Source organism: Arachis hypogaea, chromosome 9, assembly GCF_003086295.3.
Source record: "Arachis hypogaea cultivar Tifrunner chromosome 9, arahy.Tifrunner.gnm2.J5K5, whole genome shotgun sequence".
NCBI lineage: Eukaryota > Viridiplantae > Streptophyta > Magnoliopsida > Fabales > Fabaceae > Arachis > Arachis hypogaea.
Genome location: NC_092044.1, coordinates 4977708 through 5119590, shown reverse-complemented (window position 1 = coordinate 5119590; position 141883 = coordinate 4977708). Strand labels below are relative to the sequence as shown.

Genomic DNA, 141883 nt, shown 5'->3' with positions numbered 1-141883 from the left:
AGGAGGCATACCTTCACTAAAATTACCTGTGGTAGTTGTACTTTGGCCTTCCAGTTGTTTTTTTTCTCCTCACATTTCTATCTTGAGGATAAAACTTTAATGTGACATTTCTCCGTGAACAAGAATTTGATGTTTAAGTATTAACTGGAAAGAAGAGACAAAACTATGCAAGGTTTACTACAGATTTGATTCTTGGCTGAATGAGTTACAACTGTCTTTTCCTTATTTATTCATGTATATACATTGTGGTTCAGTCATATTTATAGAAGTAAATAAGAAGCGAAATGTTTAGAATCAAACTCCTATTTGAAGTTGCATATGCATTTTGGCTCAAGTTGCTGGACATGGTGGATAGACCTTATGCTTTTTTTTATTACCTTACAAGTCACTAGAGACATATTTCAGTTTAATCATCCAAGCAGAATTTAGTCATTTGCGCATAGAAGAACTCTTAACAAAGAAAGTGGAAGAAGAAAAAGAAAGAGAGTTGATTTGATTTGAGTAGTGTTTTAGTATGTTCCTTGATACTTTATAGGAAAAAACAGACGGGACAGTAGCTACAATCTTAATATTTGTTCTAACCTTGAAAATTATTTGTCTCAGAACTTCTGGTGTGGCTATTGATAACACATGGCTTCTAAAATATGTAGGTAACCAGCAATGAGACCAGTCTGATGGCTCGATGTCGTAGAGTGTATGCCCATGCGCATGATTATCACATCAATTCTATTTCAAATAACAGGTGATTTAGGTTTTGTTCGTATGTTTCGTTATTATATTTCTCCTCATGCGGTCTTGTTTTAAAGATGCCATTCCTTCTGATCTATTGTTTAATTTTGTTATTATTGCCTTTTGTACCCCCGAAATCTGATGAAATTTGGATGATGGTATTTTTTTTTTCTTCTCTAGTGACGGTGAAACTTTCATATCGGCTGATGATTTGCGAATAAACCTTTGGAACCTGGAAATTAGCAATCAAAGTTTCAATATTGTTGATGTAAAGCCTGCAAATATGGAGGATCTGACTGGTAAGCTTTCACTGCTATATCTTTATGCCATTGTGAAATTATTTGTGGTGGTAACTTGGTATGCTTTACCTAGTTAAAGGAGTAATAACTTGAGTTGTAGTTATTTGATAAGTGTTCATTTTGTGTGTGCAAACTTATCTAGTCTAGATCACGGAGATGAACAGCAGTAAGATTAGGGGTTCAAGGTAGAAAATAGGTGAACGAAAGGTTCTGGTAAGGAGGTTCGATGGCTGTGAATGCTGTCAACAATGCTTGTGAGAGATATTGGCATTTTGGATTTGATGAGTTATAGGTTATTCTATTGATGGGGTGATTCTTTTGTTGTTGCCTGTCAATGAAATATGATTTTGGCAATTATTACGTCTAGGAGTCTCTGGAAGGAACAAAGATGGTATGCTAGAGGTGAGATGCCAGAGGGTCTCTTGCTGGCTGAGGTGTTAGCCTTAAATGAGGTAACCATCTCAGATCCTTAGGCATACCTCCCAGGTTCAGTCAAGAGATGGCTTTATTTAACTTGCTCATTATATTGCTAAAGCAGAAATAACTAGTCAGAATGTTTAAACAGTTGTTCATCTTTTGAGTTGAGCTTCGTCAATTGAACGTTACTTTTGTTTTCTAATTTTTAATGTCTTGGTAGCTTGGTATGCTATTTATGGTCTTACCTGTGCATTGACCCTGGCTATCAATGCTGCAGAGGTTATAACGTCGGCAGAATTTCACCCCACTCATTGCAACACACTGGCATATAGTAGTTCAAAAGGTTCAATTCGTCTTGTTGACTTGCGGCAGTCAGCGCTCTGTGATTCTCACACCAAAATGTGAGCACCTCTGTTGGCTATGTTCTTGTTTATGTTATTGTTTGCGGTGTTTTAAGAAATGTTGAACTGATTGTCAAAATTAGTGGAAGGGTTTCTTTCTTTATCGTCTTAGGACAATTCAAATTTTTTCCTGTGAACAGAAAGCATTTCTCTGCAGCCTATAATATGTATAATGTAACTTATTATGCCTCGTAGACTCAGACAAACGTCTTGCTTTCGCAGATTTGAGGAGCACGAGGCCCCTGGCTCCAGATCATTTTTCACAGAGATTATAGCTTCTATCTCAGACATAAAATTTGCAAAGGATGGAAGATATATACTTAGTCGTGATTACATGACCCTAAAGGTTTTAATGCTCTATGATCCCCAAATCCCTGCTTATATGATTAAAATGTCTGTCTATGTTACATAGCCGGTCCCAAGTCCGGATAAAGTGAAGGGTTATGTTAGGCCTTCCACAATCAACGTAAAACTATATCGAATCTTCATGACGTGGATCAATATGATATTGTTGTATTGAATTTGATTCCATATGAAAATGGACATTTGGTCTTTGTGGTATTTCTTCCTTTGGGTGCAAGAGACCCCTCATCCAATTGGGTTTATCGAAAATTTGGTATTTAATGGAATCCGATGGTGGTGGTTGTTGAATTCCATGAGCCAAAACCCTTCTATGTAAATTGTTGTTTGTGCCTCTTTACCTTGCACTATCATCTCACCTTTGCATCTTTGCATGTTTTGTCAGTTATGGGACATCAACATGGATTCTGGTCCAGTTGCTACATTCCAGGTTCATGAGTATTTAAGACCAAAGGTTAGACTCCTCTATTTATACAAGTGATCAATCGTTAACACTTTTGGATGGTCATAATCGTTTTTTCCTTCTTCTCTTACCAGCTTTGTGATTTATATGAAAACGATTCAATTTTTGACAAGTTTGAGTGTTGTCTGAGTGGTGATGGATTGCGTGTTTCAACGGGTTCCTACAGGTTTGGGATCCAGACACAACTATCTACTTGTTATGTTATAATTTAAACTGAGCCTTACTAATTTGGTACTCTTGATACCAGTAATTTATTCCGTGTGTTTGGTTGTGCCCCCGGTAGTGCTGAGGCTACAACTTTGGAAGCCAGTAAAAATCCAATGAGGTAAATTTATCAGGAAAGTTCCAACACCAAACATGGTTAGTTTACGCCTTGTAGAATTTATATAATTTTTTTTTATATCCTCAGACGGCAAGTTCCAACCCCTTCAAGGCCTTCCAGATCACTGGGAACTAGTATAACACGAGTTGTAAGACGCGGTCAGTTTGATACTTAATCAAGATCTCTTATTTTTTCTGTTTACAATTAATATTTTATCTTGCTCTTATTGTAGTATATAGACTGAAATATTTGGTAATCTTGAACAGGAGCTGATGGAGTTGATGCAAATGGCAATTCTTTTGATTTCACAACAAAGTTGCTACACTTAGCGTGGCACCCAACTGAAAATTCAATTGCTTGTGCTGCTGCAAATAGCTTATACATGTACTATGCTTAAGATAAAAGATTGGAGGACATGTCCGCATGATTAACATGTTTTTAGGTTGCTGTGAAGAAGGCTTCTTATCCCCTTCTATAACCAACCATTTGGAGGCTACATTAACTCTCACACTTCGAGTGCCCTTTATAAATCTTTTGCAGGAGCTTTTAGGAAAAAGGATCCAGAAGTCGTCGTTTCGAAATTCCTGGGTAGGCAGACCTTATTTTGTTTCTGGACAGGCAGCATTTCTCTTTTCTCCCCCCACCCTCATTTTCGCCTTCCAACGCCGATATTCTTTCCTCCCCTTTTTCTGTATCTTCTAAAAGAGAAGGTTCAGTTGAATGCTTCAAATTGTGTTTGGCTTGCAAATGAAGAAGAAAATTTGTGATTGTAGCTCTCCTACAACAGATACTAAAGGATGTTCAATATCTGTCACTAGGATAAAAAAGTTAAAAATGTAGTTGTATTTTTTCCTCCCTTTTTTCTCTTTTGGCTCAGATGTCTTGTGGGGTGGAGCAGTAGAAACCTGCAGTGCATCATTTTTTCATTGATTATTTTTGTGTTGGAATTTAATTTGACAATGCTTCATAGTCTAATTTTTGCTGCACACGGTCAATTTTGTGTAAAATGTCAAAGTGATAGTTTCATGTCGCAATGTTGTAGGATAAACTGGATTGTCGCTTGCAAACCTGACATCTTAGTTGTAATTCACTGAATCTTTATCTTTTTTTTTTTCACCGGCTTTGGTTGAATTTTGTTTTACCTCGCAACATTTATTAAATTTGATGCAACTTACACAGATTTTAGTTGTATCTTTGCTTGGCAAATAGATGGATGAACCTGTGATGTTATCAATCTCGAGAAGTAAGATTCTTGAACAATTATAAATTTAAGTCTTGACTCTTACACTCTTACTTAGCTTTACTGGAAAAAAAAATTGCATTTTGACTACCGAGTTACAGAATCTATCTTCTAATCCATAAATACGTAAACATAAACATACAATTACAGATGACTGAGATGAGCATGTCGGTACGACCGGATGTTAATGAGAGGTGGAAATTAATAGTTAACGTTCGTTGATAAATGAGTTAAAAAGATTATTTTTAATGTATTTTATGAAGCTATTAATCTTTTTGTTATTAATCTATACATTTTTCTTTGAACTAAAATTCAAAATTTATATTTTCAATCTTAGAAATATTAATTTTTAAAACCAATTTGATAGTTTCGAAAGGTTGGATCCATTCAATTAAAAAAAAAGCCAAAATATTAATTAATTTTACTATAAAAAGGGGGGGGGGGGTTGTATTATATCTAGTGAAATTGGTTGTTGGGATAAATTTAATTAGTTTTTACAGTAACCTCAAATCTGTACTCAAAACATCACACTCGCTCGAACAGAAATAATTAATAATGCAAGCTAATCAATCAAGTTTTCCTTTTCCCGGGGTTGAATTTTTTTCTTTCTCCCCGACTTGATAATTCATCATTACAAAATTTATTCTTATTTGAATTCAAGTTTTGGTGCATATTATGGCGAAAAGAGAAAATGGGGAAGAGACGAAAATTCATATTTATATATAATTGGATAACTTTTTAAGAAATATGTCATTTTATTTTTATTAATCTTTTACAATAGATTATACAAATTATTTTTCATTTTCTTTACACAAACACTTCTTAGTCATAAAATTATCCTCAAGTTTTTACTATTGGAATTGGAAGCAATATATATGTTTTTGAATAAAGTTCTATACTCATACCATATTACTTTTACTTGGTTTTTTGAAATATGACTCGTGATGTATTTTTTACTCTTTTGTGGTCCGAATATATAAATATTAGTGAGTTAATTTGATTTGTCATTCATATAGCTTCTTTATTTTTTTTTCTTGATTAGACATAATCACTATTGAATTCATTTGTTGTGAATCTTAGTTCATATAATAGGTTAGATTGATACCTCTAGAGATAGGAGATCAAATGGGAACATGGATGCAATGCAAATAATTGTCAAACTTTGAATGATATAAATCAACAATAACATTGTGCAAATATTTTCATTTGAAAAATATTACTAGTGAATGGCGATGTAATATTTGGTAGTTGTTACCTCCATTTTATATTGTAAGCTAAAAGGTTCACAAATTTAACTTACGAGAAGAGTCCAAGAGATTTGGTAGACAACTAATTGTTTCCTTAACTCACAAGAAGAGTCCACTACTCATCTCACCTAGGAATGGTAATATGGCGGGTAGAGGTAGATTTTTGGGATAATCGATCGATTCCGCTCCACTTTCTAATAACTCGCATGACTGCATGAGGAATGACAAATGGATCTAAACTCACCAGTCGTGTAACCTGCCCAAAAAAGTCAGCTGGACTGAAAAATTTAGACCACCATACATTAAAAGCCTGTCAACCCGCACCGCTTAAATCATGGGTTTTGGCGGAGCGGCTTTTCCGCTGGACTCGGAGTTTTTTTGAAAGTGTTTAATTTAGTGTTTTGGATTATATTTTACATTTCATTCATTACGTTCTAAATTTGTAGATATTTAATATGTCTTTAAAAATTATAAATTTATTAAAATAGTTGTAAAATTATATATATTATTTAATACTTAATAATAAAAAAAAAGAGATTTGGCGGATTTGGCCCGCCAATCCGCTGTTAGATGGGGAGGAGTGAGGTTTCAGGACCGCTTCATTAAGAAAGGTGGGACAGGCCAGCTCGTCAAAGGCAGGCTTTTGGCGGGGCGAGCTTCCCCGCTTGTCACCCTACTCACATCGAACCCGTCCCGCTTCTATCTGCGAGTAGTAAAAAGTTAAACCCTTACCCGCCTTGCCCCTACCGGTCCCTGTAATTTTTAAAATCCAACAAATAAAATTAATTGTAAAATTTATATAACCATAATTACATACATAACATAAATTAACATAAATTAAAGTAAAAATTTAAATATGATACAATATTATTATATATATATATAGAGAGATTTAACCAAAACCCGACCCGTCTAAGAATCTGCCCCGTCCCGTTGAAAACCTCTCTTGCACTAATTATCCACCCCGAACGAGTAGGGGTGGGGTGGATACCCACGGGTTCGGGTAGTGTTAGTTGCTACCCCTAATATCACCTCTCTCACTCACTGCATGCTCACCACAGGTCGTCACTCATCATTCTCCATGTCGGCTCTTCTATTTCGTCCCCGTGTCGTCAGTGTTTGCTCACTTCTATTTCTTCCATGCCTGTGCCTCCTCTGTCAGTGTTGTCCTGACCGTCTTGACTCTGCCGTGCTTACTACAATGTCGCGGTCCTGCCCTTCCAAATCCTCTCATTGCTGGCCATCTCCTCCCCTCAACTCCACTCACCGGATGCAGTGTCTCCCTCTTTCAACTCATCTTGTCATCGCCACCACCTCCCCTCCAAATTCTCTCACCGCGATGCCGTCTAATCTTTCAACGTCTCCACCACTCTTTATGCCAAATCATCTTTTTCTTCTTCTTATTCTTATCTTAGATTTTTTATGATTCTTTTTATTAGTTTTGAATGTTTTGTTCTTCTAAGTTTTGGTGTTTTTTTTTTAGGTTTTTGAATATTTTTGAATAATTTTATATTTTTTTTAGTTTTTGGAAGTTATTTTTTCAATAATTTTAGATGTCTTTGTTTTGTTAGGTTTTAGATTATAAATAATTTTACATATTTTTTTTGTTAGAGGTTTTAGATGTTTCTTGTTATTACGTTTCGAATGTTTCTTTTTATTAGGTTTTGAAAATTTTTTAAAAATGATTTTAGATATTTCTTTTCATTTAGTTTTATATATATTTTTAGATTTTAATTTTTTTTCATTTAATTTAGATGTTTTCTCATGATAATTTGAATTTATGTTCACACTAAAGAGAACATTAAAAAAAAAGAGAATTGACAAACGGTGGTAGGTGGCACGGATAATTCTGAGCGAGGGACAGTGGTGGGCGACATGGATGGCTTTTGAGTAAGGGAAGGTGGGGTGTGATTAGTGAGAGAAGGAAAAAGATTTTGTGGTTGATTTGTGAAAGTATAATTAGGATTAATCTTGAGTTATCTTAGGAAAAAGATTTTGTGGGTGATTTGTGAAAATAAAATTAGGGTTAATCTTGAGTTAAGATAACTTTTTTTTGTTACTAAATATAATTGATTACACTCTAAATTGGTTGCATAAAAAAATTTTCTTTAATTTCTCCTCGAGTTATAATAAAAATAGGGTAAAATACTGTTTTGGTTTCTAAAGTTTGAGGTTTATTAACATATATATAAAGAATGTAAAGAATCTGTTATAAAAAAAAACAGATTCTATCTAATAAGATTAGTTGAGCAATTCTCAAATTAATTCAAATAATATTTTCAAATAATTCTGTTATGAGGAGTAGGGTTAGTTAGATTAGTAGTGAAAGCTTCTGTGTATATATATATATTCCTACTAGTGTACAAACAATGAAATGAAAAATAACATTTTCTAATTCCTTCTGCATAAGTTTCATTCTTCTGCTTAGAAATTCTTTTTCTTTCTTATTCTTACATGGTATCAGAGCAAGTAAGCCTATGTATAATACCTTCTTGGGCTAAAAAAATCTGTAAAAGTCTTAGACAAATACTCTCTAACATTATCAGTTTGTAGAGCTTTTATAGAATGTCCAAGTTACTTTTTCATTTGAGCTTTATATAGTTTAAACACACTGAAAACTTGTGATTTATTGGTTAAAAAATATATAGTAGTGTACCTTGAGTAAGTGTTAATAAAAGATGCATAATATCTAACACCTGTGTGAGCAGTAATTGGAGCTGGTCCCCAAATATCAGACACAACTAAAGATAAGGGAGAATCATATATAGTAGTAAATAGAGAGTAAGAAAGTCTGTGAGATTTAGCCAAACAACATGAATCACACATAACAGTATCAAATTCATTATTATTAATAGGTAGTGAACAACTTGCTACAATGAATTTTACAATTTGTATTGTTGGGTGACCAAATCTCTTGTGATACATATCTAGAGATAAAGTCTTAGCTATAAGAACATGAGAATTAAACTGACTACAATCTGTTTTTATTTTTGGAATATAAACTTTTTAAAATCTATATATGCCATTAGCTGCTGTTCCTTGGAGAAGCACCTCCTTGGTAGCCTGAGATTTCACAAAACACACATCAGGCCAAAAAGAGAAATAAACTTGATTATCTCTTGTAAATTTTGATACGCTAACAAGATTATGAGCAATTGAAGGGGCATGTAATAAATCATAAAGATAGTATCTCTTTTCAGTTGGTTTATGATGTAAAAAAAATTTTCCAACATGCTGAATCTTCATACCTGAACCATTATCTATATACACCTAATCTTGACCATGGTATTCTTGTGATTGCTGTAAGTTAGACTGATCTGGAATACAGTAATGAGAAGCTCCAGAATCAGCATACCATGAAAGGTCAGCCATAGTAGTTGGTGTAACTAGCAATGCTCTGTGGTTATGAAAGGAGGGAGGTGGAGGTAGGCATTGTGCATGAATGATGAACCTGAATTTTGTTGGGCATGCTGGAATTGTTGATCAAATCGAAAATAACAGTAACTGACAACATGTCCCAGCTTGCCACAAATTTGGCATTGTGGACGATTAGGATTGTTCCATGCACCCCTGCCTCCACGCTGCGATCTTTCTCCACGACCTCTTCTACCATAAGTTCCTCTACTAAGCATGTTTGTTGTGTGTCTTTCAAAGCTAGGATCAGAATTATTTTGATTAACAGGTTGTGACTGAGTAAAATTTACCTACACCATAAAGGAATCCGGTTTTTTGAATCTCTTGACAATGTCTTCTTGAGCCATCAAGAGAGCTTCAAGATCAGGAATGGAGTAGGGTAGATGTTTTGCTGTAACATAGGTGAGAAAAGATTGATAATCTTCATTTAAACCATCTAGAATGATATTGGTGTATTCTGCCTCAATTAAAGGAGCTCCAACAGTAGCAAGAGAATCAACCACTTTTTTTATTTCAAGAAGATAATCTGATATTGATCCCACCTTTTTTATTGACTTCAATTGCAATTGGAGTTGTCTAATGCGAACCTTGGTTTGGGATGCAAAATGTGTATGAAGGCGGCTCCAAAATTCATGAGCAAAGTAACAATCAAGAACTCCATGGATGAAAATAACCATGAAGCATCATTGTACTCATCAAGTCTCCATTCTCTATATGCTTTTGATTCTTTTTGAGCTTGTGCATTTGCTGGTGAGGCATAGCAAATTGGAATCTTCATTTTGTCTAAGTGATCTTCAAATTCTTGACCTAAAATTGTAAGAATTGCAGAGTGACGCCAAGTGAAAAAATTGTCATTGTTCAATTTTTTGGGTAAAAGAATGGATAGTGGTTTTGCAATTATTGTCGTAGATGTAAAAGATGCTTGAGGAATGAAACTAGAAGGTAGTAGGTTGTTGATGATTTCTGGGTCCATGGATCTTTATCGCTCTATGATACCATGTAAGAATAAGAAAAAAAATTTTCTAAGCGGAAGAATGAAACTTATGCAGAAGAAATTAGAAAGTGTTATTTTTCATTTCATTGTTTGTACACTAGAATAGGAGTATATATATATACACAGAAACTTTCACTACTAATCTAACTAACCCTACTCCTCATAACAGAATTATTTGAAAACATTATTTGAATTAATTTGAGAATTGCTCAACTAATCTTATTAGATAGAATCTGTTTTTTTCAAGGTTCTGAAAACTGAACCGGTCATCAAACCGCTTTAGTTACTGGTTCACTGGTTTACTGGTTCAACCGGTCCAACCGCAGTTCAACCGGAAAAACCGTTCCATGATAAAATAATAAGTAAATTATAAATAAACATAATAAAATATCTTTCAAATTTAAAACCTTATACAAATTATCACCAACTAAATGTAATTAATCATCAAAATATGCAAAATATGCAAAATAATTGCAGTGCACAAGTTAAAGATAGACAATATTACCTTAATGTAATTGAGTCAAAAAGTAAAACAAAACAAGCTCTTTTAATTCTTTTATGCTTGTAGGCTTTAATATAATCATTAATATAATCATTACCATGCAGAGAAACTTTCCTGAAGGAATTTATGGCAACCAAAATAGGTCCTGTTTTTGTCTGAATTGTACAAGATATGATTAACAAGGTTGTCTGAATTGTACAAGATATGATTTACAAGGTTAAATATTGAAGTTAGTTAATCAGACCAAACAAGAATATTTCCCAGTTGTCTCACTGAGTCCAGCCAAATGGAAAAAATATCACTGTGTACTATTGTAATTTTAGATCATATCTTACTTTCTCATCAGGCAGTGAAACAACAGACTCAATTCCAGAAGATGTTGTTATCTTCACCAGCTCCTAATTCCCATTTGAAAGTTGAAGCCAACACTGAACCTTTTGAAATAACGAACTTCAGAAGTAAGGGAAAGAAATAGAAAATTCTAAACTATCCATGTCTTACTAATAATGAGAACAGAAAAACTCAATCTCTTAAACTCAATAATTACATCAGTTATCCAATTAAATAATTGGATCACAGTTATCATAAACTGATTTCAAAGCCTAGAAGCAGAGTGAAATTAAAAACATGAAGCATATAATAAATCAAAAGATCACCAATTGCAATTTTTTTAAAAAGAACAGAAGTTAAGAACAATGAAAAATGAAGAAAGATTAACATTTTTCAACCCAATTTTAACACAGCTCATCACAATGATTAACAACAACAAAAAGCACTGAAGGAACAGTGAATCAGTAACATGGGCAGTGCAAATTTAAAATTTAAAAGTTATCAATTTAAAATCTATCATCAAATACAATCAGTGAGCAAAGCCAATTCAACCAAGCACCGACTGAGCATTCTGTTATGATTTTATGACTGGGAAGCAACAAATTCAGCAACAAATTCAAGTTACAGCAACAAAATTAACAAATCTTAGTAAAGTCCAGGTTTACAGCAACATTTAGATCAGCAACAAGGCAAATTTATTGATTAGCAATTTTTTCAGCAACATGCAAATATACAGGGAGAAGGGAAATCTGGAGAAGAGAGAACAGGGAAGAGATGGTGCAGGGACTCACCAACGGTCGACGGCGAGTCAGCGACCCCCAGACGGAAGGCGACGACGCAAGAGACAACCCCACGAGTTGCTTCTGCCGCCGGCGACGAGACAGGCGAACCATGAGATGCCAGTGACTGAGACGAGACTCGAGTGACACTGGGAGGCAGAATCAAGCAAAGACAACCACGGACGACGAGCAACAACCAACTCGCACAGCTCGAGCACTCACTGGCGGAGGGAGGTGCAAGCAGCCGAGCACAGAGGAGAGAGGCGAGATGCGAGCACACGACGCGGAGGATCCGGCGAGAGGCCCGAGAGTGCGCGACGGAGCGTGATGGCGTTCCCTATGTCTCTCTGAACCTTGATGAGAATGGTGGAGCTGAAGTGCTGAACTATGAAAGTGAAATGAAAGTGCGAAGGGCGAAGGGATGGGATTAGGGATTCAGACATTTAGGGTTCACAAAACACAAAACGGCAGCGTTTTGCTGCACAGCTAAAAAACCGGCCGGGTTCCGGTTCGGTTCGACCGACCGGTAACCGGCCGGTTCGTCGGTTCAATGCCAGTTTTCAGATTTAACGATTTTTCTTATTGTTCGAACCGCTTTAGTGTCCGGTCACGGTTCGACCGGTTCGAACCGGTTTTCAGAACATTTTTTTTCTTCTTTTTATAACAGATTCTTTACATTCTTTATATATGTTAATAAGGTGAATTCTATTTTGGTCCTATTATTTTAGATGTCTTATTTTTATTCCAAAATATTTAAAATAACGTCAATGTTATTCTACCGTTAAATTTTTCACTAATAATTAACAGAATTGATAAACTGTTAATAATATTTTTGCTAAAGCTATGTTTGCTCTGTTAGGCACCAAACAACAAAATATAGAAATAAAAAAATTAGATATTTGTATAATGGAAATATCTGAATAACTTTTTTTTAGAATTACAATTTCTCTTTATCACAAGAATACTACCATAACACTCTCTCTTGACACGAGGAGAATACAACTCTTTCTAACCTCTCAAAGAAATAAAGCTCTCCATATAACTCAATGTTACTATTGTTCTTGTTGGATGACTTGATTGAAATGAATTAAAAAAAAAACTCAATTTATAGGTGAATTTTTTTAATATGAACCATCCGTCAATTAGAGGTATATAATTCTTTTCTTTTTCAACCATTAAAATTTTAAGGTTATAAACTAGGATTGTTTATTACTTTTTATTTTATTTATTTATTTATTTATTTATTTATTTTCTAAAATTAACTTTACTAATTTTCACATGCTCAATTCCTTTTTTCTACCTTCATCTTCTTAATAAGTCTAAGGGTCCATTTGAAAAGCTTCAAAAGTAATTTTTTTGAGTTTTTGATTTATAAAAAGTAGTAGTATTAATGTCAAGTACAATTTTTAAAATTAAATTGCGGCTTTCTAAGAAGTTATTTAGGAGCTTATAAAGAAGTTAAAAGAAATGACTTCTCTCATAATACTACTACTTTTTATCATATTTTTATAAAATAAGCACTTTTAGAACTAAAAATCTAAGCACAAAATAACTTATTTATAAGCTACTTTTAATATAGTTATTTATTATTTAAACTATTTTTTCAAAAAGAGCTTAATTAAGTTGTTTACCATACTGAGCCTAAATTCCATTTTCTTATTCTCTTCTTCTTCTTTTTACATTATTAATTTTTTAAGAGGAGTTTGAGAAAGAAAAAGAAAAGAGTACAAAAATAAAATTTGGGCTTGTTGAGAGGGTGAAGGACTGAAGGTGGAAGAGAAAGGTTGAACAAATATAATTTTAATAAAAGTATTATTAATAATATATCAATTTCGTTAAATATTAAAAAAAATTTGACAATAAAATAATATTAGTGTCATTTAAATGTTTTGGAATAAAAATAAAACAAATTAAATGTTAGAGAGTAAAATAAAATTCACCAAAGATTAGAACCAAATCGATACCATACACATAAAAATAATATATAATAGATGATCGTGTACATCATCTGCTGGATTTAGAAAGGTATTTAGTAATGAATATACTAATATGCAATATGTTATTTGAAGAAAAATAAAAATAAAATAACATGGTACAATAAAGTAGCCAAAAAATAGGGACAAAAGATTTTAATTCCAACTCTATGCTTAGGTAGGGCCTTCAACTTAATAATTCATCATTTCAAAATCTATTCTTAGGTGGATTCAAGTTTTTACTATGGGAAGCAAGTAAGCAACAATATATATGATTTTGAATAAAGTTTTATACTCATACGGTCAAACCATATTATTTTTACTTCGTTTTTTGAAATATGACTCGTGGTGTATTTTTTTCCTCTTAAAAGTTTTGCAGTCCGACTATATAAAAGAGAATATTCACATGATAATATTTTTATATAAAGATAACATTATGAATTTTTAGATAATTAATTAAATATATTAATTTATCTAATAATTTATAATATTATTTTTATGTAAAAATATCTTTATGGAAATATCCACCTAATATATAAAAAAAGTAAAAAATTATACCTGAGTTAATTTGAGGGTAAAAAACCTTAATAAACCAAGTCAAGAATCATGTAACGTAAATATGCCAACGCGAAAATTGTTTCAGCAATAAGCCAAATCATATTTTTATATAATTCGAACCATGCTGGTTCGAATTCTATTTCTACATATGCATACACGTAATTCGAACCAGCTTGGTTCGAATTACACACAAACACACGCACACACATAATTCGAACCAGTTTGGTTCGAATTACACACAGTAATTCATGGTATAATTCGAATTATGCTGTTAAAAAATTAATAATTTATTTAAAAAAATTTATTAAAAAAATAATAATTTAAAAATTAAAAAAATATATATTTTTATTTCATACGTTAAAAAAAGCTAACAAAATATTTAATTACGAGACTTCTTTAAAATATTAATGAGCTATCAATTCGAATTCCATATAATACTTTTCTGTCCATTTTTAATAGTTCATGAATATTTTTTAATAAATTTTTTTAAATTATAGTACAAAAAATATTTTATCATATGCAAAACAATTTAAAAAAATGGCTTAAAAAAAGTTAGGAGTACTATAAAAATTTGTAATGTTATAATAACTTAGGTAAATACATGCATGTACTCAAATTTTAAATAAAATACTCTAACTCAAATTTTAAAAAATATTCATGAACTATCAAGAATGGGCAGAAGAGTATTGTATAGAGTATTTTATTTAAAATTTGAGTACATGCATGTATTTACCTAAATTATTATAACATTACAAATTTTTATAGTACTCCTAACATTTTTTAAGCCATTTTTTTTAAATTGTTTTGCATATGATAAAATATTTTTTGTACTATAATTTAAAAAAATTTATTAAAAAAATTTATTAAAAAATATTCATGAACTATTAAAAATGGACAGAAAAGTATTGTATGGAATTCGAATTGATAGTTCATTAATATTTTAAAAAAGTCTCGTAATTAAATATTTTGTTAGCTTTTTTTAACGTATGAAATAAAAATATATATTTTTTAATTTTTAAATTATTAATTTTTTTAATAAATTTTTTTAAATAAATTATTAATTTTTTAACAGCATAATTCGAATTATACCATGAATTACTGTGTGTAATTCGAACCAAGCTGGTTCGAATTATGTGTGTGCGTGTGTTTGTGTGTAATTCGAACCAAGCTGGTTCGAATTATATAAAAATATGATTTGGCTTGTTGCTGGAACGATTTTCGCTTTGGCGTATTTACGTTACATGATTCTTGACTTGGCTTATTAAAGTTTTTTACCCTTAATTTGAGTTGTCATTCATATAGCTTTTTTTTTTCTTCCTCCATGATATAATTGTACTGTAACATCTCCTGTTTAAGAGTTAGAATTATAATTCCGGCACAGAAAGATGCCACCTACCTCCACTGTCAAATGTTCTGGCGATCAATCTCGCATGAACAGCATCGAACATTGGCACTGTTGCTTCTTCTCCTCCAACCTCTACGTACCATCCACACATGCTAATACTATTTACATACAGGAACTCTTCTTCCCCAACACAAATTATGCTCGAGTGCTTTGTTTCGTCTTCATAGCTTCTTTCTTTTTCTTGGATCTTCTAGCTATTAATTCCTGAGAAAACTTTGCCAAATCTCTTGTTCCATGCTTAAAGCTTTCATATATAGTTAAAACTTACTCCTCATTTAATAATATAATACAGAAATTGATTCATATAATAGGAATAAAAATACAAAAAATCTTAAGTGAAAGCGTATCTAATACTCCAACTCTCACTAAAGTAAACGTTCATATTCCACGCTATTTTTTTGGCGTTTTTTTTGTTGTTTCTGTATTTTTTATTCATCATCGTTCTTTTATTGTTACTACAGTCATCGTTCTTTTATTGTTACTACAGTTATTATGTTTTTTTTCTTCTTCCTTTTTCTGATGATATTTTAAAAGAAAGAAAAAAAAGATAAATCAAATCAAAAAATGAGGAAGAGGATAAAAAAGTAGTGTTAAAGATGACAATAACAAAAAAAAAAAGCACGAGTATATAAGTAAAAAGAAAAAAAAACACATTAGAAAAAAATGAAGAAAAAGCGTACACACAATAAATGATACATGATATAAAAAGTGGTTATAATTTAATTTTAAAAAAATTACCATATATTTTTAGATCATTTTAAAATGACAAAATTACTAATTATATAATCAAGGTGGTTTTATTAATTTAAAAGAAGAAATTTGTATTTGGTTTTAATAGATCCAAATACATTATTTAGTATTCATTTTAAGGTTAAATTATTTTGTCAGCTTTTATAATTTTACTAAGTTTGTAGTTAAGTATTTATAGTTTAAAAATTTTTAATTGATTTCTTACACTATTTTAAATCTATCTTGTAATTAGGTCTTTTCTGTGACAAATTTAATAAAATTAAAATTCAATCGATCTGACCTAATTATATTAAATTTTATACCCGACGAATAATCATATCAAATGAAATTTTACTGATTATACCCCACCTTAATTGGTTTGGATATCAAATTTAAGATTTCACAAACTCAAACTGACCTGATTACCTTACATATTAAAAAATAAAAATATATTTATATATTTTTTTCTTAATTCTAATCTCACTTCAACTATCATTCACCTATTTTATTTTTTTTCATTATAGATGTTTTTTTTCTTTACTTTCTCTTTTTTTTTTTGTAGAAATTTAATTCTAATTCACTAATTAAGAGTGTTTATAGGTATAGGTAACCTGATTATCGTCCAAAATCAATCCAATATATTATATTGGTTTTAGACTCAAAGAATAATCGAGTCAGATCACCCTAAACTTTTGTCAAATTTTTTGTCAATCCGATTATATTCATATCAAATACTTAAATACTTTTGTAATTGTTTTTAAATACCAAAATACCTTCTATCAAAGTTAATGACTGATTTATATAGATGAACAACTAGTTAAATAACAAATGATATATTATAATTAGTAATAAAATTTAATGTTTAGAATAATTTTACTGGATTAAACTCTTAACTTAATAGCTCCTTGCATTAATGTCAAATTAACAAACTTCATTTCAAATTATTTATTATTGAAAAAAAATTAAAATTATTAACTTCTTCTAATTATTTGATATTTCATAATATGCTAAATTAGTAAAGAGCACCTCAGATTAAAATTAATATGATGAATAAACAAAATAAAAAAAGTTAGCAATATATTGACAAAAAAATGTAATTATTTATGCAACCAAATTTATTTATTATAATTTATCAAGTTAATCAAAATATAATTTTAGTTATTATTGCTAACGTTATTACAGGCATGCTGTTGGATAGCTTTTTATTTTACATTTTAGATATTCATATATTAAAATTAAATTATTAAGTAAAGTTAAAAAAATCAAAATAAAGTGTGTACAATTATACAAATATAAATTTTATGTTAATGCATAAATTATTAAAAATAAATGCGCTATATATATAAAGCTTAATTTGTGTTACACAGAACATAAAATACGGAAATAAATTAATTTTCTTAATATGTTTTAATTGCTTAATTTATATAATAATAAAATTTATTAAATTTTTAATAATAATTATAATTGTCATTTATTGAAAATATAAATTAAAAATTATAATTAATATATTTATAGTTTAAAAAATTAATTTTTTTAGTAAATATTAATTGTTTAATAACCCTATCAATGCATATATATGTTTAATCTAATTAATATAAGATTAAAATAAATTTTTAATAGTTTTAAAAATCCAAATAATAAAAGAGTATTGTAACACCCACTTTACATTCTTGTGCGAAAGCTTAATACCTAGCTTCAACGGAATATTCAATTCAGAGGTACCATTTCTTAGTGAAAAATCATGATTGTCTCGGATAGAGGTTAATTAACGAGAAAACTAAAAACTGGAGAGAAAAAAACAACGAAAAATATTCTGCTTATACGATTGTTATAACTTATAAGCATTAGTTTAAATATTTTGTTCATATTCTATTATAAATAATAAATCAGGTCTAAATTAAGTTCAAAGATCTAATTTTAAAAATTAATTTTTATTGTCTATTTGACTTTCATAAAAAAGTTGAGATCAACGCCAATAGATAATTAGCACTTATTTAAGTAAATAAATGTTTCTGTAAATCTCTCACTTATTTCTAAAAGAGAAATCTTAATAATTTTAAGATAAAAGGATAGTTATTCATTATTCTACAGTGATTATTAGTTGATCACCTGTAAATATATGGACACCCATCAAATATACTTAAGTCTAATATTTTCTAAACTTACTTATTCTTTTACTGACTAAGGTATCAGAATGTCTTTACAGGTACTATTCTTTCCTTTAAATACATAATTTGGACGGCGATTCTCCCAACATAGTACCAATTGGTGACCACCTTCCATTTAAACTTAAACCTTTTCTCAAGTTTCAATCCACCCATTTCAGATAAAATTCGAAACATATTTGTAATTTAGTCTAAATATTTTTAAAATAAACATTAATTTTTCTGTTATTTTATGCACTTTTTAATTTATATATAATTATGCTTTGTATTATAAAAGAAGGATGTCAATTTGTTATTTTCTTAGATATGGTGTTCACAACATATTTAATGATCTGATTTTAGTGTATATATATATTTTGTTTATTTTTTATATTTTTGAGAATTTTAACTCATACTAACTTTAACCGCCTTATATGAATACAAATATACAATTATACATATCATTCTATTAAATCTATGATATGCATAAAAAATCTAGGATAGTGTAGAAAAATACAGAAAGTGCGAGTTAATCGAATTAGTACTCTTAGCTTGAAGGCACTATAACTAACCAATAATGTAAGCAAGTTTGTCTCCCTCAACCCCAAACCAAGGAAAATACTTCATTAGTGGCCATCATTTTGTTCCTTTTGTTTTTGGGGTAGTTATGTACACTCCATAATATGAATAACATAATATTATATAACTTTATTATATTATATAGTATAATTGCAGCAATTACTAGACAGTGAGGTGGTGATGATGCAATTGAAATGGGTGGTGATGATGAAGGTTGTGACCACATTAGAGGTGGGCAATCCTGAGTGGCTGAGTGAGGAGTGAGAAACACACACTTCAAATTGAAACAGCCCACGTGGCACTGATTCACCATCATTATCAAGTGACTGGTCCTAAGGGGTGGGACCCACCATAATACTAATCCTTCAGTGTTCCGCACGAGCACTGTATGTGCCCCTTCCCTTCCTCATTATTCCAATATCAAATCATAGCCATTGGAATTGGATTCACCATCTCAAATTATTTCTGATGATAAAATGGTGGGTCCACCCTAACCGAACCCCACTATTTCATTCCCACTACTCATTGCTAAAAATTTACAAACATTTTTATATTTTTTTTACGGAATAATATGAAAATGAGAATAATTATATTAATATTAGTTATTTTTATTTTTAAATAATTTTTAACCATTAGAAATAAAAAATTGTGGTTATAAAGATTAATGATTAGAATGGTTCCTAAAAAAATTATATATGAATTAATTTATTCCTTAAAAAATTTAATATTGATTCTTGAAAAATATCAATTTAAGTTGGTTTGTATCTTAATTTTTATATGACACCTTAAAAATATGACACGTGATAAATTTTTTCAATTTATTTTATATGTCAGTAATTGTCTGTGATACGTCAACATAAAATGAACGAAAATATCGATTTAATTCATATATATTCAAATCAACATTTAGAAAGTAATTAAAATTTATATATTTAATATTTTAAAAACCAAATCAATTTATGATGTTTTAAAAATAATTAATTCACTTTTGTATCACACATAGAAAGAAACATTATACACAAATTAAAATAATAATTATAATATATATTTTAGATATACATGCTACAACGTACTAGTAAGTTTTGAAAGTAATTATTAGTTTGAATTTAATTTTGAGGTATTGTCAGTATAAAGTAGTTTTATACTTCTAATTTTATCATATATTATCACATCAATAAAAATAACTATTTTTTACATTAATCACATGAATGATCATTTAAAAAATAATTGTATAAATGTGTAAAATAATTTACATTACATTAAAATTAAACTCTATTATTTTTTCAACAAACTAATATTTTAATATCAAAGTGATTATTTGTTCTCGAGTATGTAATTCATCACTCACTAACATCATGTTATTATCAAAAAGAAGCACGAGAAAATGCCTAGATACATTGACACCAAATTTTTACATAAAAAGCATGAGTAAAAAACATTACTACCAAGGCACCAATGAAAGGCACCCAGCTAGATATTTTGAACATCATAGGAACAGAGAACATGAGCCCATGAAAGCTTAGTGTATGTAGAGATGTCAATGGAGGGCACCAAGTGCAAATGATCTCTTCAGTGGGGTTCAGCCACGTGTTGCGGGTGACACTGGCCGTGCTTCCAGGGTTTTAGGGTGACGGTAACTCAACGCAACCAATATGCGAATATTGGAAATGCAACAAACATTTTTTCAATTCAACACTAGCTTCTGTATGCGAATATTGGAAATGCAACAAACATTTTTTCAATTCAACACTAGCTTCTGTATGCGAATATTGGAAATGCAACAAACATTTTTTCAATTCAACACTAGCTTCTACAAGCTTCAACGGCTTTCGATCTTAACTATCAATTTAGCCATGAAAATTTTAATTGTTAATCAATTTAATCCTTAAATTTAATAACTGCTATTACTTAATTAATCTCCCTTTTAAGTTTGACCACTTTTACATCATGGATGAAATATACTTAAACCTTGAAAAACACAGAATGAATGTCGGTCCTTATAAAAAATATTTTGACGATCAAGTTAATATAAGTAAATTTTGTATTTATTTTATAATTCTAAAAACATATATTTTCCTTGTTTCTAAAATTCTTTAATAGATGTATTCATAATTCTTTTAAATAGTCGGTTACTATTTGAGCACATAATAGTAATTGATAGTTGTCATTTGTGGTTGGTAGGTTACTAGTTTAACAAAGACAATCCATGAGCTTCACAAACTAATTCTTAAACAATGCTTTTTCTTATATATTTATTTATTTGACACTTTTATTACTTCTAGTTTCATTCTTAAATTAATTTGTGATTTGAAAATTGCTTTAAAAAATGTAATATATAGACATGCTGGTTATGACTTTGTTTATTAGCATGGGGATGTTTGTTGTTTTTTAATTGACCCTTTAATACTCTCCAAGAAATTATAGATACTCTTATGTCAATACTTTTCTTTTATCAATGCAATTTTAGAGATAATAGTGGGTGCAAGAGTGCAACCTTGATAACCATCTATTGATTATTCCTCATTCTCTCAAATACTCAATTGATTATTGAAAGTAAAAGAGTCAAAATTGTAATAAATGTAATATGAAGTGTAAGAATGAGCAACTTACAGACTAGACAGATTTAATTCTAAAAGGCATAAATGTTTTAACATGCCAATACTATATCCAATTATTTATTGTTGATTCATTTTAAGAATTAGCGAAGATGCAATTTCCTAGTGTACTCCTAGTGTACTCTTATTTTTTTGATTCAAGTTTTTTAGTTAATAATTAATTAATATTTTAAAATTTTTTATTAATTTTTGAGTATCTAATTATTTTGTTAAATAATTATTACTTAAAAAAATTTCATTCTCTAATATTTTTTCCTAGTTTATAAGGATAATAATATATAAAGAATTCAATTTTGAAAGGATTTAAAAAAAAATTCAACAATTGGCCAATAAAATAAAGAATACAATCAATATATAAGAGTATTTTGAGTTGTTTGAAAAAAATGTAAAAACAATATTAAATAAAAAAAATTAATTCCATATTCTAAACTGTTATGACTAAAATTAAATGTTTTATGATGTATTTGTCAACGAAAAAAATTAAAAACATTGATTTGTGATAATTTTAAATTTTTAACAAATATTTTAAAATTACTTATTAAAAAGTGAAAAAAAAAATATGAGTAATCAATAAACCAAAAAATAATGGACCAATCTTTTCAAGTGAACAGTAATGTAAGAGAGAAAAAATTATGTTGTCGGATATATTAAAATTAGTTATCAGTATAAAATATATGTTAAAATATAAATATATATAAAAAATAAATTAAATTATATATATATTTATATATAAATATATTATTAAAGATTTTAGAGATTGATTTTAGTGCACAATAAAATAAAAAAATATAAGAAGATAATGAAAAGACAATAAAAATACTAAATGATGTGAACAATAAATATATCAGATATTCAATTCAATAGATATATAAATAATTATATTATTATTTTTAATTAAATAATTATTTTTTTAATTTGATTTATTCATACACAATTAATAATAATTGAATATTTAATTCATTAAGTATGTGAATAATTATCTTAATATTAAAATTTAAAAATAAATTAAAAATTTTTTTATTTTACTTAATCAAATTTTAAAATTCATTATTCAATTATTTACAAAATTAATAAAACGGCAGCAAAATGTGTTTTCTATTTGAAGTCTGAGCTTGTCATCACTCTCACGCGGATAAAAACTCAAGAGCTTCCTCTTCAATTCCATCTCCATCAACATTTTCAGACCAATCTCCTCTTCTCTACTCTTTCTCCCCATTCCACTTCCAATTCTCACTACCATATTCATACACTTTCAAAACCAATCATTCTTCTATTTAGCACTTTCTCCCATCAACATATATATCTAGCTTTTTCTCCTTTGGAATTTTCCTTCTAGATAGGAAACTTCTAATGTATTTTGCTCTTTTCTGCTGAAAACGCCATTTCAGTGCCTCAAAAACAGAAAGTGAAAGAAACAAAGAAAGAAAGAAAGAAAGAATTCCACCTTTTTGTCCTCTTTGTAACTTCTCCTCCTTAGTGGTTACTACTTTTTGCCGTTTCACATCTTCAAAAGCTAAATTAACAAACAACCCCATTTTTCTCAACACCTCAATTTCCTAGATCTTTGCATACTTATTATCCCTTCACTTCATAGCTTCTTTCTCATTTCCCTTAAAAGGTTACAACTTTGTTTCCAAATTAGTCCAAACCAAATTTCATTTTCAACACAAAACAAAGAAAAAGGTGTTGCTTTTAAAGCATTATAGATTGAGTTCATATTTCTCTTCCCAAAAGGCCTCACCCTCCAAAGTTTCCAGCTTTGTGCTCAATCAATCCAATCCCAAAACCCCATTTCATTTTCCAACAAAATCATCACACAAAAATACAACTTTTTGGAACATTCCCAATTATGCAAGATCCAACAACAGTATTCCAAATCCAACAAGCCTTGTTGAAACAACCACACTTCCCAGAACAAGAACAACAACTAAAGTGTCCAAGGTGTGAATCCACAAACACCAAGTTCTGTTACTACAACAACTACAACCTCTCTCAGCCACGCCATTACTGCAAGAATTGCAGAAGGTATTGGACCAAAGGTGGCGCCTTGAGGAACATACCCGTTGGTGGTGGAACCAGAAAGACCCACAAACGTTCTTCTTCATCTTCTTCATCTTCCACTTCAAATTCATCCATCAAACGCCCTTCATCATCATCATCATCACAACAAGCCAATTCTATTACTACTAATAGTAATAATAGCGTTATTTGTTCCGGGTCTGATTCGACCCGGACTTGCACCGACCCGGTTGGTCAAGATCAGAGGGTGTTGAACATTGGTGGTAGCTTTAGTTCACTATTGGGAACAGATGGACCTTTTGGGGGGATTTTAGAGGGTGTAAATTCAAATGGGTCAGAGCTGAAAATTGGTGAATTTGGTGGTGGGATTGGGAATGTGGGTTCTGGATTGGTCGCGAATCCGAATTCAGGTCGAAACCCGGGTTTGGATATTCAGAATAATGGTGATTCAAGCTATTGGAATAATGGTGGTGGTCATGGTTGGTCTGATCTTGCAATATACACACCTGGGTCAAGCTTTCAGTAGAAGCAGAATTGAAAGAGAGAAAGAAGATATAAAAAAAAGTTTGAGCCTTATATGGCTTAATCAGGGTTTCTTGGTTGTGTTTGATTAGTGTTATATAATTTTAATACAGATACTATGGTTATTTTTTAAAAGGGTTATATTATATGGTTTTGGTCAAGATTATGGTTATGGTTGGTTGGCATCATGCTGTGGAGGATCATAATTCAGGAGGTTACTAAAGTAGCATCCTCTAGGTAATGGTCTTTTTCTTTTCTTTTCTTTTCTTTTTTACTTTTGTTTTATTTTGGCATGGTTGTGATTTGTGATGCTAAAATATATGAATTGTGGAAAGTGAAAAGGAAATGGTATAGAGCAGTAATTAATTTTTTCTTCATCTTCTTTTGAGCGGGATTTTTAGTCTTGGAGGGGATGTTAATGTTATTGGATCAAATGTTTGTCATTTCATGTATTTAATTATTTGGTATATGTTTTTGGCATAGCTTTTGAAGCATCCTAGTCAGTGATTGTTCATTATTTAGATATTTGAGGGAATGTGAGGGAAATCGGAAAAATCCAAAAATACACTGTTTTGATGTTATGTCTTGTTTTGTATCTTATCAATGGAGCTTGAAAACACATGGTTCAAACTTCAATGTTCAAAGTTCAAACATACCCCTTGCCTGTTGTTTCTTTTATTTTATGTATTCTTTAGTATAACTCCACGTCAGCTAGATTAGTGTTTGTTTTGAGATATTGAAACGGAATGACTAAAATTTAGTGTTATCTTCGTTCGCTTGAGATTGGAACTATAATTTTAATTTTAGTCTCTTCAATACTTCTAAAAAATAAAGACGCAAGAGATTAAAATTTTTGGAGACGAAAAATAAAATTTTATTAAAATTTGTTTCCTAAAATACCCTCAATCAAAACTTGCAAATCTAACTCTATCTTTTTGGTGAAAATTAGTTAGGACTTTCTTCTTTGTGCTTCTTCTGCTAGAAAATTAGTTAGGACTTTTTTCTTTGTGCTTCTTCTGCACACTCACTCTCCTCAAGTCGTAACCTCATCGTCGATGCTGGGAGCATTTTGTCATCATCATCGGAGTCGTTAGTCAGTGTAATTTATGTCTTCTTCTCTTTTTCCTCTCTTCTTCTTTATTTCGGTGTAGAATACTAAAATATTTTAAATTAAACCGAATACTAAAACATAATTCAGTCATATACATTTTATACTAAACATAATACAAAAATTTAATTCAGTTTTTGTCTTTTAAACTCTCAATCTCAATCTCTCTTTTTAATGTAGCCTTAGGCGCATATTAAGTCTTATTAAGGTAATACATTGAAATCTTAAACTTTTTAATTTTTTAATAATAATTTTTCTCATTAGATACTATAAAAAGTGTTCTAGGCAAACCTATATTTATTTGTTTATTTACACAATGGCTTTGCCAATATTCACTCGATTCAAATGAATGCACCAAATTCTAGATCATAATGTGCTCCCATAACCAAATCCAAGTTGAATTGAAAGTTATGTGATCAAGGTGTGTATGTTATTTAATGGATGTGTGATCAGCTTAATTTTCAAGTGGACACTTCATGGTCCACATTCCATGTTATGGACCACTATATCCATTAAGTTACCATTTCATTTACAATTCGGCACATGTGTGGGGTTTATTTCATTTTAAATATAACATGTAGCTTGGTGTTAAACTAACCTGTGGGTACCTCTTTTTTTTTTTTTTCCCCTTCTTTGTCATTAAGTATTTGTACTTATCCATTTCGAAATAATTGATGTATTTATATTGACACTTAGTATGATATTTAATTAGTTAAAGTCCAATAAAAATGATATTTAGTTATGTAAGTGTGTAATTTAGCAAGTGCTTCAGAACATAAATATAGATACTGAAATAATGATAATTTATCGCAATATGAATATTTTCTCTTCTATAAAGGAATACTTGTAGTTCGAAAAGATGAAAAGAAAATAAATAAAGGCGTATTTATGCCTAAAATTTTTAAGATTTTTTATGGAGGATTTGTACAATGTATATAATAGACTATTTATTTAGTCCAATATGAGTTAAAAAATAAACATTCAGGATAAAATACTACTAATTTCTCAAACACACTACATCCATACTATCCAGAATAACTATCCGAATACCAGGGATAATAAACATCTGATATATCCTACTGAATCGAATATCGCTATACCCCATTATATACATTGTACAGATACTCTCTTTTTATATTTCTACTTCAATTAGCAAGATATAACTTTTTTTAACATGGGTTAATTTTTAATTTTAATGTTTTTACTTTATTTACCAAAATCTAGTTTTGATTATCTAGTTTTAATTTTCTCTTCTGATTTCTGATTATCAAAGTGTCGTATAAGTACAATACTCAGACAAAATTGTCTTAAATTGGCCCCACACAGAAAAATAAAGGTGTAATTTTGGAACCAAATATGTGGAGATAACATAAGGCACTATTTAAATGTCAATGGTTCACTTATCTACCCGCCCCAACAATGAATGTCAAATTGGTACCATGCTTATATGAATTTCAAATTTCCCATATTTCAAAGACAAATGGCATTTAAGCCATTGACTAGGATTTCCATTTGTTGCCAACCAAAGATGACTGAGACAGAAGATATGACTTTGTTTCCTTTCCTCTATTCAATGTTGTCCATATCAACTATAAGATAAGTTAGGTACCTGAGGTGGTGATTCAAAAGGGATGATTTTTTGCTTACACTCTCTCATAGTCATATCCATGTTTGGCCAATCACAGATGTTTGGATTTCAAGATTTGGGTCTTGATATTAAAACTTAAAAGAATAGTTACTCTGTTGAGTTAGTTTTGATGGAGACTTCATATGATTAAAGACAACTTCAATAGTGATTTTGGGTTTAGTAGCTTGTATAGACTAAAATTCTTGCCGCCAATGGCAATAATCAATTGGTAAATGGTAAACTTCTATAGAAAAAAGAATATAGATTGTTAACACTGAAAACAATGAAACCTTTTCAAAGTGATCAACTGGTAAATGCGGAGAGCAATTTTGAATTGTACTTGAATTATGTTAAAAGTGAACACACCAAACATTATCAATTAGTTCTCACTGCTATCAGGATAAGAAAACTTTGTACTTTTAGACCATTCAGTACTTCAACAATTACATTACATCAAAAGTATAAAGTTCAAGTAAGAAGGAAAGAAAATGACCCATGAAAGTAAAATATCAAGCATTGCATGAAACAAAAACACCATTTTTAATTGCTCTCCGAGCAAATTAAGGATATTTTTCATGTGTTTAATCAAGCTTCTTGGCTTAGGTCCAATGTCAGTTCTAAAACACATGTCTGTGAGTTGATCACAACAAAATTACAATTCTAAACTGAAACAAAGATTTTTGGACGAATTCCCTCAAGTCCAAAAGTTCCTTATAATCCATGCTTAGTGCAACATTAACTTCCAGTTGACTAGAACAACTCAGGAAAGACACAACACGGCTGATGGCACCACCATATAATCCACATGATATTAAATTTGGAGCATCAATGCTGACCTTCTTCAAGTTGCAACCATTTGAAAATTCCAAGACCTTGAGTTGAGCACTTGAAATATTAATACTCTCAGAAATAGAACAATTTTTCAAATTTCAATGTCTCAAAGAAAGGATATTTAGAAAACATTTCAAGAAACCACTGGTCTGAAATAACATTACTATTCCAAGACCATAAGTACAACAGCCTCATCAAAATCCAGCTTGTAAGGCACATCTCTGTTATTAGGAATATAACACAAGCTCTCAAGATTCGGAGCATCAATATAAACCGCCTGTATTCCTTCAACATCAACTCCTTTAAGCTTTTCTAGACCACACATACTTAGTTTTAATTTTGGGCAAACCAGAGATTTGATCCATTTTCTCAGTTACATGTATATCCCTAAAATCAAGTAGAAAATCAGCAACATATACTACAGAGAGGCCATGTGAATCCCCAGCTGCAAAAAAATCACACAAGTTGCAATATTAAAGAAAATTGTTCACCAGAAAAGTGAGTTTGATGCATTATAGTGGCTGGTGTCATAAAAAGATCAACCCCTAAATTGTATATTTCTACCCTTATATGTACACACATCACACAAAGCTAAGCGTCTTAAATTAAGAATAAACCTATACATTTCTTCATCAGGACACAATTTCAAGAATTCCAATGACAACATCTATACCTATCTCACACCATTTCTTTCATGAAACTAGACAATATCACAGTGTAGTTATAAATTATAATGTACTATTCAAAAAGCGAAGCTATTGTGAATTCCGATCAAGTCTTCTTTTTTTCCGGTAAATAAACAACTTATATTAGGGACCAATAATTTTTAATGATTTTGACTATTATTTGGTCAGCTCAAATATTAAATTATCTTTAACAAATATATTTTATTGTTTTATGTGTATAAATTTTAATAATTGTGAGTACAAATTTTATTATTTCATGTGTATAAATTCTAGTAAACATAGATGTAAATTATGTATTTGTGTGTAACCTCTTATAAATATGGATGAAAAATCCTGGCATTGCAACGCTGATTAAAAAAAAAAATTAGAGTATTCTCAAATATCAAATATTAATCAAAGAATTTAAATTCTCTAAAGTGAAGAAGTTGGTAAAATGAAAAGTTAATCATTATTGATTTTGTAACTTCCATAAAATGTGTATCCATTATCTTAATTTAAGAGTGATTAACTTCTCACTTTACCATTTTACCACTTTACTAATCTTCTCATTTTAGAGAATTTTAATCCCTAATCAAAACATAAAACTATTATAATCCATTATTTTGACACCATCATATGAACAACCTTATGCAATATAGTAGCGGCCCCAAACAACAAAATCATAACTCCTATTATTGTTAGTACCAAATATGAGTTGTCTCCACGTGACCTCAAGGTCACGGGTTCAAGCCGTGGAAACAGCCACTGATATAATTATCAGGTTAGGCTGCGTACATTACAACCTTGGTTGCGGCCCTTTCCCGGACCCTGCGTTAAACGCGGGACGCTTGTGCACCGGGTTGCCTATTATTGTTAGTACCAAATATGACATTTCAAACTCACTTTACCAAATAAGTAATGTCTATCAGTTGATAATAGAAAGATCACAGTTCTAACATAAAACCAACTCTTTCATGAGAATAACATGTTGGCAATGCATCTAACATGGTATCAAAGTCAGCGTTCTCATCAATCTTGAACGTACAAAGAACCTTGACACTCTTCAAGGCATGCCACCAACATTTTGAATTACTTGAACTGCAGTGGCACTCTTCCTCGCTGCCCATCAGCATCTCATACAAAAACTGTTGTTTTTTGCAAAATAACAAACGGAGTTAGAAAGAACATATTGATGAAAAAGTATAAACACAAATGCAGTCACTGCTGGGATTGAAGTACTGTTGTAAATGCAAGACTCAGAAAATTATTGGAAGATAATTATTGGAAGTACTGTTGTGAATGCTTTACTATGAACATGAGAGCAAAAACTAACTGAAGTATAGTTCGGGCAGCAATTTGAAAGCAAGTAATTCATAAAAGGGAAATAGAGAGCTTCATCTTCCGGAGAAAACAATAATTCCAAGCGTTTAATAGTTGGAGGAATAGATGAAACTTGCCATGCACCCTGCTCTGGTTTAATCTACAGAATTCAGACAAATAAATAAAATAGGCAAATATGCAAGCAGAATGAACCAATGTAATAGCAAGTGTATACTTACTAGAACTGACCAACAGATAAAGAGGAAGACTGATGCCCGTTTAATGTTTTGGACAAATTTCCTCAAGCTACAAAGGTCCTGAAAATCCACAATGCTAAAACTATTGACTTCCACTTCCAATTGATTAGAACTTTTCTGAAAACATATACCAGGTTGGTTGTTTCCCAGTCCCACACCCTCATACGCAAATGATAATAAATTTCGAGCATCAATGTTAAGCTCCTCCAAGTTAGAGCAGTATGATAACTTCAAGACTTTGAGTTGAGCACTCGAAATATTAATCCTCTTAGACATAGAGCAATTGCCTAGTTTCAAACTCTCAAGGAAAGGAACTTTAGAAAAGAGTTCAAGAAACCATTCGTCTCCAAGATCAATGCTCTTCAAATTCCATAAGCGCAACCATCTCAAATTTGTGCAACTATCTAAATTCAGCTTGAAAGATGCATATGGATGAATACAATAATCTAAGCTCTCAAGATTTGAAGCATCAATATATACTTCATGCATTCCTTTAACATTAACTTTCTTGAGTTTCTGTAAACAATGCAAGAATAGTGATTCCACAGAACTGAACTCAAACACTAGAGGAATTTCTCTGGTTAGAGGGTTATATACAGCACAATCAATCACGGTTAAATCTTCAATTAGAGGACAATGAGAAATGAGATGATCTATAATCCCATCATGTGCAAAAAGCAGATCACACAGTTATTATTCTCAATTAGTAAAGCTTGATGGAATGGGTGAGGAATGCTTGCTCAACTCTGATTCGTCCCATCAACACCAACTTAGTAAGTGATTTGGATTCAATGACACTGAGTGAAAGCTCATAAAACCTGTCCACACTGTCTCCAATACAAAGTCACCAAGGAGGCCAAGCTGTAAATGTAATACTTCGCCACCACTTTCAATAGCCATCTTCATCCATAGATCAACACGGTGGGCCATGTACTTATGGTCTACATAGTCCATGATAAGCTTGAATTCTTTGATTGCTATGCCTAGGTCACGGAGCCTCAGCGATTTTCTCCCAACATAGTCAATAACTTTGTCTAATTTGATATAATTGCCTATTGTTACATCTTGACTGCTAAAAAATTGATTGCTGCAAATAGATAACATCGGAAACGTAAACCATGTTTCTCTCCAAGCCTTTGATAAAAACACTGGTCCTGGCAGAATCTCTGTCCGGAAGCCTTGCTAGAATGTCATGAAGTATAGCTTCTGGCAAACCAGTACTGATAGCAAGTATAATATCATAGATTGATACATTGCAAAAGAAAAAAAAAACACATGTATTAATTACGTGTTTATTATCAAAATGATTCATCTTGGAAGCGAGAGATCTATGATTATGAATGACTTTCAACTAACTACAGTGATGAGATTTTTCATAATAAAATTCATACTGGAGCATGAGTCATTCTCCGTTTTTGTGAGTAATCTCCCAGGCGACATATTAAAAAGAGAGTTATTCCAATTGTTCGATTGGACAGGACGTATAAATGACTTATATCTATCTTGAAAACAGAAAGGTGGTAATATATACATGTTTACGTTCGTTCGGTACACAACGAAAGGAGGGGCGTTGAAAGCTATAGCGGAAATGGATCGTATGCAGCTGAGAGGTAAGGTTGTCTTTGTGGAAGAGGCCAAGTACAGAAGAACGTCAGGGACCCCAAACACAAACAAAAGAAATGGAGGGGATGAAGTGCAAAACATCGGAACCTTGCAGCCACGTCAAGAAGCAGTACAGAATGATTTGATGTCTGTACAGGAACCACAGACGAAGGAACCTAAAAAGGACTTGCTTGGGAAGAGCCAGACGAAGAAGGTAGAGATAGAAGTGGTAAAAAAAATGGAATGGCTGAATAGAAGTCTTGTAGGGTGCTCGAGGAAGCCTATTAACTTTGCTTCTTTGAAGGAAATGGTTGTGAAGACCCTGCCTAACGTCATCTAGGTCCGGGAGATGGGGGCATACAAAGCTCTCATGATGTTTGATAGTGTTCGGCATGTTGAAGAGATATACACTTTCAACATGAATAGCCTCCTACAATGTTTCATAGTGTACGGAGATGGGAGGAGTGGGAGCATAGTGAAACCCGAAGAGTGTGGCTCGAATGCTTCGGGGTTCCGTTACACGTATGGTTAGTTGACACATTCAAAACGATAGGTGGGCCGAGGGTTAGAAGAGTGGTTAGAAGAGTTTCCTGATAATCGGCTTCAAGGTGGGCCGAGGGGCTTATCAGATCATTGCCCTATAATAGTTGAGGACAAGAAGTTGACGGATGGTCTAAGGCCGTTCAGGAGCCTAGACTCGTGGTTCACACATGAGAGTTTTCTCAAAATAGTAAAGGAGGAATGGAGAAGTCTGGGGGACAAACAGTTCACAGATAAATTGAAGGCTTTGACAGCTCCGTTGAGGAGATGGCATAAGGACAATTTTGGAGAGATGGACAAGAAAATTGCAAAGTTTGAGGAAGAAATTAAGAGAATTGATGATTTGGTAAGCAATGGAGTGTATGATGGTACGATGGAGGCTAGAAGAAAGGCGCTAGTTACTTGCTGTGAGAGATGGTATGTAAGAAAAGAAGTCCATTGGAAACAAATGTCCCGGTCTCGACACGTGAGGGATATGGACAAAAATACAAGGTACTTCCACAATATAGCATCAGCAAGAAGGCGGAATAATAGGATTGATACACTGGTTATTAACGGCAGACGGGTCAAGAATCTAGCCAGAATAAAAATTGCTATAAGAGATTTCTACAAAGAGTTATATCATCAAGAGCGGTCTCCTATACTTGGGTTCAGAGATGGGTTGGTGGAGAAGATAGATGAGCAAGACGCTGTGTCTTAAGAAGTTCTGCCATCGGCTGCGGAGATCCGAGACGCTGTGTGGGACTGTAAGTCTTTTAAGGCACCAGGATCTGATGGGTACAATATGAATTTCATTAAGAGGTGCTGGGGGGAGATGGGGCAAAATTCACGGCAGTAGTGGTGGGGTTCTTCCAGACGTCCAAGCTACCGGCGGATTCTAATATGACTTGGGTGGTGCTGGCGCCTAAGTTCGTTGGTGCGGAGGAAATCAAAGACTTGCGACTTATTAGTATGGTGGGATGTGTGTACAAGGTCATCTCCAAGGTCCTAGTTAGGAGGATGAGATCAGTGATGCCAGCGATAGTAGGAGAGACTCAGAGTGCTTTTGTAAAGGGAAGAAAAATACATGATGGGGCACTTATCGCGTGTGAAACGGTAAACTGGCTCAAACTGAGGAAAAAGGAGGCAGCAATAATCAAGCTAGATTTCCAAAAAGCCTATAATAGAGTCAAGTGGAGCTTTTTGGACTTTGTGCTACAAAAGATGGGATTCGGACAGAAATGGAGAGTTTGGGTTATGGAATGTGTGACCACTGCTTCTTTGTCGATTCTGATAAATGGGTCGCCTTCTAAGTTGTTCAAAATGGAAAGAGGATTGAGACAAGGTGACCCCTTTTTCACCCTTCTTGTTTGTTCTGGTTGTGGATGTCCTGCATCGAATGATTGGAGAGGCAGTTAGGAACAGATGGATATCACCTTTGTTAGTTGGCAGAGACAGTATAGAATTGTCACACCTTCAGTTTGCTGATGATACCATTCTATTCTGCCCACCAGAAGAGGAGACTATTAAGAATTACAAGCGGATGCTGAGATACTTTGAGTTGATGTCAGGGCTTAGTATCAATTTTGATAAGTCCAGCTTGATCCCAATCAATTGTGATGAGCAGTGGGCTCGGCGTATGTGCAACTTGTTGGGTTGCAAGGGGGCAACTCTTCCAGTCAAATACCTTGGAATCTCCTTAGGTGCAAATCCGAGGTTGGTGAAGACCTGGAAGCCTATAATAGACAAAGTGGAGGAGAAACTCAGTTTGTGGAAAGCTAAGCTGTTAAATAAAGCTGAAAAATTAGTGCTTATTAAATCAGTTTTAAATAGTTTGCCAGTGTATTATTTGAGTCTGTTCAAGACGCCGAAAGCTGTTGCTGAAAAGTTGATTTCTTTATAGAGGAGATTCCTGTGGTGCAAGGAAGATGGTCGAAATGGTATGGCAGTAGTATGGTGGGAAATGGTGCAGGCTTCGAAGAAGCTAGGTGGTTTGGAAGTTGGGGATGCTTTGATTCGAAACACTGCTCTGTTGTTTAAGTGGTGGTGGCGGTTTGCAAAGGAAGAGTGTCCGCTGTAGAAGAAGGTAGTGTGTTCTTGTCATAATTTGAACCCAAATGAGTTATTATCAACTCAAGTACTACCTTCTAAAGGAAGCCCATGGAAGGATATATGCCAAGTACATATCACGAATTCACATATTAGGGAAAAGATGGTTATAGACTTGTCAATGAAGGTGGGTGATGGGCAACGAACGCATTTTTCGGAGGATGTTTGGCTTCTTGGTGGAGCTTTAAAGGATCAGTTTCCGAGGCTTTTCTCTGTTTCAAACCAAGGGGGATCTGTTATAGGGGACTGTGGGTTTTGGGATGGGCTTGAGTGGATTTAAAACTTCCAATGGAGGAGAGAGCTCTTTCAATGGGAGTTGAAACTATTGAGTCAATTGCATGAGGCTCTGAGACCTGTAAAACTAGTACATAACAGAGATGATAGAGTGGTGTGGAAGTTTGATAGGTAATGTGTTTTTTCAACTAACTCATTTGTGCAGGTGATGCAGGAGGAATCGCTCCCAGAGGAGGTAACCAGTTTCAGTTTTACTAAGACTATTTGAAAAGGTTTGGTTCCACTAAGAGTGGAGCTGTTTGCTTGGTTTGTGCTAATAGACCGAGTGAATACAAAAGAAAGGCTAAGCCGGTTTGGTATTATCACTCAGGAAGATAGTGCATGTGTGTTATGTAATAATGATATGGAACATATAAATCACTTGTTTCTAGGCTGTACTTTTGCTTGGCAGGTGTGGAGTGCTTGGATTTCAGCTTTTGACCGACAATGGTCTTGTCCGGGTTCGATGAAAGAGCACTTTCTAAGTTGGACAGAAGAATTGAGGAGTAAGAAAAATCAAAAGTAGCGGTTGAGGTACTTCTGTGCGGTTCTCTGGGATATTTGACGGGAAAGGAATAGGAGGATATTCCAGAATACAAACAAAGGCGTTGAAGAAATTATCAACATGACCTTCATTAGCGCTAACGAGTGGAGTGGTGTGAATCCCTTTTGTTATTGATGGCTATACCGAAGATGACTTGGGGATCGTATTCTTATTGTTTTTTAGTTATGTTGAATTGTTGACTAACTCTGCTTGCTCTACCTTATTGTGTTGAGTAATTATTTTCAAAATAATAATAATAATAATAATAATAATAATAATAATAATAATAATAATAATAATAATAATAATAATAATAATTATTATTATTATTATTATTATTATTATTATTATTATAATAAGAGATCAATGTGGGAACCTAGATCTCCTCATCTCCATCAAAAAAAAATTTATTTATTTATTTATTTATTTATTTATTATTATTATTATTATTATTATTATTATTATATCAAGCATTATGTGAAGTGAAATAATGTTTGAAATAAAGTTAAGACATAAGAAAGAAACCATAAGGGAGTCGGCTAATTTTTTTTTTTTTTGAAAGTGAGATGACTCAAACATTGTAATTTTGAGTGTTTTTTAAAATGGTAGAAGGTATACAAATTTTGAAGATTCGATTCATGTACTTTAAATTTCTTAACTTTTTTTATTTAAAAAAAAACGGTTTCAGATATTAAAAGGATTGATTTTTGTATTCTAGAAATCGAATGGTCCGATTTATGTACTTCTCAAAAATCAAATCCTTTAAATCTTTAGATTTTTGTATTTCAAATTAATCGAGGTCACTTAACACCCAATATTCATACCCAAAAAAAATACTATTGTCAACTCAATGTAAAAAATAAAAAGTGTCAGACTTTATCCTTTTTATTATTAAAAAATAAATTTCAATTTTTCCTCCTAATTCCACTGAACTCCTAAACAATAACCTCACTTGTTACTACCCTAATGAAAAGCTCAATGTTCCAATAACAGAAGAAAAAAGGAGAGGATGTGAAAAAAATCAAAAGATAAACTTACCTTATCCAATAGGATGTGTTTGTAGTGATTTGAAGAGTGTAAATTTTGGGTCGAATATGAGTCAATGCGGCTTCATCCGATCTATGAGCATTTTAAAAAAACTAAAAAAGATATATATATTTTAAATTAATTTTAATATTATATTATATTATATTAATTATAAGTTTATTATTTTATTTTTAATTTTACTTGTTGAATTAGAAAATAGATTAAAAAATATTAAATTAAAATTTTCGGTAACAATTTTTTTCTTTATAAATAAGTGTATTATAAATAAGTTTCTTTATAAATAATTTTTTTTATAAATTATTGTTAAAATTTTAAAGACCCGATTTGGATTCGGTATAGTTGTGACCTGAAAATGTTTAGGTTTCATCAGGTTTAGAGTCGAGTTAAAGATAAAAGAAATAGACTCGATGTATATTTAAAAACAGATTTAGATTAAAACAAACTCGATTTCACCCGACCCATAAACACCCCTATCAAGTGTGTTTTACACTTTCACTTTACACGGCAAAAAGAGAGAAGAATGATTTGAATTCTTCCTCTTATTTTGGAACAACTATAAATAAATTAGTTAAATTCTGTTAAAAATTTTAATTTTTATTTTATTTATAAATCAAATTAAAAAGAATCTCGTTTTTAAATTAATTTTTACATTCTTCATATTTAATATATTAAATATCTAAAATATTTTTATTTATAATTAATAAAATAATTTTATCAAAAATAAAATTATAAAAAAAATTAATTCACGTAAAAGTATTTTAAACTAAGGTGAAAAAAAAAAGACAAAGTCAAATTTATTAGTTAGGTTCACATCTAGGTCTCTTTGATGTTGAAGTTCACTCTACGGTTGAATTTAAGTTGAGTAAATGTCTGCGTCAGAAACATTTATTTTAGCTATACAATTTACAACATTATTTATATTTTCTTAAATTAAAAGAATAGAAACTCTTTAATTCTAATTCATAATCTCCTATATATGCTTTGTCAAATCTCATTTCAAAATATCATTACCAAACATCTTTTGGTTTATCAAAAAAAGGCTTCTAAATAATCTGTTTCACAAATCACCTCACAAAAAGTTACTATCCCAAATTAGAAGTAAACCTCTCAAAATAGCACACAATTTAGCAAAAAAAAATATTGCACACTTTGACTTTACCAGTGTAACTTTTCAACCAATATCAATCAGAATTGCAAACGATACAATCAAAACCAGTATAGCAAAAAAAACAAGAAAACTAACATCATAATTTAATTTAACAGAATTGATAGGAAGAAAAACCCAATACAAACAAAGTGAAGGAGGAGAATGCATAGCAAAAATGGTATCTGTAAACTCCATTAAATTAGTAAATAATTAGTCAATAAATTAATTTTTAATAAAAAAATTAAAAATCTGAATATTATATTAAATTCGAATAGAACTCATCAAAACGAAAATTTTAACACTAATTTCAAGAAATTCGGCTCAAGATTAAACCGAACAGACCGAACCGATTAAACTGGACCCAAACCGGACCCGTAAACCCAACCGGCCTAGCACTTAAGTAAACCGAAACCCTTCTCCTCCCCAATTCAGTAGAAGTGACGCTGAAAGCAATCAGGGGAGGGAAGAAAGGTAAACATTTCTATAACCCTTACGGTAAATTCCAACCCACGTATCTCTTCTGTTCGATCTCCGATCGCCGCACCGTTTGTAGCCATGCGACCATGGCGTCGAGCTCTACGTTTCTATCGGAACAATTTCATAGGTAACCCGTTTATTCACTCTCAACCTCTTCTTCCCCAATTTTTATTAAATTAAGTGGAGGTATTAAATTTCTTTGCTCTTTGATGTTTTAGGATCTAATTAGCTTGAGAAAACGTTCACTTTTGCTTATACGAAGCTTAGGTAAGGTGAGGATACCATAAATCCTATTTAATTTACTGAATTTATGCCTTGGGTATTAAATTGGGTATATATGTGTTATGAATGTGTATTAGGTTGTGAATAAATAATTAGAGCTTAAAATTGTGGATATTGGAACTTGGAGGAAGCTGTCTTATTGAACTTTTGAGGGGCTGTGTTTATTTTGGGTGAGTTACCTTTGGACAATACGTGGTAACCGACCAAGGTATGATTTAGATTTCTTGCATTTAATATATAATGTTTTGTGAAAACTTAGGGTAGATAACCATAGGATAGGTTGGAATGTGTGTGCATATATTTAATGCTTAGAATCTTGTTAAGAAGCATGTTGTGGTCTGATGCTTGTTGGTTGGTTAGTAATGCTTGGTGGATTGTTGTTTCATGATTTGAGGATATCAATATATAAATTTAGGAGTTGTAACCTATTGTTTTGGATGATGGATTTTGAAAAAATGTATGTGTATTATTGTTGATTTGAAGGATGGATTGTTATGGTGGTTATTTTGATGACAAAGAAGGATATGCCATGTTGATAATTGTAGGTTTGATAATGAATGAAAATGAGATTTTTGGAATGAAATGAGGTTTAGGAAGTTTGTAAAATTTTGGTTTTGGGCCGAACTTCGGTGAGGTATAATTTGGTATCTGGACTCTCAAATTGTTTTTAACTTGTTTTAAATGAAAATTGGGTTCGTGAAGTTTATACCATTCGAAAAACAAATAAAAACGATTTAAAATGATTAAGTTATGCACGTCGGAAGTTAGGGTTTGGAATAGGCGAATTATGCAACTTTTTGTTTGATAAGTTTTTTGGGAAAACATGCGCTCATGCGTACGCGTGGCATGGAATTTTGACCGTGCGTACGCGAGTAGCCCTATGCGTACGCGTAATAAGCTAGTATGCATGTTCACACGTACACGTGACATGAAGTACTCACCTACGCGTATGCATGACAAGAGAATGCACGCGCGAGCTGTTTTATTACACTCCCACGCGTACGCGTGGTCTCTTTTTCAGAAAACATGATTTCTCTGAGTTTTAAACTCTATTCCAAACTTCTAAACTTCTATTTTCTTTTCTTTAGTCATAAATAATAGTATTAAACTGGATAATCAGATGAAGTTAGGAAATGGGGATAACTTAGAGGTGAAGTAAAGATGAAAAGCGATTAATTAATTATGAAATGTTACCGATGATTATGTATGATACTTGGCTTGAATAATCAAATGACCTGAAATACGAGATTTCCTGGGTAAAGTATCGTGGCTTGCCACCACGTGTACCAGGTCGAAAACTCGATATTCTGTTGACTCTGCGACGTAAGCATGACCAGGCACTTATAAATTCCCGAGAATGGTACCCCCATTGAGTGATTTGATATATATATGAGAAAAAACTATGTATAGACTCATGGGGATACACGTCGGGGGACAGTCCAAAGGTTTAGTAAACTGGACTTGTCGGGTTGGTTTGATAACCGACAGATGAGACTCATCAGCCATATGACAGGCATGTATCATGTGCATATTACTTGAATTACTTGTATTTTGATATGTTAAATGTATAATGTGCATTAATTGGGTGTGCCTAAGTGTATTTGATATGTTAAATGTATATTTGTTACCTACAGTACTTGTAACCTTCTTGTGTTTGCCTTTATCTGCTTATTTGTCTGTGATATGTTGTCGGAGATAGAGGTATAGAGGAAAGGCAATATAACTTAGATTCAAGATTAAGTTACGATAGGCTTATCTACTCTTAGAGAACCACCTTTTATGACTTCTATTTAATACTTTAAGTTTTATAATCTGAGTGTCGGTGTTCTAGGATTGCCTCTAGCATTCCCAGGACCTTATATCGTATATGTGTGGCACCTTTACCATGCTCAGAACCTCTGGTTCTCACCCTATACTATGTTGTTGTTTTTTAGATGCAGGTCGAAAGGCACCTCCTTAGGCGCCTGAGCTCCTGAAACGAAGTTATTGTCGGGTTACTTTTTGGATTGTATGGTCATATATATATGTGTACTTAGTATTCTCTCCACACGACTTGTTCTTTTTTATCCTCTTAGAGGCTTATAGAGAGACTGAATTTTGTTTATGTAAATTTGGGTTTTGTGTGTGTGTTCTCCGGCCAGTTTTGACTTCACAAACTGAGTTAGGAGCTTGTTATTTTGTATCTTTGGCCCTCTATTCTTACTTTTGTTATCTTATGCTTGATAATTATAGTTTTCTTAGCACGCAAGTTAACTCGTTTTCTGAACATTGTGCTTTAATTCGCGATTTTTATTTTATCTGTTCTTTAAGACTCCTAGTTTATTATATTCTTCTGCTATTACATGTACACTTTTATTTTAGAGGTCGTAATACTACTTCACCTCTGTTTTACGACTTAAGCGTAAAGCTGAGTGTGGTAGGGTGTTACAGTATGAAATTCAAAAACTTCCTTGTTGAACTACAAATCAAACTCACCACCTTACTAGCACTTCCCTCGGTATTAAATAAATCACGATTCTCTTCAAATTCACCCGATAGTAGGAGTGGAAATAGGCCAGACCTGTAACGTATTAAACTGGCTTGAGCTTGACCGGTAACTTGTTATAGATTTTATTTTAAATATTAAATCTGACCTGTTATTAAATTTAGCTTGGTTTAAAATATGATAAAAGGCTTGATATATATAATTTTTTATTAAAATAAAAATTATTTGAAAAATTATTTTTTTAAAAAAAAATATTTATATGCAATATACTAAATTCAATCCTTATAATAATATCTAAACTTTAAAGTATTTAAAATATAAAACAAATATTTATAATAAAAATTTAAAATTTATAATAACTATTTTAATTAAAAAAAATATTTTTGTATTTATTTATATAGGCTCGAGTAGTCGAGTAGATCTAACAAGCCTATTAACAGAATGTAGAATATTTTTGTTTTTATTTATATTTTTGTATTTATTTATATTTTAATATGCTATACCAGGTCAGATGTAGGCCAAGTTGCAGGTTCTTGGCAGGTCACCTAACCTATTTTTACTCCTACCAGATGGTTGAAAAAAAAATAAAAATATCCCCACTTTTTGTGTTTCTATAGAGTCAATCACATAAATCCGAGTTAACTGAATACATGTCTAAAATATTCTATATCTCTTTAACACTATGGCACTTCCGAAGACAATGAAGCACGATTTCAGAACCACTCTGACATCATGACAAATGCTTGATAAAATTAAACTATGATCAAATATAAACTCTATCGTAGGAATAGTATTATGAAGACTGAGATAAATAAAAAACTTATACTTCTAAAAAAAATACAATTTCCAAATCTACAACTTATAAATATAAAATCAATTTTGTTGTGTATATATAAAACACTAATCATCAAATTAATCCATCTTAAAAAATATATATCAAAATATGAAATATATATAAAAAATAAATTAAATAATATATGTATTTATATATAAATAATTAAATATATAGTGATTGATTTGGTTATTAATTCTCACATATAATTATTTTTATGTAAAATTTTAATAATTAAAAATAGATAACAACTTAATCAATATGTCAAATTATTTAATGATTCTCAATTAGTATCTTTATATAAAGATAATTTCACCTATGTTTTTATCTTTTTTATTACACATAATAGTTTTGTATAAAATTTATGAAATTGGTAGATACTATTTTTTTTAATAAATAATTTTTATTACAAATTTTAAAAATAATGGATATATACAAAATATATTTTAGAAAAAATGCTATGCATCAAATCCTCTAATTCTCTTTCGGAAATTCTCTATTCTCTTAATTTTAGTTAATGTTAGAGTGCATGTGATATCATATTATACAAAATTTAAGTGAGATTAAGAAAAGAAAATATAAAAGAAACTATATATGTTTATATATTCATATTTAAGAAATAGAATCTGAGTATTGCATGAAAATATCAATACCTAAACACAAATAAAAAGACTTATAAAATACAAAAATACTATACGCACAAAAAAAATTAACCTAATTAATTATTATATATTTATATACATATATATATATATATTATTTGACTTATTTTTAATATATATTTTATATTTTAATATATATTTTATATTAATAATTCATTTGATAACTAACTTTTTATATATATATCTAACATACTTGTATAAAATATTATACTCTTTTATTATAATAACTATATTTCTTTTTTAAATAAATTTTCGAAGATCATGTAACTGGTAAGACTAAATCATTGTTCAAGTGCATAAACACCGAATTTCTTTCAACCTCTTTTTAAACGATTAGATTGAAATTCAGATTTTTTAGATATATATAAACATTAAAACAAAAGAATTACAATATTTATAAGTATTAGAACAAATTTATAATCATATTATATATAGGTTGGGAGAAAAGCTGCTTCAATCAAAGGTTAAAATATATGTCACAAAAAAAAAGGTTAAAATATATGTTTAAACTCTGAGTATAGAACAAATCATCCATGAAAAATATAAATCTATAAATCAAATGTGAGCCATAACAATATACAACTAAAAGATCTACCAAACAAACCAACTTACAAAACTCAACTTATATACTTTTACGTAATTAAAATTATAATTTATGCAATATTAAATTTATGTAAAACTATTTTCTTTTGTGAACTACATATTATTTTGTTGTAAAAGGAATACAAGTTTCTAGTAAAATTATTTTTTCTCCTGAAGAAAATTGTTGCCTGGTATAGAAAACTGTAAATATAAGCATACATACTAATCATGATCATATATAACAAACTTAAAACGTTAATACACTCGTTACATAATAACAGGCACTTCAATACATACATAGATGTATAAGTTGTAATTAAGCGTCAACATCAAAGTCTCTAACTCTAATTAGAAATGTTTATAGGTTGATAATAGCAACTACAACTCTAAACTAAAAGTGATAGTATTCCAATCAGAAGATTTCGGCGATGCATCAAGCATTGCTTTAAAGTTAGTGTTCTCATCGGTCATGAATGAACAAGAGATGTTGACAATCTTCAAGGCATGCCACCAACACTTTCTATCACCTGAACTGCAATGGCACTCTCCCTTTTTACTGCCCATCAGCATCTCATAGAAGAACTGTTGTTTTTCGCAAAAATATGCGGTGGAATTAGAAAGAACATATTGATGAAAAAGCATAAAGGCAATGCATTTGACATGATGAATACCGTGCTGGAATGAAAGTACAATTCTAATTCGTAAAAGGGAGAATTAAACAGAAAATTTGAAGATAATAAATGACATACCTCAATGAATGTGTAACGACGACTATATCTGAATGAAATTGTTTTTGGAAAACAACTCGAAAGCAAGCAATGCATAAGATGGCCATAGGGAGATTCACTCTTTGGAAATGAATATACTTTAAACTCCAAATGTTTGATACTCGGAGGAGTGGAAGAAACTTGGAATTCATGCAGATATGTATAATCCTACACAATTCAGAGTACATAAAATCAAATAGGCACATCTCAATATGAATGAAAAAAGAACCAACAAAGTAGCAAGTGGAAACTTACATGAAATTGCTCATAGATAAAGAGGGAGAGAGATGCCAAAATGTTTTGTGGTATATTCCGGATAAATTTCCTCAAGCTATAAAAGTCCCGTAAATCCACGAGAGTACAAACACTGACTTCAAGTTTATTAGAACCTCTTAAAAAAGATATAACAGGTTTGTTATCATCAACATAGTCAAATGATAACAAATTTGGAGCATCAACGTTGATCTCCTTCAAGTTAGAGCAATGAGATAACTTAAAGACCTTGAGCTGGGCACTCAAAATATTAATCCTCTCAGACATAGAACAATGACCTAATTTCAAACTTTCAAGAAAAGGATACTTAGAAAACAGTTCAAGAAACCACTTGTCTGCAATAGCAGTGCTCTGCAAATACAATAAGCACAAACATCTTAAATTTGTGCAACTATCAAAATTCAGCTTAAAGGGTGCATCAAAATCCAATGGACGATAACGTAAGTTCTGAAGATTTGGAGAATCAATTTGTACTTCCTGTATTCCTTAAACATCAACGTCCTTGAGCTTTTGTAAACCATTTAGAAATAAAGATTTCACCCGATGACTCCTTTGCACTAGAGGATCTTCCGTACTTAGATGGTTATATACGGAACAATAGTTCATGGTTAAATGTTCAATAAGAGTGCAGTGAGAAATAAGATGCTCAATAATCCTTTCATGCGTGAAAAGTACTTGACTTAAAAATAACGATTTCACCGAGGAAAACTTCATGGAATGATTTAAAAATTCTTGGTCAATTCTGATTCCCCCGGCCAACTCCAGCTTAGCAAGTGACTTGGCTTCAATGACACAAAGTGGAAGGTCATACCAGTTGTCTTGACTATAATCTCGCCCTATACACCCACCAGTGAGGTGAAGCTCTAGCACTTTGACACCATTTTCACTGGCCATCTGTATCCACTGATCAACATGGTGGGAGCCACGTGTAGGGTTTAATAAATTTGTCAAACTGAGCTTAAGTTCTTTGATTGCTAAGCCTTGGTCACGTAGCCTCAGCAATCTTTTTGTAACATAGTCAAAGAGAATATGCATTTTGCTAAACCTATGACTACTTCCTGGGACTATATCATGTATAGTAAAAAAGTCCCCACTGCAAACAGATAGATTGGGAAATGAATACCATGTGTCTCTCCACGCCTTTGATAAAGCAATAGTCTTGGCAGCATCTTTGTCCGACAACCTTGCAAGAATGTCATGAAGTATAGTTTTCGGCAGACCAGATAACCGGTCCATTTTTTCTCAACTACAGTACTGAGAGGGAGTATAACATCATAAATACATACCAAAATATAATAGTAAATCACTGCCTGCGCAATTAAAATTAGAGAGAAAAAGAAAAACACATGTATTACATGTTAACCAAAATGATTCATCTGCGACCACGGGGATCTTTGATTATGAATGACTTTCAAAATGGCAGCTCGTAAAACTTTACAAAGCCAACCCTTTTATTTCAACATGGTAGCTCGTAAAATTTTACAGGGTTGAGATTTTCATAGTAAATTTCATCACCATGACCCAAAATGTCATGACCTATCACAACCTGTGTAAATTTCCATCACGAATTCACGAGAAATAAACAGCAGCACATGATATAATGTTGGAAATAGAATTATGGCATAGGAAAGAAACCATCATTTGAATTTTGAAATTTGTATCACACAATTTGTCTGATCTCAATCTCATATAAGCACAAAAGAACACAGAGCTATTTTTCAAACCGTAATTTTCTTTTTCTTCTAACCCCACTTAACTATTATTAATTTATTATACATCATCTATAACCAAAAGCTCATTGTTAATGATGAAAAGGGATGAAATATTAAGAGGAAAAAAAAGCAGAAAGGACATAAGACTTACCTTCTCCGAAAAATTTGTGTTATGTGGTGAAGAATGTAGTTGTAGCCTTTGAAGACACGTCTCGTTTGGAATGTTAGGGTCTAGGGTTTCAGCCTTTCAGTCTCAGACCGTGAGAGTGAGAATGAGAGAAATTCAAATTGAGGGTTTCTCATAAGAGGATTAGGAATTAGAAACTGTTCAAGAGTTAGAATTTTTTTTTGAAATAATTAAAAATAAATTATTTGAATTCTGTTCAGAATTTTTATGCTTATTTTTTTTATAAATCAGACCAAAAAGCATAATTGTAAGATCTGAATTGGACCGATCGATCTGGCTGAAAAATCAGTAAATTCGTCACTTAGTTGATTAAGTTGAGCAATTTGACCCAATAAGATAAACTATAAAGAACTAGATAGAACCGAATTAAACCATTCGATTTTGATGAAAATCGACGAATTGGCAGTTTTGTGTAACAGGCAATAGGAGTGTCCGCAGATCGGATCGGATCGGATCGGATATGATATCCGTATTTTTCAGTGCTAGATCCGATCCGCAAATGTGCGGATTGGATCGGATCGGATATCGGATATATCCGCATAATTAAACCTTCTCTTTTTAATCATATTTCTATGTAAAAAAATTCAATAAAAATATTTCTTTTATACTTTTAAACTTATTTATTCCTAAAATATTTTTAATTAAACTCTTTTTAAATAATAAAAATAAAATAATACAATATATGAATAATAATTCCTAACTAAAATATACAAACAAGTAAATATAATACCAAACATATATATTTATTTATTTTTAATTATTATTGTGCGGATCTGCGGATCCGTGAATCGGATACGCGGATGTAGAGCAGATATCCGCAATCCGATCCGCAAAGGATGCGGATCGGATAGGATCCGATCCGCAAAGGATGCGGATCGGATAGGATCCGATCCGCAAAGGGTGCAGATCCGATCCGATCAATTTGCAGATCGGATCGTATCCGCAATTTTCGGATCGGATGCGGATATTTATCGTGGATCTGCAGATACGATCCAATCCATGGACACCCCTAACCGGCAGGTTCAAAATTCTTTTTTTTCCTTTACTAAAATCACGAGTAAATCCCCAAAATAGTCCCTCAGATTGAGCCCGTGCACCAATGTTACCCCTGACTTTTGAAATGCTCTAATTGCACCCTTCAGATTGAGCTCCGTGCGAAATCCTGGTCCTTCCACCCAATTCCGGCGTGACTCAACAGCCGAAGCGCTGAGCTGGCTGCTTAGGGTCCACGTAGGCAGCCTTAAACGGCTAGCTGATGTGGAGTATCATAAAAAAATCTCTGAATTCCCTGAATTAGTCCCTGGTACCAATTATAAACCCTAAAGTTGTTCTTCCCTCTTCCTGTGTGAATTGGTTCGTCGTCCAGCTCAAGCTCTTCTTCCCTCTTCCTCTTATTCTTCTTCTTCGTCCTCTCCCGCCATGAGTGACAGTCACGCTTCTCGAAGGTCGAATCGCTCATCTGCGACCGAAAACTGGAGAGGGAACAATGTGCGTAGCCGGCGTTCAGTAGTTCTAGAGTGGTGTGATTGTGGGTGCAGGCCTATCCTTCGGTGGTCAGGGACGGAGAGTCATCCTAATAAGACGTTCTTCAGGTGTCCGAATTATAACGTGAGTGCATTTACTAGCTGAAATTTTTAGTGTTGGTGGTTAGTTGAGGTAGTTGTTTGATAAGGTTGATGCATATTTGTAGACTAGTGGAAATAATTTGTGTGGGTTATTTGTCTGGGCAGATTCTGTACAGGATGAGGTGCCGCTGAAGTCTGATGAAGAAGATGAGCATGGTGGGATGAAGATGAACATTGCATGGAAGGTGGGCAAACTGAAAGAAGATGTGAGAAATGTAAAGCTGATGGTCCAAGTGCTTGGTTTAAGGGTATTCGTGTTATTTGTGTTTGTGTTGATGTTAATGTTGAAGGTTTAATTAGGCTGAGAACTGAAACACAGAACCAGTGTAATCCAGTTTATGAACAATGTAATTGACATTAGATTGTTTTTGATATATTGAATGACTATTTAGTTTTGTTTTTGTAAACATAATTGAACACCCAATTATGTTATGGATAAGCAACAATAGCAAAAGCTTACATAAGGCACAATTCATAACTGAATGACAATAACACTAGTTCATATAAAATTCTGCAATAATGCATTGATGACAATAACAAGCAAAAAAATACTGAGCATTGTTTCAGCTAGATTCCAGCAACTTAGTATTTAAAAGTTGCAGAGGTGTCTATGAATCACCATGACCAAACAAAAAAGACTAAGATAATTGTTTCACAAAATATTACAAACTTTCAGAATTTCAACCTAAAGCTAGGATCATAATCACTTCTTTCTTGGCGGTTTGAACCCTGGAGTGGGCACAAACTTGAGGAAGTTGGCCAGCCTTGCTGCAGTTGCCTCACTAGCTCCCTCCATTGGATTGAATGATGCAAAGCCAGTTGGAGTAGGTGACCTTCTTCTAAGTGGCAGTTTCCCAGATCTTGTAGGTGTCTTCCTCTTTTGTTCATGCTCTTGCAATGCAGACAATACCTTACATAAGGCCTAGAAAATAATACAAATAATAAAAACACATTACATGAAGTATTATTAAAGACAATACTTTTTGGGAGTTTTCAGCTTCAGAGTATGAGGGCTGAGACAAATCAATCTCAGCCTGCTGGACATCTACTTCCACAAGAGTGGCAGAAGCATGGGCAGATGCAGTAGCAGTAGCAGACACTGTTGCAGTTCCAGAGTCTGTAGTAGTAGCAGAGGCACTTGCAGCTTGAGGTGTATTGGAAGTAGTTGTTGTAGCTGACGCAGAGGCAGTTGTAGTGACATTCTGAGCAGCAGCCTTAGGGTCTTTAGCAGCAGCCTCCACAGCTTTCTTCTTCTCAACCTCTGCAGCTTCAGCAGCCTTCTTCTTCTCACACCCTCTTTTTGTATGACCTTTCTGCAAGCAATACTTGCAAGTGAATGGTCATAGCTGTCTCTTCAGAGTGGTGGTTGGCTTTGATTTTTTGCTATACTGACCCCCTCATCCGCATCCTTCCTTCTCTTGGTTTGGAGCTGTCCAAGTTTTCTCTTAACCAAAGGTGCCAATGGTCTGTTGGCCTCAGATCTTTTCCATAATTGTTGGCCAGGTAAAGGATTTATGTGGTGGGAGTAAGTGACTTTGTAGGACTCCATTATGAGGAGCTTGTGGCAGAAATTCTTTGGCCACTTGTTCACCCTAGCAATAGCAGCACATGCGTGCACACATGGGATTCCTACATCACCATAATCGGCAATAACAATTAGGTGCATAGTTAATTAGACTCACTAGGCAAAGTACTTAAATAATTAAGTAATAGTTTAATACATTACCTGTTAGCATCCAAAGCTGACAAGTACATAGCTTTTTCCCCAAATCCACTACATGGTGTGTAGGGTGTCCATGTACCTCAGACTTCTCATATCCGGTGTCTTCAGCCCAGATTGGTTGCCATTGCCTAGATTTCTTCCTCAGCTTCTCCAGTATGCTCTTGATCACTGGGGGAAGTATCCCCACATAATTATCCAACTTCACTTTACTTTTGTCCATCGTCCTCATTACGAACATCCTAACCTCTTCCAACAGTGTGATTATAGGCTTCCTCCTACCTTCCTTAATCTTTGCGTTGAATACTTCGCACGCATTGTTACATATTGAGTCTAACTTTGGCTTGTGACTGAATTGAGATCTTGTCCAATAATGTGTTGGCCATTTTTCTAGGTATGCCTATGCCTTCGGATTTAGCCGCTTCAACTTTTCCATATGTTCCCTGAATTCCTCAAAGGTTGTGGCTCGTGCATAATCCCACAGCAAGCCTCTTAGCTCCAGGTCTTTCCATTGCTTATTGAAATTTCTCCACAAATATCATACACAGAAACGGTGATGCACATTGGCCATCACCTCCTGTATTGCATTTATGAGTCCCTACAATACAGAGTGGATGCAAATAATAATTAACTCAGATACAGCAGAGAGAAGTTTGTAGAATACACAGTTATATGTTCATCGTCTTAGACCCTGACTTTTTATATTTTCACCATAATAGACCTTGACCTCTAATATTTTCACCATATTAGTCCCTGACTTTGTATTAAACGCACCATAATTGTCCCTAATTTTTGCTATCGTGCATCTAAAATAGTCCTACTCAATATCAGCAAGCCTCTTACATGATCCAATATATTATAATATAGTGAAGGCAACCAAACAGGAACTAAATTAGAAAGGATTAGTAGCCATGTACCTTTTGCATATCAAAAATGAAACACCAACCATGTGTCTTGTAATCTCCCAAATCTGTGTGCAATAGTTTCAGGAACCATTTCCAGTTGGCAGTGTTTTCAACTTTCACAATTGCCCATGCAATGATGTATATGTGGTGGTTTGCATCCTGCCAAACAGCTGATAGAATCTGCCCTCCAAAGACAGTTTTCAGGAAAGCACCATCAAGTCCAATGAGTGGACGACATCTTGCCTTAAATCCATTCTTGCAGCCACTTAAACACACATACATTTTCTCAAATATGACATCATCGTTTGGCTGTGGAATGGTGCAAATTTGGACAGTTGAACCCGGGTTGGTTTTCAGCAGTGTCTACCCATAGTCCTTCACCATTGCATACTGTGCCTTTTCATCACCATATACAAGGTTTCTAGCATTAGATAGTGCCCTTGAGATCGAGTTCCTATTCAATGACAGATCATACTTGGTCTTGAAGAAGGTGTTTGCATCACAATGCCTGAAGTTAGGATACTTTCTTACTTTCTTCACCAGCTTACTAGCAACCCAGTTACGATTAGCTGCTCTGTTCTTATCCTCCCTTGCACAGCTATGATCATCTCTGAAAGTCTTCACCTGCCAGCAAGTATCGTCTCAGTCCTTGGAAGCAAAGATAACCCAATTGCATTCCTTCACCTTGCAAACTGCCCTAAGCCTCTTCCTATCATTTTTATTGAATCGAATACGCCTTCCCTCCTGGATGGTGTACTCCCTAACAGCCTCTTTAAAATCCCACTTCGTATTAAACTTCATTCCAAACTCTAAGTGAAGCTCCCCGAACCTAGCCCCCTCTCTAAAAACTGGAAACACCTCATCAGAGCCGGTCTCCTCTTCTAATTTGTCTTCAGAATTGGGTGGGGTTTTCATCTCCAATGAATGCCAAGAGTTGGCACCATCAGAATCGGTCCCAGGATCGTATGCATCATAATCATCATTCTTATCAATTCCTACTTTTCCAAAATCCACTTCAACATCAGAATTAATCTCCACATAAGCATCGTCATCAACATAAATCTTCTCCTTCATCTTATTCTTTCCCTTACCTTTATCCTGTGAATCACTCTTATTACTTGTTTTCTTCTTACCCTTTACCTTACTTGAAGGAACAGGGTCTACAACATATGAATCAGATGAGATGTCTTTCTTTACTGGTTTATAGGGCTCATCTTCTGAACTATCATCAGAATTAGAGGACATCAACATCACTGGGATCTTGCTACCCTGCCCCCTTTTCTGAGCCTTTGTGCCTCCTATCCCAGTGGTAGACCTCAGGCAATACCTCCTATGAACTTTTGTTTGATTTGGTTTCGGAGTGTTCTTGGCCTTCTTTTTAAGTTTTTGTTCAATCGGCACCTTAACAGATGCTTTAACCCCTTCCTCCCTAGGTCGACTCACATTAGCAGTATGATTCTTTTCATCATTTGGCCTAGCACCATCGTGTGGGGCAGCTGCAATATTTTCCTTAGCTTGCGTCCCAAGGTCCCTTACTTGATCATTAATGTATACCAGAACCTCCTTCCCTTCTATCAGTTCAGGTGACGAAACCTCATGTTCAATGTAGATATCAACAAGACCCGCATTCTGTGAACCCATCTCACACATCTCTCTTAGATCTGCATCACTCTTTAACTTCCTCAATCCCTCCCCTATACTCTTTCCAGGTACAAGCCACCAGACTTCCTTCATTCTGTCATAACCTAGCTCCTTATAATAGTTTCTCAGGTAAAATACATCCAGCCTATCCACCTCAACATCACCAAGGCAGTTTCTATTGTCTGGATAGTAACCAATCTTTCCATTCACACCCTTTTCAAAAGTTCCTCCATGATGAAACATAATGTCTAGTACTTCATCCATTTACGAGATAAGTAAACAAACAAATTAAACACATGCAACACTAACTTCTGACCATAACTAGAGAACTGTATCATTAGAGGAAACAACCCTTCTTAACATAAAAAAAAAACAAAGCAACCCAAACCCCATGCTAACAGCATAACCACAAAAAACCTAACAACATAGAAATCTAAACAAAACACCAAACGAAGATGAACTCTCCTTCAATCAACACACCACATGAAGAGCCATCAATGAAAACCCAAAAAAAATTTTAAACTTCAACTACACATTGTATTACTAACCTTGTTGTAGCTGACGATGACGATACCTTCTGCTTCAACAACTTCGTACCTGTGGCATCCTTCCTTCTCCTGCTAATGAACTCAGTCATGCACTAACCAGAACGTGCCCTAATATCACAACATTCTCTGGACGAAAGATAGAAGAAACATTTGAAGAGAAGTAAGAGAAAGACTAACGAATGATCAACCCTCTCCCCAAGCAACCTTTTAATTCCCCTCCAAGGCAAAATGACATCATCCTGATTCATTAACACCATCTAGGTAAAACGGCGTCGTTTAAGGCTGCCTACGTAGACCATAAGCAGCCAGCTCAGCGCTCCGGCTGCTGAGTCATGCCGGAATTTAGTGGAAGGACCATGATTTTGTACGGAGCTCAATCTGGAGGGTGCAATTAGAGCATTTCAAAAGTCAGGGGTAATATTGGTACACAGGCTCAATCTGATGGACCAATTTGGGGATTTACTCCTAAAATCACAGAGATAAAGAACTAGATAGAACTAAATTAAACCATTCGATTTTGATTAAAATCGACAAATTGGCAGTTTTGTGTAACCAGCCAGTTCAAAATTCTTTTTTTCCTTTACTAAAATCACGTTGTTTTGGTTTTTTATTTTAGAAAAACACTCGAAGTCCCTAATCCTAATGTCCTAAACGGCACCACAGTCCCTAGTACCCGCTCCAACCCTTTTCGGAGGTTCTCTTCCTCACCTCATCACACTATAGTCTCTCTCAACCTCACTTCACCTCACCGCCAACCGTGTCCTTTGTTTCGTCTCACCAGACACGGTGCGTTTCCGACGACGTCGTCTTTGTGGTTCTCCTGCGTCATTACGTCTTTGGCTCGCAAGCAACCTGCTTCGTCGCGGTTCCTTGCTTCGCGTCATCGTCGTTGTTGCGTCCTCTCTTGGACAAATTGGTGGTCTCCTCAGTCCTCACTTCTCTGCGTTTTCTATATCTCTTTTTTGTAGTTATTTAGTTGGATTTTAATTTGATTCAGTGAGTGAATAACGTATTAATGATGTTAAATTTTTTATTATTAATCTGCTTATGTTATATTGTTAATTATAACTAGTTGAATTTATTGATTCTTGATTATGAATTTGTTGAACTTTTTATTATGAATATGTTTAGGTTAATCGCGGATTGATATTTTTGTTTTGATTATTAGGGTTTATAGTTTTTTTATTGATGTTGCTATGAATTTAGGGTTGCTGAATAGGGAATAGAGAATAGGTTATGTGAATTTTTAATAGCTGTTGTTTTATACCGTTGCTATTTCATATTATTTTAAAATGGCTTCAGCGAATACATTATCAGAAACACCATCCCCGCAAGAATAAGGATAAACTCCTGAGTCCTGATGCATCAATTGGAATAAAAAAAACAACAATAGAGCACAAATAGATCTTGCATGGGACCATTATAAACAAGTTGTGGAATCTGAAAAAACCATTCTTATGTATATATTGTGAGAAGCTTCTTAGTTGTGGTATGCATTATAAAATGTTTTATATTATTCTTGATCTTGATTTGTGAAACATTATTCATAATGCTAGATCAATTGGATTTGGAAGATGATGGAGATGATGATGGAGCTAATAATTCTGTGAAAAATGCAAATCAAAATGAAACCAATTAGGATGTAACTCCACATTTTTCAGATGAAGAACAATACCCCGACTTTGAAATCACTCCTTGGAATAGTTCATGGATTATTATCCTTATTGTGTCAAATGAGATACTAAAATAGTAGTACTAACTAATTTTATATCTATCTTTGTATTAGTTATTTTTAAAATTTGAGATTTGGTTGTTCTTAAAATATTGGTGAAGATATGTATTTTGAAGTTTTAAGTTTTTGACTATTTTTATTTTTTATTTAAGTGTAATCGATTTTATCGATTCAACCAGTGATTTATTGTTTGAATCAGTGAACTAGTAGTCTGACCGATTTGATCACCAGTTTGGTTCTAAAAGGGATCTGATTTCCAAATCTACTCTCACATTCTTCAAAATTAAATTTTATTATATTAATATATTACAAACATTTCAAATCATAAAATTGAATTTCAAATAGAAATAAATTCTTTTCTCACGTTAAATAGTTTTCAAATAAGCTCTAAAAGAAATGAAATAGTATTAGGCTGTGTTTGAAAGAGACACAGAAATTGAAAAGTAGAGATTAAAAGATAAATACTAAATTAAGTTTGTGTTTTGTATAAAATATATTGGATTAAATTATGTTTAATTTAAAATAAATATAAAAATTAAGAGATAAATTTAAAAATTTAAAAATTAAATAAGAATATTTTGAAAAATATTATTAAAATTTCAGTTTTTATTTACAAAATTTTTATTTTATTGTCTAAAAAAAAGTTTACATGTGGACTACATTACATAAAAAGAAAGGGACATTCTCAAATAAAATGCTAAAAGAAAACATTATCTAATAGGTAAAAGAAAGAAAAAATATATATCAAGAGAGAGGTTATTGTTCGCTAAGAAAGAGGACCAAGATGTTAGTGATGCCAGTATTCCCCCTCCAGCTACATTGTTTGGGATAGAATTTTTTCAGGTTTTCGATGTTGTTTCTCAAAGACTAAAGCATCCCATACCAACTAGGGATGTCAACGGGGCAGGGGAGGGGGGATGCCTCCCTACTCCTCATCCCCACCCCAGATTTATTCTCCATCTCCATTTCCATTCTCCGTCGTGAGAGAATATTGCTCTCCATTCCCATTTTTCACAGAGTTCTATTCTCTGCAGGACCCCATTCCCCATATCTCTAATAGTTTTGACTAATTATTAATTTCTATAGGAATAGAGTTGAAAGTATCCATCCTATATAAAAACAACAAGATTTTATACAAACAGTCCAAACATCAAGATGGTTACTTTCAAAATAACGCAGTGGGAGACGTCATGGTGAGGCGGGGGACACGACATCAGAGAGGAGAATGGACACGACGACAGAATTGTGGAAAGAAATGCCACAAATATAGAGAACGACACAGTGAGGGTGATGGAACGGTGAGGGTGATGGAACGGTGAGGAGTGACAATGCGGTGAGACAGGAGAGTGACGAGGGGGTGGCTGCTTGGAGGTTGGATGGAGTATGGATGACGTTGGAGATCTATAAACTAAAGAAAGGTTATGCAAATGTGGATTAGAAATTTTGAGTCTCTCTCGCTCTATAAATATATATATGGCATGTGAAATGACTAAAAAATATATATGAGAAATAAACTATTAAGAACAATTAAGTAAATTTAGAATTTCGGAGATTAGCGGGGACGGGGCGGGGATCCCCGCTCGAGTCCCCGCGCCTGTCTCGGGGGAATTTCATCCCCCATCCCCAACCCTACAGAAATAATTTTTCACAGTCGAATCTCTATTCAGGACAGTCCCTACAGTGATCCCCACATCTCAAAAAGTTTTGCCATCCCTAGTGCCAACCAGATTTGTCACTTCTTACTCTAAAACCATATTTGGATTTTTCAGCTTCCAAAAAATGACTCCACCAATCCCAAAGTTTTAGGTTAGGGTCACGGGGGATAGAGATTACTACTGGTGAACTATCATAAATTTGAAGAATTTTCGGATAGAAAACAGTGGCATGTATCGATGTCTCCGGCGTCAATTGACAACGGAGGGCAAAGGCTGTTAACTTGTGATAATCTCTTATTTAATTTTGCTTTAACTGCAATATTTTCATGGGCTAGCCTCCAAGCAAATAGTCTAACTTTTGGTGACACTTTCATCTTCCATAATTTTTTTTACATTTCTAAGTCTGTATATTAAGGATGGAGTGAGTTCACTAGAGAGTGAAAGAATTTGTATGCTATGTTATACCCGATTTCACCGAGTATTCTCCTGAATTGTTGTTGCACTATATAATCGAATCTTTCTCTCTTATGACAGAAATTTGCTGAATCTATTGAGCTGCGGTTGGTGGAAAGGTTTCCATAAAGAATTGGTGGTTTCATTTCACCTCTGCTGTAATTAATTGTCTACCCAACTAAGAGGCTTATCCCCACATTAATTTACTATAATGCAAAATGGTGGTCAATTTTCGAACCATGAGTCTTTTTTTATTCTGATGGATTTATGTATAGAAATTTTGTATTTAACATCGTTCTGAAAACCAAACCGGACCGATCGGTTCAATTGGAATAATCGAGAACCAGTCACCTAGTCGGTCCGGGTAACGTCGAAAACTAACTGGCAAAGAACTGGTGAAAAAACTGGTCGAACCGGCGGTTAACCGACGAACCGGAAGAACCGTCCGATTTTTTGGCGGTTTTATGGTTTGCAACCTGAGATGCCAAACGACGTCATTTTGGCTTTAAAAAAAAGAGAAAGGCGTAAGGCGTAACCCAGTACAGTAACCCACTAACCCTAATCAGTTTCCCCTTTCCCCTTTCCAAGTGCATTCAGCCATTCACCCACCATTGCCACCAAGCTCCAAATTCCAGAAACCACTGAGCCACCCACAGCCATTCACAGCAGCCGCGACCACCACCGCATTCTGCTTCTCGCTGAGCCCACCTCCTCGTCGCCAAACGTCGCCGAGCTCGCCGAGCCCGCCTCCTCATTCACCGTCGCCGAACGTTGCCGACACCGCGTCCTCACTCGCCGCCGGTAAGACTCTGTTCTTGTCTTTTTGATTTATTTGCTGCCTTCTGGGCTTCTGGGTTCTGATTATGATTTATGAGCTCCCCTGCTCTATGCTTGAACTTGCTTCCTTCTTAATTCTGATTATGATTTATGAGTTCTATGCTTCTTGATTTTGATTTTCTGATCTCGCCTCCCTCTGAACTTGCTGCCTTGTGATTATGAATTTCGTGCTTGAACTTGCTGCCTTCTGAGTTTTGATTATGAGCTCTGTGCTTGAACTTGCTGCCTTCTGAGTTATGATTATGAGTTCTATGCTTGAACTTACTACCTTCTGAGTTCTGATTATGAGTTCTATGCTTGATTCTTTACTGATTTTGATTTATTTGCTGCCTGCTTGATTTACTGATTTCAATTTATTTTGCTGCCTTCTTGATTTTGTGATTTCAAATTATTTGCTGCCTGTTTGATTTACTGATTTCGATTTATTTTGCTACTTCATGATTTTTGTTTTTGATTTTCTGAGGTTATTTACTCATGATTTTGAATATATTTGCTGCCTTCATGATTTTTGTTTTTGATTTTTTGAGGTTATTTATTCATAATTTTGAATATGTTTTGCTGCTTCTGAATATATTTGCTACTTCATGATGAATATGTTTGGTGCCTTCATGATTTTTGTTGGTCATTATGTACGTTTTTTTGTTTAGTTATAAACTTTGATGTTTAAAGTTGTTTGTGAACTTCTAATATTAAGTAATTGATACTTTATTATGTGAAATTTTAAATTTTATTAAGTTAAAAATTATTGAATTTATATACTTAAGATTATTTTAAGTTTTTTAATAATTTTAATTAATATTTAATTAAACTGGTTGAACCTCGGTCGAACTAATAAACCATTAAACCAGTGACCTTACTGATTTATTGACCGGTCCAGTTCTCGCAACTTGGTATTTAAGGTATTTCTCCAAAAAATTTCTTCCTTTCAAAAAGTTTTGCCAAGATTAAGATAAATAATTTTCCAGCTCAGCGTCTAAAAAAGAACTATATCTGAAATATTTATTCTTACAAATTTTGTAAAATAGAGAATGTAATTTAATCATTAACCTCATTTCTAACATAACCAAATTGAATGTCTTGAAAGAATTAAAATGAAATTTTAGTTTTAATCTCTTATCACTAGAAGAAATTAAATCATTAATGAATGAATGAAGAAAGTTGCACGCTTTTCATGCTCGGGAACTAGTCGTTTTGTTTTTTCAAGCAAATAATAACTAGTTATTTTGTGTATATTTTTTTTTTAAAGTTAAAAATGAGACTTGAGCTCACAATTTTGAATATAGAGATGATGTAATTTTAGTTATAGTTTATTGATTAATTTTATGTATATTAATCTATATTTTTATTAGAATTTAATTTTTGTGTACAAATAATGTAAAAGAATTTAACATAAGTATTTAATTATATAATATTATATCAATAAAAATTATTAACTTTTAAATTTATAAGATTAAATTATTGTGTTAGTATTCGTAACTATATTTTTATATTTAAAATTTGTTTAGTTGAGTCTCTATCCTTATTTTAAATTTATAATAATATTTTTATTATTTTAAAAACAGTTGAATTAAAAAATATACTGAGACATATTTATTAATAGTTAGTACTTTAAGATGGATGAACATATTTTTGTAATATTTATTGTTAATAAAGATCTAATAATAAATTAAAAATTAGTATAGAGATTTAATTAAAAAAAATTTTAAGTGTAAAAATTTAATTATAAATTTAAAAAAACTATAAAAGGATAATTTAACCTTTTTATAAATATAAAATGCGAAAAATTTAAGAGCTAGTAATTTTAATTTATATTCATCAGTACTTTTAACTAACAATCTAATATTTTTAGTTTAAGAGTCTAACACTATACTTTTAATTAATACTTTTAAATATTATTAGTTAATTGATAAAAAAATTGTACTAATTTTATAGTATTGCTCATATAAATTTATTAAATTAGAGTAGATAATTTGTTTAGTAAATCATTTTGAATCGAATTTTTGAAAACATTGGATATATATGAAAAGAAACAAATCTGCAGAATAATATTATTTCAGTCAATTAATTTAAAAATAACCAACAACTAAAAATAAATAAATATAAGTAAAAAATAAAAACTAAAAACAATAGAAGCATCCAAAATTTAAGTAAATTAAAAAAAATATTTGAAAGTGAAATAAAATAAAATCAAGTTTGAATTTATAGTTTATAATTTATGATTTAAAATATATATATGATTTAAGTTTTAGAATATAGATATTACGATTTACGATTTATAATTGTGTTTATAATTTGGGATTATGATTTATGATTTCAAGTATAGCATTAACAAATCATGAAAGTTATAAATCGATAACTGAAATGTGAGCAATAATAATATACAACTAGAAGATTGACCAAATGAGTCAACTTATATCACCTCGATCCATAAATATTTTAATGCTCATTTTAATCTCTTAATTATCAATTACATTTAAAATTATCTTGAACTTAAGTTGGTCTTTATTTCATGCTTTTAATTTATGTTTTCATATAATACTAAATTTATGTTAAACCATTTTCTTTTGTGAACTACATATTATGTCTTTTGTAAACGGCATACAAGTTTTGGATGAAATTATTTCTTCTTCTGAAAATATTTTTTGCCTAATTTAAAAAAATGAACATTGGCATCCATACTAATCATGATCGTATATAATAAACTTAAAATATTATAGTACTTGGTTATATAATACGCACTTCATTACATAAATAGATGTAACTCAGCGGCAACAAGAAGGTTTCTAATTCTAAGTAGGAGTGTTTATGGATTGATAATAGTAAGATTACTGCTCTAAGCTAAATATAATATTTTTCTTCCCAAATTAAAAGATTTATGCGATAGCATGCATATAGCATGACCTTAAATTAGTTAAAAAAAAACGTTAAGTATCATCGAATATATTGTTAAATTTAGTATCAGATATTAGTGACAAATTTGTCATTAAATTTGACTATAAATTCATAATTGTCAAATATTATTGTTGAAATTGATGTTCCAATAGTAACGTCAACAATAATATTTGATGAAAAAAAATTATGGCGGCGCCGATAAATCTGTCAGTAATCTTATTTAGTGAAACGTTGTATTTTGGATGTATAGAAAACGTTATCGTCGATTTTTTTCGACGATAAATCCGACGGTAACCGTGCCTTAAATGATAGTGCGAACTTTCGTCTCCCCCATTTCGAATTTTTCCTTAGCTTCTCTCTCTTCATCACCACCCTCTCTCTCTCTCATCATTGCCTCCACTTTTGCCGCCGCCGGTTCTCTACCCCCTCCCGCTGCCGCCGCCGCCCCACCATTCTCAGCGAGCTAGAACCTCTGTCGCTAGCCACGCTCAACGCTCCACGTGGATTTGGGGAAGCAGAACCTCCACCACAAGTCAAGCCTCCACCACTGCGACGTCCGCCGTTCTCTCCATCGAGGTGCACTCCGGCGAGCCACTTCCACCGTTGCAACCTCCACCTCCACCGTTGCTCCACTCTTCTTGCTCTGAGGTTGATTTTGTCATTTTGTCAATTTTCAATTTAATTTTCTCTGTTTTAAATTCATTATGGTTTAATTAGATTTTAATTTTGCATTAGTAATTTAGTTTAGTTAAACTACTTTTTGCTATTAGGTTGATTTAGAGTAAAATTAAAATTTTTTTAGGATTTCTCTTAGTTCATAGGTAATTAAGTATGCTATTGTGATTCTTGAGTTTGTAATTTGAATTTGTTTAGGGTTTGTAATTTAGTTTGATTAATTTAGGTTAGATTCAATATATTAGGTTTTAAATTGTTGAAGTGTTTGAAATTCACTAATTTTGTTATTTCCTGTGTTGATGACTGTTTTGCTGAGAAATTATTACTGACATTATTTGCTAATTGTTTAATTTTAGTTTAATTTAGTTTAGGTTTGGTTATAATTTCAATTTTAATTGTGAATCAGTTTTAAAGTTCGTTCAAGGTTAGTTTTCTAATCTTAGTGGATTTAGGTTGATTAAATTAGGTTTAGATTCAACACATTAGGTCTTGAATTGTTGAAGTGTTTGGAATTGTCTAATTGTGTTAATTACTGTGTCGATGACTATTTTGCTGAGAAATTATTGTTGAGATTGTTTGCTAATTGTTTAATTTTAGTTAAATTTAGTTTAGGTTTGATTAGAATTTCTCTTTCAATTTTGAACTAGTTTCAAAGCAAGTATAGGGTTAGTTTTCTAATCTTAGTGGATTTAGGTTGATTAAATTAGGTTAGATTTAATACACTAGGTCTTGAATTGTTGAAATGTTTGGAATTGTCTAATTGTGTTGATTGTTGTATTGATGACTGTTATTTACAGACATGTCGATAGGCAGAGCTGCTGCGGATCAGGCTGCATGTCGTGGTCAGGGTGGGGGAGGATTTCTTCCGGTACCTCTGAGACTTTTGGATCCTCTCCCTCTATTCTGACCACGTCGGTGACGCCGCATGTTGGGGTTTAATGGACCAGCCGTTCCCCATGGTCCCTAACCCAAATTACGTGCCTCCGTCCACGACGATGGCGCCGCCTCCGACCGCTCAGCAGCCCGCATCCACGGTGACGCCGACTCGCGACAGATGCCGCGGCCCTCGTGTGTCTAGTCTCAGACATGACAGTAGCTGAAGCCCCTCAACCACCTCCCACCATACGGTTGCGCATTTGGCCTGATGGCGGCACGGGGTAAGTAGCATGTTCAATGTTCATGTATTTTCTGTTTATGGTTATCGCTGAAACTACCTGAGTTGTTTCTAGTTAAGTTGATTTAAGTGTTAATTGATGGTTATTGCTTTCTAGTTTTTATGATTATGATACTTATTATTACTGAAAGTTCCTGAAACTTGATTCCTGTTTATTGGATTTAATTAGGTTGATTTGAATTGTTGATTATTGTTTTCTAGTTTTCATAATTATGATTTTTGCTATTGCTGAAATTTTCTCAAGTCAAAGTCGTTGGAACATGAGGTCACATTAGCGGAGACATTCAAGTACACCCACACGCTGAAGGAGAACAAAGCGAGATTTATTGATCACCGGTCTTAGAACCATTATGCGAGTAAACATACATTTGATTATCTTCTGCTACAAAATTATTAGAGATTAACTATATATCTGTCTTACTAATCATAATAACTTGTGTTAATTGCACAGAAGTCCTACACACAAAGACTAGATGCCGCGACTCAGCAGTCTCAGCAAAGTGGGGAGGACGTCACCGATGGATCTGTGATCTCAATCGTTGACCCCGATGCAGTTTGGCGCGAGACTGCCTCAGCCTCGTACAAGAACCGCGTTCTGGGATGGGGTCGTTCTTCGCCAGTAGCCTCCGCACCTCAACGTTGAGGCCGTTGTCAAGCTTCGCCACCAGTCGAGCCATCCAACCCGAGGAAGGCGTGGATTTAAGCTTCCAAGTGCAGGAGCTCTAGTGCAGCTTTCACTAGCAGGCTCAGGAGCTTAACAATTATCGGGAGAGACATCAGGAGATCTCACCCGCGTGACGTCTATGGATGAGTTCAGGTTGGAGTTTAGAGAGTCACTGGAGCGGATGCAGGAGCTCATATGGAGGTGTACCTGACCCAGATGTGCGCCGCTGGCATCGACCCTGCTGGTGGCAGCGGTCCTGCTGCAGGTGACAGCAGTAGCGCTAGTGGCACAAGGATATCGTCATCGCCTCCTGCACTGCTAACTCAAGGTCATGGGACTCACGACGACGACTACTTGGATATGTAGATATTAATTTTTATTTTATTACTTCATATATTTATTTGGTGTACTTGACTTTTATTTAATTTGCACATTATATTATTTATTTATTTTAAATAAAATTTTTTCATGATTTATAAATTGACTACTAATCGTATGAAAAAAAATTTAATTTAAAATTAAAATTGACCATTTATTTTAAATTCTAAAAAAATTGACATCACCGTCAAAATTACCGTAAGAATAATTCGACAGTAACATAACACGAAATAACATTTTTTGACACTAACATTATCATCAGAAAAAATTGTCAATGACTAATTGGTTTCTTGAATTGGTAATTTGTTGTAAAATCTGACGGTAATTATCGTCGGACGAAATAAATCTGACAATAAATATTTACCAATGAAATTTATACCAATTATTTTTTAGGATGAATTCGATGGTGAATTGATTATCGTCGGATATATTTAAGGAATCGGACAATAAATTTGTCGCTACTCAGGATTTTTTTTGTATTGATTGAATATTTGATACTTAGAGCAGTGGAGGAAACTTGCAATGAAGGCATGTATGTATAGATTATCCTACACAACTAAGGGTACATCAATATGCATAGAGAAATGAGTGTTGTGCGCTGAAGAATGTAGTTGTAGCCTTTGAAGACACATCACGTTCGGGGAGAATGACAAAGGATTTGAGAGATTCAGAGTCATAGCAAAATAAATAGAGTATTTAGTGAGGCAGTAATTTACACCGTAAAAAGAATTATATATATATATATATATATATATATATATATATATATATATACATATTCTTACTCGTTAATAGTTATTGTATTTGTACTAGTATTGCTAAAGTTAAAATTATATTTTTTGAAGGTAAAATACTCTTTCTTCTTCTGTTTTGGATGCCACTCGCAGAGTTATAGAAGAACGGTGAGAAAGTGAACTCGTCGTTCTCTTTTGATTCATCTTCTTGTATTGATTGTATTAAATATTGATGGTTATCAGTGATTAAGAAAAGAGGGGTTGAATTTTAGCTATTTTTTTCTGAATGTTACTTTCTACTTTTAGAATTGCTCCAAGAAATATTTCTGCTTTTTGTCTCATAACTGGTCAAGAGACATTTTTTTTGTCTCATAACCAATTAGGAGATATTTTTTAATTTTGTCTCCCACAAACAGAAACAGTAAAGGAGTAGAAGAGAAAGAGAGAATCACACCCAGAAGTATCCTGGTTCAGCTGCTCAGTGCAATGCAGCCTACATCCAGTCTCCATCACAACTGTGACGGAATTTCACTATAATCAAATTGATTACAGACATCAATTCTTCCCTAGAAACTACCCATTCCTATCCGGGACAAGTCCAGAATCTATCCCCCAAAACTGAACTTGACTTGGTCACCTACCAAGCTTTCAACTGCTAAGTGCTAACCCAACTTTCAAGGGATCTCCTCAGGATCACGATAACAAAACAGAAATACATACAAAGAATTTCTGAGATAATAATGGCTTTTTCTTTAACTCTCTACCTTTTTTCACTCAGTGGCTTTTTTTTACAAAACCTCACATTTTGCCTTTTACCAATGAAACACAGACAGACTCACTGAGAAAAAGAAATATTCAACGAAAGCCATGAAGGAGAAGAATAAACAGCTCCAAGAGCTATGGAACCCGAGCGTGTGCTCTCACTCCTTGTCTCAAGCCTTGGCCATTCACCCTTATTATCGAAGGGGAAGATTCCTAGGTTGAAACGGTTAAACCGAGCTAATCTTCTTCTTCTTCAAACCAAAACCGGTTTGGCCAGAGAGAGAGTAGAAGAAACCGAATATAAAACCCAACATGCAATTACCTCTGTGTCTTTCCTTCACACCAAGCTTCATCAATCCGGGCCTTCCATCTTGACTTGCTCCCCAAGACGGATTCCTAGCCCTTGATGCTTCTTTAATGCTTGACAGCTCCTACTGCTCTAATCTTCTGCCTCTTCTTCCACGTAGCTACAGTAGCTACCTCATGTGGTGGTTGATCAAAAGTAGAGACGAGCCATGCTTCCAAAGAATCTTCTTCCTCTGACCGAGGTGGATCTCTTCCATTTTTGGGTATGGAAGACTTGATATTATTTCACCACATCTTACCTTTAGTGGCAAAGATCTCAACCACACCATACTTTTGATTTTCTTTTTTTTTTTGATGCCATCATCACAATGATTTCATGCTTGCTTCTAGCTTCTTCTTCTTTCTTCTGATAACTTACCTTAGCTTCCATAATTTCTCTGTGAAGTGACCAAAAATTGAGAGAGAAGAGAGAGAAAATTAAAATGCTTTTAGTAGAACTAAGTGAGAGAATGAAATGAATTAAATTTCCTACTTCCTTTGGCTTGGTAGCAGTGATACTAATGATGGCTATCAAATCAATTCTTTCTCTTTCATGTTTCCAATGCTATTAATACAGTAAATTAAATTTTAAAATCTATCAAAAGAAGAGGGTGATGTCCGTGGAATCATGGAGCTACTTAACAAAAGTTGAATATCATCATGTTAAAAGAGTAGCCTAGCAAATGTGCCCCAATTTATTTTAAATTTCGGACCAACTATTTTGTTGGGCTTCAAATTGATTTTCCTAGCCCAACAAGTATAACAATTCAGTTACATTTCTTAAAATATTTTTGTAATCAAAGCTGAATTTTTTCAGCATATTGAGTTTGTTGAATTTTTAATCCAAACACAAAATTTGTACAGTAAAATTATTAATCAATAAATGTGAATTAAAATTTAATTTAATAATTTTACAATTTATTACTTTTAATAATATTTATTCATCATCAACATAATTTTAAAGTTTTTTAAACTCATCAAATATCTGAGTTAGAATTTTTCATTTTTATCCTTTGTCTCTAGTTTAATCTAGATAGTTTGATTTTATTAATGAAATATATCTATATTTTTTTATTTAAAAAACTTTTTCTATTTTTTAAATAAAGAATATTATTAAATAATAAAAATATTATTTTAATTTTTAACAATATTTTTTAAAATATCATAATTAGTATATATAGTCACTGTAGGATAACCATGTTAAAATGCGCCGTTGTGTGTCTCTATATATAATGTTTGCAAATATAATTTAAATCAAAATGATTAATCTATACTCTCTTATTTTATAAACATTTTTATTTTAGAAATATTTTCACTTTTAAATAACTTAAATACATTTGTATATTGCTTAGCAGATGAATTTTTTTTAGAAATAATGTTATTTAACTAATAAAATTTATTAATTTTGACTAATATTTTATACTTTAAATATTAAATTCTAACTTTTAATAATATAAAAATAAAATATTAACTAAAAGTATTGACTAATATTCATAACAAAATTTATTCCCTAACATTTTCCTTCTCTTATAATAGTTGTTAACTTTTTATTTTCTAATCAAACTCGTGTGAAATCAAATTAACACCGATTAATCATAATCATCATCATCATCTCAGAAAAATAGTTTTCAGAAAAATAGTTTTCAGTTTGTCGACATATACGTATGACTAGGCAACTAGTTATATACTACGTAGGTTCTTCCTGACTTAAGGGCAAAATGAAATGAACACAACCGAAAAAAAGAATTTACTTATTATTTACATACATAATATATAATTTAAAAAAATAATTTAAAATTATTTTATTTTTCTTAACAACTAAAATTTAATCCATATAATGATTATAATTGCATATTTATTATATTTTAAAAATTAACAAAATAAAAACTAATAAAAAATTGGGCCACATTATTGAGAAAAAAAAATGAATAACATAAAACAAGAGTATTTATTTACTCTCAGAACATAAAAAAATAGGACAAAAATCTTTTTTATGCCTTACCTAAAGGATAGGATCGTTATCAAACTACACATCATGAAATTTTATTGTGTACCTTTCCCACCCTAAATATGAAACGATATGCAATTTTGTTTTGTGTGGTTAATTATATGTATTCAGTGTGTTGATGATCTCAAAGTTTGGCCATTTGACACCTTGTAATATGTCAAAATTCTTAGCAAAATTTTTCGTGCAAGATGATGAACTATCATGATCTTGCTCTACGTATTTTCATTTAGCGATAAGCTTAAAAATTGGAGAAGTGGAATTTTTAATTTATTTTGTTCCCTACTTCCCATGGCTTTAGATAGTGAGATATAGCATCAATCAAGTAGGAAAAAATTAAAATATATGCTTATTCTTATTGGCCTATGGCATATTTTCTGAAGAAGAGTTAAGGTACATAGAATTTATGGAAGGCACATTTGAATCCTATATCAGCATCCTCCATTCTTCATTTAGATACTGTTTCAAAATCTAATAAACTAAATTATTCATATGAAAATGGGCACATACACAAGATAATTTGCAATTGAATATTTGTTTGTGACAACAAAAGCTATGGAAAGAATAAGAATCATAGAATAGAGGTTGAATGATTTTGTAAAGATACTCGGATACAGTTGTCTTCACGCGACATTAATAGTTAAGAATCGTTAGATAATTTGACATATGTGACTAAATTGTTATTTAACGGTTCTTAACTATCAAATTCACATGAAAACAACTACATGAGTTTCCAAGATTAGAGGCAAATGCCATGAAGAAAGTATGTGTTTCCTCTGTACCTAAGCACCCTGTTGTGTTCTCCAACACACCACAAATGGCCTTGAAGGTCCAAATGACCTTTCATTTCAGCAGTTTCCCATACAAACTTGAAAAGGCTAAGTGCTTTATCCAACTGCTTCACACCGCGCCCAATCATCTTCTCACTATCTGAAGTCAAAATTCTTCCCATACACAACCAGTTCTTGTCGCTTCCACTCTTGTAAATTCCACCAGCCATATCTACTTCAATATCTGAGACTCTTCCAAATAGGTAATATAATAATAGTGTGAATAAGCAGCGAGATGAGTGTCCCAATGTTTTGGAAAGCTTCTTTTGCACCAGGCGTTCTTGGTGTCTAGCTTCCTTGTATCCAATACTGTTGTCAATCAAAATGTCCTTGATTTGCAAAAGCCCTTCTTTCATGACTTCAGCCTTAGCCACATGCAACTTTAATCTTGTTTCGGCTCTAAAATACTCGATCAGATCATTGAACATCTCAAGAACATCTTCCCATTTCCGGGAACCAGAGGTGTTGACATTTTTTGAAGGTGAAAGCCTCATCCATGAAGTGGATTCAGGTTCATTGGAAACAGCAGCTTCAGTGAGAAACTTCAAGCAGGTAAGAACAATTTGCTGACCCATTATAGTATCTTTGTCTAAGCCCTGAGAATCCAAAGCATCCAAATCAACTTTAAAATTATTCAGAACTTCCTTGAGTGTACCAATCAATATGCGGTGCTGGGTTGCCTGTGGACACACTTTGAAACGAACTACCTTCCTTTGTTGAGTAGAAACATCAAGAAAGTTGCTCACTTTGGCAAGGTTATCAATCACTATAGGTTCTCTTTCTCTTGCTTGACTGAAAGGAGAAAATGGTTCATTTTGTGTTCCCATGGTGGAGACCAGAACATGTTTCATTTTGTGCTGAACTGTTGGAGATCCAATAAAGGCCCGGACAAGAGACTTGAAGGTACACATATCATGCTTAATCTGCTCATCAAAAATGGTTGAATTACTAATTGTGTCAACAAGTTTTCCATTAATTGCATCCACATTCGCCAGAACCCGAGTCAATTCTTCTAGCTTGGAAAAGTCATTCTGATAGCATTGTAGGTTGGAAACATCTTGATAACAGTGATAAAGCATTGAGTTCAGGTTAAAAAGTGTAGATTTGTTGGTTTTGACACCGGAAAGCAGCTTCCGAATTCCAGAAGACAGTTCCATTACTTCCCAGAAAAATAGAGGAACTGAAAAATAACACACAAAACAAATGGAAACAAATAATGACTCTAAAAAGAGTAACCCTTTTCATTCAGACATTTTATCAAACACCTAGCAGCCAAACTTAAAAGGAACGTGATAATGGCTTGCACATTATGCAAGCACTTGATGTTCATATAGATACTTATTCATTGAGATTTAAGGGGAAAGAAAAACAATAAATTTATTGCTAAGCATTGACATATAAATTCTATAGCTACTTGTAGTGTGGTAACCACAATTGGTCGCTCAACCGATGTAAGCATGCTCTTGAACAGGGGTGTTCGGTTTGCAATTTGGTTCTTTTTTGGAAAAAAAGTTATCCGAACCAATTATATATAAAATGTTCGGTGTGGTTTGGTTCGACTTTTTTTGTGAGGCCAATTAAACCAAACAAAACCAATGAGAATTGGTTTGGTTCGGTTCAGTTTTTCAGTTTTTACACTAATTAAGAAAAAAAAAAAAAGATAAGATGTCCTAAAGTCTTGATCATATCTATTGCAATAAGAAATTAAGAACATGTCCTGAACTATTTTCAACTAATAATATAGACCAAGTGCTAACATATAATTAACAAATAAGTTCAACTTCCTAACTCATAAAAAGTCATACAACACAATCATCAACAAGAGTCTTGAGACGAAATTCAGCAAACTGACAAAAGGAAAAACAACTCCATAGTTATCAGAACCGAATATGTGATCAAACCAATCAGACTACTGGGTCACTAGTTCAACTGGTGGGTTATTGGTTAAATCGGCTAACCTGGTCCTACTTAAATAACAATATAAAATAGTCAAAAACTTAAAATTAAATTTTGAAATATATATCTTCAACACTTTAACAACAATCAAGTTTCAATTTCTAAAATAAAATAGACATATTATTAGTCAATAGTTCAATACTACATTAATATCTTAATTTCACACAATAACCATGGCAATCAATTAAGCAATTAGCAATCAATTCCAATTAAGCAATTAACAATCACACTGCAGCAACGGAACCTATTAACCATTAATCAATTAGGCAATTAACAATCAATTCTAACAATGATAATTTCAGAGCCCTCAAAATTAAAATTGGAAATAAGGTGCATCCCTATTATTTTTATTAGCAGAATCATAATATCATAACCACAAAGTAAAACTAAATAACTAGATACCAATCTCCAAACATTTTCTTTCCAAATTCAAAATTAGCACACGAACACAAAATCAGCAATGAGCAGGATAACTAAGAAATTAACAAGCTTCTCATGCAACAAATTCAAGTCTCATCATAAATTGATAACCAAGCAATTAGTCAATTACATTATATACATAGCATCATAAGAGATCAGAGCTCACAAACACACAAAATTAACTAATTGTTTTTAACTAAATCATTTTGAACACATAGCTAAATTAACCAAATCATAATTTTTTTCATGAACAACAGATTGAAAACGAAAGAAGTAAGCAAGAGAAATTAAATAACCTTCGGTGGTCTTCCAATGAGCAGAGAAGAATGTCACGCGGAGAAGCTGACGGCACTGCGGCAGTCCTTCTCCTTATGTTTACAATGCGAAGAACTAGCAGAATATGAGGGATAGGGAGAGCGCAAGCACGCGAGGGACGACAATGCTCAAGCAGAGACGCGAGGAGGCGCGGCGACGACACGAGCAGGAAGCACCGCTCGAGCAGACGCGGAGGCGAGAGAGGCGCGAGCAGCCGAGCTCAGACGGAGGAGAGAGACCAGACGCCAGCACACAACGCGGAGGATCCGGCGAGATGCGCGGGGACGGCGGCGAACATGCGGCGGCGATGAACCATGACCCAAAATGTCATCAACTATCCCAAACTATCATGAATTTCATGAGAAATAAACAGCAACACATGATATAGTGTTGGAAATAGAATTATGCCATAGGAAAGGAATCATCATTTGAATTTTGAAATTTTTATAACACAATTTGCTGATCTCATATAGGCACAATAGAACACACAGCTATTTTTCAAACCGTAAATATTAAGAGGGGTGAAATATTAAGAGGGGAAAAAAGCAGCAAGGACCGCATAACTTGTGTTGTGTGGTGAAGAAAGTTGTTGTAGCCTTTCAGTATCAGACCGTGAGAGTGAGAATGAGAAAGAAATTCAAAATCAATTATATTTATACAATATATAATTTCAGTCATCATTAAAATACTTTTAATTATAACATTTTTATATTTTATTTAAATTTAAATAGTAATATTTTTTATTGATATTTATATTTTAAAGTTAATAAATAAGAAATGGCAATAATCTATATAGGTAGTAAATCGAATCAGCTTGATTCAATATATGTGCTGTGGAGTAGTACTTGATTCGATTTACATTTGAATTTATAGTTTATGATTTATGGTTTAAAAAACACTTACAAGCGAAACAAAATAAAATCAAGTTTGAATTTATAGTTTATGATTTATGGTTTGAAATATAAATTTAATTATGATGTACTGTCAGTGAAAAATCATTTTAATCACATAACGTTATATTAGCAAAAATAACTATCTTTTTATATTGACCGCGTCAATAGTCATTCAAAAAAACTTTTACACTCAGTACATTAAAATTAAACTCTTAAAATATATGATTTAAGTTTTAGAATTTAAATATTATGATTTATGATTTATAATTTATAATTGAGTGTTTAATTGTTTATTATTTGGGATTATGTTTTATGATTTCAAGTATAGCATTAACAAATTATAAAAGTTATAAATGGATAATTGAAATGTGAGCAATAATAATAGAGTTAAACTTCAGAGTAGTCTCTGAACTTGCACTCGATCCTCAAAGTGGTTTTTAAACTTGCAATGACCTCAATATTATCCCTGAATTTAACACATGTGGTTCACGGTCGTCCCTGAAGCATTTTCAGGAGAATATTTCTTAACGGCGCGCTGACGTGTATGGAGAGGTGCCACGTTGGATATCTGACGTTGCTGTTATCATTTTTTAACTCAATTTAGTCCCTGAATTATTTTATAACTCTAATCCCCAATTTATTATCAGAAACCACTCTGTTTCTTCTTCTCTGCTCTCCTTCGTCTTCTCTGTCATTGTTGACCTGTCATTGTTGAACGTGATTTGAGTGGGTCATGATGGATGGAGGCAGCAAATTGAGGTTATGATGAAAGTCCGAATTTTGGAGGTTATGATGCTCATGATGTATATCATGATGAGTTAGATGGGACAAATTCTTGACATTCCGAAGAAATGAAAGCACCCCTAACTCAGAGGATGATGACTCATTTCCTGTTTTCAGAGAAGAAACAAGGTTCGGGAAACTCCAATTAAAGGTAGGGATGAAATTCAACACGAAGATGGATTTTAAGGAGGCTGTGAGGGAGTATTGCATCCAGAAAGATAGAAGAGTTAGATTCAAGAAAAATGATAATGTACGATGCAGGGCTTTATGTAGGGGTAAGGAATATCCATGGGTTATCTATATCTCTAAGGATAGTGAGATTGTTTGCTGGCAAGTTAAAACCTTCAATGATGATCATACATGCCCAAGGGAGACAAAAAATAAATTAGCTAACAGAGGGTGGTTAGCAAACAAGTTGGTGAAAAAGCTTAGGAAATTTTTAAATCTGAAGCACTCTGAAACTTTAACATACTTCAAAAACAAATGTGACTTGGACTTGGACAAATCTCCCTGACAAGAGAACTTGGAGATGCAAGGCACATTGTGTATGGTGATGCAGCTGCACAATATGGGATGGTGAGAGACTATGGTGAGACTCTCCTGAATTGCAATCCTGGTTTTACTGTGGGCATCACAACAATTTCTCATTCTAACCCCGCAGAAGAGCCCACTTTTGACAAGATGTATATTTGTCTGGATGGGTGCAAGAATGGGTTTAGGGCGGGATGCAGACCTCTAATAGGGCTTGATGGAGCATTCCAGAAAACCAGATTTGGTGAACAAATATTGGCAGCCATTTACATCATTGCAGATGCCATTGTACCAGTGGAGAACACGAATAATTGGAGGTAGTTTCTTGAGCTGCTGCATGAGGATCTAGGGAGCTACACCCAAAATGGGGCAGGAGTAGAACTTAATAAATCGTGGGGATGAATTTGCTGTCACTTATACATGTATAGGGATTAATTTGATGTCACTTATGTATGTGTAGGGACTATTTTGATGTCACTTATGTAAGGTGAGGGACCATTTTGGGTCCCGATGTTGTATGTTATTAATTTCAGTGGTTTTGTGTAGGGGCTAATCACAGCTGTACAGGAGATCTTCCCTGATGTCCACCACAAATTTTGTGTATATCACTTGCGGAGAAACTTCGATAAGCGGTGGAAAGACAATGAACTTAGAGGATTATTGTGGGAGTGTGTAAGATATACTACTCAAGAGGGATTCATTGAGGGGATGATGAAAATTCAGAGAGCTAAAAAGGAAGCATGAGAGTACATTTCCAAATGACGAAGAGATGCATGGAGTCGGGCCTTCTTCCCCTCCCAACCAAAATGTGACAACATATGCAACAATGCTTGCAAAGTATTCAATGCCAGAATCAAGGAAGTAAGGGCCAAACCAATTATCACACCACCAGGTACTTCAACTATTATTACACCTATCATGACCTATTCAAATCACTTTCAACAATGGCAGCTCAACAATGACAGAGAAGATAAATGAGAGCATAGAAAAAGAAACAGAGTGGTTTTTGATAATAAATTAGGGATTAGGGTTATAAAATAATTCAAAGACTAAATTGAGTTAAAAAATTATAACAGCCACGTCAGATATCCAACGTGGCGCCTCTCCATAACGTCAGCGCGCCGTTAAGGAATATTCCCCGAAAAATGCTTCAGGGACGACCGTGAACCACATGTGTTAAATTCGGAGATAATATTGAGGCCATTGCAAGTTTAAGGACCACTTTGAGGGTTAAGTGCAAGTTAGGGACCACTTTAAAATTTAACTCATAATAATATACAACCAGAAGGTTGACCAAATAGGTCAACTTATATCACCTCAATCCATAAATATTTTAAGTTTTTAACGCTCATTTTAATCTCTTAATTATCAATTACTTCAAAATTATCACGGACTTAAGTTGGCCTCAGCAATTAGTATTATTTATGTCATGCTTTTATTTTATGTTTTCATCTAATACTAAATTTATGTCAAACCATTTTTGGGAGAATGAGAAAGGATTTGAGAGATTCAGATTCTGATAGAGTCATAGCAAAATACAGAGAGTCCAGTGAGGCAGTAGTTTACACAGTATACAAGAGTGAGAAGGAACTAATAAACAGAGTACTTAGAAAATAAGAATTACTTTATTTTGATTTTTGTGTATATTAATCTAGTATATTTTTAGTTTAATCTAGTATGTTTTAATAATAATATGACATTTCAAACACACTTTTACATTTGCTTCTACAGGATTAGTTTTTAACTTTATATTTTATGCTTTGACTTAATAGTGAATATAAATCAATTGCTTTATTTTTTTTTTGCAAAAAGAGAAAATTCTAAACATGAACATTCACACTTATCGTTACCTTACAAAAAGAGATAATGTTGTAGAACATTGATATATACATGTAAGCACTTACTTAAGTACATACTCATTATCCTAATACAGCAGCAACGCTAACGTTATAAACTAAATAAGTAATGTCAATCAATTGAATACAGTTCTAAGATAAAACCAATTTTTTCATCAGCATGACATGTTGGCAATGCATCTAACATTGTCTTAAAATCAGCGTTCTCATCAATCTTGAAAGTACAAATAACCTTGACAATCTTCAAGGCATGCCACCAACATTTTGTATTACTTGAACTGCAATGGCACTTCCCTCCCATTCTGCCCATCAGTATCTCATACAAAAACTGTTGTTTTTTGCAAAATAACAAACGGAGTTAGAAAGAACACATTATACAGTTACTGCTGGGATGGAAGTACTGTTGTCGTTGTAAATGCAAGATTCGAGAAAATTTGAGGATAATGACATACCTCAATGAATGCTTTACTATGAACATAAGAGTGAAAACTCAATGAAATAGAGTTCGGGCAGCAACTTGAAAGCAAGTAATTCATAAAAGGGAAATAGTGAGCTTCATTTTTCGGAGAAAACTGTAATTCCAAGCGTTTTATAGTTGGAGGAATAGATGAAACTTGCAATGCACCCTGCTCTGGTTTAATCTACAGCATTCAGACAAACAAACAAATAAATAAAATAGGCAAATATGCAAGCAGAATGAACCAACGTAATAGCAAGTGTATACTTACTAGAACTGGCCAACAGATAAAGAGGGAGACTGATGCCCAAATCTTTTGGGGTTTAATGTTTTCGACAGATTTCCTCAAGCTACAAAGGTCCCGAAAATCCACAACCCTAAAACTATTGATTTCCAATTGATTAGAACTTTTCTGAAAAGATAGACCAGGTTGGTTGTTTCCCTCATACGCAAATGATAATAAATTTCGAGCATCAATGTTAAGCTCCTCCAAGTTAGAGCAGTATGATAACTTCAAGACCTTGAGTTGAGCACTTGAAATATTAATCCTCTGAGACATAGAGCAATTGTCTAGTTCCAAATTCTCAAGGGAAGGAAATTTAGAAAATAGTTCAAGAAACCATTTGTCTCCAATATCAATGGTCATCAAATTGCATAAGCACAACCATCTCAAATTTGTGCAACTATCTAAATTCAGCTTGAAAGATGCATATGGATGAATACAATAACGGAAGCTCTCAAGATTTGGAGCATCGATATATACTTCCTGCATTCCTTGAACATAAGCTTTCTTGAGCTTATGTAAACCATGCAAGAATAGTGATTCCACAGGACTGAACGCAAACACGGGAGGAATTCCGCTAATTGGAGGGTTATATACAGCACAATCAATCACCGTTAAATCTTCAATTAGAGGACAATGAGAAATGAGATGTTCTATAATCCCTCCATGTGCAAAAAGTAGTTTGTATAGTTTTATTATTCTCACTGAGTAAAGCTTGATGGAATGGGTGAGGAATGCTTGCTCAACTCTGATTCCGCCCATCAACACCAACTTAGTAAGTGATTTGGATTCAATGACACTGAGTGGAAGCTCATAACACCTGTCCGGACTGAGTCTCCATACATAGCCACCAGGGATGCGAAGCTGTAAATGTAATACTTCGCCACCACTTTCAATAGCCATCTTCATCCATAGATCAACACGGTGGGCCATGTACTTATGGTCTACATAGTCCATGATAAGCTTGAATTCTTTGATTACTATGCCTAGGTCACGGAGCTTCAGCGATTTTCTCCCAACATAGTCAATAACTTTGTCTAGTTTGATATAATTGTCTACCGTTACATCTTGACTCCTAAAAAATTGATTGCTGCAAATAGACAATATCGGAAACGTAAACCATGTTTCTTTCCAAGCCTTTGATAAAACACTAGTCGTGGCGGCATCTCTGTCCGGAAGCCTTGCGAGAATGTCATGAAGTATAGCCTCTGGCAAACCAGATATTTGGTCCATTTTCCCCAGCTTCAGTACTGATAGCAAATATCTCATAGATGGATACAGATAAGAGAGTATTCGGGGTTTAATAAATTCAAAGTATTAAAGTCTCAATGGAAGGCTTGCAAGGAGGATATGACAAAGAATGACACCAAAAGATACACTTCTAAGATAAGAAATTTTTCTACTAGACGTCGTTAGAAAGGATTTTTTATTAGACTATCAAAAAAATTTGTTTTTGACAACTTAGATCAAAAGATAAAAATTAAAAGAGACTAGCACACAGAATTATCTTAGTGATGGATCTTTCAATTTTATTCAAAGTAAATCACTTATCTCATTTAATAAAAAAAATGTGCATAAAACAAATGAAAATTTTATTTATCAATGTTGTATAAATTGTCTCATCAACGATGTTTAAATAGGTCTCTAACAAATTAACTAAAAAATAAAAAAATAACTTAATTTAAATCTAATAAAGATAAAAAATAATTTAAATCAAAATTAATCTTATTAGATTAGATCAGATTTGATTTAAATTTAATATTCTTAAAAATATTACTAAGTAGAACTAAATCAAATCTTTTAACAAATCTTAACAATAAAGCAAACTAAAATATAGACTTAATAATTTCAAAATTAATAATAAACTTATGTTTTTTACTGAATTTGAAAAATACTGTTTAACCTGTTACTATTCTGACTTAGTCCAATAAACTTTATGAATTTTTGATTTTTTTAATGTTCAAGACTAACATATTATAATTCTTTTAGTATTCAAATCCTTAAATATAACAAGATATTATCATTCTACCCTTCGTCTAAAACAAATCACATGTATTATACGTTTATTATCAAAATGATTCATCTAGGAAAGAGGAATTTATGATTATGAATGACTTTCAACTAAGTACAGTGATGAAATTTTTCATGGTAAAATATATAAAATGTTCATCGTGTTTTCATCATGATACAAAATGCCTGTCTGAAACTCATAAAATACTATAATAATATAAAGATCAATGTGGGAACTAGGTAGATCTCCATCACAAATTTGTTCTATTTATTATTATTATTATTATTATTTCAAGCATTATGTGAAGTGAAATAATATTTGAAATAGAGTTAAGACATAAGAAAGCAATGACAAAGGGCTAATTTTTTTTCTTTATAGAAGCAAAATGATTGATGTACTCAAACGTGATAATTTATATTGTTTTTTAAAATGGTGAAACGTACAAAGTACCTCAAATCTTTTACGATTTTAAAAATCAAAGAATCTAATTTTTGTGCTCTAAAAATTGGATAATTTAATTTTTGTATTATTAAAATTTGTATTCTCTAATTTTTGTACTCTAAATTAAACTATACACGTTTAAAATTAACATCTCAAACTCCAGAAAAAATATCATTATAAACCAATATAAAAAAAGTGTGTCTGTCAGACTCTATTCCCTTTATTATTAAAGATTAAAAAATTAATTTCAATTTTTTCTCCAAGCCCCGCTAAACTAAACAATAACCTCTTTCGTTGTTCCCATAATAGAAAAAAAAAGGAATATTTAAAAATAAACTTACCTTCTCCAATAGAGTGTATTTGTAATGATTTGAAAAGTGTAGAAGCGCAGTACTTTTTTCCTTTGTGATAGATGATACGAAACAAATGAGCGAGAGGAACTGAAATTTTTGGGTTTAAAATTTCGGTTTCAGTTCTGTTTTACACTCTCACTCGATATTATAGTTATCAAAACTGAATCGGTAATTGACTTAGTAAAATTATTGGGTTACTGGATTAGTGGTTCAACCGATGGATTAATAACTAAACCGTTTAACCCGATAATAATTAAATAAATGTATAAAATTATAATACAATGTTTATTGAAAAATAAAAATTATTGTTTAATATTTTATATTATTTAAATTTAAATAAACTATATATAAATTTTATTAACTCATTACTTTAATGTGATATATATAAATTATTAACCTTTAATTTAATAAGTCTGACGAAATAAAAAAAAGTTACATATAGATAAAATTAAAAGTAAAAATAATTTGTTGATAAAACAATCAAAATTAAAAAAAATAAACATATATAAGTTGAATTACATGAATAAATATGTGAGGTTAAAATTATTCTAATAAAATATAAACTAATGTAAGGTTGTAAAATTGGAGCATTACTCATATAAATTTAAGTATTATATATAATATTATTAACCATTCATATAACAAGAGTATCAGTCCTAGTGGAAAAAGACCTATGATTTTACATTTACTCGCTTTATTTTTTTCGCAAAAAGATAAAATTCTAAACATGAACATTCACATACTAAATTACTAATTATCCTAATACAGCAGCAACGCCAATGTTCTAAACCAAATAAGGAATATCTATGAGTTGATAATAGAAAGATTACAATTCTAAGATAAAACCAATATTTTCATCAGCACAACATGTTGGCAATGCATCTAACATGGTCTTAAAGTCGGCGTTCTCATCAATCTTGAACGTACAAATAACCTTGACAATCTTCAAGGCATGCCACCAACATTTTGTATTACTTGAACTGCAGTGGCACTTCCCTTCCTTTCTTCCCATCAGTGTCTCATACATGAACATTTAAAGAGAAAATATTGTAGAACATTTAAGTACATACTAAATTACTAATTATCCTAATACAGCAGCAACGCCAATGTTCTAAACCAAAGAAGGAATATCTATGAGTTGATAATAGAAAGATTACAATTCTAAGATAAAACCAATATTTTCATCAGCACAACATGTTGGCAATGCATCTAACATGGTCTTAAAGTCGGCGTTCTCATCAATCTTGAACGTACAAATAACCTTGACAATCTTCAAGGCATGCCACCAACATTTTGTATTACTTGAACTGCAGTGGCACTTCCCTTCCTTTCTTCCCATCAGTGTCTCATACAAAAACTGTTGTTTTTTGCAAAATAACAAACGGAGTTAGAAAGAACATATCGATGATAAATTATATAAACACAAATGCAGTCACTGCTGGGATGGAAGTACTGTTGTCGTTGTAAATGCAAGACTCAGAGAAAATTTGAGGATAATGACATACCTGAATGAATGCTTTACCATGAACATAAGAGCGAAAACTAAATGAAATAGAGTTCGGGCAGCAACTTGAAAGCAAGTAATTCATAAAAGGGAAATAGAAAGCTTCGTAGTCCGGAGAAAACTGCAATTCCAAGCGTTTAATAGTTGGAGGAATAGATGAAACTTGGAATGCACCCTGCTCTGGTTCAGTCTACAGAATTCAGACAAACAAACAAATAAATAAAATAGGCAAATATGTAAAGTAGAATGAACCAATATAGCAAGTGTATATACTTACTAGAATTGACAGACAGATAAAGAGGGAGACTGATGCCCAAATCTTTTGGGGTTTAATGTTTTGGACAAATTTCCTCAAGCTACAAAGGTCCTGAAAATCCACATCGCTAAAACTATTGACTTCCAATTGATTAGAACATTGCTGAAAAGATATACCAGGTTGGTTGTTTCCCTCATACGCAAATGATAATAAATTTCGAGCATCAATGTTAAGCTCCTCCAAGTTAGAGCAGTATGATAACTTCAAGACCTTGAGTTGAGTACTTGAAATATTAATCCTCTGAGACATCGAACAATTGTCTAGTTCCAAACTCTCAAGGAAAGGAAATTTAGAAAATAGTTCAAGAAACCATTTGTCTCCAATAACAATGTTCTTCAAATTCCATAAGCACAGCCATCTCAAATTTGTGCAACTATCTAAATTCAATTTGAAAGATGTATTCGGATACTGAAGACAACAATGTAAGCTCTCAAGATTTGGAGCATCAATATATACTTCCCGCATTCCTTGAACATAAACTTTCTTGAGCTTATGTAAACCATGCAAGAATAGTGATTCCACAAGACTGAACTCATGCATTTGAGGAATTCCTCTTATTGGAGGGTTACAGACAGCACAATCAATCACGGTTAAATCTTCAATTAGAGGACAATGAGAAATGAGATGATCTATAATCCCTTCATGTGCAAAAAATATATTGCATAGTTTTATTATTCTCACCGAGTAAAGCTTGACGGAATGGGTGAGGAATGCTTGGTTAACTCTGATTTGGTCCATCAACACCAACTTAGTAAGTGATTTGGATTCAATGACACTGAGTGGAAGGTCATAAAACCTGTCCGGACTGTGTCTCCCTCCATAGCGACCAGGGAGGCGAAGCTGTAAATGTAATACTTCGCCACCACTTTCAATAGCCATCTTCATCCATAGATCAACATGGTGGGCCATGCACTTATGGTCTACATAGTCCATGATGAGCTTGAATTCTTTGATTGGTAAGCCTAGGTCGCGGAGCCTCAGTAATCTTCTCCCAACATAGTCAATAACTTTGTCTATTTTGCTATGATAATTGTCTACCGTTACATCTTCACTCTTAAAATGTTCATCGCTGCAAATAGACAATATCGGAAACGTAGACCATGTTTCTCTCCAAGCCTTTGATAAGACACTAGTTCTGGCAGAATCTCTGTCCGGAAGCCTTGCGAGAATGTCATGACGTATAGCTTCTGGCAAACCAGATATTTGGTCCATTTTTCCCCTGCTTCAGTACTGATAGCAAGTATAATATCATGGATGGATAATTGCAACTCATAAAATGCGAAGAAAGAAAGAAAAGAAATCACATGTATTACATGTTTATTATCAAAATGATTCATCTGGTTAGCTAGGGATCTATGATTATGAAATATGAATGCCTTTCAACAAAGGACAGTGATGAGATTTTTCATTGTAAAATTCATAAACTGTTCATCAAATTTTCATCATGTCCCAAAATGTCCCATCTGAAACTCATAAATACTATAATAATAATAATAATAATAATAATATAAAGATCAATGTTGGAACCTATGTAGATCTCTATCACGAATTTCTTCTTCTTCTTATGTGAAGTGAAATAATTTTTGAGATGGAGTTCAGATCTAAGAAAGAACATACAAGGGACTATTTTTTTTTTTTTCTCTATAGAAGTAAGATGATTGATGTACATGTACTCTAACATTGTAATTTTTAGTATTTTTTAAAATTATAAAAAATATAAAAATTGGAGTATCTCAAATCTTTTACAATTTTAAAAATTAAAAGATCCGATTTTTATGCTTTAGAAATGTTAGTACTCCCAAAATTTAAACTTTTTAATTTTTGTATTCCAAATTAAAATTTACTACATTTAAAATTAATATTCTAAACTCCAGAAAAATAAAGTATAGACTCTATCTCCTATCTCCTTTGTCACTAAAGAATGAATTTCAATTTTTCCTCCTATCTCCTAAACAGTAACCTCACTAGTTACTAGATTAACGAAAAGCTCGTTGTTCCAATAACAAAAAAAATGGGGAAATATTAAAGTTTAAACTTACCTTCTTCAATAGAGTGTGTTTGTGGTGATTTGAAGACAGTAGAAGTGCGGTTTTTTGTTTGCTTTGTGATAGATGATGAGATGATGTGAAATAAATGAGGGAGCGGAATTATAATTTCTGGGTTTGCTTTGTGATAGATGATGAGATTTCGTTCTTGGTTTTTTGGGGCTTTCGGGCTCCTCTCGATCTTATTCGTAGTTGGGAAGGGGGAAGGAGTCTAAATCAATGGACATTAATGAACCATCATTGATGGACGTTGCACATGTCACCATCAATTCGACTCAAGGTCCGGCGCTAATAAAAGTAGATGTGAAATAAACGAGGGAGCGGAATTAGAATTTCTGGGTTTAAGGTTTCGGTTTTAGTGTTTTATATTCTCACTTTAGACGGATCTCTCTTTTGAGATTAAGGTTTCGATTTCAGTGTTTTATATTCTCACTTTAGACGGTGAAAGAAGAGACCGACAAAGAGGACGGTATTATTTGGTGATCTTCTGAAAAAATATATTTTTTATAAATTTTATAAAAAAAATAATTTTATGTTTAAATATTTTGTAAAATAAAAATTTGTATTTATCAATTATGTTTAGGTATAATAAGATAAAGGTACTCTTTGTTTATTTATTATGTAAAAAATATTTTTTAAAAAAATCTTTTGAAAAAATGTAAATTGTAATTTTCTTTTAAAAAATGTAAATTGTAACTTTTTAAAAAAATATAAATTGTAATTTTTTTAAAAAAATATATTTTTTATTTTTTAGTATTTTTATTTTTACTCATAGAAATTTACTAAATACGTTAAAAAATAAAAAATTATTTTTTTATCAACTTAATGACACTCAAATATACATTTTTTATTTATAAAAGATGTAGTTTATAAATATGAAAAATATTGTCATTGAATCCTTCCAATCTTCTTAAATAGAGATAAAGTCTGCTGCCTCTTATGCTCTTGGTAATATCGCTGTTGGCAACCTTCCAAAAAATTTGCCATTTATCTTGGATCAGATTGATAATCAGCAGAAGAAACAGTATCTCTTGCTTCATTCTTTGAAGGAGGAGGTGTGTTGCCATTTATCTTGGATCAGATTGATAATCAGCAGAAGAAACAGTATCTCTTGCTTCATTCTTTGAAGGAGGTGTGGCTCAATGTGTGGTTGTTCTGTGCCTTGCTGTTGGGGATCAGAAGTGTTCATTGATGCATTCACATTTTAGTTAGATTAGCTAGATAGTTTAAGTAGTTTTAGCTTAATTTCATGCATTTATTCAAAATAAACAAGTATTTGAATGAAGTTTCTTATTATACACTAATATATCAAGGACTAAGTGATTTTGTAGTTGATTCTATGCAAATGACATAAGAAAGTGTTGAATAGTTGAATTATAAAAATTGGATACATTATATTTCGCTTCTATGTTTGAATAAATTGAATTGGATACATAAGAACTCGTCCACAATGAAAGAATTAGTCTTAATCTTGTTTTGGCAAGCAATTAATCATGTCAATTTTTAAATACAACACAAATAACAAACTACAATAGCATAAACAAGGTTATGTGACAGAACTAAAATGCTATGAAAAATAAAGAATTACAACAAAAATACAATAATACATATGAGTTCCAATTAGAAAAGAGAGAAGAAAGAAAATAAATATGCATTCAATATCACGTTTCTGAAATTTAAATATTTTTAAAATTTAAACTAACAAGTTTCACAAAAGGCATCATAAGATAAAATCAATTAAATTCCTTCAAGAGTGCATCTTCGTCCAAAACTACACAAGCCAACACAATTTTCCTTGACTGCTCCATTGTTGTATACCAATACGGTGGGCAGATTGGGAATGCAATCAGTTGATATTATCTTAACAAATTTATTTTGTTACAGGATATCTTGTGACAAATTCTTCAATGCACTGCATCAAAATCCCACATTCAGCAATGTCAAAAATAAGGTACAACAAACTTCAATAACAAGCACAAGAAGCATAAAAATAAAATTAAACAAATTTGGATTACCCAAGTAATTTATAGATATTATATGAGGACGTGTGGTGTTCAGAAATATTTCCTGAAATTTGAACTTAGAAATGTCATCTAGCATACCCATCTTTGTAAAGGATGACAACCACCCAAACATCAGAGGGAGCCTGTGAAACCTCTCAAACAAAATCAGATCCTGAAATTGGAACCACTGATCTAAATCTCAACTTCAGTTGCTTCCTTCGTCTCAGCCAATCTCTTCTTCCTGTTAAAGCACAATGCCTAGTAATGTGGTTATTGATCATAATGAGTCCAAGATTCTTGTGACTATGGCAGGGGATGGAAACCCTTCCTACTTAGTTGAACCAATTGCTTCTTTGAATTGTTGCACTTGTGATTGTGAAGCTAATCCAACACCACCTTTATCAAGTTTAATCAATGAAAAAATACTGATCAATTGATTAGAAACAAATTCACAATGATTTTTGTTATGGTGCTTCTTCTTCATCTTTCACATTCGAGTAGTTTTTAGGTTTCCTGAATATGTCAGGCAATTAAGAGTATCTATGTAATAATCACAATGATTTATATCATAAGATATAGAATAAAAACAAGACTTAATCTACTTACACCTAACTCATCATTCATTCCCATGCCAAACTTCCAATTTATCAAAGCTTCATGATTTCAATTTTATCTAAGCTTCATGACTTCAAATGAACTCTAGAGTTTGATATCTTTATTCGAAATTATTTGTTAAGAATATTAAATTTATCAAACTGAAGCAAAAAAAAAACCATAATCAGACATTATGAAAGGTGTACACAGACACTCTAACATTTGAGCAAATTAAGAGAAGTTCAACAAGCAAGTTCGCATAAACATTAATGCAAAGATTTCAATACATCCCTAAAATATGCATGAGTTAAGTAAAACCATATTGAAGGGACTACAGAAGCTCACAGATTCAAAACATTAAGATCCTTCAATAGTTTCCTTAAGCGGGAATCAAAGTTGGATACAACAGTCATCTTAACTGTGCCAGTGTTTATCATCTTACTATGATAGGAGGGACAAACTTAAAAGAAAACAATGGTTAAGGAGGAAAAAGATATATTTGATTCGTGAAACTTCCAACATCCTTGAGAAGAGTAGTTGTTTCATAAGCTCCATCTGAAAGATGCCATACATCTCCATTTGCACAATACTGACATGAATAACGCTAAGTTCAGAAACAAGCATGTGTCATATTGTATATTTGAAATTTGAAGGCATGTGTCAGGTACTTTTAAAATCTCCTGCTAATTTATTTTTCTTGGATAAGTATGCAATAATATATAGATAAATAGAAACAACAGATGAATTCTAAGGAATGAACAAGAAGGAAGATCAGAAGATGAACAATTAAAAAGGATAGATATTATCAAAGTATTCAAGGTTTTGAATCTTTTGATAGGTAAGAACTGAATTTTCCAAAACGGTTGTGCAATTCATAGATAAATTAACTTTATTAAGAGAATCATCATAAATTGGGACTAATATAACAAATAGAGCAGTCTCCTACGCAAAATGGTCACATTGTAAACTTCTTCAAAATAATCTTCATCACTGGAACCAAGGACTTCAAAAATTACACAAAATGGCCTCCCATCTCCCTGTTAAAATACAAGTATAAAATATAAGAGAGTGTGTAGTAATGATATGACTGCATAAAATTCTTTTGAAATCAAAATAACATTCAGATAAAATTATTAAACACATAATAAATAAATCTATTGCCAATGGAAATTGCACATTTACACACTTCTCAGAATCCATACTGTGACAAACGAAGAACATTCAAATTCACATAAAATTGTCATAGAAAATAAAATAAAGTAAAATAAAAATAAAAATAAAATGGAGGGAGAAGCAGAGATCAGAGTCGCTGGTGAAGAAGGGGAACAGAGAAGCGACAGAAAACGATAAAGTGGTGTACCCGAGTGTAGCGGCGGCGGCAGAAGCGTGTTGCGGCGTCGAGGATCAGAAAACAAACACGGTGCAGGGGAGAACGAGGAAGCAGCGCGGATAGAGAGGAACATAGAACAACCAAGGCGAGTAAAAGAGGCAAAAACCTAGCAAAGCCAAGGATTTCTTCTTTGAATATGGAATTGAAAGAAATAGGAGAAATGTGTAAAACAAAAAAATTAGAGGGACAAATATTTAATTATTAATTAATTTAAAAATAAAAAAGAGGTTTATTTTGTAAATATTTTGTTAGTGGTTAATCATACTCCCACGTAAAAGTGGGAGTAAGGAATCCATAGCCTGAAATTAATTTTGTTATTGATATACAAAAAACTACTAAGCATCAAACTAGTCCAGCTCTAAAAAAAATAAATTATCAAAACATTACTTAAAAGTTTGTATCGCTAACAAAAACAAATTTTAAAAACTACTAACGATGAATAAATCCATAAAAGATTTAAAAATACGACAAAAACAATTTATACTCAAAATGTTGTGATATGTAGACGGTAATTTAAGTGTTTACTCGAATCTTATGTAAAATTTTCATTTAAATGAAAATTTTATATAGGATAAAAAAAAGAATCTACAAACAAAATGAAATAATAAAACTATACTTGAATGGTTGTGTGTGTTTGGATTACAATTTATAAATGGGAGTTTGTATAAAATTAATTTTATAAAATTGATTTTAATGAAAAGTAAGTTTGGGTTAACATAATTTATGTTTGACAATCTTTATATCAAAATTGATTATAATAAAATATTATGCCAAACCATTTTCTTTTGTGAACTACATATTATTTTTTCTGTAAAAGGAATACAAATATATTTTAATAATAATATGACATTTCAAACACACTTTTACATTTACTTCTACAGGATTAGTTTTTAACTTTATATTATATGCTTTGACGTAATAGTGAATATAAATCAATCACTTTATTTTTTTCGCAAAAAGATAAAATTCTAAACATGAACATTCACATTTATCGTTACCTTATAAAAAGAGAAAATGTTGTAGAACATTGATATATACATGTAAGCACTTAAGTACATACTAAATTACTAATTATCCTAGTACAGCAGAAACGCCAATGTTCTAAACCAAATAAGGAATATCTATGAGTTGATAATAGAAAGATTACAATTTTAAGATAAAACCAATATTTTCATCAGCACAACATGTTGGCAATGCATCTAACATGGTCTTAAAGTCGGCGTTCTCATCAATCTTGAACGTACAAATAACCTTGACAATCTTCAAGGCATGCCACCAACATTTTGTATTACTTGAACTGCAGTGGCACTTCCCTTCCTTTCTTCCCATCAGTGTCTCATACAAAAACTGTTGTTTTTTGCAAAATAACAAACGGAGTTAGAAAGAACATATCGATGATAAATTATATAAACACAAATGCAGTCACTGCTAGGATGGAAGTACTGTTGTCGTGGTAAATGCAAGACTCAATGCAAGACTCAGAAAATTTGAGGATAATGACATACCTGAATGAATGCTTTATCATGAACATAAGAGCGAAAACTAAATGAAATAGAGTTCGGGCAGCAACTTGAAAGCAAGTAATTCATAAAAGGGAAATAGAAAGCTTCGTAGTCCGGAGAAAACTGCAATTCCAAGCGTTTAATAGTTGGAGGAATAGATGAAACTTGGAATGCACCCTGCTCTGGTTCAGTCTACAGAATTCAGACAAACAAACAAATAAATAAAATAGGCAAATATGTAAAGTAGAATGAACCAATATAGCAAGTGTATATACTTACTAGAATTGACAGACAGATAAAGAGGGAGACTGATGCCCAAATCTTTTGGGGTTTAATGTTTTGGACAAATTTCCTCAAGCTACAAAGGTCCTGAAAATCCACATCGCTAAAACTATTGACTACCAATTGATTAGAACATTGCTGAAAAGATATACCAGGTTGGCTGTTTCCCTCATACGCAAATGATAATAAATTTCGAGCATCAATGTTAAGCTCCTCCAAGTTAGAGCAGTATGATAACTTCAAGACCTTGAGTTGAGCACTTGAAATATTAATCCTCTGAGACATTGAGCAATTGTCTAGTTCCAAACTCTCAAGGAAAGGAAATTTAGAAAATAGTTCAAGAAACCATTTGTCTCCAATAGCAATGTTCTTCAAATTCCATAAGCACAGCCATCTCAAATTCAACTTGAAAGATGTATTTGGATACTGAAGACAACAATGTAAGCTCTCAAGATTTGGAGCATCAATATATACTTCCCGCATTCCTTGAACATAAACTTTCTTGAGCTTATGTAAACCGTGCAAAAATAGTGATTCCACAAGACTGAACTCATGCATTTGAGGAATTCCTCTTATTGGAGGGTTATAGACAGCACAATCAATCACGGTTAAATCTTCAATTAGAGGACAATGAGAAATGAGATGATCTATAATCCTTTCATGTGCAAAAAATATATTGCATAGTTTTATTATTCTCACTGAGTAAAGCTTGATGGAATGGGTGAGGAATGCTTGGTCAACTCTGATTCGGTCCATCAACACCAACTTAGTAAGTGATTTGGATTCAATGACACTGAGTGGAAGGTCATAAAACCTGTCCGGACTGTGTCTCCCTACATAGCCGCGAAGCTGTAAATGTAATACTTCGCCACCACTTTCAATAGCCATCTTCATCCATAGATCAACATGGTGGGCCATGTACTTATGGTCTACATAGTCCATGATGAGCTTGAATTCTTTGATTGCTAAGCCTAGGTCGCGGAGCCTCAGTAATCTTCTCCCAACATAGTCAATAACTTTGTCTATTTTGCTATGATAATTGTCTACCGTTTCATCTTGACTCTTAAAATGTTGATCGCTGCAAATAGACAATATCGGAAACGTAGACCATGTTTCTCTCCAAGCCTTTGATAAAACACTAGTCCTGGCAGAATCTCTGTCTGGAAGCCTTGCGAGAATGTCATGAAGTATAGCTTTTGGCAAACCAGATATTTGGTCCATTTTTACCCAGCTTCAGTACTGATAGCAAGTATAATATCATGGATGGATAATTGCAACTCATAAAATGCGAAGAAAGAAAGAAAAAAAAAATCACATGTATTACATGTATTATTAAAATTATTCATCTGGGAAGTTAGGGATCTATGATTATGAATGACTTTCAACTAAGTACAGTGATGAGATTTTTCATTGTAAAATTCATAAACTGTTCGTCAAATTTTCAATCATGACCCAAAATGTCCCATCTGAAACTCATAAATATTATAATAATAATAATAATAATAATAATAATAATAATAATAATAATATAAAGATCAATGTGGAACCTATGAAGTGAAATTATTTTTGAGATGGAGTTAAGACACAAGAAAGAAAACACAAGGAACTAATTTTTTTCCTCTATGGAAGTAAGATGATTGATTTACATGTACTCTAATATTATAATTTTTAGTGTTTTTTTTTTAAATATAGAAATCGAAGTATCTTAAATCCTTTTCGATTTTAAAAATTAAAAGATCCAATTTTAGTGCTTTAGAAATGTCTGTACTCCCAGAATTTAAACTTTTTAATTTCTGTACTCCAAATTAAACTTTACTGCATTTAAAATTAATATCCCAAACTCCAGACAAATATCGTTATTAAACCAATATAAAAAAATAAAGTGTAGACTCTATCTCCTTTGTCACTACAAAATGAATTTCAATTTTTCCTCCTATCTCTTAGACAGTAATCTCACTAGTTACTAGACTAACGAAAAGCTCGTTGTTCCAATAACAGAAAAAAGAGACAAATATTAACAAATAAACTTACCTTTTTCAATAGAGTGTATTTGTGGTGATTTGAAGAGTGTAGAAGTGCGGTATTCTTTTGCTTTGTGATAGATGATGTGAAATAAATGAGCAAGCGGAATTAGAATTTCTGGGCTTAAGGTTTCAGTTTTATACTCTCATTTTAAACGGTGAAAGAAGAGATCTCTCTTCTACACTTAAGGTTTCGGTTTTATATTCTCATTTTAGACGGTGAAAGAAGAGACCTCTCTTCTACATTTAAGGTTTAGGTTTTAGTATTTTATACTCTCGTTTTAGACGGTGAAGGAAGAGACCGGTAAAGAAGGCGATTTTATTTGGTGATCTTCTGAAAATATATATATATTTTGAGTTATTTTTTTTATAAATTTTATAAGAAAAAAGTAATTTTATATTTAAATATTTCGTAAAAAAATTTGTATTTATCAATTATGTTTAGGTATAATAAGATAAAAGTATTTTTTGTTTATTTATTATGTGAAAAATATTTTTTAAACAAATGTAAATTGTAACTTTTTTAAAAAAAATGTAAATTGTAATTTTTTTAAAAAATATTTTTTATTTTTTTAATATTTTTATTTTTATTAATAAAAATTTACTAAACATGTTAAAAAATAAAAAAATATTTTTTTATTAACTTAATGACATTTAAACAAACACAAAAAATTACATTTTTTATTTATAAAAGATGTAGTTTATAAATATGAAATCAATTTTTTTATTGATATATAAAAAACTACTAAGAATCAAATTAGTCCATCCTTAATAAAAATAAATTATCAAAATATTACTTGAAAGTTTGTATCACTAATAAAACAAATTTTAAAAGATACTAACGATAAATAAATTCGTAAAAGATTTAAAATATGACAAAAAGAACTTGATACTCAAAATATTGTGGCATGTAGACGGTAATTTAAGTGTTTACCCGAATCTTATGTAAAATTTTCATCCGAAATTTTCAAAAAATAAACTTTAAAGATTTAAAAGGATAAAAAAAAGATCTACAAACAGAATGAAATAAAGCTATATTTAAAATGAGGTCTCTCTAAAATCAATTCAAATTTTTTGAGTTTATCTAATACACCATAAAATTCAAAACACTGTATTAAATTTTTTTTGGGGTGACTTAAAAGAAAATAAACAAAAACTAAGAACGAGAAGAAAACAAGAAACTGCTTAAGAAAGACAGTCCCGCCGAATACTACTCTCAAATTTCTTCCAAGGCAAGAAGCTCCACTTGAGGAGAAAGGGTCCTCATTACCGTCTTTGCCATGATGTCCGCTACTGTATTTGCATCTCTCAAGATCAACCGAAGATCAACACGCCATTTCTAAGACATGATATTTCGGATTTTTAACACCAAAGGATCAATAAACCCAGAGCAATCTTGTAAATTATTGACAATAGTAAAAGCCTCCACACAATCTGTCTCACATATAATGTGTCTTTGTCCCGAGTCCCATGCTAAAAGAAAGCCTCTCCAAATAGCAAATAACTCTCCTTGCAAAATGCTACGACTCTCAATTGTTCCCAGACAGCCTCGTTGCCACCTTCCCTTCCAATCTCTGCTAACACAAGCAAAACCAACTCGAGTACCATTGCCAGGATAGCTAGCATCACAATTAATCTTAAAGGTACCCACTGAGGGGGGAATCCAAGAGCCGCTAATGGTTGAGGGGATAGACAGTCGTTGCAACTCAAAAATATTTCGGAGCTCCTTTTTCAAGGACAAAGCCATACCAATCACCTTGTCTGTGGTCCAATGCTCGTGAGGATGAAAGATCTCGTTATTCCTCGAAAGCCAAATCTAGCAGAGACCAGAAAAGAATCTAAAGGGGCGCTGTTTGCTATTATGTAAGAACCAACTCATTAAATCCACTGGTTGATCGGAGATCCCTAAAGCTTTCCAAACAAGTTGGGCTTTTGGACAATCTCGAATACAATGTAATACCGATTCCTGACCTGAGAAACATCGTGGACAGCTATTCGTGCGCGAAATGCCCCTCCTAAAACGAAATGCAGCAGTAAGAAGAGCCTCCCGAAGACAAAGCCAGGCCAAAAATTTGTGCTTTTCCGGAACATGTTGACGCCAAAGCCAAAGCCAATTACCCCTATCCTCCCAACTAAACATCTTCTTACTGAGCCACAAATAACCACTATGAGCATCATAAACCTTTGAAGCCGCCCCAGTCCAACACCAACCGACCTCTGAACCAGCTTGAACATTTGGGTTGTAAGAGTTAATGTTGCTCTGCAGAGACTGATTCAGAGGAGAATAGATATTCTCAAGGTTCCACTGTCCAGATGACCAAAGGTCCAAGATCCTGAGATCCGAATCAGAAATGTGAACATAATCCATCTCCTGACACAGTTGCCCCTCTCTTCTCCATTTAGAAAACCAAAAGTTCTGTTCCAAATCCCCAATGCACAAAATAAAACTTTCCTTCAGTATATCCCAAGCTCGACGTATACTCTTCCAAATATAAGATCCCCTTTCTCTTGACCGACTAAGACAATCATCCTTAGAAGAATGGTATTTTTCTGTCAACAGTTGAACCCATAGTTTATCGGGATAGTGAAAAAGTTGCCAAACTAGTTTTCCAAGAAGAGCAATATTGGCACAAAAAAGATCTCTAATTCCCAGACCTCCAAACTTCTTAGGAGTGACCAACACTTTCCAATTAACTAGATTCAGGCCTCTACCATCAGCTTGACCCTTCCATAGAAAGTTTCGCATCATGGATTCTATCTTATTAGTTACACCTTTAGGGAAGAGAGATACTTGCATACGATAAGTAGGAATCGCAGTCACTACCGAGTTGAGCAAACAGAGTCTACCTACCTTATTAAGCAGTCTCCATTTCCAGTTGGCTAGCCTTCTCCGAATCTTGTCCAGAACATCATTGAAAGTTGCGCGTGTCACTCGAGAGTGATTAAGGTTCACCCCTAAATACTTGCCCAAGTTCTGGACAAATCTGATGGAGGAGACTCCAGTGAAAATCTCTTTTCTTGTCGCTGAAACATTCCTAGAGCATAGCGCTTTAGATTTCTCCACATTAACCTTCATCCCATAGGCTCTGCAGAAATTTTCCAAAGCTACCATTACAGTTTGAACTTGTTTTTTTCAGTTTTACAGAAAAGAAGCAAATCATCGGCAAACATCAAATGAGAAATTCTTGGACCCCCTCTAGAAACCACAACCGGCTTCCACAAGCCCTTATCAACTTGCTGATTAATAGAACAAGACAATCTCTCTATACACAACACAAACAAATACGGTGATATAGGATCTCATTGCCTAAGACCCCTGCTCGGAGTGAAGCTATTTAATCTATCCCCATTCCAGAGGATAGACAGTGAGGAAGCAGTGACACAATGCATAATCAGATTGACTGTCGGAGGAGGAAAGCCAAAACTCACCAAGGTTTGTTTCAGAAATCCCCAATCCACTCTATCGTATGCTTTCTCCAGATCAATCTTAAAGGCCATGGTGCCTTTCTTTGACTTTGTCTTCTTCATGAAATGGAGAACCTCTTGTGCTACAATGATATTGTCTGGGGTTCCTCTTCCTGAGATAAACCCTCCTTGAAGGTGCCCAATAATCTCTTTGAGATGGGGACGAAGTCTATTGACCAGGACATTCGTTATAACTTTGTAAACCACATTACAGAGACTAATTGGTCGGAAATCCTTCATGGAAACCGGGTTTTCTACCTTCGGAATAAGAACCACAAGAGTTTCCATCATCCTTGGATCCATATCCAAACCAGAGAATGCATGACGAACCATAGTCCAAACATCAAAACCAACAATCTCCCAGTATTCTTTAAAGAATAAAGCTTGAAACCCATCAGGCCCCGGCGCTTTAAAAGAATGTATACTGAAAACGGCCGACTTAACTTCTTCCAGAGTAACTGGCACTGTGAGGCTACAACAGGCTTCATCATTCAGGGAAGGTAGCGGCACATCACCAAGACAACCTAAGTCTACATCCTCCGACTGGCAGAATAGGTGTTTATAAAAGGATTCAGCTTCCCTTCTAAGGACATCCGGGTCCGTTTCCCATACCCCATCTTGAAGAAAGAGACCATGAATCTTATTATGCTTTCTCCGCACAAGAGTCTGGACATGAAAGAATTTGGTATTTCTATTCCCAAATTTTACCCACTGCTCTCTGGATTTTTGAAACCATAGAAGTTCCTCCTGCACAAGCGTGTTATTAAATTCCTCAATCAGTTGTTTTTCTTTTTGCCGCATAGACAAATCTTCCATTACTTCAAGTCGCTTCTAAAGGAAATTAATCTGTCTCTCCAATTTACATTTCCTAACGAAAATGTTGCCGAACACTTTAGAATTAAACTCCAAAGAGTTCTTCTGCACTTCTGAAAGCTTGTTATGCATCTCTCTGTAGCCAGCCTGCCATGACTGGTTTACAATATCTCTGTACTCCGGATGAGTTGTCCAAGCCGCAATAAACCGAAAAGGTCTATTCTTTTTCGGTTGGGGACGATCTGCACAGCGCACTAAAATAGGACAATGATCAGACTGAAGCCTATTTAAAATTTCTGCGTAAGCCTCTAAAAAGAGAGATAGCCAGCCACTATTGATACATACCCGGTCAAGTTTTTTTGCCACCTCAACACCATTTTTAACCCTTTTGTACCAAGAAAATCATCTTCCAATAGTCTTCAAGTCAAACAGATTACTATCCCCTAGAGATGCAGCAAGCCGATCTGCATGACGACTCGAGAAGAGGCAACCCTTAGATTCATGAGGGAATAGTACTTCATTAAAATCACCAAGAACAATTCATGGCCTACAGAAAGACGAAGACTGAGTAACAAGATAATCCCATAGCAGAACTCTGGTATTAAATTGAGGACTACCATAGATACCACTGCACCTCCAAATCACATTATTTACCTGAACCTCAACTGTAACACACTGATCGAAAGCATCAAACCATTTGCAATGAACACCCTGCATTGCAGAAAGGAACCAGATACCCCCCTTATGTCCTGACGCCTCCACTATACCAATAGGGTGATAACCAAGTCTTTCCCAGAACAGTTTCAAGTGTTGAAAAGGACAATGAGTTTCAACCACAATAAAAATTACAGGTTTAAATTTCCTAACCAGCTCTTTACAATTCACCCGGGCTAACTTATTAGAAGCACCCCTAATATTCCAAACTATTATATTTAAACTATCCATAATATAAAATATAAAATTATAAAACAAGGAAATCAAAGTGCTTCACCAACCTTAAACTGAGGCTTGCCCAGCATAAGTGACTCCCGTGACCTTCAGGTTTTCCGGATCTCCATGGAATATCTCCTTATTCCCACCTACCGACGCAATAACAGCCGGCAACGTGCCTTCCTTCTCCAGTGGAACCGCCACGGTAACATCCTCCTTCACGGTTGCAGGAAGACATGACGATGCTTCCACCACCGTGCCTCCATTCTTCTCAACTGGCGAGCTCTGTAGGTATAAACATTAAAATAAAAGATACAAATTTTTTATATTTTAAAATTATCCCGTATAAAACTTGAGAACTAAACCTCTTCTTCCTCTTCACGATGGCCTTCCACTTCTTTCCCTACCCTTTTTCTCACCAGATATTTTCGTGTTTCAATTTAATTTTTCGATTTCATCCAAATTCTTTTGAATTTGTTTCAGACGCGGTACCTCACGACAACAACAACCACCTCTCATCCCTCAAATCCTTCTTCATCCCCTCATCCTCCGCCCAAAACTGTCGATGATGTCTGGAAAGACATAATCCTAACCCACTCTCACGAGACCCACCTCACCATAATCACCACCCATTCGAGGAAATGACCCTTGAGGCTCTCCTCTAAAAAAATGCTGCCGTCACTGATGATGATGTCATTGTTGTTGTTCTTGTTTATAATCATCATGTTCCTCATCAGTTTTTGCAGGTGTCTGCCGTTGAAGGCTCATCCTCCTCCGTAGCTACTAAGTCCAAGGAACGCAAAAAAGTACTTATCTCCTTTTTCAATTTTTTTTAATAAAGTTTTATTTTTTATATATTTTTATTTGATGTTTGAAAAATGGAGATTCTTATGTGGTAAGTGAGGTTCACTATTTCCAGGAATCTCACTGTTGGGGGCTATAATTGTTGAGTTGGAAGGAGCAGAAACTGAGTTAAAGTTGAGTTTTTTCGATCTCATCTCTATAACTTTAAATTACTTGTTGCAGCTTCTTGAGTTCGTCATTCCTGTATTCAATTGTAAAAATTGGTACAAAAAATCAATCTTTTATTGACTCTGTTACAGTGATGTGAAAATTATTAGTTGAATTTAGATCTAATTGATTATTGAACACCCGTGAGCTATCAACAGTGAGTGGAATAGATTCAAAATATATGTTGATGATAATATATATAACATTGATGTGACACTGAATGTGCAGAACTAATAGATGCATTGGGTATATATTTTGTGCAATATGAAAGAGCTGGATATGGACTACAGGAAGAGACTGATCCAATGGACACTTTGGCTTGCAAAATATTCTCCAAGACTATTGCAACCGGGAGTTTGATCCATTGAAGTTGAACAATCCATTCTCCATTCTCTCACAACACAAGTAAAGTTCACATTTTGCGGGGATATGAAGACAAGGTTGTGCCCTCTCAAATTCAGAGATTTGTTTCAAAGAATATGCCATGAATAAATTACCATGAAGTTTTAGATGGTGGACATTTGATTATCCATTATAGTAGTTTCTGTGAGGCTGTTTTGTTGGCACTTTTACTTGGTAAAGAAACTGTTTCATATAGCCCTAGACCAGATAGAAACATACTTGTATCTTAATTTCTTCTCATGTGTTTTTTTCTGTTTTACATTCAGAGAGAATGTCATAGATCATATATAAATTATATTATTTTTTAGTTTGCTGAAGCTTGAAGGGATCACATTCATAAGTTCAAGGCATCATACACCTAATTTTCAGTTGTACTATTGATCCTAATTCATATGTCTAATATCTCAGGCATTCTGGAGACTGAAACAGAAGCTCAAAAAAAAATGAATATGTCAAGATTAATGTGATTAAGTGTGATTCTCATTCTATTAACAAATGGTGAAGAAAATAAATAAAATTTGAGACAATAATAAACAAATTTTGTGACAAAATGTCCATCAGCATTTCTTTTTAATACTTCATTATTTCATTACTCTCCGCTGTATGCATTGTGCAATAACAAGGCTACTTCACAAGACTTATGTTGAATGCATTGCTTTGCATCCAAGTAAAAAGTTTTTTTGCTTGTCATTTATTGTATACAAGAAAAGTTCCAAACAATCACTTGATGCTGTCACCTTTAATTTGGAATGATCTATTCTCATTTAAACACAAGCAAGCAAGCAAACAACTCTTAATAAATAATATCGTATATCAAATATATTATACATGAATTGAAAGTATATACTTGAGTGTCAAATAAAAAATTAAGCTAATCTTATGCACAGTTTTAGCAAGTAATAAACAGCAGCATTGCTTAAACTCAAAGTATGATTTTCTATCTTCTTTAGACTTGCCAATTGGGTCCCACTACTATGTATTCCTTCGTCACCATCATATAACATTGTTTCCTTTTTAGCATCTTCTTTCACATCAATGATAATGTTCTTGAAGGTTTTGAGAAACATGGAGTCAAAGAAGCTTTTCAAGTGATCATTTTTCTGTAGTAGGCTTTTCATTCGGTTTTGTCTATTTATATTCAATCTTGGTTTTGTTTCTGAAGGAAATGCCAGATTTCTACTAAAATGTCTCACAGCTTCAGCTGACAACTTTTCATGCTTTAATGTGGAACATATTCTCATCTTTTCATGATCACTTATTCCTGCATGAATCTATGGATTGTATCAGCAAAAGCCTTTAATTAAGTATCAAAGTGAATTCATCATAAACACTAAAAACCAGGAACAACATCTTAATGAACACAATTCAAGCAAAAACTAAATTACCTTTAAAGAAATATCCGTGGCAATATATAATTGGTCATGAGATTTCCTTGCAGCATCTGAGTTATATTTGTAATTGATCATGAGTTATATTTCTACTAATGCCTCTTTTCAATCATTAAGTGGCAACACCACTTTAGTGCCACTGGGCAGGTTCCAAAGATCCTTCAATTTCAAATACGCTACTTTTGTAACTCCATAAAATCTATGAGTTATATTTATCAGAACATCAAATTAAAAAAGAACACAAGACACACACAAAAGAATGGAAGCTAAGTAGAAAAGAGTGATACCAGAAATTTGTAGCTCAAGTGGTCAAAGCCCTCTTGTAGCATCCAAAGCCTCAAGTCTTGGGTATACATGGTTCCCTTCTTGACTCTTGAACAATAAATGGTGACATAACAAAATCTACATAAAAATTATAATCCTAACATGAACAACACACACCAATAAATTGAGTTATATTAAATTCAATTGAATGAAACAGATTAGTTATATATATAATATATGGAAGAAGTTTGCTTGCCTCATCTCTAAAGGCATAGACACCTTTCTTCTTAAATTCCCTTCTTCCCGAGATCTCAAAAACACATGCCTTATTTTTTTGCAATATAGCTAATATTCTGTTACAGAATGATCAATGACCAGTAACCAAAGGAGAAATTGTTCGTGATAGAATGTTTCTCATTCACATTATCAAGGTTTTTCCAATACCAATTGACCCAGAATTATTTTACCTGCCTAGATTGACCATTTTGGCCACCGATGTTGGTTCTAATCACATGTCCCGTTTTAGCACCCACACCATCAATGATGTCCGGCTCATTATCCTGGAATGCACAAACACAATAGTCTTGGAGAATATTTTGCAAGCCAAAGTACCCATTAGATCAGTCTCTTCCTCGAACGGGTGGTGATTATGGTGAGGTGGGTCTCTGTGAGAGTAAGTTAGGATTATGTTTTTTCAGATATTATCGACAGTTTTGGGCGAAGGAGGAGGGGATGAAGAAGGATTTGAAGGATGAGAGGTGGTTGTTGTTGTGGTGAGGCACCGCGTCTGAAACGAATTCAAAGGAATTTGGATGAAATCGAGAAATTCAATTGAAACATGAAGGTATCTGGTGAGGAAGAGGGTAGGAGAAGAAGTGGAGGGCCATCGCGAAGAGGAAGAAGGTAACAAGCAGCTAGGTTTAGTTCTCAAGTTTTATATGGGGACAATTTTAAATGAGAAATGTTATTTGTACACTAAAATCAGTCATTAATATATTTGTGTATAAATATATGTGTGGTTTAATTTATTTTTAATGTGTATGTATATTTTAATATGTATTTTTTATTGGTGGCTAATTTTAATATACACGTAACATACTTTATTTTAAAATATAAAAAATTTGTATCTTTTATTGTAATTTTTAATAAATTATAAATAAATTAAATTTAGACTATTAAATCATTTATCAATCTAATCAATGCTTTAAATTTTATGATACATTAAATAAGTTTAAAAAACTTGAACTGATTTTAGACAGACCCTTCAAATAGTTAAGATTACAAATATGAGGAAAGAGCATTTACCGAAGACACTTTGCGGCTTCGTTCAGTCTTTCTCTAACTCCTCTGTTGAGCACTCTTCGCTTTATATATAGCTACTAATGATCTAATCCCTCTTCTACAAATAATCATCATTATCATAATCAGTTATCATAATAATAATATGATTTTTAAATTTAAAGTAACTTAAATTTTAATTTTTCCATTTTATACCTTGTCACTTTAAAGAAATTAGTCATATAATTTATAAACTCCGTGAAAATAGCGAATAACTAATCAATAAATTAAATTTTAATATGAAAAATTAAAAATATAAATCTAATATTAAAATAAGATAGAATTCATTAAAATAGAGAATTTTGACACAAATTTTAAAAAATTTGGCTCAAAATTAGATCAAACAGATCAAACCAATCGAACCAAACCCGAATCGAACCCCTAAGCCTAACTCACTCACTTAAATACTTAATAAAGTGAGTCAGATCCCTCTCTCTTCATTTTGCATGCTGAAAAATGCAGAAAGTAGCAATGGGAGAAGGAAGAACAATTCCAAAACACCAAACCCTCACTTGCTAATCAAATTGCCATAACTTTTGATTCAAAATTCCGATTGACGATCCGTTTGTGGTTACGCGACCGCAGCGTTGAGCTCTACAAAGCTAGATACATTGTAAGGTGAGAAAACCAAGTTTTCTTCCCCAATTTCCTCTGTTTCAGTTTCGAAAATCCATGAGCAATTATGTTGAAAATTGTTCAATTTCAATGTTTAGGATCAAATTAACTTAGTGGACTTGCTGGATCTTGTTCCAATTTTCTGTTGGTAAGGTGAAAATCCTAGAACTCTAATTGATTCATTAATTTGGTATTTTGGGTATTGAATTTTGGGAATATATTGTGATAACTATGTTAGGTGCATGTAAATATGTGATATGAGATAATTGGAGATGTTGGAAGCTTAATTGGAAGCTTGGTGAGAGTTCTAATTGCTGAATTTTTGGCGGTTGAGGCTTACAACTTTGTCGTGTGGGGTACCTTGGATAAATACGCGGAAATCGGGTAAGGTATGGTTTAGGTTTCGCATATTTAATATATAATGTTCTGCGAAAACTTATGCTAGATGACCATAGGATAAGAATGAATGTATGAGGGTGAAAATTGCTTAGTGTCTTGTTGATAACTATGAACCAAGTTGAGTATGGATTTGTTATTCAATATTGAGAATGGAAATTTGAATGTTAAATGATGATTTAATGATGGTTGATAAAATGAGATTAATGAATGTGTATAGATGATGAATTGATGAAGGTCTTCATGATATAGTTATGGAATTATGCATGAGAATTATTTAGAATTGAGGTATGATGGGTGATGTAGAGTTGTGTTGTTGTGGTATTGCATATATTGTAACTAATTCTGTGATGATCGAAATTATTTGAAACTAAGTCCTAGTTAAACTTCGTAATATTTGGAACTGAACTGGAGAATTTGGGATCTTTTCATTAAATATATGATTTATGGTGAATTTTCAAATTGTAGTCGTGGAATCTGATTTTACTGCAGAATTTTTAGAACAGCAGTAACTTGTTGGCTCTGCTGCGAACGTTTCAAAATGAATTTTGAAATGGAACCAATTTTAAATAAAGCTTTAGTCCTATTATTTTAACGTCGTAAAATTTTAGAATGGGTGGACTGTGGTTTTAAAGATATGAGTTTTTGAAATACGATGCGTTATGCAATAAAAGCCAGATTCTGTTTTCTTAGATCAGCAACTTTGAGAGTTTATAACTTCTGATTATGGATGGATATTCAGGTGCAACCAATTGGAGGTAAAAATTAGTTATGTTTATCAGATGTGATTTAAATTTTAGGGCTGTCCATATTTTAATGAGTGAGTTATGGGACTTAGAAGAGGACATGTTCATTGGCTTTTAAAACAGAATTCTGCAAAAAGTAACTCAAATTCCAAGTTACATAACTCCTTCATTAAAAATGGTTTTGACCTGAAACCAATTGAAAAAGAAACCTAGATATGTTAAGTTGAACCATATTAATTTTGAAGGCTATTGGATTCAATTTGAATTTTATATGAAATTTTAGATATCGTATAATGCTGCTATTTTCTGGTTTCCAAGCACTGCAAAGCAGTCAGAATTTCTTCTCTGTTTCTGAGACTAGTTAAATCAGAAAATTGTGATTTTTGATTTTCTAGAAAGCTTATTTCGAGCTGAACGTCTGGATATAAAGTTTGTCCAATTCCGAGTTCATTTGTTATATTAAAAACAAAAAAGAAAATAGAGTGTCGAGGATGTCTTAGTGATAGTCATGGGTCCAAAAAGTTAAGGATTAATCTCCGTGTTATGTGACTGGTTTAATATTAGAATTGAGTTAATTTTAAAATTATTCGATACTAAAAAGGTTGAGAAGAGTTTGATAAATGGTTTGGTCGGGACCCGGAAAGGGTAAACATGATGAATTATAAGAGAATGATGTGAAAGCTAAATGAATACATGCTGCTATGGCTATAAAGAACGAATGTAAGGAAATGATGATGATAAATGATGAGATTTGGGAATGAGTGTGTGTGGCCAAAATGGTCGATATGGCAAGTTGAAGACGAAAGTTCCCTCTCTTGTCGTGATGCAGATGTGGGGAAGGTGGAAAGACACTCTCTTTCGTATTATTTTTTCCACATTCTTCTCTGGTTGTAAGGTGGAAAGGCATACTCTTTCGATGTGGAAAGGCACTCTCCTTCGTGAAATCTCCAGGAGAAGGTGAAAAGGCACTCTCCTTCGTTTATGATCCTCCTGTAGATGCGCAACCTAATGACCAATGTCTGGATTAGCTACCAGATGTGTTGGGTTCTGGCAAAGTAACCGACATGTGAGCTCACGGCCAGTAGGATAGACATTCATCATATGCATATGTGTGCTTTGTTTGCTATGCCTTAATTGGGAATGCCTAATTGATTATATTCTTCTAATTGTTGTAATTGTTACTTGAACTACTTTTTCTACCTGTGCTTGTCTTGTCTGTTTGTTTTGTCTATGCGAATCATCGGAGATGTAGGTACGAAGGAAAGATAGACAGGTTAGAGTTAAGGTTAAAGTTTAAGCTAGGTTTAGAATTCCCTAGAAGACCACCCTTTTAATGATTCTTGTTTAGTAATTTAAGCTTTATAATTTGAGAGTCAGCGTTCTAGGATTGCCTCTAGCATTTCCAGGACCTTATATATTATGTGCGTGACACCTTTACCATGCCGAGAACCTCCGGTTCTCATCCCATACTGTGTTGTTATTTTCAAATGCAGGTCGAGCGGCACCTCGATAGGCGTCTGAAGTTTCTGCAGCGAAGTGGTTTACTTTGGGATCCCCTTTTGTTACTTTGATGTATATATGTATATATATATAGTTTCTCCTCTTGTATGTAAGAATACTTTGTTTATGTACCTCTTAGAGGTTTTTGGGTTATTATTATGTATATATATGTGCGTAAATGTTTTTCGGCCAGCCTTACCTTTGCAGGCTAAGTTAAGAACTTGTTATTTTGTATTATTGACCCTCTACTCGTGTCATCTGTACATATTTGTTGTTGAGCTTTAGTTTTCTTCTCACGCAAGCAACTACATTTTTTGAGGGTTGTGCTTTTTGATTTTTTGCGATTTTATTTTACCTATTTTTTAAGGTTCCTAGCATACTATCTCTTTTTCATTATTATTATATATATTTTTTACTTTTAGATGTCATAATATCTTACCACCTCAACTTTATGATTCAAACATAAGACTCTGTGTAGTAGGATGTTACATAATTTTATACACAGGTGGTAACGTATAACACAATCATAAAAACAATTACCATAAAAGACTATGTATGTTTCAATTGAAGAACATCTCTTAGATAAAAAGTACAAAACCATGAGAATAGGGACCCTCACTTTCTTGATTTAATTTGGGGTTTTGACTATGAGGATGAGAGCAAGAATTTGTGGGTTGCTCACCACCGAACGTGTGGGAGAGGAACGACTAGTGTGTTCAAAACTTTAAATCTAATCTAATTTGAAAATACATCAAATCAGTTTTACTTTTTGTTTAAACAAAAACATTGAAACATTTGATCTGAATTCTTAGTTAGAGCAGTTTGTTATTTGTTAAATTGAATGAAATCTCTTCATCTTGCTTGCTTTGCTTTCCTTTCTTTTCTTTTAACCCTAATATTCACAAATCAAAAGAATTCAAATTTTATATTTAAATTTTGAAAGTGACTCAATACTTTAAATCAAATATCGTTATATAATATTCTATTTTTATAATTAAATTAAATTGCTCACCTCTCATACTTTAGGTCACTATATATGATTTTCCTAGGTTTAATTTAGTTAGGGGTAAAATAATTATCTTATGAATGGGATTAAATTGGTAATTTTAAATGGGATAAGTACTTTTTTTGTCTCCAAGATCTGGGGTTAAAATCAATTTCGTTCCTAATATTTTTTGTTATTAAAATCATCCTCAATCTTTACAAACACATTAAAATTGTCCTCGCCCTATCTATGAAAAATTTTAGACATATTTACTCTTGAGGGTCCGTAACGCTTCGTTTTTCATTCCGCGAAAGGCATTTACTATCTCATTTGTCACACTTCAAAGGTGATGTTTCATGTTCAATGATACCCTAGCAGTGGTCTGTCGTCACCGGAAGAGTATCGGAACTGCATTTGGATGTCGTTAGTAACGGTGAGGAAGGAGGTCGGTCTGGCATTGTCATCGCTATTCAGGTATGTATGCAGCATTTGTTACGGTTTTTTTTTTCGAGGTTGAACGTAATAATATTTGAACAGATTCTTTTAGTATCCTAAAACTGCGAGGGTTTGATTTACATTTTTTGTTCTCTTTAAGAAATGGGAAGCTTTACTTTGACTGTCTACCGTGGGAGTCGATTTGGATATGAAGATGGGGCATTGCGGTATATAGGGGGACAAAAGACACTCATTGAAGATGTTGAGAGTGATTGCTGGTCTGTATTTGAGGCATATGCAGAGTTAAGGCAGTTTGAGTACACAAAGAAGAACATTTCAGCTCTGTGGTATAAGGATCCAGCAAATGAATGGTTAGAGAAGGCTTCGAAATTATTTGCTATGGATAAAGATGCACTTAAGATGTGCAGAATAGCAAACTTGAGGGGTCATATTGAGGTGTTTGTGGTGCATGTAGCTGAGGATGCAGAAGAATTTTCTAAAACTGGGTTTATTGATGTTGGAGGCCAAACAGAGGACAATCTCATTAATCAGTTGGTGGTTTATGAGGGTGAACAAGGTCAAGAGGTGGAAAATGATGATATGCAACAAGGTAATGAAGGAGATAACTTAGAAACAAATGTGGCTGCTGAAAATGAACGGGATGAGACAAATAGCAATGATGACAGCGAGATGAGGAGTTTATTCTGTCTGATCTTGAGATTGATAGTGCAGACGACATTCATTTTACAGATAGTGAAGAGGAATATGATGATGAGAGTGGGTTTGAGGAAGATACAAGTGCCAAGGATAGTGAGAGGGTTGATAAAGACAAATGGGTTATGAATGGCAATTTTAGTGATGAGGAAGGCTTCAATAGCGATGAAGTGGATTTGGAGTATGAAGTTGGTGTTGGTTCAGATGATGAGGAAGGACAAGAGGAAGATAACTATGAGACAAGGAGCTATCCAATTTATAAGGATGTTAAAGACATGACTAGTTACAAGTGGGAGGTGGGAACAGTTTTTGCTTCAAGAGAGGAATTTAAAGACACTGTGATGTCGTATGTAGTACAAACAAGAAGGAGACTCAGGTATGCGAAGCTTGACTTGGTTAGAGTGAGGGCTGTTTGTCAGCCTGGTTGTCCTTTTTGGTTATATGCTGCTAAGATGAGAGAGGAAGCAACTTGGCAGCTTCGGTCCATGCACCTTAAGCATACATGTGGCCAGTCACATAGGGTTGGGATAATGCGTACTTTGTGGCTGAGTAAAGCTTTTAAGAAGAAGGTGGAACATAATTCGAAGGTTAAGATCAAGGAATTGGTGAACAAGGCACAAAGAAAGTGGAATCTGACAGTTACAACCTCAATGGCAGCTAGGTCAAGGCAAGTTGCGTTGGATGTCATACAGGGAGAGTATAGGAAGCAGTACAAGAGGATTGCTGATTAGTGCTCGGAGTTGCTACGTGCTAATCCAGGATCATTAGTGACGCTCAAGCTACAGAGGTCCCCTGATTTTGAGATTGAGCAGTAACACTCATCCTTGAACAACTACTGCATATTTCAAAGACTTTATGTATGCCTAGACGTTTGCAAAAAAAAGCTTTGTGCACTGTAGGAAGTTCATTGGGCTAGATGGCTGCTTTCTCAAAATACCTCAAGGGGGCAACTATTGACTGCTATAGGTTGGGTCCCCAATGATCAAATGCTCTCTATCGCCTATACCATTGTAGAGTCAGAGACGAAAGATACCTGGACTTGGTTTCTGAAGCTGCTAATTGATGATTTCGGGTCTGAGACAATTGGCAGGGCAACCTTCATGTTTGATCAGCAGAAGGTAAATAATAATTGTGTTAAATTGAATTAATATACTCAGTTAACTCTGACTATTAACATACTTATGCATGGACAATTTTACCTCCCTTTGCTAGGGCTTACTGCCAGCTTTTGATGAAGTAATCCCAGGTGTAGATCATAGGTTTTGCGTGCGCCATCTCTACAGCAACTTCAGAAAAAAGTTTCCGGGACTGCAATTGAAGCAATTGATGTGGAGGTGTGCAAAGGTTACACACTGAAAGGACTAGGAGAGAGAGATGGCAGTGGTCCGAGCAGTCAATGTGCATGCTTACAGGAATCTCAACTCTATTCCTCCTAAATTTTGGAGCAGGTCCAGGTTTAACTTCCATTCCAAATGTGATACTCTTGTAAACAATATGTGTGAAAGCTTTAATGGTGCAATGTTAGAGTCTAGGAAAAAGCCCATTATTACTATGCTAGAAGAAATTAGGGTGTACCTGATGAGTAGATAGGTTGTTAATAGAGAAAGAATTCAAAAGTTCAATGGAACAATTTTACCTCGAATTAGGAAGAAGATAGAGAGAAGAGGTAGGGCAGCCGGTGAGTGGAGGCCTTACTGGTCTGCTGCACAGACTTATGAGGTTGTTAATGGGTTGAGCAAATATACTATTGATTTGTCTCTTCGTGAGTGTTCATGTAGAAAATGGTAGCTAAGTGGAATTCCATGCACACATGCCATCAGCTGCATAAACTTCAAGGGTCTTAAATTGGATTCATATGTGGATGACTACTACAAGAGAAAGGCTTATGTCAAGTGCTATGAATTGGTTATCAACCCTCTTAATGGCCCAGATCTGTGGGAGCACACTAACTTCAATGATGTCATGCCACCACCCTATCGAAAGCCTAGCCACAGACCAGTAAAGAAAAGGAAAAGAAGACCTGATGAATCAGAGGCTAGATGCCAGACTCACTTGTTTAGGAGGGGGCAGATACAGAGGTGCTCAAACTGTGGTGCATCAGGTCATAAGAGAGGAAGATGCAGCAATCCACCCCTCCTTGTAAGTTCATTTCTCCATATGTATGTTAGGGTTTTATTGTAATGTTGTTGCTGCATGTTATCTGTCTCTTTGTTGCTGTATTGCAGGCCCAACCACCTAAACAATCTGATGTGAAGAAAACTAATAGGGGAAGGAATAGATCAATTTCACAACCTGCTGTGCAATCTGCTACCAGAGGGAGGAAGAGGTCCAAATCACAAGAAAACTCATCATCACAGCCCCAACCAGCCACCAGCACAACACCCATAACCAGATTCAAGTAATCCCTTTCCCAGCCCATCCCCAAGCCCATAACACATGCATCTATGACAACACCAGCAGCTACTCCCCAGCAAAGGTCCAAGATGAAGCCCATCAGAAGCTCAACACAACCACCACCAGCTACCAAGGAGAAGGGTACATCCAACTCAAGCCAACCAGTTATGAACAAAGTCTCCTTCACTCACAACATTGCACTACATGTTTCTCCAAGAAAGTTAAGGCTGATGGCAAAACTGCCTCTAAGGAATTGGAAAAAACTTTAAGGCTTTTTAGAGACTGCTTAAGTTGTTAGCTTGTTAATGTAGAGCTAAGTTGATCATACTGTATGGTTGTGAGATTTCATTTTGATTGCAACTTATTACATACTATTTATGGTTAATGTTGTGTAAAAGTGAACAGAATTACTGTTGTTTTGTTCTAAGTCCAACTGTCATCTGGTTTAATGAATGGTTTAAGCTTATTATCCTTGGTTTATTAATGAATGAAGTCACATAGTTGTTTTTTGATGTATCTGTTACTGGTATCATTTTGATGTTGAGCGAGTATTACATACTACATATTATGCATTATTAAACCAGGTCATAGTTTACCATTTATGTTGACACAATTCTTCAGTCATAATTATGGGGCAACCATATCTACTTTCATTACCAATTTCTTGTGAAATTACAGACACACACCATCACTTACATACACATACACTAACCTACAAAAACCAGTTTCATTAACACAAAATCTATCCAGCCACAGCAGCAGACTTAAATTACATAAAGTAGATTTCAATGCCTAAGTACAAACTAACTAAAATTGCCCTATTTTATACCCTACTTTCATCAACCCATTTTCAGAGGCAGCAAACATGGTAAACTCTGCTTGTGATTCAACGAAACCTGCAGCCAGCAAAATAAACAACCAACCCACCCAACCATGCCCAACACTGCAGCAACCTTCAACTTCCACTCAGATGCCTTCACGTCTGCCTTCAGGACTACAACTTTCCTCTTCAACCTTGCAACATGCGGATCTTCGCTTTCAGCTTCTGGGTCTGCCCAACGAAAAAATTGACATTCATCTTTAACCTACATGATCCCACCATAGTCAGTGCCCAGAAACAAAACGTTAGGGTTAGCTGAGAACAATAAAACATGAACGCACCTCATAGTAGACGTAGCCCCAAAATTGGCGACCTGAATTTTCTTTGGTTTCCGAAACTCGCAACACTGGTCTCTCTACATGTCCACAAAGAAGCCCCTTCTTCTGCGCAGACCCCCTAGTCTGAGAGACCGAGATGACTTTGAGCTCTCCAACGTCATGGCTGCACTGGAACCCTATCCCTAGCACACGCTTTATGATTCTGGTTTGGGGATGAGATTTTTAATTAAAAATAAAACTTAATTTTCTTAATCATTAAATGGTTCAGCTATTGGTAACAACTTCAGGAGTAACTATGTCCAAAATTTTTTGTAAATAGAGGAGAGGACGATTTTAATGTGTTTGTAAAGATTGAAGATGATTTTAATAACAAAAAAAAATTAAGGATGAAATTAATTTTGATTCTAGACATTGAAAACGAAAAAAGTACTTATTCCTTTTAAAATTGGTGATTTATACATTAAAGAGTTAAATTTGTACATAGCTACAGATATTCCGTATGATGCAATGAGAAACATACACAATACAAAATGTACACGTGTCCCGAAGCATGTCCAGAATTGAGATTTGAGACACAAATGTCAGAGCCAACAGTTTCAGTGTAGGGCTTGCTGGCATAGGCTCGCAGGGTTTAGTTGAGCCTTCCAGGATTTATGATGTAACGGAGAATACTCTTTTTTTGTCAGAAGAGAATACTCTTATGTGAAGTTCAGTTCATGAAGTTTTGTATGGACTTTTACTGTTTTTCTTATGGATTTTTTTATTGGATTGATTGTATGATGAAATTATGTCAAAAAACGAGTTAATGTAGATATTCATATCCAAAAACAAGAGGTTGATACTTATCTAAGAGGTTGATACTTATCTAAGAATGTAAAAAATCATCCAAAAAGAATAACAAATGGCCACCCATGGGAAGAAAAAAAAAAACGAAATGGCCACCCAAAAAATAAATAGAAGAATAAAGGAAATGCTTCTGGATTCTTCACCTTTTTTATGTAAAATGATTTAAGTTAATATACGGTTAATACTTATTTTATGTCATATTCTTCTGGTAAGTGTATTCTTAATTGGTAAAATATTTTTTTACTATATCAGAATGTTTGTATCATTTTAATCATATAATTTTGGCTTGTACCTAAACTAACGTCAAATAATTATCTTCGAATAATTTAATCTTTAACAAAAACATTTACGATATTGATCTTTCAACTAGACTATTTTTTAGAAAAACAAATAATTAGTTTGTTAATTCTTTAAAAATGATTAAAGACGACTTTACCTTTTATTTTGTGAGAGATGAATGGACAGATATCGTAACAACCTAATTATTAACACGTCATGACTAATGTTAGCTAGTAGATACTATTTTACGGCTTATTTTATTTAATAACCAATGTTACTCGTAATAATTTTTTTATTTATTTTTATTTAATTTGATATTATTTTATTTTTTATAAGTCTTTTGACTGAAATTTTTTAGATAAAAATATTTAAATATTTAATAATTGTTGTAATTTTTAATATTTAATATTTTTAGATAAGATACGCTATCTCCGAAATTTTTTGTTAGGATAATGTGTGCATAGATCCTTCAATATTATTTGTTTTCATCTCTTAAGAATTATGGCTTCAGGCTTTTAAAATTGTGATATGTGGTAACGTGTTTTTTGAAATTATTTGGTAGTGAATTTTTAGTTGAATAAAAAAATAAAATAAATATGTAACTAAACAATTCTTGTAATCTGAATCTAGTTGCACCTCTGATTGTATGGTACGGTAAGATAATTTTGTTTGAAAAAGATTTTTTCCTTTTCTCCACATTTTGAAAAAGGGAAAAACAGAAACACAACAAAAAGTTTCAATAAAAAATTCATGTAGTACAAGTCATAACTAAAAGTTCAAAATTCGACTAAATCTTCATTTTGATCTATGAGATTTATGTGATTACTCATTTTAGTCTTTGAAATTCAAAATTACCTATATTGATCCTCCAGATTCAAGTTCGAGCACCAATGTGGTCCCTCGACTATTTTCAGCAAACGAAGTGTTAAAATGACATCCTCTCTACCACGCTGGATGCTGCAATGACTAGCTGACGTGGTGAGAGTTGTATTTGTATCCAATTTAGTTTCTAAAATCCTAATTATCTTATTATTTATCTGAGTTATTATGACAAAATTTTAACAAGGGGGATTAAATTGGATACAAATACAACCCTCGCCACATCAACTAGCCATTACAACGTCCAACGTGACAGGAAGGGTGTCATCTCAGCACTCCATTTGTCTAATCATCACCAGAAAAAGTCGTGGGATTATATTGGTGCCCAAACTTAAATCTGGAAGACCAATATAGATAATTTTAAATTTCGAAGATAAAAAATGAGTAATCGCGTGAATCTCAAGAACCAAAATAGAAATTTAGTCCTTAAAACTCCAAGGCACAGAAAAATACTAAGCTGAAGTCACAACTTACAAAAAAACTACATAAAAATTGTCCCGCCCACTTCTAGTAACGGAAGTCCAATTCATATTAATTCCGTTACAGAGAGTGCTGCACCCCTAAACGGAGACAAGCAACACATGTGTAAGAGAATGGCACAAGAATCAGGAGTCTCTGAATATCTTTACAAACTTCATCTGTACCATAGTGTGATCCTTTTAATTTTTAGGATAATTTCAAACTTGAGGAGGGAGATACTGTGCAATATTCCCAAAACTTAATACTTATATAAAAGGGAGGAAGAGAAACACATGAAACTTAATGTGAATAGTCGAACACAAACGGTGAAAAGAGAGAAAAATGAGTTGAATTCTTCGTCTTATTTTAGAACAACTACAAGTAACTTAGTTAAATTCTTTTAAAAAATTTTATTTTTATTTTATTTATAAATTAAATTAAAAAAAATCTTGTTTTTAAATTAATTTTTACATTCTTCATATTTAATATATTAAATGTCTAAAATATCCTTATTTATAATTAATAAAATAATCGATAAAATTATAAACAGAAAAAATTTAATTCACATAAAATTTATTTTAAATTAAAGAATTAAATTCTATTTTATTAATATATTATAGTCATTTCAAATTATAGAATTGAGTTTAAAATAAAAATATTTTTTTAAATTTTTTTTTTCATATTAAATAATTTTTAAACAAGTTCTTTTTATGAAAGGTGTAATAGTTTTTTTTTGTGGCTAAAAAAAAAAGACAGCCAAATTAATTGGCTAGATTCATGTCTAAGTCTATTTGATGTTAAAGTTTATTCCACAATTAAGTAATTGTCTGCGGCAGAAGCAACTGTTTTAGCTATATAATCTAAAATATTCTTCCTATTTTTCTAAATCAAAAGAATAGAGACTCTCTAATTCCAATTCATAACATTCTGTATATATTTTGCTAAATTTCATTTCGAAATATCATTACCAAACATCTTTTGGTTTATCAAAAAAGACTTCTAAATAGTCACCTCACATAAATAGTCTGTTTAAATTTGTATTTCCTAAATTAAATAATTTATTTCATAAATCACCTCAAGAAAAATCACTATTTCAAATTAGAAGTAAATCTCTTCAAATAACACACAATTTAACAAAAAAATACTGCACACTTCAATTTTATCAATGTAACTTTTTAACTAATATCAATCAAAATTACAAAGAATACAATCAAAACCAATATAGTACCTTAAAAATTGTTGCTTAGTTTAGGAAACTGTAAATATAAGCATGCACATACTAATCATGATCATATATAATAAACTTCAAATATTATAGTACTTCGTTACATAATAGGCACTTCAATACATACATAGATGTAAGTTGTAAATCGTCAACATCAAAGTCTCTAATTCTAATTAGAAATGTTTATAGGTTGATAATAGTATTTGAGATGATGAAGCTCTACTGGAATGGAATGGAAGTAGCTAGAATTCTAATTTGTAAAAAAGAGAATTAAACAGAAAATGTGAAAATAATAAGTGACATACCTCAATGAATGTGTAACGATCACTATATCAAATACGCACATATCAATATGAATGAAGAAAGAACCAACGAAGTAGCAAGTGGAAGCTTACCCGAAATGGCTCATAGATAGAGGGAGAGCGATGGCAAAATATTTTGTGGTATATTTTGGATAAATTAAAAGTAAAATATCCACACTATATTATTGACTCTAGAATCACTCACTCACTCGTATAAATGATGCTATTATATTTTTCATCTCTCAAACTCACTAATGCTCATAATACTAAGGAGAGAATTTCTAATATTTCAAAACATATTCATTTCATTTACGGAACACATACAATACACAAGACATATATGCCTTTATATAGGCAATGTTTCCTACTAAAATAATAATTTATAAATCACAAATCAATTTTGTAATGACTACCATGCTATGAGTTGTCTTCATGAATCTTCCTTCAACTTGCATTTATGTAGTTTCTATAATCTTCTAATTTAGGTTGCTTGGCCTCCAATTTCAATTTAATTTGATTTTGAATCTCTTCAATGTTATAGAATGTTGTAGTTATACTATTCTCTTAAATGTTTTTAAAAAATCTTCAAACTTCCAATATATTAGCTTTTAGTAATATCTAGTAAATTAATGATTATTGCATTCAACTAAAATTTTGCTTTTTCTTTAACCATTTTGACTTTAACATTCTTCATAAAAATTTTAGTGATGTAAGTTAATTTATAATGAATAACATAAATTCTCTCAAGCTATAAAAGTTCCCTAAATCCACCACGGTACAAACACTGACTTTAAGTTTATTAGAACCTCTTAAAAAAGATATAACAGGTTTGTTATCATCAGCATAGTCAAATGATAACAAATTTGGAGCATCAATGTTGATCTCCTTCAAGTAAGAGCAATGATTTAACTTAAGATGTTACTTAGATTATTTTTATTTAGATGTAGATTTATTTGTTATATTTTTTTAGTTAAAAAAATAAAAAAAATTTTAAAAAATATTTATTGAATTATTACACTTTATATATTATATACTTCTTGTGTACTCTTACTAAAAAAAGATTATAACAAATATTAAACTGGGCACTCAAAATATTAATATCTGTAACATAGAGTAATGGCCACTTTCAAACTCTCAAGAAAAGGATACTAAAAAATGTTCAAGAAACCACTTGTCTGCCATAGCAGTGCTTCAAATACAATAAGCACAAACATCTTAAATTTGTGCAACAATCGAAATTCAACTTGAAGGGTGCATCAAAATCCAATGGACGATAACGTAAGTTCTCAAGATCTGGAGAATCAATTTGTACTTTTTGTATTCCTTGAATATCAACGTCCTTAAGCTTTTGTAAACCATTTGAAAATACTGATTTCATCCGATGATTTTTTTGTGCTAGAGGATCTTCTGTGGTTAGATGGTTATATACGGAACAATAGTTCATGATTAAATGTTCAATGGGAGTACAGTGTGAAGATAATTTCATATCCTATGCTTTGATATCCGATGACTTTGAAATTCATAAAAAAACAAATTTTTATCTTAAAAATTCAATAAGTACAATAAATATGTAACGTCAAAAGAAATAATCCAAACATGTTAAATACCAAACACATTAAAAATTAAACTCATTAAAATATAAACATATTAATAATGAATAATCATTGTCTAATGAAAAAATCATATATGTTTTTATTTTTTTATTTAATTAATATATGATCGGATTCGCGAATTAGTTCGAATTCCACATCCTCAAAATCGATATCCGAACTAATCACTAACAAAAAATATCGATTTGATTCGAATTAGACCCGATTATCCGTGCTCTCCCCTGCCGCCAACTCCAGCTTAGCAAGTGACTTGGCTTCAATAACTATAAATATATGCGTTAAGAAACGTGTCGTTTTGTAGGTTGAGTGGGCATTTATTGCTGCAAAATGTTTCAGGAAATGACATGCAACAATTGCTAAGTGACATGGGCTCCTAACCCAACAATAATATCATCATCATCACTATGCTTTGCAGTGCATGGCAATTGTAAAGAAGAAGATTACAAGGATTTCCCATTATTGTAACATTAAAAGGCTCTCCTTTAATAAAAGAATTCGCCCCAAAATATGTAAAAGAATTCTGCTAATAATTAAATACTATAAATGTATATTTTTATGGAGCCAAAAATGGGGATTCTTAAGTGTTAGGATAATAATTTAGTCCATTAATTATATTTTAAGTTAGTATTATAATTTATAAGGTTTTACTTTTTAATTTAAAAATTTTAAAATTTAACAAAATAAAAACTAATAAAAAATTGTGCCACATTATTGAGGGAAAAAAAAAACATAAAACAAGAGTATTTATTTACTCTCAACGTAAAAAAATAGGATAAAAATCTTATTTATGCCTTACCAAAAGGATAGGATCGTTATCAAAGTACACATCATGAAATTTTGTTGTGTACCTTTCCCACCCTAAACATGAGACGATATGCAATTTTGTTTTGTGTGGCTAATTATATGTATTCAGTGTGTTGACGATCTCAAAAGTTTGGTCATTTTACACCTTGTAATATGCCAAAATTCTTAGCAAATTTTCGTGCAAGATGATGAACTATCATGATGTTGCTCTACGTATTTTCATTTAGCGATAAGCTTAAAAAGTGAAGTGGAATTTTTAGTTTAATTTTGTTCCCTACTTCCCATAGCATTAGATAGTGGCGATATAACATCAGTCAAGTAGGAAGAAGTTAAAATCTATGCTTATTGTTATTGGCTTATGGCATATTTTCTGAAGAGTTAAGGTACATAGAATTTGTGGAAGGCGCATTTGTATGATTGGTAGCAATTAAGGGCAAGTGAAAAATTTCGTATCCTACATCAGCATCCTCCATTCTTCATTTAGATACTGTTCCAAAATCTAATAGACTAAATTATTCATATGAAAATGGGCACATACACAAGATCATTTGCAATTGAACATTTGTTTGTGAGAACAAAAGCTATGGAAAGAATAAAAATCATAGAATAGAGGTTGAATGATTTTGTAAAGATACTCACATACAGTTTGTCTTCATGCGACATTAATAGTTAAGAATCGTTAGATGATTTGACATGCATGACTAAATTGTTATTTAACGGTTTTTAACTATCAAATTCACATGAAAACAACTGCATATGAGTTTCCAAGATTAAAGGCAAATGCCATGAAGAAAGTATGTATTTCCTCTGTACCTAAGAACCCTATTGTGTTCTCCAACAGACCACAAATGACCTTGAAGGTCCAAATGACCTTTCATTTCAGCAGTTTCCCATACAAACTTGAAAAGGCTAAGTGCTCTATCCAACTGCTTCACACCACGCCCAATCATCTTCTCACTATCTGAAGTCAAAATTCTTCCCATACACAACCAGTTCTTGTTGTCACTTCCACTCTGGTAAACTCCCCCAGCCATGTCTACTTCAATATCTGAGACTCTTCCAAAGAGGTAATATAATAATAGCGTGAACAAGCAGCGAGATGAGTGTCCCAATGTTTTGGAAAGCTTCTTTTGCACCAGGCGTTCTTGGTGTCTAGCTTCCTTGTATCCAATACTGTTGTCAATCAAAATGTCCTTGATTTGCAAAAGCCCTTCTTTCATGACTTCAGCCTTAGCCACATGCAACTTTAATCTTGTTTCGGCTCTAAAATACTCGATCAGATCATTGAACATCTCAAGAACATCTTCCCATTTCCGGGAACCAGAGGTGTTGACATTTTTTGAAGGTGAAAGCCTCATCCATGAAGTGGATTCAGGTTCATTGGAAACAGCAGCTTCAGTGAGAAACTTCAGGCAGGTAAGAACAATTTGCTGACCCATTATAGTATCTTTGTCTAAGCCCTGAGAATCCAAAGCATCCAAATCAACTTTAAAATTATTCAGAACTTCCTTGAGTGTACCAATCAATATGCGGTGCTGGGTTGCCTGTGGACACACTTTGAAACGAACTACCTTCCTTTGTTGAGTAGAAACATCAAGAAAGTTGCTCACTTTGGCAAGGTTATCAATCACTATAGGTTCTCTTTCTCTTGCTTGACTGAAAGGAGAAAATGGTTCATTTTGTGTTCCCATGGTGGAGACCAGAACCTGTTTCATTTTGTGCTGAACTGGTGGAGATCCAATAAAGGCCCGGACAAAAGACTTGAAGGTACACATATCATGATTAATCTGCTCATCAAAAATGGTTGAATTACTAATTGTGTCAACAAGTTTTCCATTAATTGCATCCACATTTGCCAGAACCCGAGTCAATTCTTCTAGCTTGGAAAAGTCACTCTGATAGCATTGCAGGTTGGAAACATCTTGATAACAGTGATAAGGCATCGAATTCAGGTTAAAAGGTGTAGATTTGTTGGTTTTGACACCGGAAAGCAGCTTCCAAATTCCAGAAGACAGTTCCATTACTTCCAAGAAAAATATAGGAACTGAAAAATAACACTCAAAACGAATGGAAACAAATAATGACTCTAAAAAGAGTAACCCTTTTCATTCAGACATTTTATCAAACACCTAGCAGCCAAACTTAAAAGGAACGTGATAATGGCTTGCACATTATGCAAGCACTTGATGTTCATATAGATACTTATTCATTGAGATTTAAGGGGAAAGAAAAACAATAAATTTATTGCTAAGCATTGACATAAATTCTATAGCTACTTGTAGTGTGGTAACCACAATTGGTCGCTCAACCGATGTAAGCATGCTCTTGAATAGGGGTGTTCAGTTTGCAGTTTGGTTCTGTTTCTTTTTTTTTTTTATTAAAAAAAAAAAGTCATCCGAACCAATTATATGTAAAATATTCGGTGTGGTTTGGTTCGACTTTTTTTGTGTGGCCAATCAAACCAAATAAAACCAATTAGAATTGGTTTGGTTTGGTTCGGTTCAGTTTTTCAGTTTTTACACTAATTAAGTAAAAAAAAAAAAAGATAAGATGTCCTAAAGTCTTGATTATATCTATTGCAATAAGAACATGTCCTAAGTTATTTTCAACTAATAATATAGAGTTATAGACGAAGTGCTAACATATAATTAACAAAATAACAAGTTCAACTTCCTAACTCGTAAAAAGTCACACAGCACAATCATCAACAAGAGCTTGAGACGAAATTCAGTAAAGTGATAAAAGAAAAAACCACTCCAAGCATAGTTATTAGAACCGAATCAGACTACTAGGTCACTAGTTCAACTAGTGGATTATTGATTGATTCTGCTATCCTGGTCCTACTTAAATAACAATATAAAATAATCAAAAACTTAAAATTAAATTTTGAAATATATATCTTCAACACTTTAACAACAATTAAGTCTCAATTTCCAAAATAAAATATACATATTATTAGTCAATAGTTCAATACTAGTATACTACAATAATATGTTAATTTCACACAATAACAGTGACGATCAATCAGATAATTAGCAATCAATTCCAATTAAGCAATTAACAATCACACTTCAGCAACGGAGCCTATTAACAATTAATCAATTAGGCAATTAACAATCAATTCTAACAATGATAATTTCAGGACCTCAAAATTAAAATTAGAAATAAGGCGCATCTCTATTATATTTATGGATTAGCAGAATCATCATATCATAACCACAAAGTAAAAGTAAATAACTAAATACCAATCTCCAAACATTTTCTTTCCAAATTCAAAATTAGCAAACGAACACAAAATCAGCAATGAGCAGGATAAATAAGAAATTAACAAGCTTTCCATGCAACAAATTCAAGTCTCATCATAAATTCATAACCAAGCAATTCGTCAATTACGTTACATACATAGCATCATAAGAGATCAGAGCTCACAAACACACAATTAACAAATTGTTTTTAACTAAATTATTTTGAACACATTAAAAACTAAATTAACCAAATCACATTTTTTTTATGAACAACAGATTGAAAACGAAAGAAGTAAGCAAGAAAAATTGAGTAACCTTCGGTGGTCTTCCAATGGGCAGAGAAGAATGTGACGCCGAGATGCGGAGGCCAGACGCGAGCACACAACACCGAGGATCCTGCGAGATGCGTGGGGACGGCGGCGAGCATGCGGCGGCGATGAACCATGACCCAAAATGTCATCAACTATCCCAACCTATGTAAATTTCCATCACGAATTTCACGAGAAATAAACAGCAACACATGATATAGTGTTGGAAATAGAATTATGGCATAGGAAAGAAATCAAGAAATCATCCTTTGAATTTTGAAATTTGTATAACACAATTTGCTGATCTCATATAAGCACAAAAGAATACACAGCTATTTTTCAAACATTAAATTTTTTTATTTTCTTCTAACCCCACTGAACTATTATTATTATTATTATGCATCATCTATAACCAAAAGCTCATTGTTAATAATAAAAGGGGGTGAAATATTAGGAGGGGAAAAAAAGCAGAAGGACACAAGACTTACCTTGTCCGAATAATTTGTGTTGGGTGGTGAAGATAGTAGTTGTAACCTTTTCAATTTCAGACCGTGAGAGTGAGAATGAGAAAGAAATTCAAATTGAGAGCGAATTAATGACTGAATGAAGAGGGAAGCACGCTTCATGCTTGGGAACTCGTCGTCTCGGTTCCAAGCAGATAAATGAAATAATAATTAGTTTATTTTGTGTATATTAAATTAATCATATATATTTTTATTAAAATTTTAACTCTTTGGCATAATATATTAAAAAGATTATTATAAAGTATAATTTTTTAAAGTGATATAAAAATTAAAATTTAATATTTTTTAAAATAAAAAATAATAAAAAATTATATAATATAAAATATAAAATAAATAATTATATTTATACAATATATAATTTCAGTCATAATTAAGATACTTTTAGTTATAATATTTTTATACTTTATGCAATACGCTACAAATAGTTATGGGTTATTTTTGTGATTTTGGACTTCTATTTTACATTTGAAAATTTTTCAGAATAAAAAATAGGTGAATTATATGGTAAAGATATAAGTTTATAAATTTTTTCTTAATAGAATGGAAGAAAGATTAATAAAGATAGGACTCACATTTTGAATAATAATAAAATAATAAAAAATAACTATAAAAGGAATTATACTCTCATTCTGTACTACTCCAATCTGTACAGTAGAGTACCCCTAAAAAATAATACATAATGTCATTAAAGTGTTTTTTACACTTAATTTTACAAATTAAATGATAATTTAAATAATTTAATATTTTTATTATTTTTTAAATTATATAAGTATTTGTTACTTCTTATTCTACATAATCTCAAGTTTTAATTCCTAAAAGGGTAAGTATGGTTTTGGTCCTTAAAGTTTTTTGCCAGCATCAAAACCGTCCCTCATCTAATTTTCTATTTAAAATCGTCCTTAACGTTTTTTTCGTATTAAAATCGTCCTTTTTAATAAAATTTTTTATATTATTCCTAAACTACCTCTATTCCTATTTTAATAATAAAAGATAAAATTAAAAAAAACGCGTGTAACGAGTGGGGAGGGAAGAAAACGCGTTGGGGAAGAGGGGAGAGAAAGGGTATACGAAGGGGAGGGGAGGGGAAGGGAGGGGAAGGGAGGGAAGGGGAAAGGGGGGAGGGGGACAGCGCCGGCGCCGGCGAAGTTTGGAGCTGCCGTCGCCGAAAGAAAGGAGAGAAAGGGATACAGAGAAGCGAGGGGTGGGGAGAGAAAGAAAGGTGGGGGGGGGGGGAGAAACAGGGAGGAGGGGGAGAGAAGGGGTCGTCGCCGCCGACGCCGCTCTTCGCCCTCGTCGTCACCGCCTCGCCCTCGCGCCGCCGCCGTGCCCTCTCGCCTAGCCCTCATCGTCGAGCCGTTTCTGATCCTCCTCCTCGCCCTCGTCGCCGCGACCGTGACCTCCTCGTCGTCGGCTTCTGCTCCGCTACTCCTCGACGCCTCTGCTTCTTGCTTCGATTTCTGTTTCTGCTTCGTCTTCTATTTCTTGATTTGTTGAATCTGATTTGATTTGTTGAATCATTGTTAGTTTTGTTCTTGTTGAATCTGATTTGATTTATGAATTGTTGTTGGTTTTGTTGAATCTGGTTTTTGTTCTTGTTGAATCTGATTTGATTTCTGAATGGAAGAAGTTGATATTGTTTGATGTTCTTAGTGTTGGTGTTGGTTGGTGTTGGTTGGTGTTGGTGTTGGTGTTGGTTGTAGGGGTGGGGTTGGTGTTGGTGTTGGTGATGGTGGAGAAGGTAATTGTGTTGGTTGTGGTGAGGGTATTTTTGTCCAAAAAAATTAAAAGGACAATTTTAATACGAAAAAACGTTAAGGACAATTTTAAATCGAAAATTAGATGAAGGACGGTTTCGATTCTGGCGAAAAACTTTAAAAATCAAAACCATACTTACCCATTCCTAAACTATCTTTTGAGAATTATACTTTATAATAACTTTTTCAACATTAAAAGTCTCAGTAATAATTCTTTATATACTAAAAAGTTAAAATATGATTTTTAATAAATTTTTAGAAGTCGTTTATTATTCCATTTTAAATTTATAAATTTGTAAAAATATAAATTTTTTAAAATTTAAACTAAAATACAAAATATGAATTTTTATTTTTATTTATTTTAATTTTTTTTATTTTATTTAAATTCAAATAACAGTATTTTTTTATTAATATTTATGTTTTAAAGTTAATAAATAAAAAATGGGGGAATAAAGGTAATAAATCGAATCAAGCTGATTCGATTTATGTGTTGTGCAATAGTAAATTTGAATGAAGTTGGTTGATAAAATCAAATCAATTTTATTCGATTTATATTAAAAAAATATAAATCGATTTTAGTTAATTCGATTTACATAAAAAATTAAACAAGACATGCACGTAATTAAATTCAGTTTAGGATATTTATGTAATTTTTTCATAACCAATTTATCTGTGTAATTTACCTTTATTTTGTGTATATTAATATATATTTTTATTAAAATTTAATTTTTATGTACAAATAATGTAAAAGAATTTAATATAAATATTTAATTATATATTATTTATCAATAAAAATTATTAATTTTTTAATTTATAATATTAAATTATTGTGTGTCATAACTACATTTTTATATTTAAAATTTTTTTTAATTGAGTTTTTATCTTGTTTTAAATTTATAATTATATTTTTATTGTTTTAAAAGTATTTGACTTAATAAAATATACCAAGACATATTTATTAATAGTTAATATTGTAAGATGGATGAAAATATTTTTGTAATATTTATTGTTAATAGAGATTTAATAATAAATTAAAAATTAGTGCACAGATTTAATTGAAAACTTTTTTAAGTGTAAACATCTCATTACAAATATGAAGAAAATATATAAAGATAATTTAACTTTTTTATAAATATAAAATGAAAAAAGTTTGAGGCTAGCAATTTTAATTTATATTGGTCAATACTTTTAGCTAACAATCCAACACTTTTATTTTAGCAGTCTAGCACTATATTTTTAACCAATATTTTTAAAAATTTTGAATTTTTTAAATTTTGAATTTTCATTGGTAAAGTGTGATTTCTCAAAATTGATTTCTCTCTCATATTTTCTTTTAGTCCCACCTATAAAATAAATAGTAAGAGATCACATTTTATTCTCTAAAATAAAATTTAAGATTTAAAGTATTCAAATCTATTTTTAAATATTATTGATTAATTGTTGAAAAAGCTATACTAGTTCTATAATATTGCTCATATAAAATTTATTAAATTGTACTAATATACAGAGTGAGAAGGAACTAACAACTAGAGTACTTAGCAAATAATAATTAGTTTATTTTGATTTTTTTGTATATTAATCTAGTATATTTTTAGTTTAATCTAGTATATTTTAATAATAATATGACATTTCAAACACACTTACATTTGCTTCCACAGGATTAGTTTTTAACTTTATATTATATGCTTTAACGTAACAGTGAATATAAATCAATCGCTTTAATTTTTTTCGTAAAAAGAGAAAATTCTAAACATGTACATTCACATCTATGTTACCTTATAAAGAGAGATAATGTTGTAGAACATTGATATATACATGTAAGCACTTAAGTACATACTCATTATCCTAATACAGCAGCAACGCCAACGTTATAAACCAAATAAGTAATGTCAATCAGTTGAATACAGTTCTAAGATAAAACCAATATTTTCATCAGCATGACATGTTGGCAATGCATCTAACATTGTCTTAAAATCAGCGTTCTCATCAATCTTGAAGGTACAAATAACCTTGACAATCTTCAAGGCATGCCACCAACATTTTGTATTACTTGAATTGCAGTGGCACTTCCCTTCCTTTCTGCCCATCAGTATCTCATACAAAAACTGTTGTTTTTTGCAAAATAACAAACGGAGTTAGAAAGAACACATTATACAGTCACTGCTGGGATGGAAGTATTGTTGTCGTTGTAAATGCAAGACTCAGAAAATTTGAGGATAATGACATACCTCAATGAATTCTTTACTATGAAGATAAGAGCGAAAATTCAATGAAATAGAGTTCGGGCAGCAACTTGAAAGCAAGTAATTCATAAAAGGGAAATAGTGAGCTTCATTTTTCGGAGGAAACTGTAATTCCAAGCTTTTTATAGTTGGAGGAATAGATGAAACTTGCAACGCACTCTGCTCTGGTTTAATCTACAGAATTCAGACAAACAAACAGATAAATAAAATAGGCATATGCAACCAGAATGAACCAATGTAATAGCAAGTGTATACATACTAGAACTGACGAACGGATAAAGAGGGAGACCGATGCCCAAATCTTTTGGGGTTTAATGTTTTGGACAAATTTCCTCAAGCTATAAAGGTCCCGAAAATCCACATCGCTAAAACAATTGACTTCCAATTGATTAGAACTTTTCTGAAAAGATATACCAGGTTGGTTGTTTCCCTCATACGCAAATGATAATAAATTTTGAGCATCAATGTTAAGATCCTCCAAGTTAGAGCAGTATGATAACTTCAAAACCTTGAGTTGAGCACTCGAAATATTAATCCTCTGAGACATAGAGCAATTGTCTAGTTCCAAACTCTCAAGGAAAGGAAATTTAGAAAATAGTTTAAGAAACCATTTGTCTCCAATGTCAATGCTCCTCAAATTCCATAAGCACAACAATCTCAAATTTGTGCAATTATATAAATTCAGCTTGAAAGATGCATCTGGATGAAGATTATAATGTAAGCTCTCAAGATTTGGAGCATCAATATATACTTCCCGCATTCCTTGAATATAAGCTTTCTTGAGCTTATGTAAATCATGCAAGAATAGTGATTCCACAGGACTGAACGCAAACCCTCGAGGAATTCCTCTTGTTAGAGGGTTATATACAGCACAATCAATCACAGTTAAATCTTCAATTAGAGGACAACGTGAAATGAGACGCTGTATAATCCGTTCATGTGCAAAAAGTAGATTGCATAGTTTTATTATTCTCACTGAGTAAAGCTTGATGGAATGGGTGAGGAATGCTTGGTCAACTCTGATTCCGCCCATCAACACCAACTTAGTAAGTGATTTGGATTCAATGACACAGAGTGGAAGTTCATAAAACCTGTCCGGACTGTATCTCCATGCATAGCGACCAGGGAGGCGAAGCTGTAAATGTAATACTTCGCCACCACTTTCAATAGCCATCTTCATCCATAGATCAACATGGTGGGCCATGCACATATAGTCTACATAGTCCATGATGAGCTTGAATTCTTTGATAGCTAAGCCTAGGTCACGTAGCCTTAGCGATCTTCTCCCAACATAGTCAATCACTTTGTCTATTTTGCTATGATAATTGTCTACCGTTACATCTTCCCTCTTAAAATGTTGATCGCTGCAAATAGACAATATCGGAAACGTGGACCAAGTTTCTTTCCAAGCCTTTGATAAAACACTAGTCCTGGCAGAATCTCTGTCCGGAAGCCTTGCGAGAATGTCATGAAGTATAGCTTCTGGCAAACCAGATATTTGGTCCATTCTTTCCCCTTCAGTACTGATAGCAAATATAATATCATAGATGGATACTCATAAGAGAGTATTGGAGATTTAATAAATTTGAAGCATTAAAGTCCAATGAAAGGCTTGGAAGGAGGATAAGAAAAAGAATGATACAAAAAGACACTCTCCTAAAGATAAAGCCAAAATATAAAATGATAGATAAGGAATTTTTATATTATACCTGTAAAAAATCTGTTCTTGGCAACTTAGGTTATCGGAGAGGATTTTTTACTATTTTCAAAAACTTTGTCTATACCAGCTTGAATAAGAGGGATAAAAATTGAAAGAGACTAGTACAAAATTAACTTAGTGATGGATCCTTCAATCTTATTCCTGCAACAAACGAAACAAATTACCTCTCTTCATCACAAAAAAAGTGTACATAAAACAACTGGAAATTTTATTTATTAAAGTTGTGTAACTAAAATATAAACTTAATAATTTCAAAAATTAATAATAAACTTGTGTTTTTCACTGTATTTTAAAAACATTGTTGGACCTATTGCTGTTCTCAATTAGTCCAATAGACTTTATAAATTTTTTTGTTTTCTTGATGTAAAAGATTAGCGTATTATAATTTTTTTAGTATTCAAATCCTTAAGTATAATAAAATTATCATTCTAACATTCGTTAAATAAATCACATGTATTACATGTTTATTATCAAAATGATTCATCCGGAAAGCGAGGAATTTATGATTATGAATGACTATCAGCTAAGTCCAGTGATGAGATTTTTCATAGTAAAATTCATAAAATGTTCATCAAATTTTCATCGTGACACAAAATACCTATCTGAAAAAAATACTATAATAATAATATAAAGATCAATATAAAAACTTATGTAGATCTCTATCACAAGTTTTTTCTATTTATTATTATTATTATTATTATTATTATTATTATTATTATTATTATTATTATTTGAAGTGAAATAATGTTTGAAATGGAGTTAAGACATAAGAAAGCAACCATAAATCTTTATGGAAGTAAGATGATTGAAGATTGATGTATTCAAAAATGGTAATTTTTAGTGTTTTAAAATTGTGAAACATACAAAGATCAGAGTACCTCAAATCTTTTACGATTTCAAAAAATTGGATGGTTTGATTCTTGTACTCTCAGAATTTAAACTCTCTGATTTTTGTACTCTAAATTAAACAATACATATTTAAAATTAACATCTCAAGCTTCAGAAAAATATCATTGTTAAACTAATATAAAAAAATAAAGTGTGTCTGTCAGCCTCTATCTCCTTTATCACTAAAGAATGAATTTCAATCTTTTTTCCTAACCCACTAAACTCCTAAGCATTAACCTCACCTCACTAGTTATTAGCCAACCATGCTCCAACAAAAAAAAATTAAAAATAAACTTACCTTTTCCAATAGAGTGTATTTGTGGTGATTTGAAAAGTGTAGAAGCATGATACTTTTTTCGCTTTGTGATAGATGGTATGAAACAAATGAGCGAGAGGTACTGGAATTTCTGGACTTAAGGTTTCCGTTGTGTTTAACACACTTTATAATACGGTGGAAGGAAACATCGAGAAGGGTTTTATTTGGTGATCATTTAAAAAGAAAAAATAATTTTTTTTAGTTATTTTTTAAATAATTTTATAAAAAAAATTATGTTTAAATATTTTGTGAAATTTTTTTTATATTTATCAATTGTATTTAGTTATAATAAAATAAAAATATTCTTTTATTTATTATGATGTAAAAGATATTTTTTTTAAGAAGAAAGATCTTTAAAAAAAATGTAATTTGTAGCTTTTTTTATCTTTTAATATTTTTATTTTTACTAATAAAAATTTATCAAATACGCTAAAAAAATAAAAAAGATATTGTTTATTAAATTTTTTTTATCAACTTAATAACACTAAAAATACTAACGATAAATGAGTTCATGAAAGATTTAAAAATATGATAAAAAAATTGTTAAATATATATTTAAAAAATGATTTTAGAGATCAAATTTTAATACAAATTTTAGAATCATTATTAGAAAAATAATATCTTTTATCGTTAAAATTTGGTAATCTTTTGTCGAGTATTTTTTAACGTGAATGACTACATTTTTTTAAAAATAAAAATAAAAAATTTAGAGATAAACTTTTGCTTCGAAAATTTTTTGTGCACATTCTGAATATTTATTTAAATGTTACCACAAAATTTATATCTAATGGATAAGTCGTTTATTAAATATGAAAGTTCTTTTGTTACTTACAGAAAATATAAGATTTATTGGTTTTTTTTGTTATATTTTCAAATTATTCAAAAACTGTTTTATCGATAACATTTTTTAGGTATTCCAATTTCTGTCTTCTATTTTGCACGTCAAACAGAATACTGAAATTTATTTTAATCTATCTTTTAGTCTCTCAGTTTCAGTTTTTTCGTCTCTATCTCTCCACCAAACACTACCTAATAAAATTTTTTTATCAATGACTAAATCTTTTAGATACTAAATTAGTAATTAACCATCCTAATATAAATTAAATAATGCATGTATTTATATAAATAATTAAATATATAGCGATTAATTTTTTATTAACAAAAATTTATATGTAATTATTTTTATAATTAAAAATTATTAAATAATAACTTAATTAAACATATTAAATTATTTAATAATTCTTAACCAACATTTTCATATGAAGTCATAAAGATAACTCTACTTGAATTTCTATTTTTTTTTATTACATAATAGTTTTAATAAAATTTATCAAATTGGTAGACAATATTTTTTTAATAAATAATTTTAAATCCAAATTTTAAAAATAGTGGATATACACAAAATATATTTTAGAAAGGGGATGCTCCCATAAAATTACAGAAAATGTCTTTTTATAAAAATGCCTACGTGTTGTTATATTATTAGACGTTTTAAGTGAACCAATTTTTTTAAATTTTTTAATTAATCAAAATAAAATTGATCTTTTATAACAATAATCAATATTTTAAAATTCAATCGAACCGGTCAATGTAACCGGTTCAACCTGAAACCTAGGTGAAAAATGATCCGGTCAACTTTCCGAATCCACCCCTTCTCCCTAACACCCACCCCACCCCCCAATTCGTGAATCCATATCACTATCAGATGAACTCTGAACCCATAGCACCTTCCAAACTCACTTACCAAAACCCTAAATTCTCCCTGCAATGGTTTTGCCGCAGTGGCGCCGCCGTCCGTGCTGTCGGCGCCTCTGCTTCCTCTCTTGTAATTCGGCATCCTCCTTCCCCCTGTCCCCGTTCTCCCTGGATTCTCTCGCCGCTGTGTCGCCACTCGCCGCTGTGTTGCCACTCGCTGTCGTCTCGCCGGACGCTGTCCATGTCGCCGTCGAAGGTTAGCGGCACTGCCTTCACTTCTTCGGTTCTTCTCTTCCTTTTATGCCCTGTTGTTGAATTTTGAATGTGACCTGTTGTTGATTTTTGAATGTGAAACTGTGAATGGGTTAATGGAAAATCAAATAATTGATTTCGTGCTGTTGCTCTTTTTTTAATTCCTGAAATTTTTGTTGAAATTTTCTTGCTGCCGCTAAAAATAGAAATCAAATCATTATTGAAATTTTTGTTTAGCTTTATTGATTTCAGGTTTAGTGTGATTAGGGATTACTTGTTTGTGTTGTCTGTTGCTGAAGGATAATTTTTCTTGCTTAATGCTGAATGCTGTTGGTAGTATTAATTTTGCTGCTGTTATTAATTTAGCTGAGTTTTTTCGTTGCCTAATTGCCATGCTATTGTTGTGTTATGCTATGTTATACTTCTAGTTTCTAGTAGTTTTTGTTCAAGTTTTTCCTTATTGATGTATATTGTTTTAAGCAATTGTGAAGTTGACAGGAAGAAGTTTGGAATCAATCCTAGAAAATAGGTTATTAGTTGTTTTGGTTGTTGATCAAGATTTGTATGTCACAAAATGATCAATGGGAGAAAGTTGTGGAAGGTCATATTTTAAGTTCTGTTATTTTGACTGAGAATTACTACATCTACATACAATATAGCCAAAGATTAGTGAGTAACTTTTAGCTGTAGATTTCATTTCTCTCCTTTAAAAACTTTAGCAATATAAATGTAGTTAAGTATCCAACAACTCCCCAAAAAGAAGAAAGAAGAAAGAAAAAAAAAAGAAGGTAGTTTTAACTTTTTAAGTAGTCAAGTTGCTTAGTGAAATGGTATTCGTTGAGATTGAAGTGAACTAGCAACACTGAAATTTACATTATGTTGAATTGAAAACCTTAGGTATGTAGGTCATGAACAGGAAATAAATTCTCGGTCTTGTGCTGAATAAATTAGCACATAAATGGTTAGTTCTAGTGGCAAGGTTGTTTCTAGATTTGTTCTTTCCAATTGCATTAACTTGTGATGTCATAGAACTTCCTACCAAAACTTGTCATAGAATTTGAAAATAAGCATCGAAAAGAACCAAATCCTGAGTCTTGACATATCAATTAGATATGGCGTTGAAAGCTATAGATATTTTGGTATGAGAACCTTTTTTTTTTCTTTTTCAAATAATCGTTTAGTCCTTATATGAGCTTGATTTCCACAAAAGACTTTTTTGTCATAGCATATATGACCATAGAATAAGCCATGGTGAGTTTCAATGAGTTCATATGTTAAATGGTTAAATTTTTTTAACATTTATTTATTTAAGGCGGATAAAATATTAATGCATTTGCCCCAACCTCTTGGAATTTGACATGGTAGAAGGCAGTCTATGCTAGGTATGATAAATGACATGGCAGAAGCCCAGCTCCTCCTCTTTGGCGTCATTGTCACCGCACCTCCAGCAGCGGCAATGACATAGTACCACTGCATTCTTTTCCCCTTTCTCTGCTTCAAGAACCCTAGTCATCACCTCAGGTTCTCTCTTTGCTCTGCTTTCCAGTCTATTTTCTTTAATTAGTTAGTTAGTTAGAATTTGCATGTTGTTAGTGGATTTAAGCGGTTAAGATAGGTTAGGATTAGTTTATTAGATCCTTGTTAAGTTGCAAGTGTTGGATTATGGCTGTTATGGATTGAATGCCGCTGAAAGTTGTTTGATTATGCGGAATTTTTGCATTGCACACCACATGTTTGATTGAATGCCTATGTGATGCTTTGCATTTGATTTATATGTTGTAGCTACTATAAAGATTAAATTGCTTTTTGTTAGGTACATTGTTCTTGGACGAGGCACTTTTGGCTATATTTTGATGCTTGTTCAACTTACAATTTACGGTAATTTGGGTCTGTAGCTTCTATCTATTTCTTTCCAGTAGTCCACCACTTGGCAATAACTGCTGGATGTCCCTCATAATTTTTTGTTCCTGTAATTTTGAGTTATCATAGATAAAGCATTGTCTTTGTGATGAAAAAAGAAATTTTAATAATTCCATTTATTTATTCCTCTGAGAAACTGCTTTTAGATGGGCTTTTTGCTTTGCTTCTAGTATATTTTATGTTGGTCCTTGTGTTCAAGTTTGGATATGGTCTTGCAGGGAAGATGATAAATGCTGGCTTTTTCCGGTCATCCTTTTTCTGTTCAAGTCGATACAAGCTCGCTTTGTCAATTGGCACATAGCAAATAGAGAAATCCAAGATTTTTCTCTCTTTTGTCCGGATCCAGATGCTTTTTGGGATCATGAACCTGGTTTATGATAGCAAATAGGAGGAACATAATGTGCATCAACCACAACAACCACAATGAATGTGTTCCTTCTCCAATGGGTTATGGTAGACAACAACAACCACCGTATCAATATAGTTACTATCATCATCAACAGCGTTATCCACCACAACCACAGCCGCAGCAACAGGCTCCTCCTCCTCCTCCTCCTCCTCCTCCATGCTCATATTATGGTGATGCTAATGGATGCACCATATCATGAGCTCTGCTACTTATTAATAGTTGCTTCTTAGTTCAATTGTAATTCTTCTAATGTTTTGGCGTATATCTTATGGTTTGCTCATATATCCTATGGTTTGATTTTGACCTTTTTTTATGAAGAGAACTACCTAACTAAGAATATGACATTATTTTGTATTTAAACTACATTTTAATCTATGACTTCTGCATTTTTATATGGAAAATTTGTTGTGTGTGTCTGAAGTTTGTGGTGACTTTTTGATATATACTTTATATATATTATTTTATTTATTTTGTGGTATCTATTTGAAACATAAAATATATTTTATTTGTATTTTTATTTTCTATTACCATTTTCAATGTTTTTTATTTTCAGTAAAAAAAAGGGCAACCCGGTGCACAAGCGTCCCGCGTTTAACGCAGGGTCCGGGAAAGGGCCGCAACCAAGGTTGTAATGTACGCAGCCTAAATGTTTTTTATTTTCAGTACTAAAAATAAAAATACAAGCTGAATACATCCTAAGATTCCCATAAGACATGGGAGTAAGAAAATAAATAGTAAAAAAAATACATATAGAAGTAACGATTATGTAAATAATCAACAAATTCATTCTCATGATAACACCAAAGGAAAAATGAAACAATAAATTCAGAAAGCAAATTTTAGGATTATATACTTGAGATCCACTCTAATGTCTTAACCATTTTTAATAGTAGTAAATCTAGTTAGCAATGGAAGGTTGAACTTTCATTGATTACTTCACTCGTTGCAGCAAAGGAAATCATACATAACAGTTTACAGCAAATCAATTGATGGAAGCTGAGCTAAGGGAGAAAACATGAACATGGATTGGGAGCACAACATGCTCATACAAGTCTCATTATATATACAAAATAGATTAATCATTACTAGACACAAGAGTCAAAGCCTTGGATCATGTTTTACAAACCCAATAAAAAAATGGAACAATTCAACTCTACCATGGCATTTGAAATGCCTCTCTTGAGTAATAATATCATATTTTTGGCACAACACCACAAGAATCAACTCAGATGAAACCAGGCATTGACAGTAATTGGCTTTCTTCTTCTACCAATTAAAAGTGTCATTCATTCGTAGCATAAATAAGAAAACAATACAATGAATTTCATTGCATGAGAACCCCACCAGACATCTAAAGTAGGAACAGAGAGCAAACACCCTAGGATCAGCAATTAGCAGAATACTACTAACATTACACTTTGTATGCTTCGCATCGCAGTATTTTTGAATTGACGGTTGGTTTCTGTGTTTCGTCGGACGGAAAATTATTTAAAGGGTGGCTGATTGAAAGTTCAATTGACTTTGTTCTTCTTTGCTTTCCATCTCCTTTACATTGTCTACTATGTGTTGTATTTTCTTCAATAGGCTCTCGTTATACTCGTCGACGTCAATGTGCTCAACTTCAAGATGTCTTTTGTAGGTGACAGACCTCTTTTTCTCTGCTGTCAACTGCTGATTTAATTCCCGAATTCTATCCCATTCGCCCTGGAAAATAGTATCAGAAAACAAAGAGGTAAGTGGGGGAAAATAAGCTGAAAACATGTAAAGGAACCAATATTATCCTGAAAAACTTCATTCTGAAATAGCCTGATGCTAATCTCCAACATTTAGCTTAATAGTGACATCATGATCCATCCAATTTGTCATTTCTAATCAATCTGGCATGAAGTAACTGTGAAGATAACTAATTTAGTAGTGCATAGCAATGGAAGAAGGAGAACTGACCGGATATTGTTCGTAGATGAAATCCCTTCTGCCACCTCCTGGACCAGCAAGAGGGTGTGTGTGTTCCTTTAGGCTGCGTTTGTTTATTGTCTTTCAAATACATGGACACAGACACAAATACACAAAGAGACATATACACAAAGATACACAAATTTTTTATTGTGTTTGGTGATATTGGACAAGACACACAATATAAACAAAATATCAATTTTATCCTTATATTATCACCAATGGAATAAGGACAAGAGTAAATTATTAAGGATAAAAGAGTAAATATTTGTGTCTCATCAATGTGTCTCCGTGTCTCATCTTTTTTGAAGGACACCAAATACATGTATTTTATGTATGTTTGTGTGTAACCGTGTCCTTCGAAAATCTGTGTCTTAGCAAACAAACGATGGACGTGTACCACTATGTCTATGTATTAGTGTCTGTGTCTCATCAAACAAACGCAGCATTACAAAACATGTAACAACCCAGCTAACGGATTTTACTTTCCTTACCATTATCATTGCCTTGCAACCAACCATTGTCTCAGCCCTTTGCCGTATAACATTTTCACGCTTGTCAGTCATCTTGTATCCCTCTTTGTTGCAGACAAAAATCCGCCCAATAGTAGAATTATCGATCCTTGATCGCGAGAGTTTACTAACACGTACGATGAATCCAACACTCGTGGCATATGCATTGTAGAATACATGTGCCTCTACTTCTGACTCAAACTCCTGTCCCACATAAGGTTCAACAGGTGAGTTCCTGTAAATTCTCGACCTGGGGCTTTCAAGATTAGCAGCCACTTTACCTGCTGTAAGTTCCTGTAAATTCTCGAAAGATTGCGACTTTAAATCTGGGAATTGATGAATTGTATTACCAAGAACATCCCTTCTTTCCAGGTTTGAGCATGATCGAGTGAGCTTGGGAGAATCCCAGAAGGGATTAGGGTTACAATTTATTTCACCGTTAGGCTTAAATTTGGGCTTGGGAAGGATAAAGGCCTAAAGGGTTAGGGTTACAATTTTTTTTTATAGAAACTTAATTGTATTTTTAAATTATTAGGAATTTAAATGTCTGTAAAATAAAAAATTAAGGATATATTTATTTTTTATAGAAGAATTTAAATATAATTTGGTTTATATTGTGTAAATTGATTGGAACAAATCGAATCTAATAATTATAATAAGAACAATTAGGTTTATTATTTTTGTTATAATAAATCGATTTTATTCTGGTTTATTAAAAATAATTTATTAACCGGTTTAATAAAGATGTCCAATTATATTATAACACGTATGCACGTCTTTAAAAAAAGACATTTTTTGTGTCTTTATGTAAGTGGCCTCTTTTTAAAAAAAATGTTATGCATCATATCCTGGATTCTCTTAATTTTAGTTAGAGTGTGATATCATATATACAAATTTAAGTTAGATTAAGAAAAGAAAATATAAAGGAAACTATTTTTATATATTTCTATTTAGAAAACAGAATGTGAGCATTAAAATCAATACCTAAACAAAAATAACAAGACTTATAAAATATAAAAATATTAAAATATTTGACTCTTTTATTATGATAACTAAATTTCTTTTTTGAATAATTAACATCAAAATTTAGAGATGAGAGAGAGCGAGAGAGAGCGAGAGAGAAACTGCGAGCGAGCGAGGTTGGGAAACACTTGGGGGGTAGAAGGATAGGTCAGGTTAAAGATCCTCGAGTTTGGAACCGAGAAGAATATCGACGTTTAGAGCACGATTCATACTCAATATTTGTGGATAATCTTCCAGAAGACATTTCCAAGAGGGAGCTGTTCGAACTATTCAATTGGACTGGTCGCATAAACGACATATACTTATCAAGGAAACAAAAACATGGTGGCTTATACATTTTTGCGTTCGTACGGTATACTACGAAAGGAGGAGCCTTGAAAGCTATAGCAAACATGAATCGGATGCGGTTGAGAGGGAAGGTAGTATTCGTAGGGGAGGCTAAATATCGGAGAACGTCTGCTGTGAAGGAAATGAACACTGTGCAGCCACGAGGTCAGCAACCACCAGAAGGAGAAGAGAAGCAGAAAGTTTCAGTGGCCGCTGCTACAGATCTAACTAAGGAGAAAACACTCCATGATCCGCACAAGCATGGGTGGACAAAAAAGGTGGAAGTGGGGGTGGCGACAGAAAACTTGGTTTGGTTGCAGAGAAGCCTAGTAGGTGGAACGACGAAAGCGATTGACTATAGATCTTTGAAGGAATTAGTTGCGAAGAACTTTCCTCAAGTCATTCAGGTGCGAGAAATGGGAGCATATAAAGTGTTGTTGACCTTTGACAGTTTACTGAATGCGGAGGAGGCTTACACATTCAAAATGAATAGTTTGCTACAGTTGTTTCATAGGGTATGGAGATGGGATGAGTCGGAGAAGAGTGAGACTCGAAGAGTTTGGTTGGAATGCTTTGGGGTTCCGTTGCATGCGTGGTCCGTGGATACATTTAGTATAATAGGAAACCAATGGGGTGAGGTGGTTGGATGCGATGAAGTGACGGAATCGTGCCAGTCCTTTAGTGTTGGCCGAATCCAAATTGATACCTGTGTGTTAGACGTGATCAATGAATGGGTCCATATCACGATTGGCACCAGTGGCTTTGACGTGTTGGTAAAAGAAGTGGGACGTGAAACTTTTGGGATGAATTGTCAGGCAGGAACTGTGGAAGGCGAAGCAGTCAGTTGTGAACAATAGGAGAATATATGTACAAAAGCTTGTGGTGACGCAGTTAGGTGGTCGGAAAACTCAATAAATTCGACGAACTGTACAGATCACGCTGCAGAAGTGATAATGGAGAGACAGTATGAGGAGGTTGAAGACAAGGACAGATTGGTAATTTCAGAAAAAATTTTGAACGAATGGAATTATGAATATTTAAGCCCCGATCAAATGAAATTAGTAACATATTATCCTCATAATTCTGGCATTCATGGTTCAGCTGATTTACTGGGATATGAGGAGAGTACAAAAGGGGATTCAGAAGTAACGGTATCATGGAATTATTGCTGCAAGACTATTGGGCTAGCAAAGGAACGTCCAAGGCCTGCTAGCCAAAAATCCAGCCATGGGCCCAGCGAAGATACAATCAGCAGCAGACGCTTGTTGGGCCACGAACCAAAACTCAATTCATTGCAATATGATGGAGGCACGGGAACTGCTACTGGGCCGAGTTGCATGGGAACGGGTCAGGTTGGAATTGCTTCACAGCGTGGAGACGCGTTGTGCCCTGCTGCAGCCGCGCACGAGGTGCTCCCTATTGTGGGAGGCATGGGACCCAGGCTACGGCCATGCCCTGAAGTTGGAGGTTGCGACGTCTTGGCGGGTAGGGCAGGTCCGATGCAGCGGCGAGGAACCGGGAGGGAAGGCGGCGGTGATGGGCTGATGACGATTCCGACGCTCCCCATGGAAGCCGAACCATGTGAATCAGCTGAGGACTCCGAATTGGATTCTGATGATAGGCGAAGGAAGTTTAGGAGTAGAGGAGATCTGGTAATGGAGGTAGGATGCAGTAAACTAATAGTTGTTGGGGTGCCTGAACGAGCCCGAGGGTCTAACGGTAGAGATGAGGGACAGAATAACGGACACTGTAACGATGCTTCTTATGAGAACAGTGACGGAGTGCAACGAAATGACTGTAAAGCGCCTGAATTTGAAGCGACTTGCCACCGAACTTTACCAGAGCTTCAGGACCAAAATGAACTCATTGATGATAAGGATAGTAAGGAGGACAGAAAGATTGCAAATGTCAATGAAGTCAGTGACAGTGAGAGTTCAAAATTGAAGGAGCAGCTGACAGAAAACAAAAGGGTTTGGGAATTGGCAACGGAGTCAGGGGCTGAACTATATGATGAAGAAGAGGATATTATGGCAATACTTCAACAACAGAATGAAGAAATAGCTCGGAAGAAAAGACTGGCAAAACAGAAGGCAAAAGCTAGACGAAGCAGGCCCAAAACACAAAAAAAGGTGTGCAGTATTTATTTAAAATGATTATTAGTTCTTGGAATGTTAGGGGGTTGAGGGGTGACGGGAAACTGAGAATGGTGAAGGACCTAAAAAGAAAATATAGATTAAACATGCTAGGTTTGGTAGAGACTAAAAGACCATCAGTGACTAGATTTGATATTTCAAGAATATGGGGGGATAGTTGTGTTGGTTGGGAATATGTTGAGGCTACTGGTGCATCTGGCGGATTGTTGCTAATATGGGATGAGGGTTTTTTTTATGTTAGAAATTGCTATAAAAGTGAGAGATGGTTGTGTGTTGAAGGAACTTTGTTGCAGAATAATTTTAATTGTGCTTTTATATTAGTTTATGGTGCACATGCTAGAGATGAGAAGCTTGTTGTGTGGGAGGAGTTGAGTTACATAGCTGGTTTATGCCAGGTTCCCTGTTGTTTCATAGGGGACTTTAACGAGAATTTACATGTTGAAGAAAGGAGAGGTACTGATAGCTTATCTTTGTCGGCGGAGGATTTCAAGAACTGGATACAAGACATGGGTTTAGTGGATTTGCCGATTACTGACCGTAAGTTCACCTGGTTCAGAGGACGTTCTTGTAGCCGTATTGACAGGGCCTTGGTTAGTTTGGAGTGGGTAGAAAAGTTCCCGGAGACTCGATTACGAGGTGGTCCAAGGGGACTGTCAGACCATTGTCCTCTTATAGTGGAAGATAAGAGATTGAGAGATGGCCCTAGACCGTTCAGAAGCCTTGACTCGTGGTTTACACATGAAGGTTTCTTAAGAATGGTAAAGGAGGAATGGAGAGGGTTACAAGAGATGCAATTCACGGATAAGCTGAAGGCTTTGGCAGGTCCTTTGAGAAGATGGCATAAAGACAACTTTGGAGACATGGACAACAAAATTTTGCTGTTGGAGGAAGAGATCAAGAAGATTGATGACATGGTGGGTGATGGGGCTTATGATGAAACGGTGGAGGCAAGAAGGAAAGCGCTTGTGACATGTTGTTCGAAGTGGTATGTTAGAAAAGAGTTACATTGGAAGCAGATGTCGCGCTCAAGACATGCCAGGGACATAGATAAAAACATAAGGTACTTCCACAACATAGCTTCGGCGAGAAGGAGGAACAACAGGGTTGATGCATTGGTTATTAATGGAAGATTGATTAGGAATCAAGCTAGAATCAAGATTGCAATAAGGGACTTCTACAAAGACTTGTACCACCAGGAGAAGTCGCCATTGGTGGGGTTTAGAGACGGTCTGGTGGAGAAGATCAGTGAAGCTGATGCTTTGGCTTTGGAGATACAGCCGACCCTTGAGGAGGTTAGAGAAGCAGTGTGGGATTGTGACTCATCAAAGGCTCCTGGTTGTGACGGCTATAACATGAACTTCATAAAGAAGTGTTGGGATGAAATTGGTTCTGAGTTCACGGGAGCGGTGTTGGACTTCTTCCAGTCCTCTAGGTTACCGGCGGATACTAATCTCACTTGGGTTGCTTTGGCTCCTAAGTTTACTGGAGCAAAGGAAATCAAGGACCTTAGGCCTATCAGTATGGTCGGGTGTGTATACAAAGTCATCTCTAAGATGCTGGTTAGGAGAATGCGAACAATAATGCCACAACTTGTAGGTGAGACACATAGTGCTTTTGTTAAGGGCAGGAAAATCCATGACGGGGCTCTTATTGCTTGCAAAACTGTTCAATGGCTTAAACTGCGAAGAAAGGAAGCGGTGATAATAAAGTTAGACTTCCAGAAGGCATACGATAGAGTAAAGTGGAGCTTCGTAGATTTTGTTTTACAGAAAATGGGGTTTGGAAGAAGGTGGAGGGGGTGGGTTATGGAGTGCATCAGTACTTGCTCTATGTCAGTCTTGATAAACGGTTCACCTTCCAAGCCGTTTAAGATGGAAAGAGGTCTACGACAAGGTGACCCACTGTCTCCTTTTTTGTTTGTCCTTGTCGTTGATGTGTTACATAGGATGCTTGGGCAGGCGGTTAGAAACAGACGCATATCTCCACTACTGATAGGTAGAGATCAGGTTGAGCTGTCGCATCTTCAGTTCGCGGATGATACCATTCTGTTCTGTCCTCCAGAGGAAGAGACAATCAAGAACTACAGGAGGATTCTTCGATGTTTTGAGCTGATGTCGGGGTTAAGCATCAACTTTGATAAATCTAGCTTGATTCCTATTAACTGTGATGCTCAGTGGGTTCAGCGTATGTGTTACGTGCTGGGTTGCAAGGAAGCCTCCCTTCCAGTAAAATACTTGGGGATCTTGCTAGGAGCTAATCCAAGGTTGGTGAAGACTTGGAAGCCAATCATTGACAAAGTGGAGGAAAAACTCAGCCTTTGGAAAGCCAAAGTCCTTAACAAAGCCGGTAAGTTGGTGCTTATGAAATCTGTACTAAATAGCCTCCCAGTATATTATTTAAGCCTGTATAAGATGCCGAAGGCTGTTGCGGAGAAACTTATTTCCTTACAGAGAAGATTTTTATGGAGTAAGGAGGATGGTAGGAATGGTGTGGCTCTGGTAAAGTGGGAGGTGGTGCAGGCGCCTAAAAAGCTTGGTGGGTTGGGTGTTGGGGATGCCATGTTGCGAAACACATCCCTTCTTTTTAAGTGGTGGTGGCGCTTTTCAAAGGAGGATTGTCCGCTGTGGAAGAAGGTGGTTTGTTCGTGTAATAACCTGGACCCAAGTGTGCTGTTGTCCTCTCAGGTTTTACCCATTAAGGGAGGCCCATGGAAGGATATCTGCCAGATACAGTTCAAGAATCAGCAAGTAAGACAAAAGATGATTACTGGGTTAGCTATGGAGGTGGGTGATGGAAGAGGGACTCGATTCTGGGAGGATGTCTGGTTACGTGGTGGTGCTCTGAAAGATCAGTTTCCGAGACTTTTCTCAGTTTCAAACCAAAGAGGATCTGTTATAGGGGATTGCCGGTTTTGGGATGGGGCTGAGTGGATATGGAACTTCCAATGGAGGCGAGAGCTATTCCAATGGGAGTTGAATCTAGTGAACCAGTTGCATGATGTATTAAGGCTGGTCAAATTGGATTATGGCAGTGAGGATAGAGTTGTATGGAAATTTGATAAACAAGGGGTCTTTTCTACTAACTCTTTTTTGCAGGTACTACAGGAGGACATTATTCCGGAGGACATAACAAGCTACAACTTTACAAAGACAATCTGGAAAGGTTTAGTTCCACCAAGAGTTGAACTGTTTGTCTGGTTTGTGTTGACTGGTAGGGTCAATACGAAGGAGAGACTGAGTCGGTTGGGAGTTATTCACCACGAAGATGTTGTATGTGTGTTTTGTAACAAGAACATTGAATATAGTCACCACTTGTTCCTTGGTTGTGATTTCTCTTGGCAGGTTTGGTGTGCTTGGTTATCATTTGTTGGGAGGCTATGGTCTTGCCCGGGGACGTTAAAAGAACATTTCATAAGTTGGACTGAGATATCAGCTAGCAAGGTGGAGCGCAAGAGGTGGTTGATGGGATTTTGTGCGATTACATGGAACATCTGGCTAGAAAGGAACCGAAGAATTTTTCAGAATAAAGGAAAAGGGGTTGACGAGATCATTCATATGTCCTTCATGAACTATAAGGAGTGGTTAGGTGTAGATCCTTTTTGTTGTTGATGGCAATGCCGGAGATGACAAAGGGATAAGCATTCGTTTTTAGAAGTGTTACCTAGATTGCTTTATGATATTCACTGATTCTTATGTTGTTTCGCTCCACTTGTTGTGTTGAGCTTCTCTCTTTCAAAAAAAAAATTTCTTTTTTGAATGAATGTTCGAAGATCATCTAGCTCAACACTAAATCATGGTTCAAGTGCATCAGCACCGAAATTCTTTCAACTTTCTTTTAAACAATTAGATTGAAATTAAGATTTTTTTAAATATATATAAACATTAAAACAAAAAAATTACAATATTTGTAAGTATTAGAACAAATTTGTAATAATATTATATATAGGTTGGGAGAAAAGCTGCTTCAATCCAAAGTTAAAATATAAAGAAAATATTGAATTTGGTTCCTAAAATTATGCTCGAGCTTCAATTCAATTTTTAAAATTTTAATTGCTTCAATTTAATCTCTAAATTTTTTAAATTTTAATTATATTAGTCTCTATAATAATTTTTGTCACAGAGTCAATTAAAAAATTTAGAAATTAACTTGAAGCAATTAAAATTTTAAAGACTTTTTTAAAATTTGAGAATAACTTCAACGACTAAACCGAATATTTTATCTTAAAATATATATTTAAACTTCTGAGTTAGAACAAATCATCCATTCAAAATATAAATCTATAAATCAAATGTGAGTCATAACAAAACACAATCAAAGGTCCACCGAATAAACCAATTTACGGAATTCAAACCTTATATATTTTCAGATATTAAAATTATAATTTATACTTCATGTAATATTAAATTTATGTAAAACTATATTCTTTTATGAACTACATATTATTTTTGCTGTAAAAGGAATACAAGTTTCTAGTAAAATTATTTTTTCTCCTGAGGAAAATTGTTGCCTAGTTTAAAAAACTGTAAATATAAGCATACATACTTATATTATATTTTTAATTGAGTCTCTAACCTTGTTTTAAATTTGTAATTATATTTTTATTGTTTTAAAAATATTTGACTTAATAAAATATACCAAGACATATTTATTAATAGTTAATATTTTAAGATAGATAAAAATAATTTTGTAACATTTATTATTAATAAGATTTAATAATAAAGTAAAAATTAATACACAGATTTAATTGAAAACTTTTTAAGTGTAAACATCTAGTTACAAATATCAAGAAACTATATAAAGACAATTTAACTTTTTTATAAATATAAAATGAAAAAAGTTTAAGGACTAGTAATTTTAAGTTATATTGGTCAATATTTTTAGTTAACAATTCAACTTTTTTAGTTTAGCAGTCTAACACTATACTTTTAATCAATATTTTCAAATATTATTGGTTAATTGTTGAAAAGAATGGTACTAATTTTATAATATTGCTCATATAAAATTTATTAAATTGGTAGATAATTTATTTAGTAGATAATTCAAAGTAAAAGTTGTAAGTAAAGTAAAAAAAAATTATTTTTATTAATGTGAGCTATTTTGTTAAAAGCAAATTCAGTGAACATTTTGTGAAAAGAAACTGTGGATAGTATTTTTGACAAAAATGTCTATATATTTGTTTTAATTTTTAGTTAAGTTATTCAATCACAAACACACAATAAAATTTAAAAAGCTCAACAAAATAAAATAAGTTGACCTAATAAAATAACATCTAAATATATAAGAAATTTTCTAAAATCAAAGCCATGCATTCTCTGACCAAACAAAATAAAGCCAAAACTCTAGTTGACAAGCAAAAAATACAAATAAAACACCATATAAGATTATTATCAAAATTTGATCTTGCTAAGATTACTTTACATGCCCATGTATATGAAGACAAGATATGAAAAAATCATAACATATAAGTTGACACCGAAATGGTACAGATAAATATCTTGTTCAACGTAAACCGTTATTTCCTCCAGCGGTTTATGCACACTTTCTCACGTAAACTGTTACTGCCAGTAGCGGTTTATTGCCAAGCATAAATAAAGAAATCGCGACAGCCTCTAGCGGTTTCTGTGTTCCTCCATTTATATGTAATCCGCCGAATTATGTGTTTTCGTAAATCGTTATTGCCAGTAGCGATTTCTATAGATATACAAAACAATGTATTTGCGTCTTCATGTATGAAAGAATGCAATTGCATAAATTTAAAGAGCAATCAATTTATTTATGTAAATTGCCCTAATTTTAAATTGAATTTTTAAAAACAGTGAATATATATATATATATATATATATATATATAAAGAAAAAATCTACAGAATAATATTATTTCAATCAATTAATTTAAAAATAACAAACAACTAAAAATAATTAAATATTAGTAAAAATTCAAAACTAAAAATAATAGAAGCATCCAAAACTTAAGTAAAAATTAAAAAACATTTGAAAGTGAAACAAAACAAAATAAAGTTTGAATTTATAGTTTATGATTTATGGTTTAAGATATAAATTTAATTTTGGTGTACTGTCACTGTAAAATTATTTTAATCACATAATGATTATATTAGTAAAAATAACTATTTTTTACATTAATAATCATTTAAGAGAACGGTTAATTACATGATAGTCACTACATGAAAATTAAACACTTAAAATATATGATTTATGTTTTAGAATTTAGATATTATGATTTATAATTTATAATTTAGAATTTAGTGTTTATAAATTATAATTTAGGATTATGATTTATGATTTCAAGTATAGCATTAACAAATCATAAAAGTTATAAATGGATAATTGAAATGTGAGCAATAACAATAGACAACTAAAAGGTCGGGCCAACTTATATCACCTCAATACATAAATATTTTAAGTTTTTAACGCTCATTTTAATCTCTTAATTATCAATTACTTCAAAATTATCACGGAGTTAAGTTGGCCTCAGTAATCAGTATCATTTACGTCATTGGCCTCAGTAATCAGTATCATTTACGTCATGCTTTTATTTTATGTTTTCATGTAATACTAAATTTATGTCAAACCATTTTGGAGAAGAATGACAAAGGATTTGAGAGATTCAGATTTTAATATTCATAGCAAAATAAATAGAGTACTTAGTGAGGCAGTAGTTTACACCGTTTAGAGAGTGAGAAGAAACTAATAAATAGCTTAGCAAATAATAATTAGTTTGTTTTGATTTTGTGTATATTAATCTAGTATATTTTAATAATAAGATGACATTTCAAACACACTTTT

The 141883-nt window shown here is 33.0% G+C and overlaps 13 protein-coding genes, 6 long non-coding RNA genes and 1 other non-coding gene across 34 annotated transcripts in view; 8 read left to right on the top strand and 12 right to left on the bottom strand.

The window, feature by feature from the left end:
• LOC112710081 (serine/threonine protein phosphatase 2A 55 kDa regulatory subunit B beta isoform) overlaps window positions 1-4197 on the top strand; it is an 8360-nt gene extending 4163 nt beyond the window's left edge. The window contains exons 5-14 of one of the 2 annotated variants that reach the window (XM_025762179.3): window positions 1-31; window positions 651-742; window positions 910-1028; window positions 1723-1846; window positions 2069-2192; window positions 2592-2660; window positions 2744-2835; window positions 2917-2994; window positions 3079-3149; window positions 3258-4197. The exon at window positions 1-31 is cut by the window's left edge and continues 134 nt beyond it. In XM_025762179.3, coding sequence (XP_025617964.1) covers window positions 1-31; window positions 651-742; window positions 910-1028; window positions 1723-1846; window positions 2069-2192; window positions 2592-2660; window positions 2744-2835; window positions 2917-2994; window positions 3079-3149; window positions 3258-3388 — 931 coding nt within the window. In that variant the 3' untranslated portion in view covers window positions 3389-4197. Of the gene's footprint in view, window positions 35-650; window positions 743-909; window positions 1029-1722; window positions 1847-2068; window positions 2193-2591; window positions 2661-2743; window positions 2836-2916; window positions 2995-3078; window positions 3150-3257 lie in introns of both variants that reach the window. The other variant, XM_025762178.3, reaches the window with a different exon arrangement.
• Window positions 4198-8296: 4099 nt separating this feature from the next.
• On the bottom strand, window positions 8297-11919 carry LOC112710080 (uncharacterized). Its single transcript, XR_011865260.1, has 5 exons — window positions 11510-11919; window positions 10724-10822; window positions 9435-9699; window positions 8727-9283; window positions 8297-8541 (listed from the first exon to the last, which is right to left on the bottom strand). It is a non-coding gene; the product is annotated as an uncharacterized lncRNA (long non-coding RNA).
• Window positions 11920-22612: 10693 nt separating this feature from the next.
• On the top strand, window positions 22613-24523 carry LOC112710079 (dof zinc finger protein DOF3.1). The gene has a single exon (XM_025762175.3). It carries the CDS (start codon window positions 23350-23352, stop codon window positions 24043-24045), a length of 696 nt encoding a protein of 231 aa, XP_025617960.1. The 5' UTR covers window positions 22613-23349; the 3' UTR covers window positions 24046-24523.
• Window positions 24524-31800: 7277 nt separating this feature from the next.
• Window positions 31801-32691, top strand: LOC112708755 (uncharacterized). Its single transcript, XM_025760693.1, has 2 exons — window positions 31801-31978; window positions 32060-32691. Exons 1-2 carry the CDS (start codon window positions 31801-31803, stop codon window positions 32689-32691), a joined length of 810 nt encoding a protein of 269 aa, XP_025616478.1.
• Window positions 32692-37516: 4825 nt separating this feature from the next.
• Window positions 37517-40017, top strand: LOC112712870 (uncharacterized). The gene is made up of 4 exons (XR_003157944.3): window positions 37517-37694; window positions 37786-37839; window positions 37927-38057; window positions 39784-40017. It is a non-coding gene; the product is annotated as an uncharacterized lncRNA (long non-coding RNA).
• A 2603-nt stretch (window positions 40018-42620) lies between these two features.
• Window positions 42621-45732, bottom strand: LOC112710077 (uncharacterized). Of its 2 annotated transcripts, XM_072202335.1 has the most exons (4): window positions 45314-45629; window positions 43433-44704; window positions 43160-43345; window positions 42621-42992 (listed from the first exon to the last, which is right to left on the bottom strand). In XM_072202335.1, the coding sequence occupies exons 2-4, from the start codon at window positions 43715-43717 to the stop codon at window positions 42789-42791; spliced, it is 675 nt and encodes a 224-aa protein (XP_072058436.1). In that variant the 5' UTR covers window positions 43718-44704; window positions 45314-45629; the 3' UTR covers window positions 42621-42788. The 2 variants fall into 2 exon arrangements, with proteins under 2 accessions (XP_072058436.1, XP_025617959.1); XM_025762174.3 differs by having other exon boundaries at window positions 43433-45732.
• LOC140175022 (F-box/FBD/LRR-repeat protein At1g13570-like) lies at window positions 43937-44686 on the bottom strand. The gene has a single exon (XM_072201917.1). It carries the CDS (start codon window positions 44684-44686, stop codon window positions 43937-43939), a length of 750 nt encoding a protein of 249 aa, XP_072058018.1.
• Window positions 45733-56161: 10429 nt separating the features above from the next.
• On the top strand, window positions 56162-62350 carry LOC112710076 (uncharacterized). Of its 2 annotated transcripts, none has more exons than XR_003156649.3 (4): window positions 56162-56429; window positions 60830-61189; window positions 61451-61562; window positions 61658-62350. It is a non-coding gene; the product is annotated as an uncharacterized lncRNA (long non-coding RNA). The 2 variants fall into 2 exon arrangements; XR_003156650.2 differs by having other exon boundaries at window positions 56166-60005.
• A 4078-nt stretch (window positions 62351-66428) lies between these two features.
• Window positions 66429-70115, bottom strand: LOC112710075 (uncharacterized). The gene is made up of 2 exons (XM_025762173.3): window positions 69597-70115; window positions 66429-68104 (listed from the first exon to the last, which is right to left on the bottom strand). Exon 2 carries the CDS (start codon window positions 68079-68081, stop codon window positions 66834-66836), a length of 1248 nt encoding a protein of 415 aa, XP_025617958.1. The 5' UTR covers window positions 68082-68104; window positions 69597-70115; the 3' UTR covers window positions 66429-66833.
• A 1351-nt stretch (window positions 70116-71466) lies between these two features.
• Window positions 71467-72566, top strand: LOC112708752 (uncharacterized). Its single transcript, XM_025760691.1, has 4 exons — window positions 71467-71705; window positions 71810-72139; window positions 72283-72304; window positions 72369-72566. The coding sequence occupies exons 1-4, from the start codon at window positions 71467-71469 to the stop codon at window positions 72564-72566; spliced, it is 789 nt and encodes a 262-aa protein (XP_025616476.1).
• A 5254-nt stretch (window positions 72567-77820) lies between these two features.
• LOC112710069 (FBD-associated F-box protein At5g60610) lies at window positions 77821-81544 on the bottom strand. Of its 2 annotated transcripts, none has more exons than XM_025762164.2 (4): window positions 81083-81544; window positions 79005-80273; window positions 78729-78917; window positions 77821-78580 (listed from the first exon to the last, which is right to left on the bottom strand). In XM_025762164.2, exons 2-4 carry the CDS (start codon window positions 80253-80255, stop codon window positions 78377-78379), a joined length of 1644 nt encoding a protein of 547 aa, XP_025617949.1. In that variant the 5' UTR covers window positions 80256-80273; window positions 81083-81544; the 3' UTR covers window positions 77821-78376. The 2 variants fall into 2 exon arrangements, with proteins under 2 accessions (XP_025617949.1, XP_025617951.1); XM_025762166.2 differs by having other exon boundaries at window positions 79005-80262.
• A 1095-nt stretch (window positions 81545-82639) lies between these two features.
• On the bottom strand, window positions 82640-85246 carry LOC112710073 (uncharacterized). 2 transcript variants are annotated; one of them, XR_003156643.2, is made up of 5 exons: window positions 85046-85246; window positions 84632-84722; window positions 84031-84274; window positions 83104-83487; window positions 82640-83000 (listed from the first exon to the last, which is right to left on the bottom strand). It is a non-coding gene; the product is annotated as an uncharacterized lncRNA (long non-coding RNA). The 2 variants fall into 2 exon arrangements; XR_011865259.1 differs by having other exon boundaries at window positions 83191-83487.
• Window positions 85247-86090: 844 nt separating this feature from the next.
• On the bottom strand, window positions 86091-89122 carry LOC112708750 (FBD-associated F-box protein At5g60610). The gene is made up of 4 exons (XM_025760689.3): window positions 88891-89122; window positions 86857-88098; window positions 86581-86769; window positions 86091-86422 (listed from the first exon to the last, which is right to left on the bottom strand). Exons 2-4 carry the CDS (start codon window positions 88078-88080, stop codon window positions 86219-86221), a joined length of 1617 nt encoding a protein of 538 aa, XP_025616474.1. The 5' UTR covers window positions 88081-88098; window positions 88891-89122; the 3' UTR covers window positions 86091-86218.
• A 7172-nt stretch (window positions 89123-96294) lies between these two features.
• Window positions 96295-98061, bottom strand: LOC112710070 (uncharacterized). 5 transcript variants are annotated; one of them, XR_011865256.1, is made up of 5 exons: window positions 97621-98061; window positions 97410-97506; window positions 97177-97310; window positions 96887-97088; window positions 96295-96772 (listed from the first exon to the last, which is right to left on the bottom strand). It is a non-coding gene; the product is annotated as an uncharacterized protein (transcript). The 5 variants fall into 5 exon arrangements; XR_011865257.1 differs by having other exon boundaries at window positions 96887-97048; XR_011865254.1 differs by having other exon boundaries at window positions 97177-97291.
• Window positions 98062-98924: 863 nt separating this feature from the next.
• On the top strand, window positions 98925-102110 carry LOC112710074 (uncharacterized). 3 transcript variants are annotated; one of them, XR_003156644.3, is made up of 4 exons: window positions 98925-99109; window positions 99205-99254; window positions 99345-99495; window positions 101742-102110. It is a non-coding gene; the product is annotated as an uncharacterized lncRNA (long non-coding RNA). The 3 variants fall into 3 exon arrangements; XR_011865083.1 differs by having other exon boundaries at window positions 99205-99259; window positions 99345-99490; XR_003156645.3 differs by having other exon boundaries at window positions 99205-99259; window positions 101742-102063.
• Window positions 102111-106984: 4874 nt separating this feature from the next.
• On the bottom strand, window positions 106985-111728 carry LOC112710071 (uncharacterized). The gene is made up of 3 exons (XM_025762172.3): window positions 111518-111728; window positions 107438-107636; window positions 106985-107361 (listed from the first exon to the last, which is right to left on the bottom strand). The coding sequence occupies exons 1-3, from the start codon at window positions 111529-111531 to the stop codon at window positions 107116-107118; spliced, it is 459 nt and encodes a 152-aa protein (XP_025617957.1). The 5' UTR covers window positions 111532-111728; the 3' UTR covers window positions 106985-107115.
• A 2595-nt stretch (window positions 111729-114323) lies between these two features.
• LOC112708749 (uncharacterized) lies at window positions 114324-118047 on the bottom strand. The gene is made up of 3 exons (XM_025760688.3): window positions 117880-118047; window positions 117399-117556; window positions 114324-115882 (listed from the first exon to the last, which is right to left on the bottom strand). Exons 2-3 carry the CDS (start codon window positions 117541-117543, stop codon window positions 114609-114611), a joined length of 1419 nt encoding a protein of 472 aa, XP_025616473.1. The 5' UTR covers window positions 117544-117556; window positions 117880-118047; the 3' UTR covers window positions 114324-114608.
• A 3416-nt stretch (window positions 118048-121463) lies between these two features.
• LOC112710068 (FBD-associated F-box protein At5g60610) lies at window positions 121464-124937 on the bottom strand. 3 transcript variants are annotated; one of them, XM_072202326.1, is made up of 5 exons: window positions 124819-124937; window positions 123622-123773; window positions 122172-123435; window positions 121898-122086; window positions 121464-121774 (listed from the first exon to the last, which is right to left on the bottom strand). In XM_072202326.1, the coding sequence occupies exons 3-5, from the start codon at window positions 123417-123419 to the stop codon at window positions 121559-121561; spliced, it is 1653 nt and encodes a 550-aa protein (XP_072058427.1). In that variant the 5' UTR covers window positions 123420-123435; window positions 123622-123773; window positions 124819-124937; the 3' UTR covers window positions 121464-121558. The 3 variants fall into 3 exon arrangements, with proteins under 3 accessions (XP_072058427.1, XP_072058425.1, XP_072058426.1); XM_072202324.1 differs by having other exon boundaries at window positions 122172-123773; XM_072202325.1 differs by lacking the exon at window positions 124819-124937 and having other exon boundaries at window positions 122172-124189.
• Window positions 124938-126420: 1483 nt separating this feature from the next.
• LOC112710066 (uncharacterized) lies at window positions 126421-129532 on the top strand. 2 transcript variants are annotated; one of them, XR_003156634.3, is made up of 4 exons: window positions 126421-126787; window positions 128149-128304; window positions 128597-128661; window positions 128922-129532. XR_003156634.3 is itself a non-coding variant. In XM_025762161.3 (3 exons), the coding sequence occupies exons 1-3, from the start codon at window positions 126542-126544 to the stop codon at window positions 129079-129081; spliced, it is 471 nt and encodes a 156-aa protein (XP_025617946.1). In that variant the 5' UTR covers window positions 126495-126541; the 3' UTR covers window positions 129082-129532. The 2 variants fall into 2 exon arrangements, 1 of the variants encoding a protein (XP_025617946.1); XM_025762161.3 differs by lacking the exon at window positions 128149-128304 and having other exon boundaries at window positions 126495-126787.
• Window positions 129533-130014: 482 nt separating this feature from the next.
• Window positions 130015-131127, bottom strand: LOC114924418 (uncharacterized). The gene is made up of 2 exons (XR_011865082.1): window positions 131057-131127; window positions 130015-130816 (listed from the first exon to the last, which is right to left on the bottom strand). It is a non-coding gene; the product is annotated as an uncharacterized lncRNA (long non-coding RNA).
• Between the last annotated feature and the right edge of the window lie 10756 nt (window positions 131128-141883).

What these genes read in the sequence shown, in the direction of transcription:
- LOC112710079 (XM_025762175.3), top strand. Translation starts at nt 23,350, where the DNA reads ATGCAAGATCCAACAACAGTATTCCAAATCCAACAAGCCTTGTTGAAA.
- LOC112708755 (XM_025760693.1), top strand. Translation starts at nt 31,801, where the DNA reads ATGGGGGCATACAAAGCTCTCATGATGTTTGATAGTGTTCGGCATGTT. An exon ending in GGGGTTCCGTTACACGTATG is followed by an intron (nt 31,979 to 32,059) that starts GTTAGTTGACAC and finishes ATCGGCTTCAAG; the next exon opens with GTGGGCCGAGGGGCTTATCA.
- LOC112710077 (XM_025762174.3), bottom strand. Translation starts at nt 43,717, where the DNA reads ATGTCTGAGAGGATTAATATTTTGAGTGCCCAGCTCAAGGTCTTTAAG. An exon ending in TTATCTATGAGCAATTTCAT is followed by an intron (nt 43,346 to 43,432) that starts GTAAGTTTCCAC and finishes TGAATTGTGTAG; the next exon opens with GATTATACATATCTGCATGA. An exon ending in GTCGTTACACATTCATTGAG is followed by an intron (nt 42,993 to 43,159) that starts GTATGTCATTTA and finishes GAAAAACAACAG; the next exon opens with TTCTTCTATGAGATGCTGAT.
- LOC140175022 (XM_072201917.1), bottom strand. Translation starts at nt 44,686, where the DNA reads ATGGACCGGTTATCTGGTCTGCCGAAAACTATACTTCATGACATTCTT.
- LOC112710075 (XM_025762173.3), bottom strand. Translation starts at nt 68,081, where the DNA reads ATGGAACTGTCTTCTGGAATTCGGAAGCTGCTTTCCGGTGTCAAAACC.
- LOC112708752 (XM_025760691.1), top strand. Translation starts at nt 71,467, where the DNA reads ATGGATTTTAAGGAGGCTGTGAGGGAGTATTGCATCCAGAAAGATAGA. An exon ending in AGAGGGTGGTTAGCAAACAA is followed by an intron (nt 71,706 to 71,809) that starts GTTGGTGAAAAA and finishes CTCCCTGACAAG; the next exon opens with AGAACTTGGAGATGCAAGGC. An exon ending in ACTATTTTGATGTCACTTAT is followed by an intron (nt 72,305 to 72,368) that starts GTAAGGTGAGGG and finishes GGTTTTGTGTAG; the next exon opens with GGGCTAATCACAGCTGTACA.
- LOC112710069 (XM_025762164.2), bottom strand. Translation starts at nt 80,255, where the DNA reads ATGGACCAAATATCTGGTTTGCCAGAAGCTATACGTCATGACATTCTC. An exon ending in TTATCTGTCTGTCAATTCTA is followed by an intron (nt 78,918 to 79,004) that starts GTAAGTATATAC and finishes TGAATTCTGTAG; the next exon opens with ACTGAACCAGAGCAGGGTGC. An exon ending in ATGGTAAAGCATTCATTCAG is followed by an intron (nt 78,581 to 78,728) that starts GTATGTCATTAT and finishes AAAAAACAACAG; the next exon opens with TTTTTGTATGAGACACTGAT.
- LOC112708750 (XM_025760689.3), bottom strand. Translation starts at nt 88,080, where the DNA reads ATGGACCAAATATCTGGTTTGCCAAAAGCTATACTTCATGACATTCTC. An exon ending in TTATCTGTCTGTCAATTCTA is followed by an intron (nt 86,770 to 86,856) that starts GTAAGTATATAC and finishes TGAATTCTGTAG; the next exon opens with ACTGAACCAGAGCAGGGTGC. An exon ending in ATGATAAAGCATTCATTCAG is followed by an intron (nt 86,423 to 86,580) that starts GTATGTCATTAT and finishes AAAAAACAACAG; the next exon opens with TTTTTGTATGAGACACTGAT.
- LOC112710071 (XM_025762172.3), bottom strand. An exon ending in GGGGCTACGTCTACTATGAG is followed by an intron (nt 107,362 to 107,437) that starts GTGCGTTCATGT and finishes GGGATCATGTAG; the next exon opens with GTTAAAGATGAATGTCAATT.
- LOC112708749 (XM_025760688.3), bottom strand. Translation starts at nt 117,543, where the DNA reads ATGACATTTTGGGTCATGGTTCATCGCCGCCGCATGCTCGCCGCCGTC. An exon ending in CCATTGGAAGACCACCGAAG is followed by an intron (nt 115,883 to 117,398) that starts GTTACTCAATTT and finishes GTTATTTTTCAG; the next exon opens with TTCCTATATTTTTCTTGGAA.
- LOC112710068 (XM_072202324.1), bottom strand. Translation starts at nt 123,419, where the DNA reads ATGGACCAAATATCTGGTTTGCCAGAAGCTATACTTCATGACATTCTC. An exon ending in TTATCCGTTCGTCAGTTCTA is followed by an intron (nt 122,087 to 122,171) that starts GTATGTATACAC and finishes TGAATTCTGTAG; the next exon opens with ATTAAACCAGAGCAGAGTGC. An exon ending in ATAGTAAAGAATTCATTGAG is followed by an intron (nt 121,775 to 121,897) that starts GTATGTCATTAT and finishes AAAAAACAACAG; the next exon opens with TTTTTGTATGAGATACTGAT.
- LOC112710066 (XM_025762161.3), top strand. Translation starts at nt 126,542, where the DNA reads ATGAACTCTGAACCCATAGCACCTTCCAAACTCACTTACCAAAACCCT. An exon ending in TGTCCATGTCGCCGTCGAAG is followed by an intron (nt 126,788 to 128,596) that starts GTTAGCGGCACT and finishes GCTTTTTGTTAG; the next exon opens with GTACATTGTTCTTGGACGAG. An exon ending in TGTTCAACTTACAATTTACG is followed by an intron (nt 128,662 to 128,921) that starts GTAATTTGGGTC and finishes ATGGTCTTGCAG; the next exon opens with GGAAGATGATAAATGCTGGC.